The following is a 126,280-nucleotide window of genomic DNA, read 5'->3' as shown; positions in this document are numbered from 1 at the left end:
TGCCCAGTAAGGCATATTGGTGACCAGACTTGTGGACCTCTGCAGGGGCAGCAGTGCCACCAACACCCTAGTTCATGGCCCACTGCTTTACTAGTTCCATTTCTGAGCAGCCGCTTGAGGAGGTGCTGAGTCCCTGCCATGTCTAGTTCCTCCAATGTGGTGGTCACATCATGAACCATCCGGGACTCAGCCTCAAGGCCCAAATGGTATGTGTGACCTTGGAGATATGGTGGTGGGACTAGAGTGGGACAGCTTGAAGAAAGGGACCTAGTGAGGGTCTAGACACGGAGGCTTCCAGGTAGCTGAGCTCATTCCAGACAGTGCACTGAGAGTTGGATGGAGCTAGGAAGGCAGCACGCTTTGTGCAGGTTTGCAGTAACAGAGGGAGTCCTGGTTCTTCAGTTATGTTTCAGGTCGTCTTGAGGTTGGGGATCCCACAGAGGGTTTAGGACTGGGTTGATAACATGCCACCTTTTGGGTACATGAAGCTGGAGGAGAGACAGGAAAAGAAGGGTAGTAACCTTAATCTGTCAGGGTGGTTAGGGAAGGGTACCCCAGACTCAGAGACTGGTAGTGGTGGCCTGGGTTTATGTGTAAGCGGGGCTGGGTAGAGGGGATTTTGAGTCAAGAGGAAGTGATGGATTGTAGGTTCAAGTGTGGGCAAGATTCAGGCCTGTACATGGGGCCTTGAAGGAATCAGCCAGCTGGGTAGTGCAGCACCAACTGCCCAGAGCCCATTGCTAAAGCATAAAGTTGCCCATGCTTGACACTGGGTCCCTGGCTAGCTTGAATTCTCTGTTCTTGCTTCCCTACCTTCCTTCCTAAGACTCACTGAAATCCCTCCTCCTCCAGGAAGTCTGCCTTCACCACCCTACTGAGCAACCCTTTCTAGTTGTCCCCTGATAATACTTTTGTTCATCCCAGGCTTCTGTGTTTCTCAGGACATAAAGGGTTAAGGGTAGGCAGAGCATGGTGCCAAGAGGACTAAAGCAGGGACAGGGACAGTCCTAAGGCATCCGTTGAGCCGCAGTATGACCCTCCCACCTCCTCCGGGGTTTGGGGATGACCTGGAGCACAGCATGCAGCGGGCTAAGTAAGGCCCGTGCTGGGCAAGAAGATACACTCGAGTCCTGTTAATGCAAGCAAATTAAAGTCAAAGGTCACCACACAAGCGCCATGTGCTGTGTGCATGTCAGCTCCGCGGGGCTTTAAAGGACTGCACGTTATTCCACCCCTGCTCATGGCAGAGGGTTGACAGGGTTTCCCCTAATCATGTGCACTCGCCTGGGCACCTGCTGAGTCTGCAGGCGGATGGACACAGAGATGGTCAGCTCCTCTTAGACTCTTCCCCGTCCCAGCAACACAAACCACATCATTTAGAGTATCAGGCCTGAGGCCCAGAGCTGGCCCCTACCCACTGGCCACCTGTGGGAGCTAAGGTGACTGCAAGGCCAGCGGATTTACAAGGGAAGGAAGCCTGGTGTTGGAACTGTTAGCAGTGCCTGGAGACAGTGCTGTTGACCAAATACACAATGCATAGTTTTTAGTGGCTGCTGCAACTAATTGTCCCAAGTTTAGTGCTTTAAAGGAATGTGGGTTCCTTGGATTCTGCAGCAGTCCACAGCGGGCCTCTGCACTAGGATCCGGTCATAGGCAGAGCTGTAGCTTCAGCCTGCTTTTCCCAGCTGCCCAGGGTAAGTTGGATGACAGGTCTGGCTCTGTGTTCACCCTTTGTCCTCCCTTCTCAGCTCCTATGGTTATGGTCTCTTGAGACTACTCAGACTCCACCGAAATGACCTGGAAATTCTCCCAGCTCTAAGTTCAGACATAGTCACATCATTTCCTGTGCCCCATCTGCACATTCACCGGATCCCCACCATCATGTATGTCCAGGGTGCTCTAGTGGGAAAACTTGGGAACAGAAAAGGGTGTAGGGAGGCGGGAGGCCTCTGAGGGAGACGGGGGGCAAGCAGACAGGTTGGCTCATCTTAGATTGAGCACAAAGATTTTGGGGGAAGGGTCCCTGGGCACCTCTGTCAAGGGGAGGCAGGTGAGGTTGGGCAGGTTCGAGCTTTCTTGAGCTAGCCACAGCCATGGGGTCTCACAGGTCACTTGACTTTCTCATCCTGATACTACAACTCGGAAGGTGTTGCAGAGGAGACTCTGGATACCTGAAGCAGAAAGAGGCCTTTCCAGCAGCTGACCCAGGGCTGCTGGGGTACCTGGGAGATGTAGTTCACAGCTATCTGTGCAGGTCACCTCATAAGAAACGACTTCATTGCCTTTGCAAAAACTCTTGCTCTAAAATAATAAAGGATTAAAAAAAATTATATATATATATATTTTACTTATATGAGTACATTGTTGCTCTCTTCAGATATGCCAGAAGAGGGCATCAGATCTCATTATGGATGGTTGTGAGCTACCATGTGGTTACTGGGAATTGAACTCAGGACCTCTGGAAGAACAGTTAGTGCTCTTAACCACTGAGCCATCTCTCCAGCCCCATAACAAAGGATTTTTAAAAACACACAGTTGATCACTCTTAACATCAGGTAGAGATCATTCCAGCTATTTCTGGGACGTATGAGGCGGTGCAATGATGAGAAGTCTGAAGTGTAGAGCTTCTGCTCACAACTTTAAAGACATTTATGCTCAAGATGAAAGTGATATTTAAGCTGGAAGAAGCAATGAAAAGATACCAAATGCCAGGTGTGGTGGGGCATGCCTATAGTCCGAGCTCACAGAAGGCAGCAGCAGAAAGACTGATGCAAAATCCGAGGCTGGCCTGGGCCGCACAGTGAGAGAGACCGTGTCTCAAACAAATTGAAAGATTATATTTAGAAACTGTAAGGGCATCAAGGGATACGCACCATTTGTTTTCCAACGTAGACGGCACTGGTGTTTGGTTCCGCATTGAGTGGCACGGGCCTTCCCTGTCTGCTCTGCCCTGGCCTTTCCTCAGCCAGTTCACATGAGCAACATCCATTAGGTTTCCCTCCCATTCCGGCTGCCCAGCTCTTGTTCCGACCTCCTCTAGCCAGCTTACCTCCGGAACTCGGGTCGTTCGCACCACTTGTTTTGTATTTATTCGCTGAAATTAAGGTTGCCTTCTGAGTCCTGATTCTTTTGTGTTATGTGTTATGTGTATAAGCGTTTGGCCTGATGTGTGCGCACCATGAACTGAACTGCCCAAGGAGGCCAGAAGGGAACATCAGGTTCCCGGAGACTGGAGTTACGGTTGTCCAAAGCCACATGGGTGCTGGGAACTGAGCCACAGTCTCCTGCAAGGGTGGCAGGTGCCGAGCCATCTCTCCAGGCCCCTGAGTTTTTATTTTTCACATGGGGTTTCATGTAACCCAGGCTGGCCTTACGTGCTGGGATTACAGCCGTGTGTCACCACACCTGGCCAGTTAAGATTTTTCCTCTTTGGTATTATAATTGCATGATTTCCTCCTGCCATTCTTCTCTAATCCCCACCCCCACACATCACACCTTGCTTTCTTCCAAATTCATGGCCTCTTTTTGCATTGGTTGTTGTTACGTGCGTATATGCATGTAGATACACATGTTACATTTGTGTATATAAGCTACTTGTATCATGCTTTCAGGGCTAACCATTTGGTATTGGGTAACTAATTGTGTGCTCTTCCCTGGGGAGGACTAAATTTCTCTGGCTCTCAGGTCTCCTTGGTCATTCCTCTATTGGCTTTTAGCCAACCGAGTTTTTGTTTTGGTGTTTTAAGGTTCATTTCTATTATGTGTATGGGTATTTTGCCTGCATGCACAGGTATGTGCACCATGTTCGTGCCCGGTGCCGTGATTCATCTGGAACTGAGTTACAAGCAGTTGTGAGCTGCCATGTGGGTGCTGGGAACTGAACTCGGGTCCTCTGCAAAAGCAGCCAGTGCTCTTAACCGCTGAGTCTTTTCTCCGGCCCCTGGCCGCTAGAGTTTTTAAAGAACTTTCTTCTGTTCTTGTATAACTGAAAATGTTTTCTTAAGGGCTTTATCTATGTAAGAAAATATGTCTGGGTAAAAAACTGTGGGTTATATTTTCTTCTTAAGAACTGTTTCTCTAAACTTCAAGTATTGCTGGGGCAGGGGAAAGGTCGATTTTCTATTTTTGAGGGGGCAGGGGGAGACAAGAAAGGGTTTATTTTAGTTTATAATCCATTTTCAAGAAAAGCCAGGGTAGGAACTCAAAGTTGGAACCTGGAGTCCGGAGCCAAGATGGGTACTGTTGACCAGCTTGAGACTGCGTGACCCTCTCCTGTCTGACATTGTCTGTAGCCCCAAAGAAGGTACTCAGAAAACAAGCTGAGTGGGTTCCATTGATAGCCTTTCTCCCCTCCCTAGTTCAACAGCTGGCCTCTGAGGTGTGCTGGGACCTGTGAGGTGTTCCCTGGGGCCAAGTCTTCCCCACTGTTTGCTTTGTCACTGAGCATCTGAGCATCATTGTCTCCCAGATGGCAACACACTCCTGTGATGGAGTCTTCTGTCCTGTTGTGTTTTCTTGTCTGTTGGATTTTACCTGCCCTGCGCCTCCCTTGTGAAAGGTAATCCTATCTAGTCATTCCATGTGGTCACCGTGCCACTTCCTGAGCCAGGTTTTTTTTTTTTTTTTTTTTTTTTTTTTTTTTTTTAAAGAATTATTTATTTTATGTATGTGAATACACTGTTGCTGTCTTCAGACACACCAGAAGAGGGCATTGGATGCCCATTACAGATGGTTGTGAGCCACCATGTGGTTGCTGGGACTTGAACTCAGGACCTCTGGAAGAGCAGCCAGTGCCCTTAACTGCTGAACCATCTCTCCAGCCCCTAAGCCAGGATTCTTTACTACATAAGCAGCTCTCCTGTCTGGCGGCTCTGTCACTGAGTGAACTCATTCTTCTTCGTCCTGTTGCCACTGAGACCCTGAATGCTCCTTGTTCCTGGATAAGGCCTGAGCTAGGCCGGCTACCTTCTCTAGCCTGAACAGGGGAAGGCAGTGATCTGAGCTGTCTTCTGAGGCACACAGCTCTCTATTCTGAGGGAGTGTGTTCAGTTCTGGAGAGCACTGGCTTGATTGGAATTCAGAAACCTCCTTTCGAAGTCAGCCATGACCACCTGTGCTTTGGTTGCCATCTCTTCCCAAGGAAAAGGAAGACTGAGACCTGCAACCTGGGCTGGAGGGCTACCTCTGGACTGGTGGCAAACGGAGATGCTACAGAGTATGCCAAGTGTATGCCCTCTGTCCTGACCAATGCCTAGATGTCACTTGGTAGCTTTTTGTTTTGTTTTGAGACTGGGTCTGTGTAGCTCAGGACACCGACTTTTGGCAGCCATAGACTTCCACTGTCAAGGTAGCCTGCAGTGCTCAGACTCACCCAGAACGCCCAATCAGCTCCTCCTCACTTCCCCACCTGTGGCAGGAACAGGATTCCCATGCGGGGACTCTTCTACCTTTTGTCTCTGGCCTTGGGGTGATGTCTAAGCACTCTCCACAAGGACAAGCCCATAGTCACAAATGTTTCTGAATGCTACAAAGAGGCTCCTTCCTCAACAGAGGACCCTAGTCAGCACTGCAGGGGTTGTCTGTGGCTGGAGGCCTGTGGGAGGGAATGCAAGGGAGCAGGGGGGTACACCGAGGCCTGGCAGTTCAGGAACATGCCTGCCTCATTCAAGGGTAGTCATGATGTTCAAAGATGACGAAGGAGGCTGGAAGATGAGGGACACACTGAGGACCCTTACAAGATTTGGAGAGGATCCTTATGAGAGGTGCAGGGAAGGGCTCACACAAGAAGAACCCAGGGGGATTTTGTGAGAAACTCCCAAGGAACCCTAGGAGGGCCCACCTCAACAGGTATGAGAGGGTCAACCACTCAAGAGGGTGTTCTCTGGAGGTCACCTGGGGTTGGTGAATACTAGGTGGGCATGGGGCTTGGTGGAGGGGTCACCCATGGGTGCTGAGGGTCAGGGGGGAATGGGCCTGGAGAGGACCACTGGAGGATGCCAAGAGTCATTTGGGAGGGGTCGTACATAGCCTCCCAGGTACGCTGAAAGACCATGTAAGAGGGCCATCCAGGGATGCTGAGGAACACTGAGGGTTAAAGAAGGGCCACTCAACGGGTGCTGAGGTCCAGGCGGGCGTGGGCCTGGAAAGTGCCACTGGAGGATGCCAAGTATCATTCCGGAGGGGTCGCAGGAGGGCCATCAGTGATGTCGAGGGCCACTCTGGAAGGGTTGCAGGAGTGCTTCCCAGGGATGCAGGGCGTGGGCCTCCCGAGGACCACCTGGGGATGCCAAGGGCCACGCCAGCAGAGGCTTCGAAGGACCTCCCGGGATGAGTAGCTGAATGCTGAGGGCTGGGTGGAGGGGCCACCCGGGGATGCTGAGGACCACTTTGGAGAGGATGCAGGAGGGCCACGCAGGCGTGGGGCTCCGGACGGCCACGCCGGGATGCTGAGAGCCAGGCGGGAGGGGTCGTGGGAGGGCGATCCGGGGATGCGGACGACCAGGCGAGCGAAGGGCTCAGAAGGGCCACTCGGCCAGGGGCGCGCGGGCCGGCGCGGCGCGGGGTCGGGTAACGGCCCGCGCGGTGGGCGGCGGCGCCCGAGGCCCCTCCCCGCCGCCCGCGGCCGCTCCTCCTCTTCCTCTCCCGCCCGCGCCGCGGCCCTCCCGTCCCTGCGCGGCCTCGGCGGCCTCGGAGGCGGCGGCGGCGGCGGCGGCGGAGCAGCGCGGTCCCTTTAAACCGCCCGCCGGCGCCCCCGCGCCCGCCCCCGCCCCGGCCCGCGCCAGGCCCGCCGCCCGCGCCCGCGCCCCGCGCCCCGCGGCCCCGCCGCCGGCCCGGACATGGCCGCCAACATGTACAGGGTCGGAGGTAAGGCCCCGCCACGGCCTTTATGCGCCGCGGGCCCGCCGCCCGCGCCTCCTGGCCCCGCCGCGGCCTCCGCGCCTCCCCCACGCCGCCCTCGCGCGCGGCCCGCGCCCCTCCCCCCCGTCCCGCCCCCGTCGCGCTCGCGCCCCGCCCGCGAGGCTCGGTTCTGGGCTCCGGTGCTCGTCCTGGCCCAAAATGGCCCCTGGGCCGCCGGTGCCGGGGCGCGCGCGCGCGGGGGGACGAGCGGCGCCGGGAGGGGGCTCTGCCCACCTGTTGGGGGCCGGGGGTGGCCCGCGGGACGCGGACGGAGTAGCGGCGAGTGGCCAGGGCATCCCGGTGGCCGGCGGGCCCGGCGGCGCGAGGCCTGGGCCTGGGTCCGGGCCGGAGCCCCTGAGCAGGAGCACGTGCCTCTGAGCTCTGGCTGCGGTCCCGCGAGCAGGAGTTTGGGGGTCTGGGGGGCGAGCGGTGCCCCCAGGGGCCGAGCCGGGCCCGCTAGGTGTGCAGGCACCGGGAGTCCTGTTGCAGGGGCCACGAGCCGGTCCCGGCCGAGGGGCTTTCCTTAGCAGGGATTCCTGGGGGCCTGGGGGCGTTGGCTACAGCAGGGGGCCTACATCCCAAGTGCAGGTCTGAGTCACCCCAAACTTTTCTCAGCTTTCCTGCTCACCCTAGCCTAGCAAGGAGGCACTTTACCAGCCTTTGGAAGGCCAGAGGTCCCTACTGACCTGGGGCCATGAGGGCCTGGCTACCCGGGCTGGTCCCCCTGTTGTTGGGCCCTAGGAAGCCCTTTCCCTAGTTTGTGTGTGTGTGTGTGTGAGCGTGTGTGTGTGTGTGTGTGTGTGTGTGTGAGTGTGACCGGGACACTCTGGGATGGCCTTGCGCACATCCAGTCCATGCTGACCCTACAGTTACCTCATCCCATAGCCTTCTGCTCTCTCTCTCTCTCTCTCTGGACTTGGAGACCCTCCTGGTCACAGCCTAAATGTGGCCGAGTCTCTGTTGCTGTCTCCCCCACTAGCAAAATTGGGCCCAGCTGTGAGAGTGTGCTGGCGTGGGAGACCACCCATCACCACTCCTGCGTGTGACCCTGACCCCTGAGTGCCTAGGTCATCTTCCATCTCACTGCAGCAGGACCCAGCCAGCTCAGTCCTGAGGCTTTGGGCACAGTGGTGCAGCTGCCTCCACACAGACGGGTCATCCACCCACAGCAGGCTCTCTCAGGGAATCTCTGAACTCACACCTTTGCTTTCTGCCAGGTCCTGCCACAGGGCACAGCCTGGGGTATTGAGGCCCTGTGAGGAGGGGCTAGGCCTTGATGCTTCCGCCTTGCCAATCCCAGAAGTGGGCCAGAACACTGGTTCCTAAGGGCTTACTGGCCTGCCTTGGGGCAGAGGCTAGCTCTGCTTTGCTCCTGGCTCCCCGGGTGGCCCTCTTCCAGGTGCTGCCTGCCCCTTACCATGCCCAGTGAACCATTTTTGCTTTCAGACCCGCTTCCTGCTCACCATGGTTCCTGCTGATGTGGCCGCCGCTTCCTGGGGCTCTACCTGTACTTCCCTCATTTCAAAGGTTGTCCTTTGCCTGTGAAAGGCTCCCGTTATCCTGGTCCCTGGCCCTGCTCTCTCTCTCTGGACTTGGAGACCCTCCTGGTCACAGCCTAAATGTGGATGAGTCTCTGTTGCTGTCTCCCCCACTAGCAAAATTGAGCCCTGCTGTGACAGTGTGCTGGCGTGGGAGACCACCCATCACCACTCCTGCGTGTGACCCTGACCCCTGAGCCACCCCCGCCTCTACCCCCAGTCCCATGGTTTCTGTCCCATGATGGCATGTCATATGCTGAAGAAATGAATGAATGGCAAGACTGGGGGTTGGCTCCTGCGTCTGACTCAGGCAGTGGAAGGCGGTGAGAGTGACAGAGGTGGTCTTCGGGGCACTGGGGTCTCAGCCCGTCTCTGAGCCCCACAGCTGCCTGCCTGGCAGATGGCTGTAGCCAAGGCCTAGCAGGCTGGCAGGGGGTCCTAGACTGGCTCACTTTGACCTGTTTCCCCACGTATGGCTGGGGATCCATCCCTGTTGTCATCCTGTGTCCTGTGGCTGCTCCTCCAGGGCATAACTGGTGTCCTGGCCTGAGGTCCCATGAGGGGTAGGTGGCTGGACCCTGAGCCTGTGTGTCAAGCAAGTATGCATGGCTAAGAAGCAGGCATAGGTCTGTATTGTATGTTGGCTGCCAAGCATGGTCTGGGGTACCACTGGGTTGCCTGGAGAGCCGGGAGTGTAGTAGTCCCCAGGGGGTGTCCATGGCAGGTCAGGGTCAGCCCCTGTAGGACTTTTTGGATAGAGAACTCTAGTGCCATCCGGGGAGTCCCAGCAGGGCCTTGTGACGGTGCTCTGGGTGTTGGCTGTTGGCTTTCTGCCCCAGTCACTGCTTGCCAGATTCTCAGGCCCCTAGATGAGAGAGGACACACTGGCTCTCTGAGCAGGCCTTGGTTCAGTCTGTTGTCTGGGCTTTGGACCCCTGGGAAATCTGTTCTGAGGAGTGGCTGTTAGGGACCTAGGTTGGGATCTCTCTACCCCACCCACACCCCCTTCTTGGCACATGTAGCAGAGAAAAGTACAGGATGCCCAGTCAGGTTTAAATTTCAGAAAAACTGCCATGCCCTAGTGTGAGTGTGTCCCAGCTGTGAAGGCATGTGGACACTCAAGATTGTAATTTGCAACACAGTGTTTGGGAGTCCTGAGTTGTCTGGCAAGCTTGTCTGGAAGACTTGTCAGGGTGGGCTGCAGGAGCCAGAGCACTTGGGCCAAGGGGTCAGCCAGCGAGGAAATAATGGACTGCTTCTTAAAACGTGAGCTTACAGAGTATTCAGGGCTCCTGTCGGCCTGAGAGCGGGGCAGGTGGTTGGGTGAGGGTTTGAGAAGCTGTCCCTTGAGAGCTTGGATGAAGGCCGAGGACACCCTAGGGCACCTGTGTTTCGTACCTGTGCATCTGTTAGAGAATTAGGTAGCATTTTTGAACAGAGGAGCGAAAGTGCTTAGAGCCTCCCCACCTCCCAGCTGCATCTACGTGGAGCTGTGTTTCTCTCACTGAAGGGCTATGGCCATTCCCTGTGCAGTAGTTTCTTCCTCTCCTTGCAAGAAGTTAACCCCTAGTTATTTGAGTGGCTCTTTGCTTGGAGAACGACAGGCTCTGTAGCAGGCCGCAGCTACATCCCAGCTGTCCTGCCCTGACTTGGCGTGCTAGTTCATACACCCAGGGCCGGCCTCTTGGTTTCTTACCTTGGGTTTTCATTTATATCATCATTTTGTCTTTCTTCATTTGTATTTAATCCTGGTGTTAGACACTTTTGTTTTCTGCTTCAGTAGTTAATTTTTTTACATCTTTATTTGTTTGTTTGTTTTGTTTTGTTTTTTGAGACAGGGTTTCTCTGTAGTCCTAGCTGTCCTGGAACTCACTCTGTAGACCAGGCTGCAGGCTGTCCTCAAAGTCAGAAATCCGCCTGCCTCTGCCTCCCCAGTGCTGGGATTAAAGGCGTTCACCACCACTGCCCAGCTCTTTCTTTCTTTTTTTTTCTTCTTTTTTAATTATTTATTTTATGTATATAAGTACACCATTGCTCTCTTCACACACACCAGAAGAGGGCATCAGATCCCATTACAGATGGTTGTGAGCCACCATGTGGTTGCTGCGAATTGAATTCGGGACCTCTGAAAGAGCAGTCAGTGCTCTTAACCACTGACCCATCTCTCCAGCCCTTATTTTGGTGTTTTGAGACAGGATTTCTCTGTGTAGCTCTGACTGTCCTGGAACTTGCTCTGTAGACCAGGATGGCCTCAACTCAGAGATCCACCTGCCTAGAGTCAGAGGAAGCAGGGGCCAATTCAGCAGGAACCATGTTGAACAGGAAGAGGCGTCAGAGTGCTGTCATTAAAGACGTGTGCCACCACAGCCTGGCCAGTTGAAGCTTTTTGACTAAGATATTCCCATGGTTGAAAATTCTAGGGTTGCAAGGGAATACCTATATTGTAAGCCTATGCTGCACGCCATGTGCTAGTGTCTGCTGTTCTGAGGAGCCCTGTGGAGGCTTCTGGGTCCTGGCCAGCCCTTTGCCACAGCCCTTGTAGGGAAAACCCCACAAGTTGTGACTCTTCCCTCAAGCCTGCATCTGTAGCAGGAGTTGTAGACATAGGCCAGGCCCAAGGCTGTACCTGTCTGGAGCAGCAGGGCACCTCAGACTCTCAAGCCACTGAGCTGTCGTTTGTGCTGGAGGGTTGTGGGGCCAGAGGTGGGCTGTGTGCCTGCTGTTGACCTTCTGAATTATTTTGAGAAAGATTTTAGCATTAAACTCCTGTATTAGCAACAACTAAAACAGAAGTAAATGGTCCAGAGAAGCAGCTCTCGTGGCTAAATCCCAAAACACAATGCTTCCCTCTGTACAGGCTCATGGGACTAGCACCCACCTACAGGGACCTCCAAGATTGTCCCACTGATCAGGGTGCTGGTGACTTGTGAAGCAGAGTTTCACTTGGGCATGGCATAAGGGATGTTAGGGTGAGTTCCTGAGGCAGCCATAGACCCCTCTGTCCTGGGTTGGCAGTGTTGAACACTTGGGTGCTCCTGGCCAAACATGAAGCTTGGTCCTGCTTGGGGCCAGTCGCTTCTAATCCTTGTCCTGTCCCAGCATGCACTCTGCTTCACACCTGTGTTCTCAGGAAATTTAAGATTACAGAAAGCATCTTTCTTTGCTTCATGGCCTAGCGTCTCTCTGGGCCCTGGCCTTCTGTAGAATTCCCCAGGTGTCCGCAGTCAGTGCTGCAGTACACCTCCCTTAATGGCAGTAAGCAAGGCCTTTGTGGACCCCATACCGGCTGGTGTGTGTGGAGCAGGGCTGCTGGGGTTGCTTGTGTGGGAGGGGACTTGGGAAAGGCTCTGGCTCTGGACATTAGCATATAAGATAATGTCAGATGCCTTCCCTATACCTCCCTGTGTGCTTAACTGGGGCCCTAGTCATCTCTGGGCCTGGAAGGCCTTACGTACCCATAGGCTGCAGCGCCCCCTTGGCTCCTCCTGGCTCAGGCTGACAACTTCTTTTTTTTTTTTTTTTTTTTTTGGTTTTTCGAGACAGGGTTTCTCTGTGTAGCCCTGGCTTTCCTGGAACTCACTCTGTAGACCAGGCTGGCCTTGAACTCAGAAATCCACCTGCCTCTGCCTCCCAAGTGCTGGAATTACAGGCGTGCGCCACCACCGCCCAGCAGGCTGGCGACTTCTGATGCCTTTCTAGGGAGATGATTCTGAGCAGCTCTGATCTACTCACAGCCACTCAGGGAGCCTGTTACCCAGTGTCCTGCTCTCTCAGGGCCTGCTGTGCCCACAGGGCCCTGGTGACGTAAAGCCTTTGCTTGTGTTCCACCCCAGAGGGGCCTTCAGGACTGGGGGCTCTGAGCTGGGTGCTGAGGAGGCTTAGTCTGCTGTACGCTAGGGCAGTGAGATCCTGAAGAACCAGGGTCAGAGGCCAGGTGGGTCACTACTGTGGTAGGCATGTTCTTGGTGTACCCCACCCCCACTTAGAAAGTGAACCACAAGCCACTGGTAGGTCAGTAGAATCTAAGACAGCCTGCTGGTTCTTCTCTCGAGGCTGTCAGAGCAGTAATGGGACTGCACGTGGCCTTCCTGGCCCATTTGGCTTCTTGTGCATACTGGGTGCCATGCAGGGGATCACTGGTCATTTGTGTTTGCAGGCAGGGTCTTGACCTCTTCCTCATCTTAGATTTTGTGGGGCCAGTGAGATGGTCCTTCCCTATGCTGGCTGCCCTCCAAGGTCATTACTGTGTTATCAAAGGCCCTCTGAGGTAGGGTGGAAGCCAAGCTGAGCTAGGAGACTCAGGATTAGTAGGGTGCTGGTTGGGTGACAGGACGACGGCCAGGATGAAGTCCAGTGCCCCTAGAGGTGGAAGTTTCAGCTTACAGGGATGCCGAGGTCGTCAGGTGAGAACATCGGAGAACTGAGGCATGAGCATGCTTGTGGCTCCAGACCTAGATGCTTCCCGAAGGATCTATCTAGGGGCAGTCTGTCCATAAACTGAAATGGAAGCCAGCCCAGCCACAGACTGCTGGGCCTTGCTGAGAACAAGGCAGACACAGCTCTGGGAACGGACCCTGCAGGGTTGATGGTGCTGCACGTGTTGCTCCCTTCTGTGTCAGTGGGGGGTGGGGAGGGCTAGAAGGGCTCATAGCGACCTCGCCTCAGACTGGGAGTACAGGGTCAATGTTTGGTCAGCATCTGTAGTGACGGTAAAGGGCGTGGGTTCTGGTGCCCACCCAGCAGCCAGACCAGCTGCCCTGAAACTCCTGAGTTTATATGATCCTCCTGCCTCAGCCTCCTAAGTGCTAGAACTGCAGGTGTGCATCATACCCAGTTAGATCGGTGCTTCTTGACAAATGTCACCTCTGACCTTTAGAACATTCCCATAATCCTACACGTTTCCTGATGTTCTCAGCTACTCCTGTACTCTACCCTAGAGTGTCTATCACAGATGGAACCATCCTTTAAGATGGCTGCTTTACGAACACTCTGGATTGGCTTTCTCTTGCTGAGTAGTGCTCCTCTCCAGCTGTGTCACTGCGAATCCATGAACCTTTTGTGGACTTCGAGGGTTTTCAAGGTGAAGAACAGACATGGGTTCTCATTTCTCCTGAATACAAATGCACGATTGTGTAGTGAGCTCAGGAGTTCGAGGGCAGCTGCTCTGGCTAACGTCCCCTCTCCATTGCTTCTGGGGCGGGGGACCAGAACCCACACTTGTGTGTCAGCTCTGCCTTGCAGTGGTTTGGCAGGTGTACAGGGTGCCCTTACTGTTTTAATCTGAGCTCCCTGGTGAGTGGTATTCGGCTTCCCATGGGTTCTTACTGCCATCTGTGTGCTGGCTGTCCCCGGCCCTGTCCCCAGCTGTGTGTTCTGTTTGTTTGGCTCTTTGAGACTGGGTCTTGCTATGTAGCCCAGGTTGCCTGCGAACTGTGATCTTCATGCTTCTGCTGTTTGGGATTAAAGGTGTGGCTACCATGTTCTGCTGTTTGATTTTTTTTGTTTGTTTTTTTGTTTTTTGTTTTTGTTTTTTGTTTGTTTGTTTGTTTGTTTTTGAGACAGGGTTTCCATGTGTAGCCCTGGCTATCCTGGAACTCACTCTGTAGTCCAGGCTGGCCTTGAACTCAGAAATCCCTCTGCCTCTGCCTCCCAAGTACTGGGATTAAAGGCATGTGCCACCACTGCGCGGCAGGTTTCTGTTTTTTTTTAAGAGGGAGACTCTGTATGTATCCCTGATTGTCCTGGAATGCCCTATGTTAGACCAGGCTGTCCTTGGATTCAGAGATTGACTCACCTGCCCCTGCCTCCTCAGTACTGGGATTAAAGGCATAAGCATCCGTTGCCCAGCGTTTCCTGGTTTTAAAATTGGATTGTGTTCTTACTGTCATGAACTGTGAGGTGATTATTTATGTATATATCTTATTATTTTGTGATGTGGAAGTCTGACCAAGGGCCTGTTTATACTGGACAAGTGCTGTTCCTACTGTACCCCAGCCCAAAGAGTTGGTTTATATCCTGCATTTCAGAGCCTTCTCAGGATTGAGGGGGTGTTTTTTGTGTGTCTCTTAGAATACAAGATTGTAAAGTCTTTATCCTTTTTTATTACATAATCCTTAAAAGTTTGAGTTTGACTTTGGTACCCATCTTGTTAGTTTCTTTGTGAGGGTTGAGAGTCTTTGTGCACGTGTTCAGTTCTCCCCGCTAGGTCACCTTGACAGCATGGTCACTGAGGCTGTGTGACACTGGTGTTGGGTTGGTGGATGCTCGTCTGGCAGCTCTGCCGGTGCAAGTCGTGACCTGCAGCTTAGGTAGTGTTGGAGGGTAGCCACTGTGGGTCCTGTAGTGTACAGAGTGTTGGAGGGTAGCCGCTGTGAGTCCTGTAGTGTACAGAGTGTTGGACGGTAGCCGCTGGGGGTCCTGTAGTGTACAGAGTGTTGGAGGGTAGCCGCTGTGAGTCCTGTAGTGTACAGAGTGTTGGACGGTAGCCGCTGTGAGTCCTGTAGTGTACAGAGTGTTGGACGGTAGCCGCTGTGGGTCCTGTAGTGTACAGAGTGTTGGACGGTAGCCGCTGGGGGTCCTGTAGTGTACAGAGTGTTGGAGGGTAGCCACTGTGAGTCCTGTAGTGTACAGAGTGTTGGAGGGTAGTGTACAGAGTGTTGGAGGGTAGCCGCTGTGAGTCCTGTAGTGTACAGAGTGTTGGAGGGTAGTGTACAGAGTGTTGGAGGGTAACCGCTGTGAGTCCTGTAGTGTACAGAGTGTTGGAGGGTAGCCACTGTGAGTCCTGTAGTGTACAGAGTGTTGGACGGTAGCCGCTGTGAGTCCTGTAGTGTACAGAGTGTTGGAGGGTAGCCACTGTGAGTCCTGTAGTGTACAGAGTGTTGGAGGGTAGCCACTGTGAGTCCTGTAGTGTACAGAGTGTTGGACGGTAGCCGCTGTGAGTCCTGTAGTGTACAGAGTGTTGGACGGTAGCCGCTGTGAGTCCTGTAGTGTACAGAGTGTTGGACGGTAGCCGCTGGGGGTCCTGTAGTGTACAGAGTGTTGGAGGGTAGCCGCTGGGGGTCCTGTAGTGTACAGAGTGTTGGAGGGTAGTGTACAGAGTGTTGGAGGGTAGCCGCTGTGGGTCCTGTAGTGTACAGAGTGTTGGAGGGTAGCCACTGTGGGTCCTGTAGTGTACAGAGTGTTGGAGGGTAGCCGCTGTGAGCCTCTGGCTTTGCTCTTTCACAAAGCACTGCACTCTGTCCTAGTTCCCGGCTTCCCTGTCAGTGGAGAATTAATTGCCTTGTTGGGTTTTGTTTTATTTCTCCCTGTGTAGCTCTCTGACTGTCCTAGAATTCACTGTGTAGACCAGGCTGGCCTCAGCCTCACAGAAATCCACCTGCCTCTGCCTCCTGAGTGCTGTGATTAAAGACGTGCGCCACCACTGCCCGGACTGTTGCTGTTTTTTTTAATGTGTAATATTTTACATCTTTTTTTTTTTTTTTTTTTTTTTTTTTTTTTTTTTTTGGTTTTTCGAGACAGGGTTTCTCTGTGTAGCCCTGGCTGTCCTGGAACTCACTCTGTAGACCAGGCTGGCCTCGAACTCAGAAATCCGCCTGTCTCTGCCTCCCAAGTGCTGGGATTAAAGGCATGGGCCACCACCGCCCGGCCATCTTTTTTTTTTTTTTTTTTTTTTAATGTGTAGTATTTTACATTTATTTATGTAAAGCATGGGCTTGTTCGTGTGTGTTTGTGTGCGTGCGCCCGCGCACATGTGTGTGTTGTGGGTTGTGCATGTGTTGCCAAAGCACACGTGTGGACAACTTAGGGGAGCCTGTTCTTTCCTTCAACCATCTGGGTTCTGGGAAATTGAGGTCAGGTTGTCAGGTTTGTCTGCGAGTGTTCTTAGTTGCTGGCCCTGGCTTGTTGATTCCTACAAAGCAAACAAGTTAGTGAGATTTGGATGACCCTGGCTGATGGCAGGGCCTCTTGGAGACTGGCAAACTGCATTGGCAAACTGCGCTGCCTAGGTTTGTGTGACTCACAAGCTAAGAATGGCGTTTACATTTTTATGTGGTTGAGGGGAAAAAAAATCACAAGAATACTTTATGACATGAGATTATATGAAATTCAAATTACTTTACCCATAAATAAGGAATTGTTGGAACATGGCCATTGAAGCTAAAGTGTATGTTCTGTGGCTGATTCTGAGCGGTAACTAAGGAGCTTGTCCTCCTCAGGCACAGTTCAGAGTACTGTGGCTTTGCCATCAGGCGTGGTGTGGGGCTCACGACTGCAGCCATCCACGTCTCCACGGGTCACTGGCTGGGTGCGTTAGGATTAAATAGAGCTCTGATGCCATCTGCCTGGGGACCGCAGACCTGTAGCTGAGGGCTCAGCTCCACCAGATCCCCACACTTCACAGGCTAGTTGTGCACCATGGCTGTAGCCTGTGCTCCTGACAGCTTTGGGTCAGGGCTCCCATAAGGATCTGCAGGCTCGATGAATTTGCTGGAGCAGCTTGCAAGGGTAAACTCTTGCCATGCTTGCTGCTCAACTACAGAGGACACAAACATACAGAGCTGGAAGCCCCACCCCACGACCTGCCTGCTCTTTCGGTGGTTAGCTCTGTGCCTGGCCACGGGGGTGGGGTGTTGTGGGGGTCTGGTATAACCATCTCACAGGGGTCTTGTGATGTGCTGGGCAACAGGGAGCCTCCGGTATAACCGTCTCTGGGTGTCCTGTGTTAGTCAACTTTTTACTGCTGTCACAACTTGAGACTACCAGTTCACAAGGAGGGAAGTTTATTTTGGCTGACAGTTTCTGAGGGTCCAGTCTCTGTCTGTTGTGTTGCTGGTGGGCCTGTGACACAGCAAAGCATCTGGGTAGAGATGTAAGATGGCACAAGACTGGGCATTCTGTGGTGGCTTGGAGCATTAAAAGCACAAAACAGGAAAGGCATACAGGCCCTACCCCCAATGCTGCCAAGCTGAGGACCAAGCCTTCCTGCGCATCGGTCTGTGGAAGCACCCCATATCTTAAAGTTGCACATGCAAAATACACTCTTATCTCTCTGAAGGGTCCCAAGGTCTTGAGGAGCCATGTTCCAGGAAGTGAGGATGGAGACCAAATATGTATTTCCTTTGTCAACAGTCTCACAGGAGCTGTTGGGTTTGTGTGTGCTTGACACACTACAGGTCCTATGAACATAGTGGCCTTACTATTTTGAGTCTAGGTGTGTGCTGTGGATGTAGTGTGAATTAGGGACTTTGTTGTGGTTTTAAGGCAGTGGCAAATAATGCCACCAGTCATTGATTACCTCGAATGGTAAAGTCTTGCCCAATATCTAGGACTCCGTCATTGTGTGGGAGGAGTAGGGTGTCTGCTGGCTTTACAGTATTATCAACTTGAAGCAGAATGGTCAGAACAATTAGAAAATTTAGAGAGAGAATCTCATACCAGGGGAATGAGAAAAAAATGAAAATGAGGCTGTGTCAAAAGGGAGTGCCGGAGCAGTGCACCTGCTGGTGCTGCTCATCTGTCGGTCTGAGGCATCGAAGAGCATGTGAGCCTCTGAAGCCGCCTATAACCTGGGAAGTTGGGAGAGCAGTGGAGGTGCAGACACGAGAGGAGTCTGCTAAGATGTGAGAGGGTACATAGGGCAGACGGGGCAGGGACTAGACAAATGAAGAAACTTGGTTAAAAAAAAAATCAAGACCCAGAAAGGCAGCCACACCTCACTGAGCCAGTGCCACTGACAGCATGCTTCTGACTGCAGGGCCTTGGTTGGCCATGATTCTGTGAACATTGTCAGAAGCAGAAGGTGGACACTGTGATCTGACCCCGAGTACAGCTCAGCCTGGTGTCTTCCCAGTGCTTAAACTTAACCAGAATGGAAGATTCCCAAAACAAGACAGACCACTTACAATCGCCATTATCAAAGCAGAGGATGACCTGGATTCAGCTCCTGCTACACGTTTGGTGATGCTGTTAGTTCACTGTGAGGGACTCATGCTTAGACTGCGTGAAGTTCGCTCTTAGTGGGGAGAAGTAAGATTGGAGGTCTGAGCAGAAATACTTCCTGTCTGGCAGAAGCCTGTGTCTGGGAGCTGGCCTCAGCAGCCCTAGAGGTTGGGCTGCTCTATAGTCCTTGCTATGAGGGGTGGAGGCATTTCTTGAGACTGTAGTGCTGTTAAACTCAGTTACTTGTTCCTTGAATAGAAGAGTGTGCCACACTAGCCAAGGCCAGCATCTGGTACTAATCCCTGGCACCAGGACTGTTACTGGAGGTTGGTCACATGTCCATGGGTGACCACTTTCTCAGTCTCTGTCCCTTCAGGAGTCAGGTTGTTACCATAGCCTCAGCCTGGACTTTAATCCAAGGATGTTGGTACCAAGGATGATTTGCCAAAGCCTGGGAAGGAGAGACTCCCGGGACTGTGGACAGCCTGGCTTGCAGGGAGAGTGCTTGCTTTGGACATTGTTGGAGACCAGGTCCATAGAAAGCACATAAGAAGTTCTGCAGCAGCTGTGCCTGTTCAGATCAGTGTCTGTGCACAGAGCCCATGTTTGCTCTCTCATCGAGCGCTCGAGCAGAACATTAACCCTGAGCTGTTATCACCCCTTGAGCCACTTGTTCTCTCATTGATCTATCTGTGCATTTTTTACAATTTTAATTTCAATAAAGCATTTGGAAGTTTTGCTGTGCCTGTGTGCTTTGTTCAGTTCAGGCTTCACCTGCCTGCCTAAGTTCGACTGTCTGGATCTGCAAACTTGTGTCGGTCCCTTGTAGTTTACGGACACCTCTTAAGAGTTCCATTTCAATCTGTGTGTGGGCATATGCATGAGCACAAGTACCTGTGGAGGCCAGAAGAGGGCGTCTGATCCTCGAGCTGGAGTTGAAGGTGGTTATTTGTCCGTGTGTGTGTGTGTGTGTGTGTGTGTGTGTGTGTGTGTGTGTGTGTGTGTGTGTGTGTGTGTGTGAGAGAGAGAGAGAGAGAGAGAGAGAGAGAGAGAGAGAGAGAGAACGAGAGAGAACGAACAAGAAAACGGGCTCTCAGAGTCTACCACTCGTGAGCTGCGGCTGGCAGGTGTGCATGCTGCCTTCCACAGGTGCACGGGTTGTGTGCTTGGGTGAGCTGTACTGGTTTGTGTTCTAGGCACTTGGTTTGTTGAGTGACTGGCACAAGATGGAGGAATGGCCTCTGTGCCATTCTCCCTCCTCAGAGCCCTGGACCTGAGGAGATGCTCCTGCCGTCATGGCGGGTAGTTTTCTGTAGCTTTTTTGTTGTCAGCGTGACATTAATGTTTAATCACTTCTTAGTTTCTTTGCTTTTTTTGTTCATTTTTATTTCCTGTGCTCTTTGCTTTCTTCACACTAAAGTGTAATGTGCATTTAGCACACTTCACCTTGTTGGGCAGGTAGCTCTGAGATTTGGAAGAGGCATGTAGTTGGGTCGCTGGTGTCACTGAACCCGTCCTGTTGTGATACCGCCTCCTCCCCGATCTTGGATGTTTGTGTGCCTGCCCTGAGAGGAGCCATCCCAGTGCCTGCTCCTCACGTGTCATCCCTGGGTGCCTGCTTGTTTGTCTGTTCTTTACTTGGGAGACATTTGATTTTATTCCAGTTTTTGGCAAGGATGAGTAATTTGAGGTTTAGGGTTTAATTTGCTATGATTTGTAAACATGAAATTTTAGATTGTGGATGCTCCTTTTAAAAAAAAAAAACAAAAAAAAAACTAGTTTTATTAGGAAATTGCCCAGATTGATGAAATTCATCAGGTTGTTTTCGCAGGGTGTTCCAGGAGGCCCTACATTTAAGCTCAGAGACTTCCTTCAGTCCTGAACCCTTTGCTTCTGTGGGCCTGGCTTTTTCTTGGAGCCCCTTTACCCTTCCAAGCACTAGCTGTTAGAGCTGTAAGGGTGTGGTGGACCTGTTGGTAGTTGGCACAGGCTCAGGAAGCAGTATGGTGACAGGCCTGTACCTGCAAGAGTGTGCCTGAGTGGGAGCAGGAGCTGCAGTTGCTGACTCTGTCCAGGGCCCATGTCAACAGGAGGAACCTTCTAGTCAGCTCAGTTAAGGAGGGCTTCATTGGCAAGGAGTTTCAGCCTGACAGGATGCTGTCTGCACTGGGACTCCCAGAGCCTTGTGGTAGTGGGGTGAGCTGAGATGTCCAGACAGAGCCTGCCAGCTTTCAAAAGTGTTCATGTCCCTCTGTAGAGCTAAGAAATTTTGAAGCCATATAGCTTCACCAAAATGATAAAGTTTATACTGACCTGATAGTCCCAGGGGACCTTGTAGTGTCATGCCTGGCATTATGCTCCTTGAGGTTCTTAGGCCCTATAACTCTCTGACCCTAGAGGAGACATCTTGTAATTCTGAGGTGACCATCTAGAAGTCATGTCCTGTGTTCTGTGTAGTTGCTGTTTCTGTTTTGGAAGAGGCTGGGCATTTCCTAGGCTGCAGTGGTCTCCGAGCTGCAGTGGTCTCCGATGGTGAAGGGTAGACACACTGTTGATGCAACAGCTACTTGGAAAGGTGCCTCGTAGCTTTGAGCGGGCCTCAGGGGAGCTTTGTAGTTGGGACTTAGGAGGGCAGCTACAGTCAGTCCCCACAGCCTTCCCACTAAGGCTGTGCTCCTGAGGGCTGCAGGCCCCTCTCAGGCAGCCCCTCTGTCAACAGCTGTGATCTGATCTGGCCTTGCACCCCTTCTGGGTTCTGTCCTTCCACTGCTCTAGTGACAGAGGGTTTGCCAAGGGTCTGCTTGAGGCTCCCAGTCAGTTCTTTGTGTCTTTGCTTTTTTTTTTTTTTTTAGATTTATTTATGTATTTAATGTATGAGTGCTTTATCTGCATTTACACCTGCATGCCAGAAGAGGGCACCAGATCACATAGATAGTTATGAGCCACCATGTGGTTGCTGGGGATTGAACTCAGGACCTCTGGAAGAGTAGTCAGTGCTCTTAACCACAGAGCCATCTCTCCAGCCCCTTTAGGGTGGGGTTGGGGTGTCTTAAAAATGATGGGAATGGCCGGGTGGTGGTGGTGCACGCCTTTAATCCCAGCACTTGGGAGGCAGAGGCAGGCGGATTTCTGAGTTCGAGGCCAGCCTGGTCTACAGAGTGAGTTCCAGGACAGCCAGGGCTACACAGAGAAACCCTGTCTCAAAAAACCAAAAAAAAAAAAAAAAAAAAAAAAAAAAATGATGGGAATGACTTTGAGACTTGGTGCTGTGTGCTTATGCAAAACACACACATGTAAACTTTCTCTGTTTGCAGATTATGTCTACTTTGAGAACTCCTCCAGCAACCCATACCTGATCCGCAGGATCGAAGAGCTTAACAAGGTGAGAGCTCTGCACCAGGATGCTACTGCCCGGCCCTGGGGGGGAGGTTGGTCGGGGCCTGCCCTGTTGGTCAGGGTCTTTCTGCCTAGATCTGAATGTCCCTTCAGGAGAGACTGGGAGTGAGTCCCTGTGACCTCTTGGGGGCCATGTCTAGACTTTTAAAAATAATTGTTTTATTTTATGTGTATTGGTGTTTTGTCTGCATGTATATCTGTGCACCATGTGAGTACCTGAGGAGCCAGAAGAGGGTATTGGATTCCCTGGAACTTAATGGAGTTACAGATAGTTGTGAACTGGCATGTGGGTGCTGGGAATTGAACCCAAGTCCTCCAGAAGTGCTTTTAACTCCATTCTCCAGCCCTAGCCTAGGCTTCTTGAGGAGGAGCTCAGGGTGGCTTTAAGGTCTTGCCTGTTCTCCCTGCCTCATCTCAGCACATACTGGTCTGTCTGAGACAGGCGCCCTCATGGCCCTGAGTACACACCCAGGACTCAGAGGACATGAGTCACAGACCAAGGGCAGCCAGTGGCCTTCAGTGCCACTAGTTCTACCTATATGCACTCTTTCCTGCTCCTTCTCCTCTTCTTCTTTCTCTTCCTCCCCTTCTTCCTCCTCCTCCTCCTCTTCTTCCTCTTCTTCCTCTTCTTCCTCCTCCCCTTCTCCTCCTCTTTCTCCTCTCATTTCCATTAGCCTAGGTGGCTTCTTGGCCACAGAACTGCAATGGACATTGTAGAGTCTTCTGCTTCGTCCAGTATAGCCTTGAGGTACATGTACTATTTGTATACTAGGGGTCCTATTGGCCTCTTAACCCAGTAGCTTCCTCTACCATGGCCTGTGTTTGCTGGGATGTTGGGAGTCCTTGGCAGATACTTAATTCTTGGACTGGGGATATAGTTGTTCTGTTACTGGAACCCCAGGGGTATCTACATGCCACCTAGGGTGGAGGCTAAAAGTATGAAAAAAATGATGTGTAGTTTTCAGAAACTTGGCTCCATTTTACTCTGTGCTTGGGGAGTGGGGTGGGTCAGGCCAGCCAAAGTCATAGCATGTCTGTATGCTAGGAAGCTTCCTGTTCCTTCTGGACTGCTAGGAGCTCATGGCTATTTCCCTACTATGAGCCTCAAGTGTAGCTGACCCACTCTTGGCTCTTAAAGCTAACACATGATTGGAGACTTTACTAGAGTTCTAGGGTAGGCAGGCATGTTCCTGCTCTGCTTCCTGCAATGCCAGGCAGATGGCATGACATTTCCCAGACCTGTGTCCCTGAAAACCTGCTCATTCTTGCCAGACTGGATGGTCCTGAGGCTTCTATACCCTTCTTGAGTACCACAGACCAGTGAGAGGAGCTGTTTTCTTAGACCTCAGATTCTTGGGATCAAATGGTACAGGGAGGGCAAGGATGGATGTTACCCCACAGGTGGCCCTGTTGAGCTTGACTAGGCCCTGCAGGTAGCTGCTAATGAAAGCATAGATGTGGCCCCAGATTCTAGGGATTAGCCCTACCAGCTCCTTGGGGCCCATATAGCTCAGGCTATGCTGTGTGAGGCCTTATGCTGCAGTTGCAGTATCTGCTACCAGCCTGGGGACAAGTAGTGTTTGTGTGTGTAAGTATGCACCTGGGGAGGTCAGAGCATGCTGGGAGTTTCTGGAGACCCGAGGCCTGTCATGGCATATAGGTGGGCACTAGTGTTTACTCTGATGCACTTCACTGGCACCAGAGCCCTGATGGGGACCCACTGGGTGGCCTTGGCCACAGATGGCAGTAGGCAGAGCAGTAGGTGGGGTGGCTGGAGCTCTCAGTCTGAGCAGTGGGCTCTCTGTTACACGTTTCAGTTGCAGAAACTTGGCCATGAGCAGACAGGCTTGTAGAGGAGCATCCCAGCTGCAGTGAGTGGCCAAGTCTGTGTGCCCGTGTCCCCTGCGCCCTGCACTGAGCAGCCGCTAGCGGACGTCCCTCGGCTCAGCATATGTAGCAGTGTCAACTCCATCTTTTTTATTGACAATCTGGCATAAGCCTCACCCACCTCAAAGCCAAGTGCAGAGGACATCGTCTGATGGGGAGTTGTGAGCCAGGCTAGCAGCCTAGTTGTAGCAGCCTTGCTGTGCCTCAGTGTTGGGCCTCTGTTGCAGGGTGGGGCTCCTGTCTGGGCTCCTGTGGGGCTCCTGTCTGTCTGGGCTCCTGTCTGTCTGGGCTCCTGTCTGTCTGGGCTCCTGTCTGGGCTGGGCCTTGGACCTCTATGGTGGCTTGCCGTGGCTCTTCAGTCTGTGTGGGCTCTAGGTTTTATTTTCAACACGAGAGTAACAAAGCTGTAAGACTTGCCTGATATCCCTAGATGGCAGCCATAGCCAGCAGGCTCAGCACATATGAAACTGTTTCAAGACCCTGCTATAAAACAGAGGCAAGTATCATCCGTGACGAGAGACTCCTGGATTCCAGCAGTGCTACACAGACCCTTACCCCTAGAATGTAGGAAATGAACACTAAAGCTGTACACACACAGGCTCGGGGTAGGAAGCTCCAGTGCCCAGACAGGTTGTGTGGGAGGAGAAAGTACGATTTCCACCATGGCAACTGACCAAACTCAGAACAGCTTGGAACTTGACTGGCCACAGTCCTACCTACTCAAGGCTACAAGAGTAGGCAGTATGCAGTTCAGGCAGGTCCCCTGCCCCCCACCCCCTGTGTGTTCAGGAAGGTGGTAAGGAACATCTCCTGGGAGCTGAAGCACAAAGTTGAGTAGGCTGTGGTTCTATACCCACACCTAGTGATCGATGACACCGTGACAACACCCTGGACTCAGCTTTTCACCTTTATGACCGACGCCTGCCCACAGTACGCAACAGGATGAGATGGTGGAGAAGGCATGGATGCAGACAGGATGAGGTGGTGGAGAAGGCATGGATGCAGACGGGATGAGATGATGGAGAAGGCATGGATGCAGACAGGATGAGGTGGTAGAGAAGGCATGGATGCAGACAGGATGAGGTGGTAGAGAAGGCATGGATGCAGACAGGATGAGGTGGTAGAGAAGGCATGGATGCAGACAGGATGAGGTGGTGGAGAAGGCATGGATGCAGACGGGATGAGGTGGTGGAGAAGGCATGGATGCAGACGGGATGAGGTGGTGGAGAAGGCATGGATGCAGACGGGATGAGGTGGTGGAGAAGGCATGGCTGCAGACGGGATGAGGTGGTGGAGAAGGCGTGGCTGCAGACAGGATGAGGTGGTGGAGAAGGCATGGCTGCAGACGGGATGAGGTGGTAGAGAAGGCATAGATGCAGATGGGATGAGAGGTGGTGGAGAAGGCAAGGATGCAGACGGAATGAGGTGGTGGAGAAGGCATGGATGCAGACAGGATGAGGTGGTGGAGAAGGCATGGCTGCAGTCGGGATGAGGTGGTGGAGAAGGCATGGCTGCAGACGGGATGAGGTGGTAGAGAAGGCATGGATGCAGATGGGATGAGGTGGTGGAGAAGGCATGGCTGCAGACGGGATGAGGTGGTAGAGAAGGCAAGGATGCAGATGGGATGAGGTGGTGGAGAGAGAAGGCATGGATGCAGACGGGATGAGATGGTGGAGAGAGAAGGCATGGATGCAGACGGGATGAGGTGATGGAGAGAGAAGGCATGGATGCAGACAGGATGAGGTGGTGAAGAAGGCACGGATGCAGACAGGATGAGAGGTGATGGAGAAGGCATGGATGCAGACAGGATGAGGTGGTGAAGAAGGCATGGATGCAGACAGGATGAGGTGGTGAAGAAGGCACGGATGCAGACAGGATGAGAGGTGGTGGAGAAGGCATGGATGTAGATGTCAGAGTGGAGGAAAGGGAGCTGCTAGAATCTGGGGCCTTGGGAAGGAAGAGGCAGTTCTCGCCGAGCTTGTGCTGTGCCAGCGCTCAGTGAGTGAGGCTCTCGGGAGTGAGTGTGGACTCCAGAAGTGAACGCAGAAAGGGAGGATGGGGTGACGTTGAATAGCCTTTCTAGGAAGTAAGACAGGAGTACAGAGACTGGGACACAAGTCCGAAAGTGGGCGGCAGTCCCTAAGTCCACGGCCTCAGGAGGTACGCAAACAAGTCCTGACAGCAGGTAGGAGTGACCTGAAGACTGAACAGAGGGTCTCCTTGGGCATGTCTTGTCTTTGAAGAGATAGATGGGTGGTGATTAGTATTGTCAACTTGAGAATCTAGAGTCAGGTGCAAGGCTGCCCTCTGGGCATACCAGTGAGGGCTTATCTTGACTATGTTAATTAGTGAGAAGATTGCTCACTGCTGGCGGCACCATTCCCTGGCTGGGATTCGGACTGTGTAAGTGGAGAAAGGAGAGCTGAGCTGTAGTGACAAGCACTGCTCTGCTCTCTGACCCTGTGATGAGCTGTTTCGGGCTTCTGGTGCTGTAGGACTTCCCTGCCATGAGAGGCTGAACCATGGAGCTGTGAGCTTTTTCTCCCCGAAGTTACTGCTGCCAGCTAACTCAGCCACAGCAACAGGAAGAGAAATAAAGATGAGAGAGGACACGTGTGGAAGAACATTAACTACTGTATGGAGGAAACATGATGGTATTGGGCTGTGTGACAGTGAGTGCTGGCCACAGTACTGTCAGCACCTGGGAAGGTTGGACATAAGAGGCTTTGTTTGTGTGGGGGCTGCTGTCATTGCTGATGCTCCAGACCATGGTGAGGTCTGACAGGCACGGGAGCCACCCAGGAAGGAGAGAGAGCACAGAAAGGAGAGTGTTGTATTGGATGAGTGTGCTCTGGGTGTCCACAGACCATGCCAGTGTGAGTGAGTGAACAGGGAAGGACGGAAAGACAGATACCTCATGTAGAACTGAATTCTCCGCTCAAGGTGGGAACACTAGTCAGGGTTATAGCCTTGTGTAATTGCAACATTATTATTTTATTATTATTAGTTTTTAGGCAGGGTTTCAGGGTGTAGTCCTGACTTGCCTGGAATTCCCTCTAGACCAGGATGGTCTTGAACACACAGAGATCTGTCTGCTCTTTCTTGCCTCTCAAATCTCACTGGGATTATAGGTGTGCCATGCATTATTTAGCATTTATGTGAACCCTGACAAGTTGTATAATGTTCTCTGCTAGTGCCAGCATGCAGCTTGTCACAGGAGTTGAGGTTGCGGCACACAGATGAGGTCTCAACTTGGTAGTTCCTCTTGGTGCTGTGGGTCTCCACTTCGGGCCGCCCTGTGGAGGAGAGTGTTGGAGCCTGAGGTAGAAGGAGGGCGGTTGTAGTCTGTGTCAGGGCTGTCCTTAGGACTTCTGGGAAAGCAAGCAGAGGCTCCACTGTTTTAGGGCTGCTGTCTCGGTGGGGCCCCTGGCAGGCAGTGTAGAATCCTGTTGGCCCAGGCTCCTGGGTGGTGGGAGTCTATTTGTGTAGTCTAGTTTATATTCCCTTCTGCTCACACTTCCCTGGCTTGGGATGTGTCAGGTATGAGGCTCAGTCCTTGGGGCCCTACACCTGGGCTCAGGCATTGGAGATCCGTCATTTTCTTCTAAATGTTTCTGGGGCCTTGGTTGGGACCAGGTCCTACTCGAAGCCCCTCGTGGGAGTTTACATTATGAGGTAACTCTCTCTTCTGTTACAGACAGCCAACGGGAATGTGGAGGCCAAAGTGGTGTGCTTCTACAGAAGGCGGGACATTTCCAGCAGCCTCATCGCGCTGGCCGACAAGCATGCAAGTGAGTCTCCACCTGTCCCCTGGGGTGGCAGTGCCTGCCCGTCCCCTTCAGTGCCTGCTTGTGAGTCCTGGCTTCACAGTCCGTTCTGCTGGCTGGCTTCCCTGTGTGTAGCAGACCTCTGCTCATTTACCGTTACAGCTCTGTGCAAGTGCATAGTCTCTCTCGGGTCTTGTTTACCCATGGGCCAACGTGAAACACCCCTCTTCATGCTTCTTGCCTGTGCTTATAGTTAGGTGAGCCCAGGATGTTGGTGTACCTGGCCTTTGGCTGGAGCCCATAGGGTAAGGGTAAGAAAGATGCTGGCCCAGAGCAGAGGCTGTGGTCCCTGCCTGGCCCTTGACAGATGATTTTTTTCATGTTACTGGAAGATGTCTACTGTGCCCTCAGTAGTGTTTTCAGAAATGAAGAGCTTTCTCTTTACTCAGGGTGACTCAAGCCCAAGCCTGGGAAGCATGGTCCAAGGGTACTTTGCCTCCTGGACACTTGCTGGTCCTCCTGCTTAGGGTCTGATCTCTCACTGGAACAGACCCCATGGACCTGCGGTGTTTTGTATGCTTGGGTCCATAACTGGAGCAGGGCTGTGTGAATGAACGTTGGACAGGAGCTGAGCCCTGGTTGCTCGACCTGGGGGACGTGCCCAGGTGCCATGCACTTCTGCTCACCTGGGGGTCTGCCTGAGCCTGAGCACTGTGAGGCTGTGGTCACTGTGAGTGCTGTCTCAGCAGGCCAGGAGCAGTTGGCTCAGCTGTCCACTCAGGGTAACTTTCCACCAGGAATTCAGTAAGACCCATCCATGACACTTTGTAGCTCAGTGAAGGGCTCAGTCCCAGTCATACAGCATGCACACACACGCATGCACCCATACATGCACAGGCAGCCCTGGGAGATTCACACCACATAGCATTGCCAGCCTTTCATTTTATTTCCAAAATGAAAATGCAGCTCCCATCTTAGACCTGGCCCGTGTTCAGGACCACTTTGGGATGCAAAGTTGGGCTTCTTGACCTCTGACCTCAAAGCCCACACTCTGGCTCCGGTTGCCTGTGCTCGCTCCTGCTCCCTGGATGTTTGACATGATGACCTAATTGTAGCCCTGTAGATGTGGGTCCCAAGTCTCCATAATGTTGGGGCCATCTTGTGCCCGCTACAGTGGAGGGGGTATCTGCTGGAAGGGTAGTGGCCTGCTTTGAGACCCAGTGCGTGGTAAGACCCTCACTACTGTCTAAATGTCCCGGAGGTGCTGCTGTGTCCGTGGAGGAGGGTGTGTGCTGTGAAGACGCAAAGAAATCCCAGGCGTGTTACCTCAGGGTGGAGGGCCTCCCAGAACCAGGACCTCACACTGTGCTCCTAGAAAAACTGCTCAGGGCATCTCTGGCCTGGCCTCCTGAGAGCTTCATTAAGCCAACGATGCAGGCAGTCAAGGGTGCCAGGGTTTGCAGGCTGACTCCTCTTGGCCTGTCTTGTGATTAGTGAGTGCCCTGTTCCCTGGTGCTGCCTCATGGTTACATACAGCTCCCTACCTCCAAGGCACACACAGCTGATTACACAGTAGGGGTCCATTACACTGGAGCTAGAGACTCTGAGAGGGCCTTGTCTCTTGGCTCCCAGTTGGTGACCTGCCAGGGTGTCCAACAAAGCACCTCCCTCAGATGGGAAGTCTGACACTGTAGCCTGTGGTGCATGTGAGCAGGAGCCCCTTCCAGATGCCCACAGAGGGAACTGTGGCCTGGCCTCTACACAGTACCCTCCAGAGCAAGGGTAGAGCTTAGCAGAGTGTGACTAACGGTGGCCTGAGATGGGCTCTGGGTTGGGAATGTGGGTTGGGGCTGTCCCATCTGCCTTCAGGGTGGGCCCTCTGAAAGATTTCTAGGGAGAGCTGGAGCCAGGGGCTATCCATATAGCTGTGATAAGGTCTGGTCCTGCTGCAGGCCTAGAAGAGAGGAGGGTGTCCTGGAACCACTTACTGCCTATGTCAGGGTTGGTGGGGGAACTGTACCTAGGGATCTGACATTGCTACAGCCCACAGGTTCATTTCCCAGTGGGGTCATAGCTAAGTCCCCTAGATGTGTGATGGCTGAGCCTCATGTAATTATGGTATCTTAGGCTTTAGATGATGTGTGTGCATAGCTCCCGGCTTCTGGGCAGGACAGACCTGCCTGCCTCATGTTTAGGAGAAAAATAGCTTAGTAGAAATGCTCCAGTCATACTGAAAACAAATCTACACCCACCTTTCAGCCCTGGCCCTCATCTAAGATGCCTGAGGCTAGGGATATCCCTTTCCAAAGTGCCAGAATGCCCTGCAGTCACCACAAGGGGTCAACAGAGAGCAGCCATGTCTGTCAGACTTATTGGAGCTGTGTCAGCAGGGCTGTCACCCTGCTGTGCCATCATGGTGCACACACACTATTCCATACCCCCCCCCCAACATGGGGATCTAGATGTTTTGTTGATTCAGGGTAGTGGGCAGTCACCACGGTGCTAAAGTGCTTGCTATGACATTGGGATAGCCTGTGCTTCTCCCAGTAGTCAGCGTCCTCCCTGCTGGCCTGCTGGTGTTCTCTTGCCCGTGTCTGGGCAACCTTGTCTGGAGGCCTGGACTCCTGGACTTGCCTTTTAGGGAGGAGCTAGCTCCTGATTGGTGCAGTGTGTGTGAGCGGTCTGGCAGGGGCAGACAGAAGCTGCACACACAAGGGGTCTCAGGTCTCAGTAGTTGGAAGAGGGATGGGTTGCAGGTGGGTGGGCATCCTGAATGCTGGAGCAGTTAGGGGACATAGGTAGTGTTTGGCTGGGTGGTATTTGTTCTCCGTTGGGAGGCCTGTGGCCCCCATGTCTCCTCGGTCCGGGCCCTGGGCAGGGAGCAAGCGCTGTCACTGGCCCTAACCTGCCATCTGGGCGCTGTCTGTCTGTTATGTAGCCCTGTCAGTCTGCTATAGAGCCGGACCGGGGGCGGACACCGGCGAGGAAGGTAAGAGCCGACCTCTGCAAGGAGGACGTCCTCGCGTCTGTCCCTGGGCTGGGGCGGGCGATGCACAAATGGATAGATCCTGGATGGGCCACCTGCATGCCCATCCCTGCATCCCCTGCCAGCCGGCTGAGGGCTGGGGTTCCCTAGGGCTGTTTAGCCTGTAGCCAGGCCTTGGCTATGGCCCAGGCTTCGAGGGGTTGTCCTGCTAGTGCAGAAGCTCTACTGTGTTTTGTGTGGACCCTCTGGCCTCAGGCTGGCGGATGAAACCTCCTGTCCTTTCCTGCCTCTCTCTGCCTGCTGCTCTGAGGCCAGTCTGAACACTGTCCTCATCTTCCCGACCTGATGTTGAGCCCCACATTCCAGGGTCTAGGGCATCTGTGGGGCCTCCCAGAGCCCTGAGCCTCCTTGGAATGGGCAGGAGGTGTGCTAGGCAGGGAAGTGACCCTGCTGTGCTTGGTGCCCTGCACGAGGGAGAGCTAGCTTGGGGGCTGGGGCTGTCAGGTGCCATCTTCAGAGATGATTGACAGGGCCTCTTTGTCCTCTAGGGGAAGTGGAGGAGGAGGTAGAAAATCCAGAGATGGTGGACCTGCCTGAGAAACTTAAGCACCAGCTGCGGCATCGGGAACTGTTCCTCTCTCGGCAGTTGGAGTCTTTGCCTGCCACCCACATCAGGTAGTTCTTGCAGCCCTACCTGGCACCTTGCCGCCTGCTCCTCCTCCACCTACCCATTCTGTCTTCCAGGGGCAAGTGCAGTGTTACCCTGCTCAATGAGACTGAGTCACTCAAGTCCTACTTGGAGCGTGAGGTAAGACCTGCCTTCCTGTCTTCTGGCCTGGACATGACGTCTGCCCTTTTCATTACAACTCCTTCCTTATCCACAGTACCCTGTCACCAGGATTCAGAGAAGTTTGGATCCCGTTGGTCATTTCAGGTGTGGGGACAAGAATTACCTTGTCTCCTACCTGGGGCTTGCAAAAAAAAAAAAAAAAAAAAAAAAAAAGCCTTGTGGGTATCACATGGAAAACAGAAGCTTACACAGGCCATCTCTGTGCACAGTCTAAAGTGACCCCCGTGGCTGCAGGCCTTGGTGAGCACTGCTACATTTGAGACAGGTAGTTCTTACGTAGGGTCACCTTGCACATAGTTAGGTGTTACACATTAGATGTCCCCCACAAGAAAGTAGTGTCTCAGGGGAAGCAAAGTCTCTTAAGATGTTGTAGGATACCACTGCTAGGAGGGTCTGAGGCTAGGTGGCTGGTGTGTCAAGTAAGAAGCATGTATGCATCGTTTCTCTCTCTCTCTCTCTCTCTCTCTCTCTCTCTCTCTCTCTCTCTCTCTCTCTCTCCCTCTCTCTCTCTCTCTCTCTCACACACACACACACACACACACACACACACCCCTCTTGCCTAGGGCTCTGCTACCTCTTTATGAACCTTGTGGTCTGAGGCTCTGATGTACAGGTAGCTCAGGTTGGCCTAGACAGGCCTCACGCGCTGCGTGCTCACAGGGCGTGCCAGTGAGTTTAAGAGCACCAGGACGGCGGAATATGTCCTAAGCTCAGGGTCATGTCTGACTGCAGAGCTCACTGTGAAGCTACTCTGTAGGGATACCACCCCATGTCTCAGCTGTAGCCCTGCACCTGCCGTACAGAGCCCAGAAATGGTGGGATGCAGTGGTTCAGGGCCACAAGCCTGAGCAGTCATAGACATCTTGGTCCAGTGAGAGTCCTGCAGGGCTGGGAATCTGAGCCACCATGAGATGTGCACCCTCAGTTCCCCAGGCAGGGACCCTACCAAGAAGATGATCACATCTCAGACAGTAGCCAAGAGAAAGGATGCCTAGCATGACTGGGCCACCCAGCACAAAACAGGCTGAGGACAGTGACAGGCTTGAGTCAGCACCACTGTCCACTGAGTTGACTGGAGCCCTAGCAAGGCAGCAGTCATTGACTGACATGCCCATGCAGTGGCTGAGAGGAGTGGTAGCAGGAAGGAGAAAGGAAGCTAGAGAAAGGGGAATTGTAAGTCATGGGGTGGACCAGCTGCGGAGGAGCAGGGGGAGAGCGGGGCGAGGGAGCAGGGAGCAGCCAGGGCCCAGGCGATGGGAAGGAAGAGGCTGACCTGAGGAGTAGGACTGGGGCTGCACGCCTGACACAGGAGAGGCTGAGAAAGCCTGCGCTGTGTGAGTTTCAGCCTGCTGGCCAGGCACAGAGCCTCCGGATCAGCCGTGAGGATGCAGCCTGGTACGGTCTATAGCTCTGTGCTTGGTGCCTCTTCATGCGCTTGCCTGCCTGCAGCCTGTAGAATTTATTCCTAGATACCATGGCTTTTGTTGCCCTCAGAAGTTGATTTTTTCCACCCAGGGGTAGTGGTGAGACAGGTTCTCATGTAGCCCTGGCTGTCCTGGAATGCACTATGTAGCCCAGGCTGGCCTCACTCACAGAGCTCTGCTTGCTTCTGACTCAAGGGCTGAGATTAAAGGTGTTGTTCCACTGTGCCTGGCCTTCATAGGCTGAGTTTCAAAGGTTGCAGTGACAGAAGGCAGTGGCTCTTGTGAGGGGGCTGTACAGCTCGTCCACTTAGTTCCTCACCAGACAAGCGCCCTCTGTAGCAGTTTAATGAGGTCTCTTCTGGTCCTTCACTTCTGTTTCTGAGGGGCTTCTGCCCTCAGTCATGGGGAGGCAGGCCACATCCCTCACCCTCAGAGACTTGTTGGACTGGCTTGTTGGATGCAGCTGGAGAAGACTTGTCTGACACCTGACTTGTATGTGGTGTTTTTCAGGATTTCTTCTTCTACTCTCTAGTCTATGACCCACAGCAGAAGACCCTCCTGGCTGATAAAGGGGAAATTCGTGTAGGAAACCGGTACCAGGCTGACATCACTGACTTGCTGAAAGAAGGTGAGGTTGGGCTGGGCCAGCAGCATGGAGGGGGCTGGAAGCAGTGCTTGTAGCTTTAGCCTGGCTTCGGCTCTTCCAAAGCCTCCTTCCTAGTGGACATCGGCATCCAGCCACAGGTCTCAAACCCTGGAGCCGCCTGTTGAGCCCCGTGGCTCCTAGACCTCAGATCTCCCTTTGGCAGCTCATTCTGGGTTTGATTTTACACTGTCTCTGCCCCGTGCCGCACTCCCAGCCTTGCTTCTTACTTATTTTATTCTTTTATTTATATTTTATGTGTATGGATATTTTGCCTGTGTGTATGTCAGGGCACCACTCTGTGCAGTGTCTATGGAAGTCAGAAGGCATTAGATCCCTGGTGACTGGAGTTAGAGAAGGTTGCGAGCAGCCCTGTGGATGCTGAGAGTTGAGCCCAGGTTTCCTGGAAAAGCAGTCAGTGCTGTTAACCACTGAGCCGTTTCCCAGCCCCATCCGTGTTTTTTGAGACAGGGTCTCATTTATTTATTTATATAGCCCAATCTGACCTTGGACTTGCCTCCCTCTCTGGCCTTGAAAGGGCTAAGATTACAGTAGCAAGCCATCACACCTGACTCATAATTCTACATTCAGTGTGTGTGTGTGTGTGTGTGTGTGTGTGTGTGTGTGTGTAGGTGTGTGTAGGTGTGTATAGGTGTGTGTAGAGATCAGAAGATAACTTGCTGGAATCTGGTTTTTCATTCCCCAGTGTGAAACTCAGGAATCAAATGCAGGTCCCTGGTGAACGTTGGAGGTCAGAGGACAGTTTGTCAGGGCCATTTCTGTCCTAGCATGTGGGTTCTGGAGATTGAACTCAGGTTGGCAGGCTGAGCAAGCACCTTTGCACACTGAGTCACCTCACCAGCCCTGGTTAAAATTATCTTCATTCATTCATCCACTCGTATGTAGGAGTTTGGTCAGAAACGCCCTTCAAGAATTGAGTCTATCGTAGGTAGGCAGCAGAGATCACATTGAAGTCAGGTTCGGTGGGAAGTGCAGCCCTGGCTGCAAGGCTTGCCTGTCCCTTCCACATCTCCCTTCAGCAGCCCTGGCAGAGTGACCTGATAACTCAGGCTCTGTCCCAGTGAGGCTCCAGGTCCTATGTAACTCACTCAGCCGGGACTGGAGGTTCTCGAGAGCACAGCGTCTGTGCACTGAGTCTCTGAGACGTTGCTGTTGGTTGTTTGGGCTTTCTCAGCTACGACTCTCCGTGTGCTAGGACAGTGCACTGCCTTCAGAGTGGCTGGCCCAACACAGCACCTGTTTCCTGTGGTTTCCATGCCCTTCCCTTTGCCTTGTGGTTTCTGTTTGGTTTTCTGGTGTTTGTTGGACCTCAGAATGAGGTGCTAAGCCCGCTTGTGTGGCGGCTGGGTGGGGCCTGGCTGTTGGGAGTGCGTCCCTCTGAGCTTTGTATGGGAGGCTGCCCTTTGTTTGCTGACTTCTTTTCTGTGCTTTGGGCATCCTGATGCCCATGCACAACCTCAGAGCCAGAGGCTGCCTGCTCTTCAGCTTCTTTCCCGCATAGCCCAGCCCTAAAGCTCTGTAAACAGGCCTGAACTATGTCCAGCCTCTTAGGCTGAAGCCATAGTATCTGCTTTCTCAGCCTGGCTGAGGGGAAGTATCAGAGGCCGAGACTGTCACAGTCACATGAACCTACACCAGGACCAGAGAGTGGGAGAGGTCTTAAAGGTCAGAGGACCTTGCTTTGAGAACCAAGCAGCGTTTGTGGGCTCATTGGTGAGTGCTAGGAGAACCCCCAAGAGAGCCATGCTTTGGCTGTAGGGCCTGTGAAAAAGGAGCAGGGCCTCTGGGAGTCTCCAGCTACCAGGGTGGCTGCTTCCTTCCTAGTTTCGGTAGCCTTTTGACACAAAGGTCAGTGGCTTCCCCATGGTAGCACTCTTAAAAATTAAGTTTTTTTAGTGTGTGTGTGTGTGTGTGTGCGCGCGCGCGCGCGCGCCCCTCCTGTCTGGACAAGACCAGAAGTATTGCATCTCCTGGAGCTGAAGATACTGGTGTTTGTGAGCTGGTAGACAGGGGTACTGGGAATTGGAACTTGAGTTTTTTGGAAGAGCAATATATGCTCTTGACTGCTCAGCCATGTCTCCAGCCCCAGAGTGTACGTTTTGAATGATATGAAATGGGATGCTTGCCTTCATTCACTCTGTTGGAAATTTCAAAGTGAGCGGTGTGGGTTGGGCTCCACAGGCATCCTTAGCTTTCTGTTCCAGGCAGTCGCAGATCATTTGCTATGAACAGCATCTTGGTTTTGGGAACCTTGGAATATCAAGGGTTGCACCCTGTGACGTCCCCCACCTCAACCCCAACCGCCCCTCCTCCCCCCTCCAATTAAGCACAGTCTACATCAAGACTGAAACCCACCTACAACACTGGGGAAAGTGCAGCTGGCCTGGGCCTGCAAAGGTTGGAGTTTGTAGAATCCAGCTGTGGTCGGAGCTCCGGCTGCTCAGTTCCTGCCATGGTCCCTGCAGGGTTCTGCAGTGGTGGCTTCCAGCTCAGGGCCCTCATCGTCTGTGATCATAAGACCTGCCTTGCCTTGCTCTGTCCTGGAAAGTAACTCTTCAAGGGTCAGGAATATCTCCTTGGAGACATCCAGTCCTGTTAGCGTGTTCAGTGCCCTGAGTGGGAACCCAGTATTCTGCGAGGACTCGAGTGTAGGCTCTTCATGGCCACATGGTGCGCTCATGCCAAGGGCCAAAGGGGAGTTGATGGGATCAGATGCAAACTCCGAAGCTTGATCCCTTCACTAAATTATAAATGTAGCCCTTGGCTGGAGAGTCAGACAGTGGATGACGGTGGGATTTCTCCTGGGCCACTTCCCTAGAGTCAGGCCTGGCTCCTGACAGAATCCTCCTTGGAACTCTTGGTCCTGCTCTATGCTCTTTATGAGTACACAGGCACTTCATCAGGGACTGTCCCTTAACTCCCAGAATAATAGAAATCCATGAGCAGAGGACCTGACCCCACCCAACCCCCTAGGTTCCTCCAGCCCCCAGGGCTGGGTGATGTGTGCCAGCCTCCCCTCCAACTGGCATCTCACGTCACCTGGGGAGAAGTGGTGCCATGGGACCTGGGGAGCAGACAGACTTTGGTTACACTGCACTGTTTGCCACAACCTTTGCTGTTCTCCCTAAATCACACTTGTTCCCTGTAGGTGAGGAGGACGGCCGTGATCAGTCAAAACTGGAGACCAAGGTGTGGGAAGCCCACAATCCACTTGTGGATAAACAGATTGACCAGTTTCTGGTGGTGGCCCGGTGAGTCCAGTAAGCAGGGCCAGTTGGATGTTACCTGAAGCCAGGGTGATGGGTCTTGGGGACATGGAGCCGTAATTTGTACTTCCAACAGAGGGGACATGGTCTTATCCCTGTTTCTTGCTCAGACCTCTTCCTCAGTATGAATGCAGCCTTTTAAGGCTGCAGATGTCCCTGGGGTCTGATGATAAGTGTTCCTAGGCATCTGGGCCTATATTCTCACTGCGTGCTCTTAGGGCTGTCTCCGCCATAGACGGTGCTTCTTCCGGGGCTAGGCTAGGACCTAGCTAAAGAGCTCTTGGCTGGCTGAGTGGGAGGCTCGAGGTTGCTTAAATGAAGGAGGTAGGGCCCCAGAACCAGTGCTGAGCCTCCAGAGCAGTAGGAAGTCAGCAGATCCCAGCATAGCCTGGGAAGGGCCGGCCTACATTTGCTACAGACAGTGAGGCTTAGGGTCCCCAGGTCTGAGGCAGCAGCTCCCAGTGTAGGGATCTCCAGCAGACACACGTGGATACAACCAGCATTGAGGCATATTTTGTATGTTGCTTGCCCTCTCTTGATTCATTTACACATGGGGACTGATGCCACCAGGATGCATCTACAGTGTCTACCTGTGCTCCTCTAGAGCTGAGCCCCACAGACCCTTCGGTGGGTATACCACCTGGGTCCTGGTCCTCACTGACTTGCTTGGAGGCCATCCCTCCAGGTCAGCTCCGATGGTTTAGTGGGTCTCCTTCTCCCCAGCTCTGTGGGCACCTTTGCACGGGCCCTGGATTGTAGCAGCTCCGTGCGGCAGCCCAGCCTGCACATGAGTGCCGCAGCAGCCTCCAGAGACATCACCCTGGTGAGTGGGCCACTGGCCACCTCTCTTGCTTTCTCCTGGGGTCCAGCACCCACCTAGGCACAGGGGTCCTAGCAGGGTAACTAAGAACTCAGGACTCCAGCCTTTCCTGGTGCACCTTAGATTTATGTAACATGCTAAGGGAGTTAGGGAGGGGAGGGGGCCTCGGCAGTTACTAGATTGTCATCTTGAGACCTGAAGGTGGGGGGGGGGTCACATCTCAGGTACAGGAAGATACTCCTTAGAGCCTGGGGACAGCCTGGACCAGGGGAACTCTGCTGTCTTGCAGTTCCATGCTATGGACACACTGCACAAGAACATCTACGACATCTCCAAGGCCATCTCAGCCCTCGTGCCTCAGGGTGGGCCAGTGCTCTGCAGGGACGAGATGGAGGAGTGGTCAGCGTCAGAAGCCAACCTGTTTGAGGAAGCTCTGGAAAAATATGGGAAAGATTTCACAGACATTCAGCAAGATTTTGTAAGTGCTTAAGTAGCATGGGGAATGGCTACAAGGCCCCGCCTCTTACCCAGGCCTTTGCCCTCTCAGTCTAGGGTTGCTATGGCTACCAGTGAACACTGAGCACCATAGGAGCTTGCTGAGGCTAGAATACTATTGTGGAGGAGGTTCTCTGGAAGCATCCTCAACACTTAACAGCTGCCCAAACTTGTTTTTGTTTTGTTCTTAACTAAGCTGAACCTCACAGTTCCAGCCAGTCTTCAGGGTCTTTAATGTGGGAGGGCTGAGTTCTCAGAGTCCCACCCCCCATATCCCCACTCCCCCACCCCCACCAAAAAAAAAAAACTTCCCAAAAGACTGAATAGTGTTAAACTTGACTAAAAGCCTGCAGGCACTCTGAAGGAGCTTTTCTGTATGAGGCGAGGCAGCTGGGTCGCCTTCATAAGAGCCTTGAGGAGGTGAGGTTTCTAGGAGTCAGGACTGTATTGTCCATTGGAATTCCATCAAAATAATAACAAGACTGAGCATGGTGAGACACGCCTGTAATCCTAGCACTGAGAAGGCTGAGGCAGGAGGATTCAGAGTTTGAGGCCAGCCAGGGAAATAGTTAGAAACTGCTACAAACCAACCAGCCAACCAAGCAACCAGCTCAGTAGCAAATCAGAGTGAGGGCGGCAGAGCCAGGAGCATGCAGAATGCTGGCATAGGCTTGAAGCCTGAAGTGTAGGCCTGGGAGGCTCGGGCACTGGTCACTCCCAGGGCCGCAGTGCCCACAGCCTCAGTGCCCACAGCCTCTGCTCGCCGGCACCAACTGAATGACGTGAGCAGAGCCTCTCTAGACAGAAGTAGAGCTGGAGGAGTGGGATGGGGAGACAGTGATGACGTCAGAGCTGGACCGCCCTGGAGACATGGGGCAGCAGCTAAACCGAGTCTGTCAGAGACTCCGGGAGAAGGCTGCAGCCACCTGCTGGGGAGCAGGGCTGACTGGGCCAGAGGACCGAGTGAACCGAGCACAGAATCAGGGTTCTACACAAAACAGACCACCTCGCCTTTGTATACCTTAGGCCATAGAACACTTTGACGGGTCTGCTCACAGGAAATTGTTCATGTAGATAAAGCCGATAAATCTAAAGACACTGTGTTTGCAGGTGACATTTAACCATCACGCTAGCCTTTAAAGACTGAAGTTGCCAGCCTTGGTGTGTAGCTCAGTGGTAGAGTGCATGCAACCCTTCCTTGTATGTAGGAGACCCCGGGTCTGACCCCTACCACTGCCAAAAGACAAACCAAAGCAAACAGTAGCTCAGGAGAAGAGCAAAGTTGAGTGATGTGGCTGGTGACCCAGGAAGAGGGACAGGTTAGGGGCTGGTAGCTGTGTACTGAAGGAGAGAAACCTCAGGCTTTCAGCACTGGATTTAAACACCGACGGGAAGGACAAAGAACATGTGCAAAGTAGCCCTGGAGTTGAGTCACCCAGAGAAGCGGGAGGGTTGGCTTTCCAACCAAGGCGAAGTGCAGGGTTAAGAATGTGGGTAGTGCAGGGGCCTCTCATTCAAGCACCTGAGAATGGTGATGCTGACAGATTGGTCAGTCCCTGGTCTGGAAGCTGAGACATCCATGGTTGAGGTCTGCCTTTGCCAGATGCTTTTGGGCTCCATAGCCTCTGGTGGAAGGCAGACCAGCAACACAGCACATCCTGAGATGGGTCCTGTCCTTTCATCTCTGGTCCTTGGTCATCTCCTTCTAGGCATAGTTGTCATTGCTTCAGCTTGGGTTTTCAGTCGAAGGGGAAGGTCAGCCACATGAAACTTCCTGTGGGTTTGCTGTGTTTAGCACTGGGGGAGGGGTTCTATAGTGGGGGACCTGAAGTGATCCCAGCACTGCCTCTGCCACTCCTCCTCCGCCTGTTTGGGCAATAGCCCCATCCCTGCCACCCATCATGTTGCCTTGTTGCCACAGCTGCCCTGGAAGTCGCTCACCAGCATCATAGAGTATTACTACATGTGGAAGACCACCGACAGATACGTCCAGCAGGTGGGCCGTCCACTCCGTACCACACTGCCTGTCCTCCCCAGTCCCCTTATAGACACATTCCATTTCTTTAGACTTTCCCAACGACCTCCCCTTAAGCCCTAGAGCAAAGAGGAAGGAACCAGGGTCACTAGAGGACTCAGACTGGGAGGAAGGGACATTCCTGACCCCTAGCCAGCTTGGTACCCCCACTTCCTGGCCCCAGGCTGGCCAGAGAGGACCATGAAAATTTTTTACAAGTTTTCCCCAAGGATGTCAATGATGGAGAAACAATGGTGTCCCCCTCCCTGTGGTCTCCCAGCTTCCCTGGCCAGCCTGGTGACCTCCCTAACCCTCTGTTTTGTTTAAAGAAACGTTTGAAAGCAGCTGAAGCAGAGAGCAAGTTAAAACAGGTTTATATTCCCAACTAGTAAGTCCTATGTTTATGTTCCTGGGGATGGTGGGGGGTGGGCGGTGGGTGTAGGACTTGGGGTCAGGCGGCCTCCTGAGTTCAGTTGAAGAACCTCTGCCACCCTTTTCTGAGCTGGCTCCACTGGGGAGGAGGGATCAGGATTGAAGCTTTTTGGCTCAGGAGTCAAGCTGGGTTAGTGCTGAGCATTTTGGGATATGGCGGCTGAAACGTTGTGGACCAGAGGGACAGGGATGTCTGTGGGGATACAGACACCCCAGGGCACCTGTGACTGATCCTTCTCCTCCATCAGTAACAAGCCAAACCCAAACCAGATCAGCGTCAACAGTGTCAAGGCCAGTGTAGTGAATGGCACAGGGACACCAGGCCAGAGCCCCGGGGCCGGCCGGGCCTGCGAAAGCTGTTACAGTAAGTGCTGTACCTGGTTGGCACCCATCCTGGGCAGCAAGGGCCACGGGAAAGCTACTGCGTGGCTGTGGTGCTCGTGGGGCCCCTGAAGGCCCCTGTGCCCAAACCTGGAATGACTTATCATAATGGGGCTGCAGTGGTGGGGGGCAGTTTGGAAGAGTTCCTCAGGAGTATGAGGTGGAGCTACTTTGGTCCTGTACCAGGGGTGGGGTGGCTGTGGTGGCGGTGGGGACACTGTGGGATGCTCTCTGCACCGTTGGTTCTGCTTAAGAATCCGTCTATTTCCAACTTTGTTGTCCGTAGCCACACAGTCTTACCAGTGGTATTCTTGGGGTCCCCCTAACATGCAGTGTCGCCTCTGCGCGTCTTGCTGGACATATTGGAAGAAATATGGTGGCTTGAAAATGCCAACCCGGTTAGATGGAGAGAGGCCGGGACCAAACCGCAATAACATGGTAAGGGGGACACACCATACTCACATCACCTGCTGCATGTCAGCCTCGGGTCCTTGGCTTCCAGTCACAGTGCTGTATCGGGGCGGTGTGCCCCATTCCACAGAGTCCCCATGGCATCCCAGCTCGGAGCAGTGGGAGCCCCAAATTTGCCATGAAGACAAGGCAGGCCTTCTACCTGCATACTACCAAGTTGACACGCATTGCCCGGCGCTTGTGCCGTGAGATCCTACGCCCATGGCATGCTGCCCGCCACCCCTACATGCCCATCAACAGTGCAGCGATCAAGGCTGAATGTGAGTCTTCCCCTGTTCTCTTTCTTAGGGCTAGCAGAAGCCACACTCAGGCAGAGTGTCCAGGTTGGGGTACAGGTAAGGGCCCTGCCTCTTGGGAAACAGTTCTTCACCGTACCTTGTCCTCATACAACAGGCACAGCACGGCTGCCCGAAGCTTCCCAGAGCCCACTGGTGCTGAAGCAGGTTGTACGGAAGCCCCTGGAGGCTGTGCTCCGATATCTTGGTAAGCTGGACGGGTGGGACATAGGTTTCTAACACTCATCCTAGCACCCCATCTAGGGGACACTGAGTGGTCACCTAGGTTACAGTCTGCCAGGCTCAGGAATACCTGAGAGAGCTGTGCTGTTTCCTGTTCCCTCCAGGTCCTGAGTTCCACACCCCCTGGTTTTAACCTCCCTGGCATACCCAGCAGCCCTGTGTCCTGACTAAAGTTTTTGTTTGAGACAGGGTTTTTCTACATAGCCCTGGCTATCTTAGAACTATGTAGACTAGACTGGCCTCGAACTCAGAAATACGCCTGCCTCTGTCTCCCAAGTGCTGGGATTAAAGGCGTGCGCCACCACTGCCCAACTTCTGATTAGGGCTTATACCAGGTATAATCCTACCAACAAGTCCCCAGGGCAGGGTGGACACCTGCTGCTGCAAGAAGGCCTCTCCCCAACATAAGATAGCATTGGAGGCTTCTGTGAGACAAGCACCTTGATGGCCAGGGTGCTTGTCTGGCTAGCAGCCTTGTAGGGATAGTGCCTTGCTTGTGTGTTTGGGGACTGTTGCTCTCTCAGCAGTGCTCCTGGCCATTTAGGAGTGGCACATCCCTAGGCTGAGCCAGACACTTGGGGTCACTTGTTTGCAGGGTTTGAGTGGACTTGAGTCAGGCCTCCAGCATGGAGTCAACAGTCCTTCTAGAAAGAACATTCCAGAACTATAAGCTAAGTGTGTTCATTGCAGACACAAGTGTCTCTGGCTTTGCTTCCCGAGTCCTGGGCCCCAGAACCAGCCTCACCCAGGAGGGTGTGGTCAGTGCCAGGACCTGCCTTCTGTAGGGTGGATCCTTGCTCAGGCCAGCCAGGCAGCTCAGTGTCTGGCCAGCAGCCAGCCTTCTGCCATCAGACCTGGTGGCCTGGATGTGGAAGCTGTCTGATAGAACTCATGTGTTTATGGGCTGTGTCTGGATCTTGTAAGCTCTTAGCACCTACCCAGCTCTTCTGTCTGAGGCAGTGGGCTAGGCTCTACTTGCTGTCACCCTTCCTGCAGATATCCTAGGTAGGCTTTCTGCTGACAGCGCTTTGATCCCTGGCTTCAGTGAGCTCTGGTAGCATGGAACTGCTCCCTGTAGCCGAATCTATGGGGCTTTAGGGTAGGAAGCATTGTTACAGCATGGACCCTCCTGCGCTGCCAGTTCTGAACCACGCCCTTACCTTGTTCATTTCCAGAGACCCATCCCCGCCCGCCTAAGCCCGACCCTGTGAAGAGTTCATCCAGTGTGCTCAGCAGTCTGACCCCTGCCAAGTCAGCCCCTGTCATCAACAATGGCTCCCCTACCATCCTGGGCAAGAGGAGCTATGAGCAGCACAACGGGGTAGATGGTGAGTCTGAGCCTAGGGACTGGCCCTCCAAGGAAGTCAGGCCTGCTGAGGGCCATGGGACTAGGGCTAGCCCTGGACTGAGGGCCATGGGACTAGGGCTAGCCCTGGACTGAGGGCCATGGGACTAGGGCTAGCCCTGGACTGAGGGCCATGGGACTAGGGCTAGCCCTGGACTGAGGGCCATGGGACTAGGCTAGCCCTGGAGCTCCATGTGACCCTCATTCAACTGGCTGTCTTAGTTGATGGTGTTTTCTCTCCTCTCTCTCCTGTTCCTGGGCACTGCCAGGCAACATGAAGAAGCGCCTCTTGATGCCCAGTAGGGGTAAGGCCTGGGGCGGCCGCTGGTGGGGTGCTGTGGCCGAGTCCTGTCGTGATGCCTGTGTGTACTGTCTGCTAGCAGACTGGGCGGTTCAGGGCACGTACAGGGGCAATCCACGGAGACCATCCACAGAGACCCAGGCCACAGCCCACACTTCTATGCTTGTGATGTAGACTTGCCTCTTGGTAGAGGGCCCATGAACCCTGGGTCTCTGGCCGTGGCCTGTCTTGGCCTGAGCCGTGGGTGGACTGTCCTTGCACGAGGCCATGGCACCCCCGCTGCTATCGCGCTGTGACTGCTCGCATGCCTTCAGCCTTGCTTGTAGGGCCGCTAGTGCTACCTGCAATTTTTGTGTGCCCTGCCTGATGGGGACAGTAGGGATGGGTTGGTGGCTCAGTTTACATACGGCCCTCGTGTCTGCTGAGGATGGGGTAAAGGTTGTGGGGCACAAGCCTGCTCTGGGTATGAGGGATAGCACCAAGTTTGGATGGCAGTGTGGGAAACACCGGCCAGCCAGCATGAGCCTGCTCAGGCCCCTCCCCAGCTGTCCAGAGCCCAGGAGTAGCAGTAGGCAGCGACTGTCTAACTGTACCTTATTCCCTCAGGACACTCCCTCTCAAGGTTGCTTTGGAAGCTTGCCAGCTGTCAGGTACCCAAGCAGGCATATCCCTTTTGTGTGGCTATGGGACTGGCCATGTTATCTACACCTCAGGCCAGGGGCCCAGGCCTGGCCTTCCCAGACCTTGCTTCTGGTTTCTATAAAGAGCTGTTCATTTCCACTGAGTTTTTTCAAAGTCTGTCATGCAGACCTGAGGTGTATCCTGCAATGGGTACCCAACAAGATGTAGTGGGAACTCATTGGTCCTGTTAGTGGTCGAGGCGGCTCCCATGTCAGAGGGTCTACACACAGGAGCAGCAGTCCTGAAATTGTAAAGCTAGACCTCGGTACTGGAACTAGCCTAGGAACCATAGGCCGACTGGCTAGACACAGCCTTGACCTTCTAGTGTGCCTCAGGCCTAGCCTTGCATAAATAAGCAGAGCACGTGGGAACTGGGCAAGGCGCTAGCCCCTGGCACCCAAGGTTCTTACCTCACTAACCCCTGCCCCATACTGCCTGCTGCTCTGTCCTGTGGCTTAGCTGCCACACGCATGCCGCTCACTCTAACTCTAGTGTGCGTCTTCTCTCTCTGCCGCCTCGTCACTCTGGCAGGCACTTACCTGGGTAAGTAGCTCTTGTGATAGGGCTGTGTGTGGGAACAAAGTTGGGGTCCCTGAGAGCCAGGTGAGCTACTAGGGAGGCTGGACCCAGGATGCCGGAATGGGGCAGATTGCAGGGAGAGGACCTGGCCAGGCTGTTGCTTAGAGACGGGCCAGACAGTAAACCCCACACTTGGGAGCCTGAAGCCAGGAGGATCTTGGGTTCCAGGTAGCTGGGATACATGTTAAGGTCCTGTCTCGAAGTATTTTTTTTTTTTAAAGAGGGAGATATTTGATGAGAAGGACTTGGTGATTGGCAGATTGTCATGGGGTCCAGTGGCACTAGCCGGACATGGTAGAGGAGTCCCATCTTGTTCCCTGCTTGGGGCCAGGCCATGCAGAGACCTGTTTGGCACACATGCTTACACATGGCAGCAGATCTGTGATGCAGTGCTTCCTGATGTGGACCGCAGCTGGCACTCCTGCCTCATTCCAGTGACGTCTCAGTTTCTCCCTAGGCCTTCAGCCTGCACGCACGCTGTTGTCACCAGAGATCTGTCTCCTACCTAGCATCTGCTGCTAGCATTTTGAGCAGCCAGCAGACAATTGCTGTCCTAAGAGGAGATAGGGATGGTGAACATGCGGCCCTGCAGCTGTCGCTTGTACACTAGACTTCACCTGTCTTAGCCTGGTGTCAGGTCGGAGACCTTTGGCCTCCTACCTGGATCCCCAACTGCCCACCTGCTGGCTCTTCTGCTGGCCAGGATATAGGTGGCCCTCAGGGTTGGCAGAGCTATGGGACCACCTGGGCTAGCTGAGGACAGCGTACAGGCCCTTTGGGTGTGGGCTTTGGTTGGAGGGTTGCCTGAGGAGGTACATCCCCCACCTCCACCTTCACGGCCTGGCCTTAGCAGCACTGGAAGTCGGTGTGGGTGCTGAGCATGCTCCGCTGTTCTGGCTCACTGTGTGTTCTCTTTCATCAGGTCTGGCAAACCATGGACAGACCAGGCACATGGTAAGAATGGGTGACTAGAGGTTTTGGCATGCTTCTGTGTGCGCACACATCCCTCAAGGTGTTGGGGAAGTGACCCAGGTAGCTCCCACTCCTCACCAGGTGCAATGGAGAGCATCTGGGAGCCCTGGCCAGACCTAACAGGTAGCATAGACCCAGTGCATTCAGGGGCTCCCCATCTAGCCTGTGAGGTAGGGAACCTTGAGGCCTGGCTGCCCAGGAGGTTAGGGTCTCCGGCTGAGGGTTTAAGGTTAAGATCTGGGCACCGTCTTCCTATGTTCATACCTCTTGTTCACCACAGGGACCAAGTCGGAATCTCCTGCTTAATGGGAAGGCCTACCCCACCAAAGTGCGCCTAATCCGTGGTGGCTCCCTGCCTCCCGTCAAGCGGCGGCGAATGAACTGGATTGACGCCCCAGATGATGTATTTTACATGGCCACCGAGGAGACCAGGTTGGAGCCTTTTCTGGGACAGGATGGGACGGGAATCTTATGCTACCACCTTCTGGTTTTTACAGGCTTACCTCTTCCCTCCCTCAGGAAAATTCGAAAGCTGCTCTCATCCTCAGAAACCAAGCGTGCTGCCCGCCGGCCCTACAAGCCCATTGCCCTGCGCCAGAGCCAGGCCCTGCCGCTGCGGCCACCCCCGCCTGCACCAGTCAATGACGAGCCCATTGTTATTGAGGACTAGGCGGTCACCCACACTGTGGCCTGCCGGGCCTCCATCAGCCCCAGAGTATCCATGAGGCCTGCAGAGGCCAAGCGGCCTCCCTCCCCCACCAGACTGCTGCCCACCCCACCCTCTGTTTCCGTAGTGCCCCAACTCCCGCCCTCACATGCAGAGAAACTGCTCCTCTGGTGGACATGCGGGGGAAGAAGTGTGGTCTAACTTATTCCAAGACACCGAGGAGTCTTTTTTAGCTTTGTGTTTACTTTCTGGCTGGAGCAGAGATGAGGAGGGCCCTGGGCCTTGTGCTGCAGGGCTTCTCACCGGGGTGGGCTCTAAGGTTTTGTTGTGTTCTGTTGAAGGTGCCATTTTAAATTTTATTTTTATTACTTTTTTGTAGATGAACTTGAGCTCTGTAACTTACACCTGGAATGTTAGGATTGGTGCAGCCAGCAGCGGGCAAGCTGCCTGGCAGGGTTGGCCCCTTGTCTTTTCAAGTAATTTTCATATTAAACAAAAACAAAGAAAAAAATCTCATAAAAAGGAAAACCCCAGCAAGCCCTTCTGTGTCTTTTGTTCCCAGTCCCTCTCCTTATGTAGGGCCTCGAACCCACCCTGCTCCAATACCCGGAATCCCCAGGGCATCCCTTGGTAGAAAGATGGGCAGTAGCAACAGGCTAGGGTCAGCTCAGTGCTGAGGGCTTTCTCCGGGCTGGTGGAGCAGACCACTCTGAAACCTAATCCTGCAGGCCTTTGGCCCAGAAGGGCTGGCCACAGAGGACCACTGCTTTGAAGTTGTGCAGAAACTGTCTCATATGCCACAAAGAGAGCTGGCCCTACCTGAGGCCCCACGACTTTTTTCTACCTGGGTCAGCTTGGCACAGAAGCTTAAAGTCCAGGGCCCACCCCTGTGCCTAACAGATCCCTTGCGCCCCAGCTGTCAGGCTCTGCTAAGCCGGGCTGCCCTGGCAGGTGTGCTTTTCTCAAGAATTTGCTCATATTTCTGCTCAGAAATCCTATCTCCGCCTGCGCCTATCCTTGCAGGCCTAGAGACAGGTGCCGGCCTGGCCAGCTACAGGAGGGAGGAGGTCCGGCTCCACAGACCGTCAGCCCTCAGGCTGCTGCCTCTCAGCTGGCCAAGAAGAGGGTCAGATAGACCCTTTGTGGGAACAGTGGAGTCTTTTGGCCCCTGCCTTCTGCTCCTGCCCTACTCAGGCGCCTGTGGTGTGTGGAAATCTCAGACAGGATTAAAATAGAAACCATTTATGTTCCCACTTGGGATACAGATAAGGGGTATCTCTGCTTCCCTGAGCTTGTGATGGGGCTTATCAGGGTGACAGACCAGGTGTCTGGGACAGTGCTGTGACATATGCCCTACTCGTGTCCCTAGGGTCATTGGGCTTCTCCCAGTTGATCTGGCCTCTACCTTGTCCTCCACTACTGGAGGACTCTCCAGGCTCCAAGGGCCTCCTGTGAGTCCTTTTCCCATCTGAGAGTCTGCAGGGAGCATGGCTCAAGTGAGCTACAGATGAAGCCCCTTATGACCTAGTTCCCTCAACTTTGCTCAGGCTCTGGTCTTTTTCAAAAGGCTGTCCTTTTCAGACTTCAGGCTGGGTACTGAGATGTTCCTAAGTGGGCTCCAGTGCCCACTATAAAAACAGGGCCAAGTGTGCCTGAGGTTGGGTGTCTCCCTTTGACTGACTGGACATTAAAGCCAAGGTGAAGAATTGGAAGTGGACATGGGCTGGTGGCTTATGGGCCCAGGAAACTAATCTACTCTACCCTGAAGGTTTTTAATGAGGAAAATGGGTAGGGTCCATTCTGCCATTCGACAACGATGGTCAGGCCGTCATGACCAGAGAGAGAGACTGGTGCTAACTTGAAGACCAGGACATGAAGGCTCAGAGCCTTCATTCCAGGCCTCGCCATGCGTTCCCTGCAGTAGATCTGTGACGCTGCTCTATGAAGATAGAATTCCAAGGTATTTCTTATCTTGTTGGGGCCCTAGAGAAGGGAGCTGCCCACCTGTGCCACACCACACCGTCTACCATACTGCGTAGGTGATGAGAGGACCCAGTGAGGGATGATTAGCTTGGGAGTCAGCGCACAAGTGAATTCTTCTTAGCTATGAAAGAAGGAACCCTCTCCAAAAAGGCACTGGAAAACTCTCCCTGCCTCTTCCCTTGGTTGGTGTGTGTCGGAATGTGCCTACCAATGCCATCCTGTTACTGCCCTCTGGGCCTCAGCCTCGGGTGTGGAGGCCAAGCCCACGGTTTGTCATTGGCCCATGTGCCTTCCTGCCAGGCTCACAACAGCCCTGTAGCCCTTCATCATTGTCAGGGACCCAGCAGAGGTGGTAGGACAGAAGCTACAATTAAGGTCTCTTACCCAGCCCTAGCCAGTATTACCTGCCAGTCCTTTGCCGCTGCCCCCTGGAGGAGGCCTACTCCTACCCGCTCTTTCATTTGGGCTGGGCGCCCTTGAGGCCTTTTCAGACTAGCTTTGCCTAGCCCAATCAGCCCTGCCTTAAACAGCAAATCTTAGTGGTGGGGTGGTCAGGCAGACTGGTACCTAGGGTCCATGAGGACTCCTGAGAGACTCCTGGAGAGGACACAGTAACGGATGCTTGCTTGAGTTGGAAGTCAGGACACCTATGAATTCAGCCTGAACAGGAACCTGGCTATGAATGAAGGGTCTGTCCAGGAAGGCACTGGGAAGGCTTCCTTGCCTGCCTCTCACCTTGGCTGGCATGTGTCCACAGGTGCCAGGGGGAGCTGGTCTGGCTGGTCAGTCAGGCTTGGAGGGGGTGGCACATTTTTCTGGGCGTTTGTCACCATGGAAATGGCAGTTCCTGCAGGATATGTGTGCAAAGTAAGGGCTGCCACATGGAGCCATAGTAGGCCAGGGGTCACCAACATACCTGCCACCTGGGACCCCTTACATCCCAATCCATGGGCTGGACAGAGAAACGAAATAGGGGTGTCTAGCACAGCAGTGAGGAAGATGTGGGAGGGACGACCCTGGTCAGCTGTCCATACTGGGTCGGATCATCAGGGTTTGGGACTTGTAGGGTGTTTGTTTTCCAGACCCAAGACCCAGATAGGGTCAAGAAGCTGAGAGAGAAGCCTGTGGGTCCACGGGAGTCAGAAAGTAAGGAGGGTGGAACAGCAACCTAGCCCTTAGTGGGAAGGAAAATGGGAGGGGACTATTCTGAGGTCAAGCAAGGTGGGAGACCCGATCTGGAAAGCAGGACTTCTGGCTCTGCTACTCTACAGAATGCACTGGGGACAGAATTCTGGGAGTCAGAGACCTTGTCTGAGGAAGAGTGGCAGCAGCTCCACAGAAGGGGGTATTAGCCTACAACACTTTACGCGGAGGAAATTCGCAGGTACCCCATTCCTCCAAGGATAAAAGTGCCTTAGAGGCAAGTGCACCTGCGGCTCCTTCAGAGCCTGCCCTGGCTGACTCCACCCTGCCCCCACTCATCCCAGTGGTTTCTTAAGCTGTTTTTGGAAGTGGTGGCGCTTACAAGTGAGCCTCGCCCGCCCCTCCTTCAGCACCACAGACAGGACCGCGGCGCCCCGCCCGGAATCCGATGCTTCGTGCTTCTGTGCTGCGAGGCCGTTGCTATAGAAACCAGGCAACAAAGGGAGGCGGTGCCGGGAGGCGGGAGTGGTGGGGGGTGGGGGGCGTCCCGCGGGCTTCTCATGCCCCCTCCTACCACGAGCGGGCCCGGGCCTCGAGACCTAAAGCTGGGGATCCCAAGTCCGCTCTCCAGCTAGGGTGGCCATAGAATCCTCGGGCGATCCCTGTGGATGCCACCTCACTCCGGGGTAGGGGGCGCTAGGCCCGGCCCTTCCGACCCTGGCAGGTGCGCCCCGCCTGCAGCGCGCCCAGCTGCTGGCGTCCAGGGGGCGGGCTCCAGAGGCCCCGCCCAAGTCTCCGAGCCAATCGACGTCCGGGGGCGGGCGGGGCAGGCGCGGGCGGCGGCGCAGAGACGAGCGCGGGTGGAGGGCGCGGACCGACCGAGCGCACCGACCATGGCCTCCAAGTGTCCCAAGTGTGACAAGACCGTGTACTTCGGTGAGTATCCACCCGCCGTCCGCCTTCGCCTCCAGGCTCCTGGCTGAGGGCCACACCCCGTAACGTACACGGATGGGGTGCGCAGCCACGGTCTTGGGATGCGCGATCCGTAGCTGAGCTCGCCACGCTGTTTTCGCGGGTGCGGCCCGAGGCTCGAAGGTAGTGCTGCGCGGGGCGAGGGAGGCCACCTGGGATCCTGGAGAGGCGGGTGGCGTCGGGTGGGTTCGGAAGCGCTCGGTAGGCACTGGGCGAGGTACTCAAAGTCCCGGTCGGCCCGAGCTAGGAGCGCCCTCCTGGCCGCCCGCATGTTCAGCTTATCGCCCTTCTTCAGCGACACTCTTCGGGGCGGGATCCAATGAGGTCCGACGTCCCGAGACTGGTCCGTTGAGATCCCCTGGGTCCCGGCATCTCCTCCTCACCCTGTGGCTGCCTCCCAATCTCCACATGGGCCCACTAGTCTGACCCGGAGTAGTGAGTGACCCCAGTGCTCACTTCGACCTCTGCCCAGGCCGCTGGACCAGGTCTAGGATTCCGGATTCAGTCCAAGCGGGGGCGACCTTGGCTTCTTTCTGCCTCTTACGTGCCCCAGCTTGCTCCCTTTCTTGGCCATTTGCCTCTGCAGTTTCACCCGGGGTGGGGCACCGGTGACACCGTATTTCTCCGTGAGCTTGAAAGTGCACTGGGTGACTAGGACCCTGGCCTCTTGGAGGTCAAGGCCATCAGGGAAGGAAGCTATGGTATGCAGGAATTGGTTCCTGCTAAGGTAGCCCCTGAAGGCAATCGCTTTATCAAGCATCCCCTGGTCCCAGATCTGCTAACCTCCTGGGGCTATGCTCGTAGCTGAGCAACTTTGCCAGAGTAGCAGTGTAGCTGCCACTGAAAGGTAGACTTAGGGCCAGAATAGAGGAAGACAGACAGGAGCCTGAAAAGGCAGGGTCTCTTCTGCTCTTCCCAAAACAGTAGTCAACGTCCAGATCAGTGAACTTCTTCCTATGACGGGAGTAGAGGAGAGGCCACTTTTGTTTGTTCCCAGAGTGGAGGGACCGGATTTGGCTTGGGTTTGTTCTGGGTGGCCTGGAGCCAGGGGTTTCCTGTTGCCTCCTGGAGGGGACAGATTGCCCGATTTCAGTCATTTTCCTACAGTGAGATGTCTAGCAAGTTCCCTGAATGAAGACAGTCCTCAGGACTGTTCTGTATGACTGTGCTCCAGACCAGGCCAGCTCTGGACTCTCTGGGGCCTTGGCCAACAGGCCACCCGGAAAAAAGCACTCTGCCTGCTTGGGCGCCTCTGGCTCTCGGCAGAAAACAAAGGCTCCTCAGAGTCGGCTGGCTACTGTTCTGTGGGGAGGCAACGGGGGTCCAGAAAGCTGCCCTTTCTGCCCAGCTAGGCTGTGCCCCAGCAGCCCACTTCTGAGTAAACTCTAGGCCCAAGGGACCCCGGGGTGCTGTGAGTCTGATTTTCTTCCAGAACACATGGCCAAGTAGGGAGACCATTCCCTTCCAAGCTATTAGACCTAATCAATGTTGTATTCCCAATTTGGGTGTGTAATGAGGCCATCGACCGAACCAGTGGGTCCGAGGGTCAGCTCCCTGCCCCTACATGGCCCACATCCCAGAGCTGGCCAGAACATAGTGGTTTTGGCAGCCTTGAGCTGCAGCTGCCACAGCCACCGATGGCCATCCCAACAACCTTATCACTGTCCTGAGAGAGAATGCCAGACAGTCATGGGAGCCAAGCCTACTTTCCATCCGGGTAGCTCCTGTCTGTTCTGGCTTGGAGATCGCAGGCTCACCTGTGTTTTAGCATCGCAAAGGAAACTAAACCGTACTGTCCAGGGCAAGGGTCTTGGGGGTTCCTGGAGAACACCTGTCCTGCCCGTGTCCGGCAAGTTAGGGCTGTGGAGAGCCAGACTTAGCCGCATGGAGGATCCAGGCTTACTGCCCAGCAGGAGCACTTCCCAGTGGGGGGAGGGGGCTCTCAGAGTAGGCTGTGCTCCCTGGTGTTTGCCAAGGTTGTCCAGAGGAGGCATGGCCCCAAAGGGACCAGCGGGCTGCTCTTGAGAAAGGAAGGCTGGAGAGCTAGCTGTTTCTGTTATCCTCAGAGAGGAGTGCCAGAGCCAAGCAAGCAGAACACCCCTCCCTCCTCCCCCGCCAGCCACTCTGGCCTGGCCCCTTCCCTTTGGAATTCCAGTTCTGCTCTCAGCTCAGGGCCTTCTTCCTGCCCACTTCTCCACCCTTTTCCTGCCTTACTCCCTTGGGGAGGCCCAGGCTTCCGTCCATTGGGATGTGGTTCGGCAGTCATTGCCCTGACGGTTGCGGGGTGGGGTCCACAACCCTCAGCTGCTGGTCACAAACCTTTGGCGCCAAACTGGCAGCTGGAAGCAGTGGGTGGAGTGAGATCTCGGGGCTTAGGGATGAAGAACCCAAATAGGGATCTTTCCTGGGGGTCCTGTCGCAACCAGGGCTGGTGCTCCCTCACCTGGTGCTGAAGATCAAGGGCTTTGCTCTTGGCAGTGGGACTCTGCCTGGCTCTGTGGGGAGGGGAGAGGTGTGAGGAGATGCACAATGAGGCTGAGGCAGGGACTTTGAGGACCAGGTCTAAATAGGTGCAGTGAGCAGACACTGAGGGGTTAAACCAAGTGCCTGGGCTGAGTCTACTTCAGGATGAGCAAGGACAGAGGGCTCCAGGATGTCTGAAGGAGTCTCTGTAAACAGTAGCCTGATCTCCGAGAGTCACCATGGGTGGGGTGGGAGTGGAGCTTGACATCTGCCAGGGGTGTGAAATGCAGGAATGTGGGGCCTGGAAACTTCTGGAAGAAGAGGAACAGGCATGCTGCTTTGACCTTTTCTTCTTCCTCCTCCTCCTCCTCCTCCTCTTCCTCCTCCTCTTCTTCTTCCTCCTCCAGCCGAGAAGGTAAGCTCCCTGGGCAAGGACTGGCACAAGTTCTGTCTCAAGTGTGAGCGCTGCAACAAGACACTGACCCCCGGCGGCCACGCTGAACATGATGGAAAGCCCTTCTGTCACAAGCCCTGTTATGCCACACTGTTTGGACCCAAAGGTAAAGTAAGCAGGGTCCCAGCCTCAGACCTGGGACAGCTCCTTCGTGTGCTGGGGCTCTGTCTGCTCTTTCCTTCTCTGTGCCCCTCCTATCCTGAAATCCATGAAGCAGCTTTGGGAGAAGCTCTGTGTGAGATGGGTGGGGTCGGGGCCCCCAACCATTAAATCTCCTGACGTGACTGCCCTCTGCAGGCGTGAATATTGGGGGTGCTGGTTCCTACATCTACGAGAAGCCTTCGACGGAGACCCCTCAGGTCACTGGCCCCATCGAGGTCCCTGTGGTGCGAACTGAGGAGCGGAAGACCAGCGGGCCCCCCAAGGGTCCCAGCAAAGGTGGGACAGGCCCTGGGTGGGGGGTTGGATATGGGTGACTAAGGTCCACCCTGACCCAGTTCCACCCCTCCAGCCTCTAGTGTCACCACATTCACTGGGGAGCCCAACATGTGTCCTCGATGCAACAAGAGAGTGTACTTCGGTAAGTGACTGACTACCCAGCCCCCTGACTCAAGAGACATTGTGCCTCCGGTAGGGTTGGGGTTACCACCATCCTTCTCCTCCCTCCCAGCTGAGAAGGTGACCTCCCTGGGCAAGGACTGGCACCGGCCCTGCCTGCGCTGTGAGCGCTGCTCCAAGACACTGACCCCAGGCGGGCATGCTGAGGTAAGGGGTGCGGTTGTGGTGTGGGAGGGGACAGGGAGGGAGAGCATGCTGGAGTAAGAATTCAGGAATTCTACCACTGGGAGGCTCCCGGGCCTGGGTTGCCCTAGGCGAGATATACTGCCCTGTGGCCATTAGAGGGAAGATTCTGCAGATGCACCCTGGGGCTCTGCTATTCCTGTCAAAGTGAGTGGGGCCTGCACATGACCTTTGACCCCTAAGAGTCCTCAGGGAGCTGACTACCATATCATGAAGGTCTCAGCGTATCTGGGGAAGTAAAGGAAGGGGGGGTGGTCTGTGCTCAACACTCCCTCTACACTGCCCACAGCATGATGGTCAGCCCTACTGCCACAAGCCTTGCTATGGAATACTCTTTGGACCCAAAGGTGAGTAGAGCCGGGGTGGAGGACGTGGGGACCTCTTCCCTTCCCTGAATCCCTGTTCGTTCCTGCTCAGCCACCCCGGGCACTGTTCTCCACAGGAGTGAACACTGGAGCTGTGGGCAGCTATATCTACGACAAGGACCCAGAAGGCACAGTTCAGCCTTAGATCTGCAGATGCTGTCCTCAGGGTCCCCTGTTTGACCCTGAGCCAAAGTGACCTGTCGCCTCGTCCTGCCTCAGCGCGTCTCGCCTGCAAATCCAGGACCTAAGTGGTGGAGGAGAAAGCCTGGGTAGTCCCCTTCATCACCTTGGCATGCCCTGTGTTGCCCACGGTTTACTTTCTGTCTGTGTGCCTCCATAGCCCCATGGGTCCTGTGTTCCTGTACCCAGCAATCTCTCTGTCCCTGTGTCCCCATGTCCCTGATAGCTCTCCCAGGCGGCTGTCCTGTGAGGTCCCTTTGCCCACACCTGCCCACCAGTATTATTTATGCTCTGCTTGCTGGTGATGGCCATGAGCTCACAGCATTCCCAGGGTGATGGCACCCCTGCAAGGAGCCCTTTGCTGGCTCCCACACTACTCCCCGCTTACCCTCACAGGTTCACAGCTATGGAGACTTTTGCTGTTAATAAATTGTTTGAGGATTGCAGGACCCAGTGTCGTATTTGTGTGTGTGTGCTGGGGGGGGGGGTCGTGTAAACCCAAGGCCATGTCCCTTTCTCTCTCCACAGATATCCCTTTGCACTCCCTGGGCCCAGTATTGGTAGGGATGTAGTTCAGCCTTCTGGGGAGGCTGATTTAGGTAGACATCAGTGCCAGCGCTGAACTGCGTGGGAGCATCGAGGGGTAGCACTGGGCAGAGGTGAGGAGGAAAGGGGTCCAGATGATGGACAGGTGGGATCTATTGAGGGCACAGTTCTGAAGCATGTAGAACGGGATGGAACCTGGACAGTTTGACCAGGCTCAGCTATGCCCTTCTGCTGTGTCCACAGGACAAGGCCTTTGACCACCCTGCTTTGTCTCTAGTGTATGGCCCAGGAAGAGAATGAGGACAGTTTGTTAGGCAAGGGTCTAGTTACTGGGTTTGTAGTGAGGCAGTGAACCATGTCTCCTCACGTGACCCAGCTTCAGAGACTGGAACCCGCTTCTCGCAGTGGGCGTGTCCTTCCTTCACTTGCTTTTCCCCAAATGCCCACTAGACGGCGCCCCTGCATTTCAGTGGCGCTTGGGGGACCTCGTCTCTATCTGCCCCGGTAGTCCTTCAATCCAAACCTCAGAGCGTCTGGGGTAAGTGGCTCCCAGATCTGGTCACTGCCACCGGGCAAGAAGGCCTTTCAGGTTTGTCCCTGGCTTCTCGTCCAGCCCTTAGGCCACTGACACAGATGTGACTGTGCCTGGGGCTACTGTCTTATGCACAACATCGTGTCCCTGCCCTTCTCTTCGCCCTCGCCAAGGGAGGTCCAGCAGGTACTGGGCTCTGGGACTCCTCCCCCATATGACCTCTCCCACCAAGACGCCGGTTCTTGGCTGCACATTTTGGATTGAGCTTGGCAGCTCTAGTTGGTTAGCAGTGCGTGGGAGTAGAGGGGCCTATAAATTTTCAGTCCTCGGAGCAAAAAGACTCCTACCAGTTCAGCTTGAAGGAAGCGAGGAGGCGGGCCCTCCTCGATCGTGGGCGGGCCCTTTGAAGAAGAGAAGGGGATTCCCCTGGTTGGGTCACGAGGGCAGGGGTCTTCCCAAGGCAGATCCATCCCCGCCCTGCGGCCAGCTATGCTGTACATCGGAGGGGCGGGGCAGGATCTGACCTTTTCCTGCCGAGGAAGATGACGTTGCTTGCTGTTTGTTTCCAAGGAGTTGTCGTGGAAACGCGGCGGTGCTGCGACTGTTTGTCTGGGTCTTGTTGCCAGGCGGTGTCCGCTGCATTGCCAGGTCGCGGCAGTGGCACCAGCTTCCGATGCATCCAAGATGGAGGAGAGGATAGAAGCCTTTGGCATCCACCCTTCTGGGAGAGTGCCCTGAGCTTTTCCATCTCCCAAATAAACACCTAGACTCGGAGATGACTATAGATGCCAACAGACCACCTCACTCCATTTCAAATTCTGCCGAGTCCAGAACCTCACATGGAGACTCAGCCCAGGCTTCTCTGCACGGTTTAGTTCCCGGAGTTCCCCTGACACGCGCTACCACGCATCCTCCTCCCATCTATCTAGCCTTGCTGCGCTCTCGAACCAGGCCTTCCTAGGTCCTCTCTGCTTACCAGTATACTCAGCTGGACTTCTTTATGGAGTGCCCAGCCTACGGCTCCTTCTCCCCACTTACCTTAATCTTAGATCATCTGGCCAACACCCTAGCATTCACCCTCCTGCCTAGACCTTGCTTCTCCTGGACCAGCGACTCCTGCATCCGCCCTGGGAACCCTTCTGCCCGAGTCTTCCTCAAGCTCCTGGCTGCCTGCAGACCCCATTTATCTCGCGATCTGACATGGCTGGCCCTGCTCACTGGCTGCTGGCTGAAGCCTGTGGGCAGGGTATCAAAAGGATCACCATGTGCTAGTGCTCCTGCTAGTGAGTGGGTACAGTTCGCGCTGGCCAGAGCCCAGGGTGCCAGGTGTGGGCAGCCCTTTTTCCCAGGCCAGACTGGCTGCGGGGGTGGGCTCCAGGCTGTCAGCTGCTGGTTTGGAGAGACTGGAATTCCAGACGGTTCTTCCTGGGCTTTGGCTCCAGGAAGCAGTGGGCAGGCCACAGGGAGGCAGAGTGTGGGGTACCCCATCTGACCAGATTATAGGTCGTAGGTAAAAAGTGTAGTCCTACTGTGAGAAGGGTGGCTAAGGAGCCCTGTTCCCGCTACCACCCCCTTCCTGGCTATGACAAGTTACTTCTGGAAAAGGAAGAATGTAACGGCTGTCCGCCTAAGCCTAAGGTATACGCCTGAGGGCAGAGGAACCTGTCTGGGAAGCAGTGTGCAATCCCTTCTGATTCTGGTCAACCATCCCAGCAGACCCACCCCTAGGGCCAGATCTTGTGCCAGACGGGGGTCCCTGGAGGCGAGCTGCTGAAAATAGACCCTGGGAACTAGAAATGTCTTCCACTGGTCTGAGGGGGGAGAAGGAGGGTGGGCCCTAGGGAGGCCTGTGCTGTGTGTGTCTGGGCTCAGAACGTTGCCTAAAGTGTGTGCTGGCAGCATTTGCACCTGAGAGCAGAGGGCATAGGGCAGGCTCAGATGACCTCCAGCCCTTAGCCGGACATCTCTACACATGACTTCACCCTCAGCCAGGCACCAGCAGAGCCAGAAGATAAAAGTAGTTTTTTGCAACACTACAGAGGCCCCTCCCTGAGGAGCAGAGCTTTCCTAGTGGGAGTGGGTATTCAGATTCCTCAGTGGTCATCAGCCCAGGGGGCTAAGGCCTACCTTCTCTGGCTGGCCTCTGGGTGTGGTATCCCAGCCAGTGGAGGGCGCATGGGTGTGTACAGAGAAGGCTTGAGTAGATAGATCATGGTTCTGCGGCCTCCCCTCCTCCACAGCCTCTATGCTGTCCTGGTACAAGCAGTGGAGAGAGATCTCTGTGCTCCCTTTGGGTGCTTGTACAGAGCACACCAGGCCTTCACTTGGCCCAGATGACCTGATCCAGGGATAGCCTGGGGTAAGAGGAGGCAGGTGAGAGTACGTACAGAGCTGGGCCTCAGGAAGGCTGGCAGGACTTGGACACCAGCTGAGCCTCATCCAAGAGGATTGAGGGCTGAGGCTAGTGGTCTGACTAGAAGCAGCAGTGTGTGTGTGTGGGGGGGGGCATTTGTAGTCACTATGGAAGCTTTGAAAGACTCCCCTCCCCCGCCCCGCCCCGTTGTTGTTCTGATTATTATTATTATTTTTTTGAGTCAGTCTCATTTAGCTCAGGCTGGCCTTAAATGATTTATGGAGCTGAGACTAGTTTTGAATCCTCTTGCTTCCACCTCCAAATGCTGAAAACGAGCTCTCAGGCCAAGAGCAGGCTCGTGTGTTTCCAAGGCAGATGTGACTCTTGAGGGAGTGAAGGGTTGTGAACTAAGTAAACAAAGATGGTGTCACTTTATCTCTTCATCACCATCCCTGGCTTTTTTCTCTCTTCCTCCCTCCCTCTCTCCCTCCCTTCCTTTTCTTTATTTCTTGACAAGGTCTGGCTCTGTTGCCTCCGTCTCTGGTGTGGCTCTAGCCCATCACAGGCCAGTGAAGCTGTGCCGCGGCTTGTGTGTGTCTTTGTGTCTCTAAGTGGGTACATCTGAATGGAATGTCTGGAAAAAACTGCTGTGTACCAACAAAGAAGGTATCAGCCCTTGGCCCCTGCCTTGGCATCCCTCCCGTGGCCATGGCAACGAGAAACAACATTAAGGAAGACTGAGAAGGCTCCTGTGGCTTGGTGGGGGGGAGGGTTCTCCAGTGCAGGGTGGGGCCGGAATTCAGGGGTGGGAGAAGGAGCTATCTCTGGGGTGGGGCTGTGGATGGAAGGAACATGAACAGGGTTGTTGACCCACCCGCCTTAGCACATGTCTCCTGGGCGAGAGGCAGGAAGAGTCTGTCAAGAAGCCCCTGGGTGTTAGCTAGCTCGTGGTAGCGTAAACTTGAATCTCAGCACTCAGTAACAAGAGGCAGGGAGATCTCTGAGCTTGAGGCCAGCCTGGTCTACTTGGCGAGTTCCAGGATAGCCAGGGCTACACAGTGAAACCTGTCAGTTAAAAACAAAACAAGGTCCCTGAGTGTAGATACATAGAAACATGGCTGTTTGCTCTGGGAGAAACCACACATAAGACAGTAGAGCCACTCCAAACAATATTTACCTCACAGGTAGGTCTGCAGGCCCTAGGGTATACATGTGCATCCAAGCATTCAGCCCCTGGCACGCACGCACGCGCACACACACACACACACACACACACACACACACACACACACACAGGAGGCAGTCTGCCAGGTGCCTTGTGCCTCCACCCAGTGCACACCCCTGGCAGGCAGTAGTTGGCTTCTTCCATGGACAGTGAGGTAGTGTGCTTTGTGTGTGGCCAGGCCCCAGGGATCTGCAGTGGTAGAGAGATCACCCTTCCAGATGGGCCTAGGCCTCTCTGGCCTCTCTTTCTGTCACCAAGAGCTTTGCTCAGATCTCTCCTTCCAGAACCTCTGCCCATAGCATGGTCTTCCCCCTCCTCTCTCCTTTGTAGACTAAGACAGGAGCTGTAGAAATTTGTCTTTTTATCAGGACTGAAGGACTACCAAAAATGGCTGTGGGGGTGGGTGGGTAGGTAGGTAGGCTAGTGGCCTTAAGTCCAGAAACCACTTGGGGGTGCCAACCCAGGCCTCTAGGTAGGTCTTAAAATGGTGATTGGTGATTAGAATGTGAATGGTGATTAGAAGTCGGGAGTCAATCATGGTAGGGCCTATGTTTACCCCTGGAGCCCCCAGCTGGTAGTAAAGGGCTTCAGAATGTCTTTGTAGAGCTGGATACTTGTGGAACTCCAGTGTGGGGACAGAACTGTACCCTCAAGTTAGGGTCCCTGGGAGGAAGGTAGTATTCCAGGGGGCTGTGTTTGCAGCTCTGGGTAGTCCCTGACCCGTGGTACACCGCTAATCCCATCTTGAGAGTTCTGACTCCCACTACAGCAGTGGCCGGGGAGATGGAGGTACCCCTGATTCTTGCCCAGAGCCAGGCCTGGAGACAGATAATGGGGTAGGTGTGAACAAGAGGCTCAGTCAGGGCTGAACAGTGAGAGCTGAATGTCCAGCTATCAGCAACTGCACCATCAGCCTGACAGGCAATGATCAAGCCCCAGAACCCCAGCCCCAATGAGTGTACAAACCACTCTGAGACTGAGGCCAGTATAAGCCCCCTAACCCCCAGTTCTCCATATTTACTGTAGGCTTAGTTTAGCCTCTACCTGGTACCAACCTCCTTAGCTGGGCAGTGGACTTGGATCGATGAGCTCTGGCGCTTCTCCCAGAGATAAGAAGCACTCATCATCAGCTGTGGCATCGGGGGAAGGGACCTGGGCATGGCCTCACCCACATTCCTTGTCTTGACCTCTAGTCTCCAACCTCAAGCTGCTAGGTCCTCAAGCTCAGATTCTGTTCCTGTGGCAGGAGGGGCTTTTCTGGATGGGAGTCCCCTCTTCTGATTTCCCCGGTGAAGTTGTGGCTGCAGTCCAGCCAGCTGGCAAAGGTCAGGGTGTTCACATGTGGCTGGCTAGTGTGGACCTCCTGGCGTCTGCATGGGTTAGATCTGGGAAAGGCTGGGAGGAGTGTGCTACAAGGCTGAGACTCTGAATGTTCTTAACTCTTTCCAGGGGAAAAGCGTCAAAATATATGCAGAATCCTTGAATATAAATTTGCATCTTCCTGCGCTTTATTTTAGTGTGTGTGTGTGTGTGTGTCTTTTGAAGCGGGGTCTCACCCTAGAGACCAGATTGGCCTCACCAGTTTTAGTAGGACGGGCAATCACACCACGCCCCACTTTATCTGCACTTTAGACGTTTCCTGTGCCCACCGGGGCTCCAGCTAGCCCTTGCAGGTGCATGACGCTAAATAGGGCACTTCATGCTTCGAGGGGAGGACCCAACGTTCCCTATTCAGGACCGGAGGCTTGCCCTGCCCCAGGCAGGGGGCGTGGCCTGGGTCTGCAGGAGCAGCTGGGCTCCTTAGGGGGTCCCGGAAGACTCAGCACCCCTGCATGGCCCTTGGCCAGTTTATATTGCCGGAGGCGAGCATGGACCAGATGACCATTCTTGGCCAGTCGGTCTGGAGCAGAGTTCCCAGGGGTCCAAGTCCCTGACTGAGGGGGTGGGGCGGAGGCGGGGCCTTAAAGGGCAGGGCCACGGGGTCTCTATAAAGCGCGGACCAGGCGGGCGCCACCCAGTCCAGAGCCTACAACCTACTTCCTTCTAGCTGCAGCCACTTGTGCAGGACCAGGTACCACCATGCCGAAGTGCCCCAAGTGCGACAAGGAGGTGTATTTCGGTGAGCAAACTTGGGTATCCCAGCCTTTTTCCACATGCCCGCGGGCGTACAGCAGGCGGTAAGCGGAAGCATGGTCCAGAGGCGGACGGCACTGGGTTGGCTGTTCTGGAGGACCGGAGTGTCTAGAGTCCGGGGCATCGCCTGGGATCGAACCCATAGACCTTGCCCGCGGCTTCAGGGTAGGACAGTTTGTGTTAAACGGAATCGACATCTGTGCTCACTCGCTATCTTTTGTTTCTGGATTGGTCTTCTGGCATCCTTGCCTCTGGGTCTCCAGGTCTCCGTGACTCCCGTGCTTCTGTGCCTCCCCGTCTCTGTGATCCTGCTGGATCCTGCTGTCTCTCCCGCCTTCTGTCTGTGCGCCCTGGGTGGGGTCCCTGCTGGATAGGAAGGAACGCGGGACTGGGGTGGCCCCTCCCAATGCTAAGTAGAAACAGACGCCTGAAACCACGTCCGGGGGTGCTCAGTTTCCTTGCTGTTCGCGGGCCCTAGAGCTCCTACAAGAAAGTGCACGAGTAAGAGGTCCCCTGTCCCTGCTGAGAAGGGTGCGCCCAGGTTCAGTGCAGAGGTCAGAGGACTTTAACCGGGTCGACCTAGCCTTAGATCCTCCAGACCTGTTTTTCCCTTGCTCAGAAGTCTGAAGGCCTCCTCCTCTCCAGCCCTACAATGCTCTCGGGGGTCATATCCCTGAAGTGACATTTGAAAATGTCCCATCAATGAGCCCAGTTGGGTGGCCAGGTGGCCCATGCCTTTAGTTCCAGCACTTTAGTCCTGGAAGGCAGAGGCAGGAGCATCTCTGTGAGTTCAAGATCAGCCTGGTCTAGAGTGAGTTCCAGGACAGTCAGGGCTACACAGAGAAACCCTGTTTCCGAAACAAAACAAAACAATCTAAAATTAAATATCCCACCAACAAGGCGACCCTTGTGGTTTGTGAGGTAGGATTGATTGACTTGAGAGTATCAAAGGTACCCCCTCTGTGGAGCACGGTGGCAGTCTGGGGATCCAGGGTGGACTACCACATGGAGAGAATAAAATGTAGGTGTCTGTGCAGTGGGAGAAGGGATGCAGGGACTCCGGTGTCTCACAGTGGGTCTATTCTTCTGCAGCTGAGCGAGTGACATCACTAGGCAAGGACTGGCATCGTCCCTGCCTGAAGTGTGAGAAATGTGGAAAGACACTGACCTCTGGGGGTCATGCTGAGGTAAGGGGCCGCTAGGGGGCAGGAGGAGGAGCCATAGGAGTTGGGATGAAGGTGACCCCTTGTGTTCTTTTCCTTGTAGCATGAAGGCAAGCCTTACTGCAATCACCCCTGCTACTCGGCCATGTTTGGGCCCAAAGGTATGTTACTGGACCTCTTCCCTAACAGGCCCCCCAGAGCTGGTCTCCCTCCCCAACATATCGGTTTTCTTATTTTGTCTGTCTGTCTGTCTGTCTGTCTGTCTGTCTGTCTATCCAGCCATTCATCCATCTATAGATCCATCTATCTATTTATTTATTGCAGGCTTTGGGCGAGGTGGAGCTGAGAGCCACACTTTCAAGTAGAAGGAGGTATAGCCCCATCTCCAACCCCAGGCAGCCCAACAGTCTACAGATAGACTCTCTCCAATAGAGAAAGCGACAAAATGTTGCATTCACGTTTGTCTCTGTTTCTTCTTACAGGTTGTGGAAACCCTCCCTTCCCGCCCAGGCACATGCCAGGCCTTACCCCCCACGGACAGCAGGGCTCTCAGGAGCCTCCGTGACTTTAATAAACCTGATCTTTGGAAGGCCTGTGTTTTTGTTTACCAGTGTTCGATGGAGGGGAGCTGCAGTGGGTACTTCAACCCCAGGCCTAATGCAGGGCACTGCTTTTCCTGTTGCTGCTGACGGGGTGCCCACTACCCTTTGAGGGGATCCTTAAAGTTCCTGTAGCCTGGTTCTGTGGTGCTTCTGGCCTGGGGTGAGGCCCTGGCTGTCAGGGTCAGCAGGAACATGGAGCAGGTGGGGTTGGCCACGGTTCAGAGGGTGAATCAGTGGGAGTTGGTTTGGTTCCCTTTTTGAGTGGCTTTGAGGGAGTTGTGTGGATTTCTTGCCTATTCCATTTTCACTTCCTGCAATCCCGCCCTGTCCCCAGAAGTGCGCCCTTGTGGGTGAGTTCTGCAGCTGTTCAGTCTGGACCCAGACACTTTTTCCCCTAGCCAGGAATGCCCCGGGTGGCCTAGTGCTCTAATGGGATTTGAGGGTGACTGTAGAAAGAGCTTTCTGGAAACTCATGTAGAGCCAGGCAGCTGTCAGCTTTGCCTGCCTTCCCCGTGCCACTGGCCATTCAAGACCCTTTGGACTTAACAAAGCCACAAAGGTCTCAGCAGTGCCCTGTCCTAGCCTGTATTCACCTTCGGCTGGAACAAGGCTGACAGGCTATTGGTGAGTCCCGTAGGTGGTCTGTAGTGTAGTGTGTGTGTAGTGATCTGGAAGAGCTGTATGGGTGAAGGGAAGCAGCTTGTTTTCCCCGTTGTCTTCCACCCTTGAGGCCCCTGTCTTCCTCATAATCCCAGTCTCTCGAACCCAGACCCACGGCTCTCAACTGGAGTAGACTTTGGGAGAACTCTCGCTCAGCAACCTGAAGCCTGTAGGACTGAGTAAGTCAGGTGGGGGAAGTGCATAGTATTGCAAAGAAGCCTTGAGAGGCAAAGAACTCCTTTAGGGTGTATCAGTTCCTTGGCACAGTAGCCAAGGGTGCGCGGTCTTTGTGCTTTTCAGGGCTCTTCAAAGTGTTCAAGGTGTGCAGAAGCACAGCCCTGCAGTGAGGGCAGTAAGGGCAGGTAGACTCTAGCTGGGCGTGGCCACTTGGGACCAGCAGCCCTAGCTGCTTGATAAGGGGCCAGGGAGGGGGAGACCCTGAGGCAGGATAGCTGAGGGTATCCAGATGAGCAGAGGAAGGTCTGCAGCAAAACACTGGGAGGGTCAAGGGAAAGGTGAGCCTGGAGTCCCCGCACTTCCGGAGGGCGTGGCCATCCTGTAGACGCAGTTAAACTGGCAGGTGCCTAAGGACAGCTCTGCCCCTCCCTCTCACCTCACTTTCCTCTTCCGCGCCGCACCCTCTCCCTCTCCACCTGCCTCTTTCTCCACCTGCCTCTTTCCCGGCTTTATTGAGATGTAGAGTACACACAGTACTGTCCGCCGTTCCAACAATTTCTGGTGGTGACATCGAGTGCACAAAGCTTAGTTTGTGTCCGCTCGAGCGTACAGGTCTCGCCCCCACAATTCCCCCAGCCACTCATCGCCTACAGGCTCGACTCTGGATCGCCTTAGGCAGCGTCCGGCCTTTATCCGGCCCTCCTCCACACGCACTGGCGCACATAATGTGGTCTTTCGCATCCGGCTTCACCTAGGTTATAGGCATGTTGTAGGCTCATGCTGGTTGCGGAGGATAATTACCGACAGCATGTGTGCAGCGTCCTTCCCTTCGCATCAGGTTGGACTCTGGGTTCATTCTGCCATTGTCATTGTCATGTAGCTGCTGTGATCTGCAGGATTCTCACAGCTTACCAAGGTTGATCCTGTAGGGCCGAGTGCAAAACTAAGGTCAACCTTCAAAGAGAAGGCCGCGCCCTTTTCTAAAGTGGAGAATTTTCCTTAAAAACTGCTCTTCTAGTGGCTGGAGGAAGAATGGAAATGGGGCTGTACATGAGAGGGAGGATGGCTTTCTGAAGAGACTTCTGGCGACGTGGCCCCCGGAACTCCCCACCCACTTTGCAGGGCTCAGCTGCTTCTTGCGGGGGCCTCGCGACCCCTGGCGGCGGGCTCTTGGGCGGCTTTGCAGAGACACTCCCTTCGTGGCTGGGTGGAGCCACATTGCTCCTTCCTCCGAGCCTCCAGGGAACACCTCGGGCGCATGCGCGCCCTTCATCCTTGCTCAGTTTGAGCCCGAGGTTGCTAAGGAGGTTGCTAAGCCAAGGGGCTGATTGGTGAGTTCCAACGGAGTTGGCAAATCCAATCCCCGCCCCCGATCCCGGAAGTGCCTGCCTACGGGATAGACTGGTAGGCACTCAAACGCCAGGGTCACCGCTCATTGGGCCTGAGCGGAAAAGGCGGGCCCCAGCCGGAACTGTGATTGGTCGGGGTCCCAGGCGGGCGATCCGAGGCTGTTCTAGTGCTGGCTGTATGGGGCGGCGGCGGAGCCGGGTGGAAGGGGCTGCCCGGGCTCTGCCTGAGGCTGTCGCCGCGCTGAGTCGGTCCCTGCCAGCTGGGCCCAGCCCCGAAATCTTCCGCCGTGCAAAGTTCGATCGACCAGAGGCGGTGAGGCTACCCGAGTAGGCCGTCGGGGCCGGGGCAGGCGTTGTCTTGGGCCGACGTAGGTGACACCTTGATACCCGTTGACTACAAACTCCTTGTTTGCTTCAGGCTCCAGTGCTCTGGCAGCTTCTCTTGCGCGTGCTCTCACCTCTTGCTGCAAACAATACCTGGACAGACCTTGCCCCAGGTAAGCCCCGCCCTCCCAGAAAGCCACGCCCCCAAGGCGCTCGTAGTTTGGTCTTAATCCACTAAGTCCCCGCCCCATTAAAGTTCCTCTGTTGTCTACATTCTTCCTGCGGCACCTGCTCTTCTCACTGCTGCGCCCACTTCCTTAAGTATAGGTTCCCACTAGCTTTTACCACGCTTAGCTGGGTAGTAGTGGCTTTGATCACTCCAGTGAAACTCTGAGACTGGCCACACCCTGAACCAACCACTCACAGAAATCCTGCCCGCTGGTTATCACCTTGCCGCCTCATACACTCTCACATCTTGCCTCCTTTGTCCACCGTTAGCAGGTTCTAAGCTTAGGGGTGCTTTCATGTCCCCAGAGGGATCCAGGTGAACTCTGCAGGTTAGCACCCCCTGAGCTGATGATTTCCTACTCCAGAGGCCCAAGTCCGTGTGGTGAAGTCAGCACTGGGTTCCCAAGGCTACCCCAGGTCTGTGCTGCTACAACTTCCCGACGGGGCTTCTCAGGGAAGCCGCGAACTGCTGCTGGCCTTATCCTGGCTCCTGGCCCGAGGACCCTTGCTTGAGCAACTGCTTGCCCAGACCCGTGTGCAGCTGGGTGACCAGTTGCCCCAGTGTGAAGTGAGTATGTAATGAGCGTGACCGAGCCCTGCTTTGCGTTTCTCTGCGCTCTCTCGGGTCACGTGGTATTTGCCCTTGGTGCCTGCGGTTCTTCTCCAGCTTGGCTACTGAGGACGTAGAGGCTTGATTCTATGTCAGTAGTACAGCTTGCCTGGCCCTTCCTCAAGGTATGGGATGTATGGCAGGCTGAGTGTTGTTCCCTCTCTACTGTGAGGCCCTAACCGGTCCTGGTCCTCCTGCACCCTTTGTGAAAACGAAGAGTCCTGTGGATATCCGACTAGTGGAATGGCTGATGGGAAAGCTGCGGTTTAGGTGGCGACGCCTCATCTCTAGTCAGCGGGAGCAGTGTACCCTTCTCAGCAAGGTAATACAGGCACAGACAGGGCTCTTCACCCTGTTGTCCCAGGCTGCCTTTCCCTGTGGTCCATCTCTGTCACCACTATGGGACCACTGGACTGCTGGGCTTTCCCCACTTCTGACCTTTATAAGCAGGGCCAGACCCTGCTTTTCCTGTGTCCTGGTGAGCAAGGTGTGGATGCCCTCAGGGAGATTGTCTGCAATCTCCACCCCCAGCATTACTGGGGTATCCTGAGCCCAGCGCTGTCCTTTCTGGTTATAAGTGTGGTCTCTAAAGGTGCCACTATTCAGCTGAAAAACCTTACTGGGGGGCTGCTGCCCAGCCTGGGTATTTTACTTGTTACAGATCCACCTGTACACCCAGGGGTGCCACAGCCAACAGAACCTTGGCCATCTTTCTGTTGCTGAAACGGAGATGCTTAGAGATCCAGAGAGCGGCCAGCAGGTGAGGGTTGGCAGGGTGCTGCAGTGGGCGCTGCCTCGTGGTGGGTGGTGGTCTGTTGGGGGATACCTGGGCTCTGACGGTCAACCACTGTCATTTGTTACTGTGGGTGACCAGTGTCACGGTCACGGTCGGGGTGGGCGGGATGCGGTGTCCAGGAGGGGACCACTGGAATGGAGAGACACTGCTTTCAGGTCTGAAATGAATCTCTAGGTCTACCTGACGTGTCTGGGGGTGAGGAAAGGCTGAGTGTGAGTGGGTCGGCTGTCCTTCAGGGCCCGGGGCCACACTCACTCATGGGGATCAGTGTGGGGAGGTCTGGAGAGCTAGGCCAGTGTACAGGCCTGGATGTTTGTAGGCCTTACTCCCACTTTGTTACCCAGGGCCCACTCACTTCTTTCCAAGGATGGCGTTCCTAGCCAGAGGGCTCCTGAGCTTCCTAATAGACCCAAGTCTTAAGAGAGCAGAGCCCTGGAGAACAGCAGGCTATGAGACCCAGGGATGAAGTGGCCCTAGACAGACATGGCCTTCTGTCTTAGGCTGAAGAATGTGTCAATGTTGGCCCCATGCCAGCTTCTCTCCAGGATACTTGATTTCTCCCACTTCCCCTGCCCCCCTTGTGCTCTCCTTCCTTCCTTCCTTCCTTCCTTCCTTCCTTCCTTCCTTCCCTCCCTCCCTCCCTCCCTCCCTCCCTCCCTCCCTCCCTTCCTTCCTTTCCTCCTTCCTTCCCTGTCTTTCTAGGGTCCTGCCCACTATCACTGGTTTCTTCCTTTTGCACACCTCATCTCTGAGGCTTATAGGACAGGTCCAGGATTGGTCAGCACTTCGGGGCTGGATTTTAAACCATCCTGAGTGCTTGTCCGCCTCCGCTGGTCTTGGCATGTATTCTTTTTTTTTTTTTTTTTCTCGAGACAGGGTTTCCCTGTGCAGCCCTGGCTGTCCTGGAACTCACTCTGTAGACTAGGCTGGCCTCAAACTCAGAAATCCACCTGCCTCTGCCTCCCAAGTGCTGGGATTAAAGGCGTGCGCCTCCGCCACCGCCACCACCGCCGGCGGGCATGTATTCTTATTCTTAAGCAGCTGAACTGGGGCTCAGATGATCCCTTCTTCCAGGCTCAACTCCCTTGTTTGCCTCTTCCCTGTCCAGTCCAAGACCGGACTCTACCTTATCAAAGGCCTGTCCTATGGCCGGGTAGGTGAAAGCAGATGATCATGGGGTGAGGGATAGATGGCTAGATTCCTGGTTTCCACTCTTTCTGTCAGCTCCTGGGGCTCATACTGCAAGGCTATGAGATCTGGCAGATTCCAGACCTGGGCTTCTGTGCTCTGGGTGATTTGTATGATCTGAAGCAAGAGTGCTTACTGGGTAAGGTACCTGGCTATCGGTTTCCGCTGGACCTGCTTCCCTAGATAAATCCTGGGCTGGGTCCAGCCTTGTAGGGCCAGTGCTGACCTTGAGGTGTTGAGACAGATTTAAGGGTCCTTATGTACCCTTGGCTCTGACCCCCTTCTGAATGTGACTCAGTGGAGCAGGGTTTCTGGCTGCTGGACGTTGGTTATAGCAGAGGCCTCCCATGCCCCAGTCAAGCACTGCCGGTGCTTTGCTGTGGGACCACTCTAGGGGCAGGGTGCAGGGGGGCTGCTGGTTAAGACACCTCTTCTCTCAGAAGCTAGTGCTTTTGCTGAGACAAAGGACTGGACAGCAGTGGCTAAGCGGACCAAGGCCTCAGATTTGCTTCTTTTCGTGTATTTGGAGAGGAGCTGGCTAAAACCTGTGTCTGGCCCACCCGCAGACAGGGAACAGTGTACGTCTGGTGTGTGAGCAGCCAGACCTGTTGTTAGTCAGTCGGTAGTCAGTTTCCTGGGTCACTGTGGGGCCCACAGCTTTCAGTTTGCACCCTCTGTGTCCTTGCTCCTGCTAGGAGGAGGGTCAGGGAGTTGGCTGCATCAGGAGACTGCAGAGTTGAGGGTGGAACAATGACAAGATGAAGGGGTTTATTTGTTCCTCTATCATACCCACAGTCTGGGGTGTGTTGGGACTATTCTTGGAGTCTGTATTATCTGCCCTTCTGATGGTTTATCTAGGTGCCTTGTGTCTATAGGTAGGGTCTTTGCTCTTTGGTACTGGGTGGTAGTTCTGTGGGCCACCCTGTGTGTCCCCTTCACCCTGATCTGGCTTCTTACATCTCTAATTACTCTCATCTCTGCCCATGGCTAGGTGGTGGCTCTGATCTCCTGTCCCTGTTGTCCTTGCCCCAGTGAATTGGCCTTGGCTAGCATTCAGAGTCTCTCTCCAGTTTCTCAGGCCATGGGAAACTGTTCTCTGTGGAGCCATGGTTGGGGGGGTTCTGAGGTACAGAGGGCTTGACATGTACTGTCTTCTGCAAGGGTCCTCTCCCTGGGGCCCCCATACAGGTATCAAATGTGGGAGCACTTACATTTTGTGTAGGTTGTTCCTCTGACCAGGCATGGCACCTATAGGGCATCCAGAGACATCCACCCTCAATTCACAGATTACCAAGCATTTTGTCTTCTAGAGGGTCAGGGGTGTTGGATGATCCATGTTCGGAAGGGAGTCCCTAAGTTGGGGTTCCCAGCCAGAGGACCAAGGGTGGGAGATAAAGCACTCACAGCTTCTGGCTCTAGCTAAGAGGAGGAGGCGGCGCTGCTCTGTCTGTGATGCACAGTGCAGGCCTAGCAAGCTTTGTACTGCTGACGGTAGGCAGAGGTTGTCTTCTGGCCCTGCTCTTCCCTCCTAAGCATGTCTGCCCTGCCCATGCCCCTCTCCTAAGCCTTAATCCTCATCGCTTGCAAACTCTTCCCACAGTTACGTGGGATGGCCCAGCGGGCTCCCTAGTTTTAGGCCTTGTTAGGTTTGCGGGCTTTGGGACAGCTTCCAGTCAGTGGACTGTTGGACAGTGCACTCTGGTCTAAAGCTTGGCCCAGGAGCTGTCAGTGGGCAGTCTGTGCCAGCTGTGCCTTTTTTCTCTGTAGCTTCTGCAAGCACTGGAGAGGGAGAACATTCGCCTGCAGGCAGCTCTGGAGTGGCGGCGCTGTGAGCTGGTCTTCTGGCAGTGGATGGTGAGGAAGTTTTCTCTGCTGCCTCTGCCCTTTCTGGCCCTGGCCAGGCTCATTGGTGGTACAGTTTGGAAGCTCTTCCCACCTTGAAGATGGAGAAGACCCTAAGGGGTGCTCCCTAAGGGGTGCTCTGCTCGGGACATCTGCTGGTCCTCAGCGGAGGCCTCATACTGCATGTTGCATGTCCTTATCTCCCAGAGATAAGGTTCTCCCAGAGGTCTGGTTTTTGTGCCTCTCTGCATGCCAGGGAAGTGTCAGGAGCTGTCCTCTGTAGGGCCTGGGAATGCTACCACTGCCCCTCAAGCCTCAGCATCTTCTGTCCCACTGGAAACCTGTGCTTGTGCCTGACCATCTCACTGGGCTCTCTGCAGGATACGGTTTTGGATGCCTGTTCCCCTGAGACTCCTGCTGTGACCTCACAGCCCACGATGGTCCTGCCCGCGATCTCTGAAGGTGGGCTTGGTGAACTGGAGTCGGTAAAACAAGAGTTGCAGGCCCTTCAGGAGGAGCTACGGGGAGCGGCTGCGCCCCGGTGGGCTGAGTGGGAAGCCCGGGTGAGCTAGCACCTGCTTTGCCCACTCTTCTTAACCTACCCTCCAACCCTACCTCTTTCTCTTCCTGTCCGGACTGGCTATTCTCTGGGGAAGCCTAGACTGACCATTTGACAAAGCCTCTAGATGAATTACCTTGCTTATTGGAATCCAGTTTGATGGGTGAGTGGCCACCAAACTCCCAACAGCGGTGGGCGGCAGCGAAGGGACCCTGCTGTCTTTCAGTGCCACCTTCTGTTTTTTTCCAGTGACTCCCAGAGAGTTAGGCAACCCTGTGCTGAGTTGCCTGCCCTTGTACCCTGATTGTATGCACACTGTGCCTGCCCAGCGGTCCTCCCCAGCCATTCCTGGGAGCTTATGCGCTCACTGACCTATCATTTCTCCCTCGGAGTAAAATTTTAATATTAGCTGCAGGCCCTTCAGCTCTTCTGTCGTCTCCTCAACAATCAGGGGAATCCTCTCGTATTTCTACAGTTTCCACTCTGCTGAGGCCAGTGTGCCACAGGCGATTGAGCCAGAGGTCTCCTCCCCTCTCTCATAGCAAGTACTGCCCCAGGAATAAGGCCTCTTTTTACCTGCCCCACATCTCTCTCCCTTCCTTCCTTCCTTCCTTCCTTCCTTCCTTCCTTCCTTCCTTCCTTCCTTCTTTCCTTCCTTCCTTTCTTTGCTTCTTTCTAGAACCCTGAGGGCAGAACCCACTCAGCAGAGCACCCAGGACTCAGGATGGCTCTCCAAGTGTTCTGAGTGGGCCAGAGGCTGGGAAGACCTCATTACTGTGCTTCGCCCCAGGCCTGCTGCCCACAGGGTCTTTGGAAAGAAACTGCCCCGAGGAGTACATGCTGCCCCTCATGTACTCCAGCAGTAGGAAGGGGAGGAACAGAGAGACATAGGAGATCTACACTGAGTCCTGGAGTAGTGGGCGTACTCAAGAGTCTTCCTCTGAAGGAGCATGGTAGGCTTGAAACTGCCAGGCTATCCTGAAGCCAGGGGTAGGTCTTGAGAATGGAGCCCTGGAGGTTGAGGTTAGGAATCCTGAGCCCCTGGGTTTTGGGTCCTTGTATTCCAGTTGCTGCTGGCATGGACTTTAGTTGCTTTGTGAGGGTGAAACACTTTTGGGCTAGCCAGGGGAGAGGGACAGGCTTTCTATGGTGGGAGCTTTGGGGCTGCAGGGTTGCTTGGAGCACTGGGATCCTGTATTCTGGGAACAGACCTGCTCTTGGCTCAAGAGCATCTGGACCTTCTCTCATGCAGGTTGGAGGCCTAGGTCAGGGGCCAGAGTGGACCAATTCAAGGAAGGCCTTGCAAGATGTTGTTGAGCAGGAGTTGGCAGCCCTGCAGGGGTCCTGGGAGCAATGCAATACCCCTGCCCAGCCACAAAGACCCCATCGACTGGTGAGAAGTAAAGATGGGGCACCAAGACCCCAAGGCCTACAGGCAGCTGAGATGATCAGGACACTGAGCACCAAGGAGGCCTGTCTGAAGAAGGTGTTGCATCAGCTGCAGCATCAATGTCGGCAGGAGCTGGCCAGGCTGACTGGCACTCTGCCTGGCTTGATTTGGATTCTGCCTCCTGGGCATTGAAGGCCCTAAGATGTCGCCATCTGTGTAGAGGTCTGGGTAGGGTCTCAGAGGAGCAGACAGGGGTGGCATGGAGCAGAGGTCCAGGCCTATGTTCCCTCCAGGGCCAGGGCCTCCCTTTGCCTACAGTTTTGGTGTTAAAACAGGCTGGTCCCCTGAGAGGTTTGGAGGGGACCTATATATACACAGTAGAGCTGTTCCTAGGGACATCAGGCTTCTGCCGTCTTCCGCTGTCCCTTTATTGTCCTCTTTTGGGTACACTGAGATATGTGTAGTGTATGGCTGGCACCATGCTATAATCACACATGCCCCCAAGTACAGGAAGTATTGGGTCTCTCCAAGCAGGACAGCTCTGGCTGCCTCCCTGAACCTCTTTCTTAGATTCTGGCTTTATGCCTCCTCCTCCCCCAGCAGAGCCTCCTCCTGTACTGGTCCACGGATGTGCCTGGTGTGTGTGTGTTGGGGGGGAGCTGGATGGGAGCCTGGGGGCTCTGCCTGGGAGAGCGGAGGAGAGGAAGCTGCAGTGCAAACAGAAGGCCTTTGTTCTGAAGGCTGCTGGGCAAGCCCAGCTCTCACAAAGCAGCCTGTGTCCAGGATGTGCATACAGCCTGGTGGGATGGCTCTGTCCTAACCCAGTCTTCTCCCAGCCAGCAGGCTCAGGCAGGTTCCATGCTCTGCAGCCCCACCTTCCTTCCAGTCCCCAGCTCCGAACACTGACCAGACACTGGACAGCCAGTAGGACCCGCCAGGCAACCTCTAGTCTCCTGCTTTTCCAGGCCAGAGGCCACTAATGACCCTGGGAGTCTTGGACACTCTAGAACATTCTTTCATGGGGGTTTCCTACTTGCCTGATGTGCCTGGTGGTGTGTGCTAGGGTGACAGTTCATGTCTGGGGTACAGGTGACCTCTGGCCCTGAGGCAGGGCACCATGCTGGTTTGTTCCAGTGAATGTTCCCAGCACACTTCTGGATGACCAATGTCTAATAGGTCCTTTCTAACTTTCATGGACACAGCTCCTAGAGTCTCTGGAACGTCCTGGCTACTGCTGGGCCTCTGCTGGACTTCCTGTCCTGCCGCCCCTGTTCCTGCTTGGGAACACTTGTTCAGCTCTTCTTGCTGCTTCTACCTGTGGGATGCGGCTCTGGTCCAGGGCCTGTGGGAACTTGACTGTCTGTCTCCTCATGACTATGATTTGGGCTATAACAAATTTACTTAACCTCCCTGTCTGAAAACTGCCCTGCTATAGGACTTCCAGTGAGCCCAACCTTAAACAAATCCAAAGCAGACCCAGTGCTACCGGCTGTCATTCTCCTTTGTTCTGCAGAGTCAGTGCAGCTCCCGTCAGAATCCCGTGTGTGTGTGTGTGTGTGTGTGTGTGTGTGTGTGTGTGTGTGTGTGTATCACCTCAGTGTGGGACTCGGATGTCGGATGTGAGGCCATGTGAAGGCCTGTATGGGGCATGACCATGGGACTCGTCCTTGGTCAAGTTGTCACCTGGGGAGGACCTCAGAGCTAGCTTTTCCACACACAAGGGCTTGAAAGAGCCCACATTTGTGGTTTCAGTGCTGTGTCCTCAGTTCCCATACAGTCAAGTAGGAATAAAATCTAGGGCTGGAGAGATGGCTCAGTGGTTAAGAGCACTGACTGCCCTTCCAGAGGTCCTGAGTTCAAATCCCAGCAACCACATGGTGGCTCACAACCATTTGCAATGGGGTCTGATGCCCTCTTCTGGTATGTCTGAAGACAGCTACAGTGTACTCATATATAATAAATAAATAAATCTTTAAAAAAAAAAAAAAAGGAATAAAATCTAGTGTCACTTGGCCACAACGTCCTTGGCAGATCCTGAAGTCCTGGGACAAGCTCACAAATTGATGACCGGTGCTACTCCAGCTTCCTGCAGTGTAACAGATCAGACAGTAGGGGCTACCTGGCACTCTACCCTCCCTGACTGTGAGGAAGACCACATTGTCCCCCCAACACACCCAACCTAATCTTTTTGTTTTGTTTTTTTTTTTGTTTTTTTGTTTTTTTTTTTTTTGTTTTTTGTTTTTCAAGACAGGGGTTCTCTGTGTAGCCCTGGCTGTCCTGGAACTCACTCTGTAGACCAGGCTGGCCTCGAACTCAGAAATCCGCCTGCCTCTGCCTCCCAAGTGCTGGGATTAAAGGCATGCGCCACCACCGCCGGGCCACCCAACCTGATCTTAAGGTCAGCAGAATCTTTAATACTTGACACAAGGACTGAAGCTCCGGCTACCCACAGGCACATTTGAGGCCAGAAGGTGGACAGTGAGTGGGGTCGTGCTCTCGAACCAGTGAGGACATGGTGTTCATTCGTTGGGTTCCCACCAAGGGAACCCAATATGCAAAGGCAAGCACCCCCTTGCTTGAGGAAGGGGGAATACCAGAGGTGGATTCCTGACACCTAAATGTGCTGACCGTGAAGGGAAGTTTAGTAACTCCATCTCTTGTCAAAGCCAGAGACTTCTGTTTACAAGATGACATTAATAGGATGTCTCCGTGGTGGAACACTTTTCTATCTCATGTGAAATTGGATTTCACCCCCGTCTTGGTTGGAGGTGGTGGTGGTGGAGACAGTTTGGGCTGGAGATGTTAGCTACATTTGCCAATGGTTTGGTGTGCAACAGGACATCAGTCATGAAAGGGCTGCTGTGCGTGACAGGAACTGAGACTGGTAAGTAGTCAGAACTTCGTCTCCATGGCAGCCGGTTGATCGGAAGGTGTGCTGAGACACCACTTTGGTTTGGTGAGGGCTGCTCTGCAGTAGACAGGGAGAACCACTTCTAGACCTATCCCAGAGAATTAGTGGTACGTGCACAGAAGGCCTGGCAGGCACTGCCCAGGAGCAGTGTGTATTTAAGTACAGCAACCAGAAATGGCCATGATGTTAAGAGACACCAGAGAATGCTGCAGTCCTGGGTGTAACAATTCAATAATCTTGAAGCTGGGTGTGGCGGTGCATCCCTTTAGTTCCGGCACTCAGGAGGCAGAGGCAGGTCTACAAAGTGAGTTCTAGGACAGCCAAGGCTGTTACACAGAGAAACCCTGTCTTAAACCAAAAAACAACAAAACTCAACTTAGACAAAAAAAAGCAGTATGACACTTAAAAGGTCATAATGATGAATTATAGATAATTTTATTTATAATAAAAATAATGAAGCAGTACTGATGACACACATAGTACACAAAGACAAAGCTGACACAAAGATTGGGCAGAAGAAGACTTGCATAATAGTCCCGTTCAATGGAATGGAATGTGCTAGAACAAGGGGAAGTGTGGGTGCTGGAAAGGTCTCTGCTGAGGGCTTGTTGAACACCGACGTTAGAGTCATAACACGTATATTACATCTGACTTTTGGGTATATCAACCTTCAGAAAAATCACCACTCCAGACACAGCATCGTCCCATGAAGATGCTTTATGTAACTTTGTCCTTCACATAGCTGGGTGGGTCAACCCAGGGTGACAGGTCAGGCCTGTGGCCCTCCTGCAGCTGCATGCTTGTGCAGACACTGAGGGCACCCTCTGTGTCTTTTTGACATCTATTTTTGAGTAGTAGTCTAGGTGTCATTAGGAGAGAAGCTCAGGGCACTAAGCTGCTCCCGTTTAATCATGGGGACCTTGGCAATTGCTGTCCAACAACTAGCTGGGGTCATTTTATGTAGGGGAGTCAGAGTAGGCAAGTGGTTGTAGCGTTAGTAACTCTTGGCTCACGAGAGCTGAAGACGAATGGACCGATAGACTCAGGCTTTGGCTCCAGGCCTGGGAACTAGAGGGCTGTGGGTCTGGGCCCCAGGAGCCAGAGACTCTAGGTGCTCAGGTTGGAGGAGCCCTGCTCTGGTGTCTTTGCAGTCCAGCACTCAGCCATTGATGAAACCCTCAGCTAGCTAGCATCCTCACAAGCAGTAGCTAGTGGCAGTGCCAGGTAGTGCAAGGTAGCGTCAGCTCCTAACCGCTGGATGTTGAGACCGTTGGCCCTCGAGGCTTGGTAACTCCAAGACCTAGCGGTGGCCTGCCATCTCTTGCCCATCACCTTCCACCTCTGTGCCATCTTCACTGCTGTCACTATTGCTGTTACCAGATCAGCTTGCTCTACTGAGGATCTCAAGTGGACAAGAAAAGACTACTCTGAGGAAGCCCTTTGCTGGTCAAGTGTAGCACCTGGGGCATCTCAGAAGTCTCCCAGTTGACTGGAGAAACCTGAGCAGCCTGGTGGCTGTGTTACTGGGAGGGGGTGTGCGGCATGTTAATGGGGGATTTGTTTACACAAATCAGCCCAGCTCCCCCCCCACCCCCCCACTGGCTCTTGCTGAGTTACTGAGACGGCAGTCTTCTTCATACCCAGAGTGAAAAGAGTTCAAGGGCCTTACCTGGGATGCCGCCTTTCAAGACTAGTGGAGTCGTCCTGTAGAGTAGCTGGGACTTGGGCAAGGCCTCCTGTGTTAGGTGTCCAGTTACGATGGCATATTCTCAGAGTGAAGTGTCCACAACAGACAGCTACTTTGAGAGCAGTGCCACCAGCTCCTGAGAGAAAGGACTGCCTGGCAGACAGGTCCCCGCTTGGGCCGCCAGCCCTTCCGGAAGGGTCTTCCTGCCACTCAAAGGCCTGTGGCCCACACTTGCTGCTCATCTGCACAAAACAAAATGTTGGGTGTTTACAGCTCAACACGAAACGGGACACTCTCATCAACTTATAGCCATGCTCAACAGTGTCTGACCCTGCCTCTGGACTGGCTTGCTTAAGTGTGTTTTACTGTTGCTTTTCCCTCAGGCCCACAGCCTCTGTCCACCTGTGTCTCCAAGTATGGCTGTGAAGTCTCATGCCTTGTTCCCCCATGCCCCAACAGGTGCCTCTGAAGCTTTGCCCCGAAGGAGCTCTGGGCTTGGAGCTGTCACCGTCCTGAGGGTATTAGTGCCCGGGTGACCATCCTCTCCCCTTGCCCTGGTCCTCTCTCATTCTCTGGCCATATTTGTCTCTTCCCTTACCCATTTGGCAAAAAACCACCATACTGTACTCTTTGATGAGGAAGGGATGGATTGGGACCAGACTTGAGAGCCCACAACTTAAATCTGAGAGAGAAGAGATATTAAGTAAACCCATGCAGTGGGGCTTGTGGCCTGGTGTGGTGGGGTAGGGGAGTGAAACAGCATTTGGTTGGCATCAGTTTCATGCATAAAGGGAAGGTGGTGGGAAGTAGGGCAGAGTCCTTATTTTGGATGGCCTATTCTGACTTGAGAGAGGTTCTGGGGTCTAGCAGAAGGGAGGTGAAGCCTGCCTGGGGAGCTACACGGGGGTCCAGCTGCTGTAGGTATAGGGTCTGGTGTCCTGGTCTGAGAAGCTGAAGGCATGTACAGTCGTCTGTGGAGCCCACGTTTCACCATGTACCTTCACCGTGACAGTTGTCATAGAGTGGGGTGCCCGGTGTGCAGTAAGCTTTGCAAATTGAAGTTGGGACCAGAGAACAGGTGAGAATTCCGGTGAGAACCCTGATGTGGCTGGGACCACACTGGAAACGAGGAAGCCAAGATGCAAATCTGAGGCCTGGGCCTCCTTTAAGCTGCAGCTAGGAAAATGAAGTCAGAGCCACAGGCAGGGTGGCTACCTGAGATTGTACAAACAGGAAGTGACTGTTAGAACAGGACAGCGGGGGTGGGGGTGTGGGTGGGGGTGTGGTACCCTCATACTCATCCTAAGAGAAAGGCTGTACAAACTGCTTAGCACCACAGTGCCTGGCAATAAAGAGAGATCTTATTGATTGCAGGGGGTGAAGGACAATCTTTCTTCCTGTGCGGTCTGTCTGTAACCCAACTTCCTCTTTGTGGACCAGAACTTTCTCTGAACCACTCTGCCTCCATGTCTCTATTATCCCCTAGGGACCGTGTGGATGTGGTAATAGAGACAACACATGTCCTAGGGACAACTGTCAGGCCTCAAGTCCTGGGATGTAAGCTGGGGAGCCAGGGACTGGATGAGAGACCGTTGTTGCTCCCACCTACACACACCTGAGGAACACAAGTGACTCTTAGCTGACCCTCCTGGCTCCTTGCTGTTCGTTGCAGGCCTGGTGGTTTCTGAGCTTTCTCTTCACGATATTGTCTGTGTCTCAGTAATTTCCTTACATCCTTTGGAGAGATGGCTCAGTGGGTAAAGCGCTTGATATGCAAACATAAACACCTGAGTGTGGACACTCAGCACCCATGTGACAAGGTGTGCTTGGAGTCATGAACCTGTAATGCAGGCACTAGCAAGAAGAGATGAGAGTCTAAAGCACTTGCTGGTCAGACAGTCTAGTTAGCTGGTGAGTTCCAGGTTCAGTGAAAGACCCTATTTCAAAAAATAAGGTGGTGATGGGGCTGGCACGATGGCTCAGTGGTTAAGAGCACTGACTGTTCTCCCAGAGGTCCTGAGTTCAATCCCCAGCAACCACATGGTGGCTCACAACCGTCTGTAATGGGATCTGATGCCCTCGTCTGATGTGTCTGAAGACAGCTAAAGGGTCGGTTTATGTATAATAAGTAAATATATTTAATAACCATATAACATAATTATATATAATTTATATAAATATATATAATTTTAGAATTATATGTAAAATATATATAATTCTACACAGAGAAACTCTGTCTCAAAAAAACCAAAAATAAATAAAACCCAAACCAAACAACAACAACAAAAATAGAAACAAACAAAAAAACAAAGTAGAAAACCATACTGGAGTAAACATGGTATCGATCTCTGGCCTATACATGTGTGCATGTGCACACAAACACACACAGACCAACAAAAGGAAGGCCTAACAGTTCTGTTGATTTGTTTGGGTCAAACAGCACAGGAGTTTTTGTTCTGTCCTAGGAAGTTAACTGTGGAGCTGAGAATGTAACTAAGCCGGGAGAGCTCTTGCCTAGCATGTGTGAAATCCTGAGTTCTGTTCCCAGCACCTGATAAGCAGAATGTGGTGCCAGGTGCCTGTAATCCCAGCACTTAGAAGGTAGAGGCAAGAGAATCAGAAGTAAAAGGTCATCCTTGGGCTACATAGCAGGTTGAAGCCAGTTGGGGATGCACAAGACCTTATCTCAAAGAAAAAAAAATGTAGTTGTGAAAGACACACAAATGGGTGTGTGTAGAGTGGGGGCAAACCAATCCAAAACCCTTGGTTTAATTCTTAAACAACCGTGCCTGCAGAATGAGAGGATTCTGCGTCTACACTTTCAAGCTTTTATGGGATCAGGCGTTATCAGCTGGGCATCCTGATTTGCTTTGGCTTTCGCTTGGAGTTTGCTTTCTTATCGCAGCAGTGGCTGTCAACCCAGTTTGTTAAAGAGATAATCAAAGGGGAGTGTACCCAGTGTTGAAACCCTTAGCTCTCTCAAGTTGTGCAGGAGATATCTGATGGGCTGCATATCACTGTTAGCTTCCCGCAAAACTAAAATAACGAAATGTAATGGCACATACTTTTAATCCCAGAACTCAGGAGGTGGAGGCATGTGAGTGTCTGAGTTCAAGCCGGCTTGGTCTCAAAAACATGCCCCTCCCCCGACCCTCAGTGCCTTGCAGTGTCCCCTGATCCCCGGATGCCTTAGCACACATTTCAGGACCCGTAGCTCCAGCTAACACACATCTTTGTGTTTTCCCACTCTGTGCACGGACTGGACATCATGCCGTGTGCAGTGAGGTGTGTGTACCCATCTCTGTCTATTTCCCACAGTTCAGCACCCAGGTTAGCTCTGGTTCTTTGAAGCCTGCTATAGAGCAGTGACTTGGCTGTCTGGTCAGGGTGACAGTTGCAGCTCAGTGCCTGCAAGCTCCTCCTGCTAGGGTCTCTGACACCCTTTAATATGCTTCAGCTTGTATAGACCGTTGACTGGACATTAAGTGGTCATTCCATCCCATGTGCTTTTTCTCTCTCTCTCTCTCTCTCTCTCTCTCTCTCTCTCTCTTTTTTTTTTTGATTGCTGAAGTCAAGTATAGTACATGCACTTGCTTAGTTTTCTGGTTTTATTTTATGCATGTGTATAAATGTTTGTGTTACATGTGTGTTTGCATGTTTGTATGTAGGCACACATGTGTGCATGGGCTGGCACACATGCACAGGTAGGTGTGTGCACATGCTTCGGTGTTGAGTGCCTTCCCTGCTCACAGTCATCTTACATGCTGAGGAACAATCTCTTGCTGAACCCAGAGTTTGCCCTTGTAGCTGTTTGGATTAGACAGCTTGCTTCAGGCTTCCTCTGTCCTCACTTCCTTGTGCTCGGACCACAGGCAGGCCACCCTGACCTTCATACTTGCACTACAAACACCTCACTTACCGAGCAATCTCTGTAGCCCTGTTTTTTTCTTCTGTAAATGACTAGGTTTTTTTTTTTTTTTTTTTTTTTTTTTTAGACAGGTTTCTCTGTGCTGTCCTGGAACTTGCTCTGTAAACCAAGCTGTCCTTGAACTCAGATCTTCCTACCTCTGCCTCCCTAGGGCTGGGATTAAAGACATGTGCCATGGCCTAGTGTCATATCTGTTTTTAGTGTGTGTGTGTATGCACGCACACACGTGCATGCACAAGCATACATGTGGAGACCAGATATATTTTCATCACCTTATACCTTTTTTTAAAAAAAATTAAAAACATACTTACCATATGTGTATGGGTGTTTTGTCTACATGTATATCTGTATAGCAGAAGAGGGCATCATATAGTGCCCCCTGGCACTACAATTATAGATGTTTGTGAGCCCCATGTGGTTGCTGGGAATTGAACTCAAGACCTCTGGAAGAACAGTCAGTGCTCTTAACTGCCAAGCCATCTCTCCAGTCCCTCTACTCTAGTTTTTGAGACAGAGTCTCAAAAAATATTTTAGCTAGGCTGGCCGGCTGTGAGCCCCAGGATCGGCCTGTCTCTGTCTTCCCTAGCTCTGGGTTACAGACACATGGCACCGCTTTAAGTGTCCAGCTTTGAGTATGTACACTTCATTCATTGAGCCAGTCTCAGCCCCGGTTCTTTAACTCTTTTCTTCTTTTCCTTTTTGTTTTTTAAAATGTATTTATTTTGTTAAATGTATACGTGAGTACTATGTCTTCATACACAAGAAGAGGAAATCAGACTCCATGGTGGTTGTGAACCACCATGTGGTTGCTGGGAATTGAACCCAAGACCTCTGGAAGAGCAGCCAGTGCACTTAACCACTGAGCCATCTTTCCAGCCCCGACTCTTTTTTTTTTTTTCAATATGGAAATTTCTTAGTATCATTTATGGATGCCCCACCTGTTTCCACTGTTCTGAAGAGCTGGTGTCCCTTAGTTTCTGAGTTTATTTGTTTGTTCTCTGAGACAGAGTTTCACATAGCCTGGGCTGGCTTCAAACTCTTTATGTAGCAGAGGCTGGTGCTTTCATTTTTCTTATATTCTTCCCATTTAATAGTAATGATAATAACAATGAAAACAATTAGACAGGGGATAAATTTGGTTCTGTCCTGCTATACGGTGCTAGGGATCCAACTCAGACCATCAGGATTGGCAGGAAGTATCTGTATCCACCGAGCCATCTCTCTAACCTGTCCTCCAGCCTTGAGGTTTTCCTTTTTTTTTTTTTTTTTTTTTTTTTTTTTTTTTTGATTTTGTGATTATATTTATGTACAGAAAACTTAGCTGTGCATATTTAACCCAGTTTAGTGGCGAGTTCTTTAGCCTTTGCCTTTTCCAGCTTGGCAATGCGAGCCACAGACTTAGCACCCAGGACGTTGCCTCCCCAGTGGCGGCGGATCTCGTCATATCTGTCATTATAATTGGTCCTCATAGCTTCACCAGCTTAGCTAGAGCACCCTTGTCTTCCGAGTTAACCTGTGTGAAGGCAACAGTGGTGCATGTCTTCCTGTGGACCAGGCGCCCCAGCCTGGCCTTTCCCTTGATGATGCAGTAGGACTCCCCCATCTTTCGACACAGGGCAGGCAGGAAAACCACCAGCTCAATGGGGTCTCTACATCATGGGCAATCACCACCAGCTGAGCCTTCTTGTTCTCCACCAAGGTGGTGACTGTATTGACTCCTGCTCGGAGGACAGGTGGTCTCTTAGTTGGGACGTCCCCTTTGCCAGCAGCTTTCTTCTCAGCACCAGCCAGTAGCCTTTGCTTCTTCTCTTGCTTTGTCTCTGGCCTGTACTTGTGGGCAAGCTTAAGCAGCTGAGTAGCTGTTTGCCTGTCCAGGGCCTGGGTGAACTGGTTAATGGCAGGAGGTACTTTGAGCCGCTTATAGAGGATGGCTCTTTGCCTCTGCAGCCTGATGTATCGGGGCCACTTAACGAAGCGTGTTAGATCTCTTTTGGGCTGGATGTCCTGACCAATGCCGAAGTTCTTGGGTCTTTTCTCAAACAAAAGATTGACCACCTATTTTGCCTCCTGTTTCCTCATGATGGCGGCGGGGCCACCTTCTTCCCCTTGGCCTTCTGGGCATCTTGCTCTGCTGGAGGAGAAAGAAAGAAAAAAGGATCTGTCTAGCCTTGAGGTTTTTTTTGTTTTTTGAGACAGGGTTTCTCTGTATTGCCCTGGCTGTCCTGGAATTCACTCTGTAGACCAGGCTGGCCTCAAACTCAGAAATCTGCCTGCCTCTGCCTCCCCAGTGCTGGGATTAAAGGCGAAGCCTTGAGTTTTAAAAATACATTTATTTGTTCTCTCTCTCTCTCTCTCTCTCTCTCTCTCTCTCTCTCTCTGTCTCTCTCTCTGTCTCTGTCTCTCTCTCTCTGTCTCTGTCTCTGTGTGTGTGTGTGTGTGTGTGCATACACACCATAGCAAGCACATGGATGTCAGAGGACAACTTGCAGGAGTCCCCTCCTTCCACCATGTGGATTGTAGGGATCACATCAGCTAATCGTGCTTGGTGTCATGCACCTTTCCCCATAAACACAGCCTTGAATTCTTCATCCATCTGCCTCCATCTCCCAAGTTCTGGGGTTATAGGCGTGGGACGGATGCTACACTGGGACTTTTGTTTGTTGGTTCTGGACAGGGCAGTGTGGACTGGCCATGATCTGATGAACTTCCCGAGCCAGCCTCTGGGCTGCTGGGATTGCAGGCCCGCGTCTCCGGGCGGCGGCTGCTGAGTTCTGAGTCTCACTTTTGCTCTTCCTGCCGCTCCTCTTGTGAACTACTTACTCTGCCTTAGATAATCTGTCACGTGTGGAGGGCATGCTCTCTGTGCTGTTTCAGGAGTGATCTCTCTCCTGACAGCATTCCCTTAGATATTGTAGAGTGAGTGTCACACTTTAGAAAAAGGTTGGCTGGGTGTGGTGGAGCATGCTTTTGACACCAACACTTGGGAGGCAGAGGCAGGTGGATCTCTGTGTCTTCAAGGCCAGCCTGGTCTACATAGTGAGTTCCAGGACAGCCAGGGCTATGTAGAGAGACTTTGTCTCAGCAGCAGCAGCAACATCAACACTCATCTACCTAAAAAAACACCCCTAAAAAACACAACTAAACAAACAATCCCCCGAAAAAGTTTATCCTGGCAGTTTAAAGAGAATTCATGTTTTGATAATTTTGATTCTTTCAATTCCTGAGTGCTCTATTGCTGTCCCATGGATCCTTGGGTAGGGAATTTATCGTGTTTGGTTTTCTTTATCAGTATTTGAGTAAGTTTTATTAACTCTCTCCCTCTCTCTGTTTTCCTCTCTGAAGATTAATACAGCATTCGCTAAAGATTGCAGAAGCATAACTGATTTCTGCTTGCTGGACTCACTCATTAATTCTCAGAACTTATCTCTAGTTCTTTTAAAGTTGTCATGAGCACGATTATATCACCTGAAAAAAAAATTGGTGAGTTCCATTTCTAAAATTAAAAAATTTTAAAAAGTGTTTGGGGGTTCTGCTTGCATGTGTGGCTATGTACCACATGTACTCCCTGTTTGTGGAGGCCAGCAGGTCAGATCCCCTGGAATTGGAGTTATGGCTGTTAGTCACCATGTAGGCACTGGGAATCGAACCTGGGTCCCCTGGAAGAACAGCAGTGCCCTTAACCACTGAGCCACTGTTCCAGTCCTGATTGCTGCTGCTTCAGATTAACTTTTATGTGTGTACATGTTTTTTTTCCCTGCAAGTATCTATATGCATAACATGAATACCTGGCACCCATGGAGGTCAGAAGAGGACATCGGATTCCCCTAGAACTGGAATTATGGATTATTGTGAACTACAATCAGTGTAGGTACTGAAAACCAAACCCAGGTCATCTGTTAGAACAGCAAATGCACTCAGCCACTGAGCCATCTCTCCAGACACACTCGCCACACATATTTAAAACATCTACCTCTTACTTATCTCATGTCCTTTCCTGGTTCTGGTGTCCTCAGTACAAAAATGAGCAAATCAGTAGCTGTGGGCATCTATCTACTTCTGGTTCAAAAAGAATATTTCCAGCCATTAACTGTTGAGCTTGCTGTTTGTGTGGGTTTTGTGTAACCACATTCTATTGGTTAGAGATCATTGTCTTCCATTCTCTCGGGAGCCCCTCTCTTGTAAGTCAAGTGCAGTGATGAAATTCTATTAATGTCTTTTCTGCATCTACTGACACGATCATATTTTCCCTTGAGTTTGTTGATGTAAAGAATTACATCTATTGGCTTTTAGAAATTGCTAACATAAGACATATAATTTCAAATAAAAAATCTGCAGAAGTCCTTCGAGTGACCCCCATAAACACTCATCCGCTATTGGATATCCCCTTTAGTATCCCCCTGTCCCCACACCGTAGGCATATATACACATATGCAACATGAATAAAGCATGTGTGGTGTAAACCCGCTTACACGTATTTTGTGTGGATACTGCTCCGCCATCCGAGAACGGTTTGCTGAGTCAGGTTCGGTACTTAACACTTAGCCCAGTTACTGGACAAACCGAAGTGGTGCCAAGGAATTTGAGATAATCAGTAGTCGCCAGATTCAGTGCAGCTCACACTCTAACAAAGAATCGAGCTCAGAGCTGGAGAGATGGCCCAGTGGTTAGCAGCATCACTGTGCCCTCCCTACATCCCAACCATCCACATCAGGCAACCCATAACCATCTAATAACTCAAATTCCAGGGAGGCTGACACCTTCTGACGCCCATAGGTGCCTATACATGGTGCATATAAACTAGTGCAACCTCACACACTCACATAGATAAATGAAACTAATTTAAAAAAAATTATGCTATAGGCAGGAAGCTGAATACCCTGTCTAAGAGGATAGTCTTGAAGTCAAAGGACTGGCCAACCTGTAAACACAGCATGACCTTCAGTGTTAGGGAAATATTACAGATCCCATGTTCCTGTCTAATCTGTAGACTGTATCCAACCCCCCTGCTTAGTCCCAATTATGCACATGTGTTTGTGTGGTGGTGTAGTGTCCTCTGTAGTGTCTTTCATTCTGTCTCGGAGCTGTTCTGTCTTTCCCGGTCTTCACACCAATGTGGCACATTTCCTGCTATTTCTCCAGGAGGCACACATTCTCTGGGTAGACACAGACCACGAGTGACTCCCATGTTCCTCCCCGGTGCTGTTTACCCTGCTGTGACACAGTGTCCAGTAGAATTGCTAGTCCCACTGGCCACAGGCACACCCTGACCAGTGTGCCTCTGAGCCCCGGCTGGCACTATTACAGTCTGAAATTCTATTTGTGTCTGTTTCTGGGGGCAGGAAGATATAGGACATATCTTCCTGGCCATCATTCTCAGAAGTTTGGGGCCTTGAGCTTTCTTTTAGCCCCCATTTACAGGAGACCGTTTTGTCTGTTCCCTTGATGTCAACTTGTCTGTTTACTTGTTTTTAGATGTGAATCGTAGAAAGAGAATTGGTTTGCCTCTTTCAGTCTGTTTGTAATTGACTGGCTGATGTAAGTCCCAACTACCTGTAACTTCCAAAATTGTCAATTGGTCTATGACACCGTGTTATTGAAATGAAGAGCTGAGATCATCAGGTTAGGGTGAAGAAGGCTTATTTTGGCTCACAAAGTTTTAGGTTTTGGTACATACTTCATTTCTTTAGCTGTGGGAAGACACACATCAGGGCGTGCATCTGCTCATCTTATGGCAGGGATTGTGAAAAAGAGCAAGAAGAAGGGCTGGAGCCCTCTGTCCTCCTCAGAGGTACACCCCAGTGACAAGAAGACCAACTACTTTTTCCAATCACACCACTCTAGGAATCAAGCTCTTAACGTGGGTCCATGCTGGCAGCATTCTCAATCTAAGATGTAGCGTCAACTGGAAGCCATTTTGAGAGGCGTGCGGAAGCGACCGCACTACTCTCATTCCGTTGCTGTGATAAAACACCAAAGAAAAGGTTGTTGTCAGCTTGTACTTCCAGGTTATAGTTCATCAATGAAGGAAGTCAGAGCAGAACTTGAGTCAGAAACCATGGCGGAACTCTGCTTGCTAGCTCACTGGATCATGCTTGGATTCCTTCCCTGGCAGCCTAGGCTCACCTGCGGAGGGAGAGCGCCACCCACAGTTGGCTGGGCCACTTCAGTCATCAAACCAGGCAGTTTCTCACGGTCACACTCACAGGCCTATCTAATCTGGGTAGTTCTTCAGCTGAGACCCTGTCAGTTTACCCTACAAGGTGTCAAGTAGACAGCCAAGGCTAAGACATGAATCATCCTGTGTGTTAGAAATAGGTCTGGGTCCTAAGAAAATGATTAGCCAATCTTAAGTATTTCAGCAAGGTGAGAAGTTTGCAGACCAAGCAGGCCAGCACACTGGGTGGGGTTCCTGCTGGGTTTATTCTTAATGAAAGGGGTCAGAGGTCAGCCTTGCATTTACTTGACTGGGCAAATTTAAAGTGACTCACCTGATAAGAAGAATGCACCTTTGAGCCACCTACAACCTTGAGCACATAGTTTGATTTCAAGAAGTTCTGACCCTGGAGGAATTTGAATTTCTGCTAAGCAGCTCCTCCCTCCCCATTTTGAGACAGGGTCTCTCTATTACAGAGCTCTGGCTATCCTGGAACTCTATGTAGACCAGGCTAGCCTTGAACTTACAGAGATCTTACCACTAAGTTGTATATGTATACATACAATTTTGAGATTATAATTACATCACTCCCCACCTCCTTCCCTCCCTTCAAAAACTTCCTGGATACTATACAGATGATTGTCTTAATTTCAATGAGATTGAATCTGATACATGTATCAAATGTTGCAAACCTTGTGCTGATGTACGAGTGCTGCAGCCAGCAGCACAGCGCACCGCAGGCTCCACACTGACCTCCAGGCTTGCAGGGACTGAAGTTCCAAGCTGTCTAGCACCAGGCAGGATCATAGCCACCTGAAGTACGGTTCCTACTGAACGTGTATCACTTTCCTAACACCATAAAGCTGAAAAAGAAGTTATAAGTCAAATGATCACGGGGACTTGTTTTTTCTCATAGAAGTCTTTTGCCTGATATATGGTTTACAAACACTTGCAGTGTCTCTGCCCCTCTTTTATAAGGGTCTTGTGGGGCACAGCCTGGCCTCCAATTAGAGCTTCCTCTGTGTCCCTGTCCTGACTGCTAAGGTTACAGGCATGCACCGCCACTTGTAACTTTGTTTCTTGAGACAATGTTTCTCTGTGCACTCCTGGATGTTCTGGATTTGCTTTGTAGACCAGGTTGTCCTCGAACCCAGATCTAGCTGCCTCTGCCTCCTGAGCACTGGGATTAAAGATATCCACCACCACCACTTATTAATTCTCTTAATAGTGATTGTTGGAGGACAATGTCCCCCACCCCTGTTTTGGTTCTGGAGATTGACTGGGGACTACATTAATGCTAAAGACACGACCACTGAGTCATACGTACTTCCTGTTCAAGCAGGTTGTAGATTTTATTTCAAAGATTTATTTATTCATTTTATGTATGTGAGTACACTGTAGCTATCTATCTTCAGACACACCAGGAGAGGGCACTGAATCCCATTACAGATGGTTGTGAGCCACCATGTGGTTGCTGGGAATTGAACTCAGGACCTCTGGAAGAGTAGTCAGTGCTCTTAACTGCTGAGCCATCTCTCCAGTCCAAGGTTGTAGATTTTTATGAAGTTCATTTCTCTGTGTGTATTGGAGGATGAACCCAGGGTCTGGCATGTGCTGGGCTATCTCTGCCTGCGTTATACCCAAATCGCAATATACCTATCACGGATGGTGCTTTAGTGTCGTATCTAAGAATCTGTTTATTTTTGCCGCAGGTTGTAAGGATTTTCTTTTCCTCCCCCACCCCCTTTTTCTGAGAAAGGGTCTCACTATGTAGCCCTGGTTATCATGGACCTCACTATATATACCAGGCTGGACTGGAACTCACGGAGATCTGCCTGCCTCTGCCTTCCAAGTGCTGGGATTAAAGTCCTGTGCCATCATGATGGGCTAAAGATTTCCTTTTGACTTTTCTATGCTTTTGAAGGTTTCCTAACTTTACATTTAATTTAAGGCCTATGTAATAATTTAGGTTAATTTTTGGGTAAGGAACAAAGTAGGGTTTTTTTTTTTTTCCCATGAGTATGCCAAGACCCACTGAACTGCATGGTGGTCTGTGAGGCATGTAACCTAGTCAGTAAGGGTTTTTGCATGTCCACTGGCCACGTTTGTAAGAGCTTGTCTCTTTATTGTCCCACAGACCTTTGTATTTCTCCTTCTGCCTATACAAACTGATGTGGTCACTCAGGTTTCCATGAATTCTTAAAATCTACCAAGAGCTGGGCATGGTGGTGCATGTCTTTATCCTAGCACTTAGTGGGCAGAGGCAGGCGATCTTTGTGAGTTCAAGGCCAGCCTGGTCTATCTGGGGATGCGCAGGGAGATCTTGTCTTAAAAAAACAAACAAACAAATGAATCTGTTAATGCAGACCGGGAGGCGTGGCTTCCAGGCGAGATGCTGCCTAGCACGCTTGAGGCTGTGTGGGTTCAGTCTTTAGCCCTTTACCAGATGGTCTAGACTCTTTTGTCTTTTGTCTCTGTCTATAAGCATTGTTTGGGTTATGGCTTAACACTTGCATATAAAATTATAGCCAGCTTACTTATATCTATAAAACGTCAGGGCTGTTGACTGGAGTTGCCTTTGGTCTACAGCTCACCGTGGGCAGAGCTGGGGTGAATTTGGCTGCTCGGAATGCCCCACGTGCTGATTGATACACTGTTGCTTTCTTCCATCAGTATAGCTCGGTTTCTGACATACATGTTTCTGAAGATTAATACTGGTTATTGAACTTATTGGTGGTTACTGTAAATGTTACTACTTTTAAAATGTTGACTTTTAATCACTCACTGCTAATGACATTTTTCAGATAAGTTTTATTTTATTTATTTATTTATCTATTTATCTATTATTTATTTATTTATTTGGTTTTTTGAGACAGGGTTTCTCTGTGTAGTCCTGGCTGTCCTGGAACTCACTGTGTAGACCAGGCTGGCCTGGAACTCAGAAATCCGCCTGCCTCTGCCTCCCAAGTGCTGGGATTAAAGGCGTGGGCCACCCCCCTCCCCCCGCCCCCTGCTTGTTGCTACTTTATAACTGTAATCTTGCTACTGTTATAAATTTGTAGTGTAAATATCTGATATGCAAGATATCTGATTTGTGGCCCCCAAGGGGTCATGACCCACAGGTTGAGAACCACCACCAATCTGAGTTTCTAGTGTATGTTTTTTTCTTACTTTCTAGTTTTTTCCCCTTTGGCCAGGATTGAGAGCGGGGTTGAAGAGTGAGAGACGGGGTTGATGTCTTTACCTTGTTCTTGACCACGGTACAAAGCATTTACACTTTTGTTCTGAGACAGTTTGATGCAGCCCAGACTGGCCCCAAACTTACAATGTCACCGAGGATGGCCTTGGGGTCCAGATCCTCATGACCTGGCTTCTCAAGTACTGGGATTAAGGGGTGCACTACTGTGCCTGCCTCTGGCCAGTCTTAAACGTCATGTTAGTTGTAGTTTTGCTGTGGACTGTTACAGACTCCCTGTATTAGGCTCAGGCATAAGGTATATTCTTTTTGTTCTGCTTCATGGATGGCTGCAGACTTTTACTGAATCATTTGATATGAACACGTGTTTTTTTTGTTTTTTGTTTTTGTTGTTTGTTGTTGTTTTGTTTTTGAGACAAAATCTCACTATATAGCCTTGGCTGGTCTGAAACTTGATATGTAGACCAGGCTGACCACAGACACAGAGATTCCCCCTTCCTCTGCCTCTCCAATGCTAGGATTAAAGGTGTTTGTTAAGCCCTGTAGTTCTTTTTTCTGTTTGCATAGTAAGGAGATCACACTATTTATTCTCACATTCTGAGTCAGCCCCGCATCCCCTGTCTGACATACATTTGTTTATTTCTGTATCGCTTACTGTCTGCTCGTGTGTAGTTGAAAGTTTCAGTGTTGTTCTGCCCAGGGCCCTGTTGATTTTCATTGGTTCTCTGAACGAAGCGTAGTTTGTGATGATACCCTGCACATTCCCAGGCTGTGCTCTGAGGCTGGCCAGCTGAATCCCACGGCCGGGCCATAGTGGGCTCGTAATTGTGTAACCTGGAAATTCCTCTGGACCTACTTTGTAGGGGCCACCCTGGGTCAGTGTGACCGTGTCAACTTCTTCTAGAGCTGGGATCACAGGTCTCTGACTGATTTATTTTTTAGGGCAATATATTGTCATGCTTTAAGATACTGGTCTTATGTCCTGAGCTCCAGTTACCCCACTACAGTCCTGGGAGCTGGGACTACAGGGGTGGCCACAGAGCTGATATCCTCTACCTCAAAGCTTTCCGGATGTAGTTGTGTGGAGTTGCTTCAGGTCAGAAATTGCATTGCTTCTCACTGTGGCTGTAACAAACTGCTTGAAGCGACACAGTCTGCTTGTGTGGTGGTATCGGCCTAGGCCCCAGTAGGCTAGAATCAAGGCTGCTTCTTTCTGAGGCCCTGTAGAATCTGTGTGCTGGCTGAATCAGATTCTACAAAAGTCCATGCCCCTGACACCTGACCCCTGACCCCTGACCCCTGACCCCGACCCCGACCCCTTCTTCTTTCTGGTGGCACAGCCTCCTCTCCCTCTGACCTGACCCTCTAGCCTTTCTCTCTTAAGGAACTTTGTAAAAACTCAGGGCCACCCACCCATATGGTTCCAGGGTGACATCTTTTGTGGTCCTGACCATGAACAGAGCTGCAGAGACTACCTTTCCCATGTTTGCCCATAGGTTTGAGGATGCTGGCATGGGGTACAGAGAGAACACTGAGGCAGGCTTGCAGGTTTTAGGTGAGGGTCAGGTTAACTGTGGCGGAGAGGAAGTAGGAGAATGAAGGAAGAAACAGAGCAGGCTGGACTGACTCGTGCTGCCTGTCCTTCTCCTCCCAGCCCGCTCCTCATTCTTGCTTGACTCTGCCAGAGATGCTCTCCTCACAGGCCCCTGATCCCCAAGGCTGAGGAGATTGAGTCTTTCATTGTTAGACGTAGGGCCTCTTTCTGGGTAGTTGAGAGTTCTGGGGTCTAGTTGCACTTCTGGGGAGAGAGTGGGTTGGTTGGGGTTCATACTTCGGATACAGGCTGTTCCCTACGCGTCTCTCCTGCTGGTGGGCATCTTAGAACCGTCCCTCACCAGGAGGGTGGTCCAGTATTCTAGCCTCCCAGGGTCACCGGAACAGACTCCATCACCTACTCAGAGTTGGCCACCAAGTGAACAATGTCTTGTTCAGGCTGCTGACAGGATGAGGAAACCCCAGCTGCACCCCTTCAAGTCCCTTCAGTTTCCTCATCCTCAGTGCTTGTAAAGGAAAACTGCAGCTCTGGGGAAGAAGCGTAGACAATCAGGAAGCCTCCCTGTTGTCCTCTGGCGACTGGGCAGCCCTGCTATTGGGATGGCAGGTTAGGAATGGGTCGCTTAGTGAAGTCGACCTGGAGAGAAGTCTCAACCTGGAGCCTTGTTAGTCCTCTTTGATGCACTCCCGGTTGGCTGTTCTGGTACCGACTGAAAGCCTCACAGCTGGATTTTCCCCACAGGGCATAGAACTCTACTGTTAGGATCTAGGCCCTTATGTGTGTGTCCCTGCGAGCCACTGCTGAGGCCTGGCCGGGAGGTATAACTGCGGCTAGTGGGGTACTTAGCCCCGCCCCTATGTCCGGCCTCCTCCGCGGGTCTGGGTCCAGAGGTCTGCTTGAAGCAGGAAAGCAGAATCACTTTAGTGGCGGTCAGGGTCTGAGCTTGGAGAGCTACATACAGAGCCAGAGCCATTTCATGGTGTGAGGAGGACTGATGAGAACTCTTTGACGTTTTTTTTTTTTTTTTTTTTTTCTCCTGTGTGTGAGGCCAAGTGGACAGATCACAGGGTCTGGTGTGGATGCCAGGTTGTCTGGCACCTAGTGCCACCTGTCCTGAGCGCGCAGATCTGTCGCCATGGCAACCCGTGCTACGCAACAGCCTTAGGACCTGGGTCCTCTCTTGGCTGGGGTCCCGGCGTCCTGGGGGCGCGGGGCGGGGCCTCGGCCGGAGGCGGTGCCCGCGGCGGAGGGGCGGAGCGCTGCACGGAGCGCCTGGGCCCGGCGCGGAGGCTCGGCGGGGCCGGCCGGCGCGCTGCATCTGGCCGGCCGGGTAAGCGCGGGATGCTAACGGCGGGACAGCAGGAGGCGGGTGGCTGAGCCGAGCGGGTCGGCAGAGCCGGACGGTAGGCGGCGGCGGCGGCGGCGGCGGCGGCGGCAGCGGCAGCGACTGCCAGCGGGCCTGTACTATTCCCGCCCCCAGGCTGCAGGCCGTGGGATGGGCAGGGGCAGCTGCATGGCGGCGGGACCAGGCCCAGACCCCACTGGGGAAACCTTTAGTGGGAAAAGACAAACTGAAACGCAACCTGCTGGGAGCCATTAGACCTTCCTTAAAGGGGTAGAGGAGGAGAGGACCCTTCTTCGCCTCAGCCTCTCCTTTGGAGATGCCAAGAGGGTATCTTGCAAAGCGTGAGGGAGAGGCAAGCATTTTAGGGCTTGGAGGCCCTGAATCTCTGTGTGAGGTTTGAACGGTGGGCAGGGTCGATAGGGATGGACATTTGGGCCTGGCGTGGGAGACCCAGGGCAGGGGGAACATGGGAACATGGCTAGGGCAGAGTGTGGGGGAGGGGACATAAGGCTTGGGTTCTGGCTTCCTGAAGGCCGGGCACTCCTCTCTTAGCGGTTGGGGTCTGTCCCATTACCAGTTGGCTCGTGACATTTGGCATTTGACAGTGACTGAGCATGGGAGCGATGGTGTGCAGATGATGGAATGGGTTGGTCAGCAGCAGGCTATTCGGCCTGGACAATTGCTAAGAGGAAGGAAATTCTCAGTGTTCGGCTGTAGCCAATGGAGTTTCAGGTGGGCAGGGGTGGGTCCAGCCTGTGCGTCCTGGGAGAGGAGTACCCACCAGGGGGAATGAAAATGGGTGTACCTGACAAGCAAGAGTGTGTTGGACCCTTGAAGCCCTACTGTGGGCAGGTGACTCCTAAAAAACCTTATTGGAGTTCTGTGAGAACCCCAGGGGTGAATGGAGGGGCCAGAAGCTGAGATGGAGTTTGAGGGTTACTGTGGTGTCACCAAGAGCAGGTTGAATACATCACCATTATGGGTGACAATAAATTTTATGTCTTTGTCTAGACAGGACAGTAAACAGAGTCCTCGTGCCAGGTGCTTTGGAGGGGAGAGGAGAGGAGAGGCCTTGATTGGAAGTGGCTTTGGGCTGGGTGGTGTGAAAAAGCTCAGATATCAGGACTCACAATCTGGCCGTCACATCTGAGTACCACAGACATGACAGCCAGTGCCAGGAACATGAAAAGAGACTAAACCCTGCTGAAGCCTTTCCTGAGGTTGGCCCTGAAGGTGGAGGGAGCTTCCGTATCCGAAGCCGACGATCAGAGGAGCTGAAAGTGCAAGTGTGCTAGGAGAGAGTGTGTATCAGGAGGTGTGGTCAGGAGGAAAACACTTCTCCAGGGCGATGGCTAGCAATGGTGGGTCAGGGAAGAGAATAGCCTGTTTTGCCTTAGACAGCCTCAGGAAGGGGAGAGATTGACATGTGGATACAAGAAAGAGCTGGTGGTGCAAGGCAGTCAGTCATAGGCACGAGGGACTTGGAGGATGGATATATCAGGATATGAATGATTGTCCATCTAGGATCGGAAAACTTGCTCAGTGCCTTGTCCCCAGGGTGGGACCTGGGTCTTCAGTTCTCCTTGTGCGCCTAGTTCAGCGCAACACCAGAAGAAGATGCCCTGTACCTCTAAAGAAGCGGCCCAAAGCTGCCAGTCCGGGCATTGTGGTTTAGGCTGTCAGAGCTAGGAGAGAGGGAGGTGTGGGTCCAGCCGCGACAAATCACCAGGGCATTTAGAATGCGAGTGGCGGCGAGGAGAAACCACTTCCGTTCCATTTCCTTCCAGGCGGTGGCGGGAATGAGATCGGTCCCTCAAGTGGGGCCGCAGCGCCCTCTGGAGGCCCACTTCAGGGTCTCCGGGTCTCCGGTGCAGGCAGCGGCGCGTGCGTGCGTCCAAGGAGGCCTCCCGCACCCGGCGTGGGGACAGCACCATGCGCAGGAAACAGCCAGGCTTGGGAAGGCTGCCGTGCGCCCTACCAGCCTCGGTGCCACTCGACACCACAATCAGACTTGTCTTTGGTCTTTTCCAGGTTCCGAGCTCGCCGGCCGGGAGCAGCAGCGCTCTCCCGGCAAGTGGACAAGCCCCACGCCCCGCTGCGCCGCGCCATGCCGGAGGGCTGAGCATCGGGGCCCGCTGCTCTTTGGGACACAGCAGGACCTCGTCCCGCTTCACGTTGGGACCGCGCGCGCCAGGGCCGAGCCCGGGCCGCTGACCATGGTGCTGCCTCCTCCAGACCGGCGCCACGTGTGCCTGACCACGCTGGTGATCATGGGCAGTATGGCCGTCATGGACGCATACCTGGTGGAGCAGAACCAGGGCCCGCGCAAGATTGGCGTGTGCATAATTGTGTTGGTAGGCGACGTGTGCTTCCTGCTGGTGCTGCGCTATGTGGCCGTGTGGGTGGGTGCCGAGGTTCGCACGGCCAAGCGCGGCTACGCTATGATCCTCTGGTTCCTCTATATCTTCGTGCTGGAGATCAAGCTCTATTTCATCTTTCAGAACTACAAGGCGGCGCGGCGCGGCGCGGCCGACCCAGTGGCTCGCAAGGCATTGACACTGCTGCTGTCTGTGTGCGTGCCGGGCCTGTTCCTGTTGCTTGTGGCACTAGACCGCATGGAATACGTGCGCACCTTCCGAAAGCGCGAGGACCTGCGGGGCCGCCTCTTCTGGGTGGCTTTAGATCTGCTGGATCTGCTGGACATGCAGGCCAACCTCTGGGAGCCGCCACGCACTGGGTTGCCACTGTGGGCCGAAGGTCTCACCTTCTTCTATTGCTATATGCTGCTCTTGGTGCTGCCCTGCGTAGCGCTCAGTGAGGTCAGCATGCAAGGGGAGCACATCGCACCGCAGAAGATGATGCTGTACCCGGTGCTCAGCCTCGCCACTGTCAATGTGGTGGCTGTGCTGGCTCGTGCCGCCAACATGGCACTCTTCCGCGATAGCCGAGTCTCGGCCATCTTCGTAGGCAAGAACGTGGTGGCACTGGCCACCAAGGCCTGCACGTTCCTTGAGTACCGTCGCCAGGTTCGCGATTTTCCACCACCTGCGCTTGCACTTGAGCTGCAACCACCGCCTTCCCAGCGCAACTCGGTGCCGCCTCCACCACCACTGCATGGCCCACCAGTGCGCCCCCACGGGCCCTCACCCACGCGTGATGTGCTGGACACGTGACAGCCCCCAACCGCGGGCCGCACAGACGCTGGACTAGCTGCGCGCGGTTTGCATGGGATGGGATGGGGGCAGGCTCCCCTTAGGGACAGGTGTTGTGAATCCCTGTGCAGTGCCTGGGGGTGCCTGGGGCCACGTCGGCTTCTTCATCTCAGGAATCTCTCGGACCACGGACCCTCAGCCTCCACTCCACTAGCTCACCTCGATGCACAGGGCAGCTGGTGAGGCCTGGTCATGAGTGGAGATGGCTCAACCCCTGCCTGATGCTGGGCTGCCAGGGTGGGAAGGGGGGGCAGTGTTCCAGGAGATCTGGACCTATGGTAGGGGCCTCTGGCTCAGAGTTTAGGGCCAAGGAGGCCTCTGTCATTTTAAAGACTTGTGTTTACAGTTTTGTACCTGAAGCCTGGCTATTCTTCCTGTCTCATGAGTCCCGTGCCTAATGGCTGGCTAGAGTGGCAAGGACTGGTGAGTGAGTGCTGGTGGCCATGGGGCAGCCAGGTACTTCTGGAGCAAACAGATATTTCTGGGGTCTCTTCTCCAGGTGGTCCATTGTGGCCCCGTGTCAGAGACACCCTCTTTTCTCCCACCTCACTGTGACTGTTCCCACAGAATCTGCTGTGGTATCTTGACTTCCTCCTCCTCCCATTCCACCTCCCCACAGCCTCCCAGGCCTCGAGTCCCTGCCCTTCCCAACTCAGGTTCAGAAATGTCCTGCACCTCCATCTCCTTCCTGTGCAAACTTGCTTTGCCTGTGGGGGACTCGGGCTCATGACTGTCGGTGCCCAGTGGGTCAGGTGCCAACTTTGTTCCCAAGTTGAAGCTGCAGCCTCAGCCAGAAGAGCAATCTGGCCTTATGTCACCCAGCCTGGCCCTGCCCCAGACACTGACCAGTCCCGCAGTGCCCTGGCCCAACGCAGAGGCCTTGAAGTCTGTCTGCAGGTGATTCCTCCCTGACCTCTCCCCTGCATCTGTGGTGACTGAATTCACCAGGCCTTGGAGTGTCTCTCTGTGGCCTCTGGGGAGGGGGCCTTTATGAGGCTGTTTGAGGAGCCTTACCTGTGAGGTGTGATGGTTACATAGATTCCTGACTTGGCATCTGCAGTGCCATGCAGACCTCTGGCCTGCCAGGCCATAGTTCACTGCATTGCCAGACCCTTATATTCATCTTCCCTGAAGCAGGGATCCACAGCCTGTAATCCAGAGCAAGGGTTTGCTGTCCAGTCTATCACTGGCTGTAGAGGGGTGCAGAACCAGCTGTGCACAGTAGGATAGCTCTGTTCCTGTGCCCACCTCTGGATGCACTGACCACTCCCTTCTCTACCCAGAGAGCTGCTTCGTTGAGTCTGGACTTCGAGTCCCCCGTTTTGTAAGCAGCTGTCCTTGGAGACCATTCTCTCCATGGGTACAGAGGCTACCCATTGCTAGACTCCTGACCTGGTGGAGTATGGCAATGCCTCTCTGCCTTCCATTCTGGGCTTTGTCTCCACGTCTGACAACATCCTCTGCAGTGCCTGACAAGCACCCCGAGAGCCTTGGCTTTGGGTCCCACACTCACAAGACACTGCAATCCATCGACAGGCCTTAGAGAGTGGAGGCCTATGGTATACAGGGCAGTGACCCTGTGATGTACATACGGGGCCGCTTCCAGGAATCCCTTAGCTAGTAGGCAGACCCAGGTTCTGTGCAGTGTTGGGTGGGAGCACAGTAGATGAGGCCCAAGGGATGAGTTCTAACTTGCAGTGCTGGGCTGTTGCCTGTGCCCTTCTCTTGCTTAAGCCAGGGACATGCTACCATGCCGGTCTCTTGTCTCCGTGGTCCCATTGGCTAAAGGGTCAGATTTATCTAGCTGCATCCTTCCCTAACTTCTTGAACTGGCCTGTTTGCCCAGATATGGCAGAGAAGGGACCTAGGGGTCATAATTCATTCCTGCTTCATAAATCCTGGGGCTAGGCTGCTGACCGTGACCTAAAATCCTTAAGAGGACTGGGTATGATGAGCACGTGGGACCAGCACTGGGCAGAGCTGGTCCTTGGGACATGGAAAGGAATTGGACTTGAGCCCTAAACAGCAAGCGTCCCAGGGCTGTGAGTGGTGGGTCATGTGGTTAACACCAAGAAAGGTTACCGTGTGAGGCTGGAGGATAGCTGTGGTCATAGAGACCCCCAGTGAGTACCTCAGGTGAGGTGTTGGGTAAGTCAGATGAGTGTCAAAAGGCAGGGAGGTGGATGGTGAGTGGACTCGGGGGTGGGGTGGGGGTGGGGCACTCCCTGTGAGGTAAAATGGTATGGGGAATTCTTCCTGGGCTCTAGACCTCAGAGGAATGGCCTGTCAAGGCATGCTCGCTGTGAGGATCCTGAGATGGATTTTGTGTCTGTCTCAGAAGAGGATTCTGAGATTGTACACAGCATAAGATATAACATGTCAAAGGCTAAGCCCTCAGAGTGCTTTAGATGGGTGGACCAACCAGCAGAGGAGGCCCAAGAAGGGGCGGGAGTGGTGGCTGGGCAGTGGCGGGGATGTGCTGGAGATGCCCGTGTGGCTGAGGAGAGGAATGCTCCCGAGACTCGGGGTAAAGAGTCAGGATGTCACGACAGCACCAGCAGCCAGCTCTTCAGACCATCTGTGGGAGTGGAGGAAGAGAACTGGACAGCAGGGCTGGGGCCAGGGCTATCCCCATGTGCTGTGCCCCTTCAAAGAGTCGACCCACCTCTGATGTCATCAGGAACATAGCCACCCTCTCCAGCTTCTCCTCCAGTGTGACGCCACGTTTCCAGTTTATGTGGCAAGGGCTCACTGAAGGATCAGAGAAGCCCCTGTCTGGATACACTAGCCACCTGTGCCCATGTCCCAGAGAGGGACCTACTGTGTGCTGACCACCTGTGCCCATGTCCCAGAGAGGGGCCTACTGTGTGCTGACCACCTATGCCCATGTCCCAGAGAGGGGCCTACTGTGTGCTGATTTTTTCCATCCTGGTAGATGGTCCCATTACTGTAGGGAGCTTGACCTTGCCATGATCTGAGATCTTAACCAGGGTCCAGACAGGTCTGTGGTCCTGGAACCTAGCCTCTGGGTGCTCAACACCCACAAATCCAATGCCGGGAATACTACTGGGGTCTTCACTGAAATCTCTCACCTTTCTCAACTGTTAGTTTTTGAGATGAGGGTCTCATATTGTCACACAGATTGGCTCCAAACTCCTGGGCTCAAGTGCTGTTCCTGTCTCAGTCCTTCTGATTAGCTGAGAATACAGGTGTCACCTTCCTGACTTGGACAGTTTGTCTGTTCGGTTGTTTACTGAGATAGGATCTCATGGACCCTAGGCTGTCCTTGAATCCACTGAGTGGCTGAGGATGGCAGCCTTGAACTCCTGATCCTTCCCAGAGCTGGGATTATAGGCATGGGCACTGTGGCCGCCACCCTTTAAAAAAAAAAACTGCTGTGTGAAACCCAGGTTTCATGCATGGTAGGCATGCACTGTGCCAACTGAACTACAACTTCAGCATCCTCCCCCCCCCCCCAAGGGTAGGCTGGTGTTTTCTCCTTTTGGCAAAGCCATAGAATAACCCTAATCTTAGCCCTTTTCTGGTCCAGGTGAGCGGGCTGCAAGCATTAGGGCCCTAAACTCCATCTTCCTCTAGTCGGGCTTTGATAAGGGGTGGTGGTAGCAAGGACTGCTGTCTGCTGTGGTGTGCCCAGCCCCGGGCAGACCGCCGAGATCTCAGTGTTGATGCCACACTATCCACAGTCGGAGGAGGTGGGCTCTGCTGAGTTGTGTTGGCAGCCCCTTGCTGGCCCTCGCTGTCTCCCTGTGGGCAGGAGGGAACACTACGCTCAGGCCGTGATGTGCTGCTTGCTGGGCAGGGGCAATACTGCATCTTGGGTCCAGGAGTGAGTGTTTTCTCTGGCACCTTGACACTGAGGCAGGTTCTCAAAATCAAATCCCAGACATGGCCAAGCATGACCGCACCACAAGGGGCTGTCCTAGGAGCTAGATGAGGTCTTGGGTCCCAAGCTAGGGCTTCTGAGGAGGGAGGGACACTTAGGAATGCCCATTCTATCTTTTCTTATGTGGATACTGTTCTGGAGTGACGTTGGCACAGGGACGGAGTGCCTTTGCAGGTCTGATCCCACCACAGGGGAAAGTCTGTGACCCTCCACCTTCCGCTCCAAAGCACACTCACATTTGTTGTAGAAAAAATGGCCCCAAAACAACGAAACCCGAATTCCTCAAAATCAAGCCCGCTTACCTTAACAGGTGAAACTCCCTGTGATCCGATTCCTCTGAGGAAAGAAAGTGTGAGAGACACCAGCCAGTGGCCCTCAGAAAAGCTGTCCTCTCTGTTGTCTTTTAGATGAGTCACCATCCCTCTTAGGGCCCAGGAGGAAGCAAGGGGTGGAGGAGACTACCCTCACGGTAGGTAGGACGGTAGGACGTGAGTAACTGCACCCTTGAAATGCAAAGGGCTCCTCAACCAGAGGTGGGCAAGAAGAACTCATGGCTGTGGCTCGGTGTGTGGGGCGGGTGTGTGCCACACCTATAGGTCCGTGGGAATTCTCTGCCGGCAGGATTGTGCTGCAGGAGGTAGAGGCTAGACCCTGAGGATGTCTAGTCAGGACTGACTATAGGGCTGTCTTAGACAGGGTAACCGACCATTGCTGTGATAAACACCACGACTAAAGCAACTTGGGGAGGAGGAAAGGGTTTATTAGGCTTACACTTCCTCCTCTCTGTTCATCAGTGAAGGAATTCCTGACAGGAACTCAAATCAGGGCAGGAATCTGGAGCCAGGTGCTGTTGCAGAGGCCACGGAGGGGAGGGAGCTTCTTACTGGTTCGCTCCTCATGGCTTGCTCAGCCTGCTTTCTTATAGAACCCAGGACCACGATGGGCGGGGGCTTCCCCCATCAATCACTAATTAAGAAAATGCCCTAGAGGCTTGCATACAGCCCGATCTTACAGAGGCATTTTCCTAATTGAAGTTCCCCTCTCTCAGATGACTTTAGCATGTGTCAAGTTGACATAAAATCAGCCAGCAAAAGGGCCCAGAAGCCTTTGTTTCCAGGTGATAAGACTCCAGTTTTCTTGAGACTCACCTCTGGAGTCAGGTTGATTTGAGTGGCCTCTGTTGTTACCTGAGCTGGATTTGGCATGGTTGGCTCAGCCAAGGCACATAACTTCCCACTAGGATAGAAAACTCAGAGTAGCTCTATGGCTTGACAATCTGTGTCCTTCTGAAATCCCAAAGCAACCTAGTTGATAGGGCTCTACCGTGGGGAGTCCGCCATTGCTCTCCTGTGATGACCCAGCGGGAGGATGCGGCAGGCATCTTGGCTGCAGAGAGCAACTCTCACGGTGCAGAGCTTGCTGCCAACACGACCTTGGACCTCCAGCTTTTGGAAACACGAGAGGAACATTTTTGTTGCTGACTAGTTCCTCAGCTCGCAGCATGTTGTGACTGCAGCAGAAACAGACATGGAGAGAATTCGTGCGTCAGCCAGCGTGGACTTCGTTTCTCTTCGTCGTAACTCTGGGCGGGTGATCCAGGCTGCCACTTCTCCGGTTGTTGGAACCCAAGTTTCTCCTATTTCATCTTCCTTGTTATGAGTTCTGCTTTTAGCTGCTCCCTCAGGTCATAGCCAGAGAGAGGGCCAAAGAGGCTGGAAACGGCCTTTGGGGGACGCTTGGAGACTGGCTTTAGACACAGGCTCACTCTCCTGTGTTAAGCAGGTTTCCTTTACAGCTTAAAGCAGAAAAGATTTATTTTGTCTCAGAGGTTCAGAGCTTTCAGACTGTAGCTGGCTCCATTGTTTTGGGCCTGAGGGAAGACGGTGTTATGACAGCTAAAGTGTGTGGTGGAGGAAGCTACTCACGGCATTCAGAAAGGTGTGTGTGAGAGATCTCTTTAAAGACCTACTTCCTCCAAATAGGCTCCACCTTCCAAACCTACTTCTTCATTTGGCTCCACCCCTCAGACCTACTTCCTTCAAATAGGCTCCACCTCTCAGTGTCTACCACTTCTAACAATTTTTTTTGGGGGGGAAGGGGGGTTTCAAGACAGGGTTTCTCTGTGTAGCCCAGGTTGTCCTGGAACTCCCTCTGTAGACCAGGCTGGACTACAGGCTGGAAATCTGCCTGCCTCTGCTTCCCAAGTGCTGGGATTAGTGTGCGCCACACTGCCCGGCCACTTCTAACAATTTTATCGAGTTATAAAATCTTTTATCTACAAGGTTGGAGCTCTCAGAAGTCAGTCATTTTCCAAAGCCTATCAATGCCAACCAAACTTTTCCACATGAATCTTTGCAGGATGTTTCAGAGTCAAAACAGAATACATGCGCTCCAGAATGTAGACACTTGTTACATGCAGGGAAGGGGTTTACCTTTTGGGTGCCTTGTAACCAGGTGTAGCAAAGAAAGGGGCCATCCTGGGGTCATTGGCCAGCCTCTGGAAACACAGGCTAATTAGGTCTCTTCAGCCTCACCTTGTCTTGTGTTGTTAGTGGTTTGGGCATCCAGCGCTTGGGTCCTCACTCATGCCTGGCCTTGGCAGGGTCAGAGCAGTGGCTGCCAGCCAGGCTCTGCAGTCTGGATCCATCAGCCTCTGCCTGACCATTTGTAGGCTGAGTGGCGCTCTTATTTTTGTGAATGTCCCTTTTCTGCCCTTTCCAATTCTGTTTTTATACTCCAGTTTTTTTTTTTTTTGTGGGGGGGTAGGGGTTTGAAGGAACCCTTTCTGTATTCTGGCCATAATTTTCTTTTCTTTAAATGGATTTGTTGCTGTTTTTGTTTGTCGTTTGTTTCTCCAGACAGGGTTTCTCTGTGTAACTTTGACTCTCCTGTAACTCTCGCTGTAGGTCAGGCTGGCCTCAAACCCAGAGATCTGCTTGTCTCTGCCTCCAGAGTGCTGGGATTAGAGTGTTGTCGTCCCCCCCTTCCCTGGGATTAAAGGCGTGTGCCACCACTGCCCGGCACATATATATATTCTTTCTCTCTCTATATATATATATGTATTCTTTCTCTACAATTTTACTTACTAATTTTTAATTTAGAATTTTTTGGGGAGACAGAGTCTCCCTTTATCTCTTTGGCTGGACTGAAACTTGCAGCAATCCTTCCACATCTACCTCCTGATGTAGAATTTCAGACATGTGCCACGATGCTTGGATACTTTTATTGAATATGTATTCATGAAATGTCTATTTGTTTTTTAGTTTTACTTTTTTTTTTAACCATGTGTCTTATTAAGAGTCTCCACATTGTGGCATTTTGTATATTTTATTCTGAGCACCAATTAAAAATCTATCAGGTGCCAGTGTGGTGGCACATGCCTGCAATCGAAACATTCAAGAGGCAGAGGCAGGAGGATCTCTGTGGATTGAGGCCAGCCCACTCTACATGGTAAATTCCAGTCCAGCCAGGGCTATATAATGAGAGCTTGTCTCAACCAACCAACCAACCAACCAACCAACCAACCAACCAACCCAAATCTATCACCTCGGTCAGGATAGTGGCATATGCTTACAATTCCAACTCTAGGCTATCCAGTAAGACCCTGTTTCAAACCAACATGAGGCAAATCAAAGGTTTCTGTTGCTGTAATAAAATACCATGAGCAACTTTAAGGAAGAAAGGCTTTATTTTATCTTACCGCTCTTAGACCACACTCCATCACTGAGGGAAGTCAGGGCAGGAACTCATGGCAGGAGCTAAACAGAAACCACCGTGGAATACTGCTTACTGACTTGCTTTCTTATAGTACCCAGGATCACTTTCCCTGGGGGGTGGCACCACCCACAGTGAGCTGAGACATTTCACCTCAATCATTAATCAAGAAAATGCCAGACAGATTTGTCCACAAGGAATCTTACAGAGATATTGTCTCAACTGAAGTTCCACTTTCTCTAGGTAATCCCAGCTTGTGTCAGTCACGTTGACAAAAAATACAATACAATAAAATAAAGTAAAGTAAAATAAAATAAAATAAAATAAAATAAAATAAAATAAAATAATCTAACCAGGACACTAGGTCACTAAGCCAACCCCCCCAACACATCGTGTGGTAAAATACCTTTCAACTTTACTTATGTCATTTCTCTCTATATATTTTTCCCAGTGTGAACAGTCCTGTTTGAACATTCTAGTCCAGTGTTCCTTCACTGAAGGCCAGCCCTGATCCAGCACTGCTGTGTTTGGGGGTGGGGACTAGCTTTGGAGATGAGACACAGGGAGCAGGTAACTGCTCACCCGTCAACCTGAGGTCGAGCAGTCAGACCTTGGGCTTCCAGCCTTCAGAACTGCGACAGTGAACGTCCACTACTTCACCTGAGCCGAGGACGCTCTGTGGCTTGGTTTGGATGTGGGCTATTTAAATTCCCCATGGAAAAGCTCTGTTGAAAAGACAAACTTAATTCGCATGCACTTACTGTGAGTTCTGATGTAGCCGAGGCTATTTTTACCTCAGATTTTTGTGCTGTCTCCATTTGTCCTCCCGTCTGCCTCCCTCTCCACGGCTATTGGTTGGCGGCCTTTCCCAGGGTACGTTCAGTGTCAGTTTGAGAAATGCAGTTTTATTTTGACAAAAAAAAAAAAAAAAAAATTCCTTTGTAAGTCACCATTGAATTTTTTGAGGACAACAAATTTTTTTAAAAGAAGTTTTTTATTAGCATATTTTAACTATATGCGTAACAATGGGTTTCATTATTCATTATTTATTCGTTCATTAATGGGTCCTTTGATTATATTCGTCTTCATTATCCTCTCTTGTCCTCTCCTCACTCCCACTGGTCACCTTCCTTTTCTCAGCTAGCCCCTCTTCTACTCTTCATGACTTTTTGCCGGGTTGGGGGATACGTTTCACTGGAGCTGCTTGCTGGAGTACCTGTGAGGGATGGGTACCAGAGAGAGTGCGCATGCGCACTTTACCTATACCGACATCTCCACCAATGTGTCTTCCTTCTCAGCGGTCATGGCCTGTAGATACTCAGGAAGGAGTGGGGCTTTCCGAGCCCCTAACCCTTCATGACAGAATGTTGATAGGCTCAGGTTTGGACAGGGTTTGTGTAGGTAATTACAGATACAGACACTGCCAGGTCACAGTTCTGAGACTCACAGTCCAGGTCTGCCGGGGTCCAGGTCTTCCACAGTCCAGGTGGAAGCCGGGGCCTCGCACATTTCCCTTCCATAGGGCAGGAGGTGAGGGCAAGCCACGTGGCAGAACTCTCAGCCCTGCCGTGGGCTCACGATCTGAACACTGCCCTCAGGCCTTCCTCCCAGACCCTGTGTCAGGCTGTTTCCAGCATCGCCGCCGCCGTCTTGGAGGCACATTCAGGAGGCACCTGTACCACCTCATCCATCGCCCGCTTAGTAGACTCACTGACCCTTAGGCTGTTGTTCCTCAGGCTGACAGATCATGTTAGCTTCAGTTTGCTGCCGTGAGGAGATTTCCCCTCACACTTCTTCATGCACGTCTGCACCCAACACGCAGGAGGACGGGGAGCCCCTCTCCTGGCTTGTGACACGAGGGAGGCTAGACTTGGCCCTGTGCAGTCACTGTTCCTTAGGAACACCAGGTTTCATCCCAGCTGAGGCCAGAGGAGTTGTGGCAAGGACTTGCTTAGTCTTTTTTTTTTTTTTTTTTTTTTTTGAGACAGGGTTTCTCTGTGTAGCCCTGGCTCTCCTGGAACTAACTCTGTAGACCAGGCTGGCCTCGAACTCAGAAATCCGCCTGCCTCTGCCTCCCAAGTGCTGGGACTAAAGGCGTGCGCCACCACCGCCTGGCTTGCTTAGTCCTCTTATTCAAATGTCTTTTTATCTATCTATCTATCTATCTATCTATCTATCTATCTATCTGTTTATTTATTATTTTATTTATTTACATTTCAAATGTTATTCCCCTTCCCGGTTTCCTCTCCACAAACTCCCTATCCCATCCCCCTCCTCACTGCTTCTACTCTCCCACTTCACCACCCTAGCATTCCCCTACATCGTGGCATCCAGTCTCCACAGGACCAAGGACCTCCCCCCTCATTGGTGCCAGATAAGGCAGGGATTCATCCCATCTGCAGACCAAACCCAGACATTGTTGCTGATGCCAGGAAGTGCTTGCTGACAGGAGTCTGGTATGGCTGTTCCCTGAGAGGCTCTGCCAGAGCCTGACCAGTACAGATGCGGATGCTAGCAGCCAACCATCGGACTGATCATGAGGACCCCAATGGAGGGGTTAGGCACCCCAGAGCTCCCAGGGACTAAACCACCAACCAGAGAGTAAACATGGCTCCAACCGGTTATGTTGCCTTATCTGGCATCGAATGTCTTTCTTGCCTTAGTCTCTACTGCCACTTTGTGGCAGGTACAGTAAGCAGTCCCAGTGGCTTCCCCTCCCTGTATACATCTCAGCTCTGGTGATGTTCCAGACACGGGGATGAAGAGTGAAGTTGGTCTGTGGATGAAAGTCCTTCTCCAAGGTGAAGGGTAACTGGGAACACACACCCTTTCCTTCCTTCTAAAATGTTCCTTTATTTCTGAGAATGTCATACGTGTCTATAACAAAATATGATCATATAACCCTACATTTACCCTTCACAGCTTCCCCATAGCCCATAACCCACCCTGTATGCCCCCTTCCATATTTATATCCTTAAAACATTTTTTTTGATAGCCTACTAAATACTTAGTGCTGTTCATATGTGCATGGGTATAGGGCCGTTCAAGGGAACACCGGAGACTAACGGTAGGAACATCCTCAAAAAAACAATGATTCCCCACTCCTCTAGCAACTGCCGACAGGGCCTGGGAGTCGTCTATCCATCCTGTGCTGAGAGATTGGCAGGCATGACATTGCTCAGGTAACAGCATCTGCTGTGAATTCACCAACGCAGTGGTGTGTCATGTTCAGAAGAAAGCACATTCTCCCCCCATCCTCTCTGGCTTTTACATTCTTTTTTAAAAAATGATTTATTTATTTTATGTATATGAGTACACCATGTCTCTCTTCAGACACACCAGAAGTGGGCATCAGATCCCATTACAGATGGTTGGTGAGCCACCATGGGGTTGCTGGGAATTGAACTCAGGACCTCTGGAAGTGAGCCATCTCTCCAGCCCTGCCTTTTATGTTCTTTCTGCCTCCCTTTCCCTAATGAGCCCCGAGCCTTGTTGATGGGTATGCCTCTGCAGATGCCTTGTTTAGGGCTGGGCATTCACTCTCTTAGTCTCAGCACTCTGACCAGCCATGTGTCTTTCCACTCATTGTGGCTCTCTGCAAAAGAAGGCTTCTTTGCCCAAGCTTGAGAGCAGCCCAGGTCCATGGGTGTGGGGAGCCGACAGAAGGCGGCTATCATCCTTGCAGCCATCTTGAGCCATATACCCTGACAAGAGACTTGATTACATCAGCCTACAACAGCTGAGCACACTCTGATAACATCTTGTTTTAGATACCCAGGATCTTCCCTTGGGTGTGTGAGACTTAAAGCTGTGATTTAGAGCAGAGACTTAAGGGCGTGACTTAGAGATCAGATTTAGAGATAAGACCTCAGGGTATAACTTAAGGGCGCGACTTAAGGGAGTGGCTTAGAAGTGAGACATATAAAAGGCAAGAGGCAGACAGAAGAGTTGAGTACAACTTGGAGTAGGAATTAGGCATTGAGGAAGAAGACACTTGGACTAGAGAACTCGGAAAAATTAGGATTATTACGTAGTAGGCACTTGAGTCTTGGCACTTGGAGGAAGAACTTGGAATTAGACATTAGGCACTTAGTACTTGGAAGAAGTAACTTGGAACTTGGAGGCACTAGGAACTAGGAACTCAAGACTTGGGACTTGGACTAGGAAGAGAGACTGAAGAATAAACAGGATTGAATCACACTCTGTCCGGTCTCCATTCTTCAAGTCCCTCCTCACTCTCTCTCTTGCTGAACCCTGACCCGCAGACCGGAGCGGCAGCTTGGGCCAGGATACAGTGGCCGCCAAACGTGGGGCAGCCGGGCCTCACATTTTGCTCAGGCCGTGACATTTTTGGTGCCCGAATGTGGGACTAGTGCGGCTCCCAACAAAACCCCAGAGAAGAAACAAAAACAACACGAAAAGCTATGACATGTGTACCCCTCAAATTGTTAATTCCATAGTCAGAATGACCTGGAAGATCTCCCCAATGAAGAATTCAAAAGAATGAATATAACTGTGTTCAAACGGCTCAAAGAAGGCATTCAAATACCCCAAGAGGAAAGCATGAAACAGCTGAATGAAGTGGGGACATCAGTCCACGATGTAAAAACAGAATTAAGTAAGGAGGTAGAATTGCTGAACAAAACCCAGGTTAAAATGATTCTGGAAGTGAAAAAGTGAATAAGCCAAATGAAAGCCTCATTTGAAGGATTCCTCAAGAGAAAGAATCACATGGGAAACAATGTATCAATGCTGAATGACAAAGCAGAGGGACTGGTTTACTCAGTGAAAAAAAAATGAACAGATTGTGGGCATGATTTGGGTCATTGCAAAAAGGGCCAGCTTACAAACTATAAGCGTAGAAGGAAAAGAATACCATGCCAAAGGCATAGAAAGTCATAAAAAAAAAATCCCAAACCTGGAGAAGGAGGCGCCACCAAAGGCATAGAAAGTCATAAAAAAAAAAAAAAAAAATTCCCAAACCTGGAGAAGGAGGCGCCCATGTAGACACAAGAAATCTACAGCACACCAAACAGACAGGACCAGAAAATAAATACTCCATAACATTTTGTAGTTTAAATATTAAGAGCACAAAATAAAGAATGGATATTGAAGATTTATTTATTTATTTTATATATAATATATTTATTATATATATAGTAAAGGTGGGTACACTGTACCTATCTATCTTCAGACACAGAAGAGGGCATCAGATCCCACTACAGATGGTTGTGAGCCACCATGTGGTTGCTGGGAATTGAACTCAGGACCTCTGGCAGAGCAGTCGGTGCTCTTAACCACTGAGCCACGTCTCCAGCCCAAGAATGGATATTGAAAGCAGCAAAAGAGAAAGTTTCAGTTATTCATAAAGGCAGACTCACCTGACTTATTAATGATAATACTTCATTATTCAACGGATATTTTACAAATGTTTATTTACTTTGTAAGTATGGGTCTTTTTTTGCCTGTATGTGTGTCTGTGCACTGCATACATATAGTGTTCAGAGAGATCAGAAAAGGGCATCAAATCTGGTGTAACTGGAGTTACAGATGGTTCTTAGCTGTCATGTGGGTACTCGGAACCAAACCCAAGTCCTCTGTAAAATCAAATGTTCTTAAATACTGAGACATCTCTGCAGCCCCACAGTAGAAATATTTAAGGTTAGATGCCTGGAAAGACATAGTCCAAGTTCTGAAAGACCAAAACTCTTAACCCAGGGCATTATACCCAGAAAAACTATTAAAATTCAAGGGAAATAAAAGTTTTTCCTAGGGGGAAAAACAGATGAAAGGTATTTGTGACAGTAGGCAGCTCTACAGAGGACACTGGGGATAATACCTCAGACTGAAGAGACACACCCATACACATAAGGGGACATGGGCTAAATCAAGTGTGAGGAGGTGTGGGGATGGGAAATGCTGGGTGGCAGGAGGCTTAACCAAACTGAAGGGGTCCTGTATTCAAATCTACAAACCTCCACACAAGAAAAAATAATTCAAGGGGATAGCAGAACATAGGCAGCTTGAAGTGGAGGGAGGGGATCTCATATTTAAGTGGGAATAGGGGGATTGGAGGACTGAGGAGAGGAGAGGGTTAAGTTGTATTAGCCAAAAGTGAGGAGACATGAAGAAGCCATATGGAAAGTTCCTACTCTGTAAGCTAACATTTATAAAGTAATTTAAACAAAGTATATGCAAGGATGAACAGTGTTGCTCTCTGAAGAAATGTGTTAGGCTGGGTGTGGTGACACATGCTTTCAATCCCAGCACTCAGGAAGCAGAGGCAGGAGGATCTCTAAGTTCAAGGCCCACACACCTGGTCTACATAACTTGTTCCGGGACAACCAGGATTACACAGAGAGAACCTGTCTTTGAAAAAAAACCAAAAACCAAAACTAAATGACACAAAACAAAACGAAACAAAACAAACAACAACAAAAAGACAAGACATGGGTTATTAAATGAAACGTTAATTACCTACAAGTTATTAGTCAGGAAGACTCCAGAGGAAGCCAAAACAAACCAGGCTGCTGGCTTCGTTTGTTCCTGGCTGTCCACCATGACTAGATGGTAAGACCTTACTGCTGAAGACCCACTAATTCTGGATGCAGAGAAAAGAAAAATCCATTTGGCTGGTCAGGAACCCTGTCCCTGCTGACTGGCTTTCCTAGCAGGGCAGCTGCTAAGCCAGCTGTTATAGGGTGGGAGGGGCTTCGGAGGTCTCATCCAGAGGTGGACCGAAACAAGATCAAGTTAGTCAAAATTCCAGCAGGTGTTGGGGAGGAGCCTCTGAGACCACCCATGCTGTAGGAGCTATTAGCGGTTGCTGTCTGCTCAGGGAGGGAATGACCTCTCCTGTAGGGACATGGCCTCTTGTAGGTTGCCACCATACTCATGTGCATGCCGGCACCTCTAATTGGACTTTGGTTATTATTAATAATAGTGATAAAAGAGGGTAAATGAGGAGCATTTGAGGGAGGTGGGGCGAAATGGTGGCAGACAGATGGGAGAGAAATACATTGTATATCTGTAGAAAAGTCTCAAAGAATAATTAGGGGCTAGAGAGATGACTCAGTGGTTAAGAGCACTGGCTGCTCTTCCAGAGAACCCAGGTTCAATTTTCAGTACCCACATGGCAGCTCCCAACTGTCTATAGCTCCGGTTCTGGTTGATCCAACGCTCTCACACAGACATACATTCACTCAAAATGCCAACATGCTAAAATAAATAATTAAAAATAGTGTTTTAAAAATAAGGTGAAAGAGATTGAGGAAGGCACACAGCGTTAACCTCTGACCTACACACACACACACACACACACACACACACACACACACACACACACGAACATGTACACGCATAAAGCATACACATGTGTGCTCACGTTGGCAGCACATATACTAAAACTGGAACAGTCCAGAGATTAATGTGGCCTCTGGGCAAAGATGACATTCAAGTTCTTGAAGCGTACCATGAAAACTCACACGCGGGATACTCACCATAGACAGGGTATGGTGATCTCTGATTTCTTGCTGGTTCTTGATCTTTCCTCATCTTCTGTCCCAGTCACAGCATCTTCGCGTGGCTGCTCGGCTGCCTCGGTCACGGCACCTTCGCGTGGTCGCTCGGCTGCCTCCAGGTTCTGAGCCTCCCTGGGCGCAAAGCGAACCTGGCTGCCTCGTGCTCCACCCCTTGCCAGCCCGCTGCTGCCTTATCTTTAGGCTTGAATTTACCAGGACCCCATGAATGGCTCCAGATCTTGGTTGCAGAGTCCCTTTTCCCTTTTCTTCCGGTCCTTGCCAGTTTGGTTATCGGTCACAGGCACTTACTTGAGCTCACATTTTGGTTGTGAAGCCTACTCGCCCCATGCCTCGGCTTCCTCATTTGCAAGTTGGGGTGTCACTGCGAACATCCAATGCAGTGGCAACCTTGTGGGAGGGGCCTGGGAAGCATCTATTTTTTGGCGTCAGATTCTGTCTTGGTGGGATTTTGGGGAGACCATTGGTGAGTGCCTGTGTTTAACTTCCATGTCTGTCTTAGAGTTTTATTGTTGTGAAGAGACGCCATGACCAAGTCGACTCTTATGAATGAAAACATTGAATGGGGGCTGGCTTACAGTTCCAGAGTTCAGTCCGTTATCATCATGGTGGGAAGCAGGGCAGCGTGCAGGCAGAAGGTGCGGGAGGAGCTGAGAGTTCTTCAACTTGATCCGAGGGAAGCAGAAGGAGGCTCTTATTCCACACTGGGCTTGAGCATAGGAGGAGACCTCAATACCCACCTCCTCCCTCAGTGACACACTTCCTCTAAAAAAGCTAAACTCCTCCAGTAAGGTCACCCCTCTTAATAGTGACACTTCTGATGGGCCAAGCATATTCAAACCATCACAACGTCTGAGTGAAAGTCTCAAAAAATGTCGGCATTTTCCAGAGCCCGTTTGTGTCCACAGGGTCTCACTGTGTAGCACAGGCTCAAGCTTGGGCTCCTTCTTCTGCAGCTTACCGTAGGCTTGTGCCACCACGATTGGCAAGACCGATTTAATAAGTTTATTAGGTTTAACAAGCTGAATACGACTTCAGTCTTATTCAATGAAAGGAGTGTTGCGGATAAAAGAACAAACATATTTTACCAGTCAACAAAGTGCACTTGGAAGCATCTGCGCTGACCAAACCTTGGCATGAAAACCACAGACTCTTGGTACAATCAATGCTGCAAAAAAAAAAAAATTTTTTTTTTTGATTGGGTGAAGTGAATAAAATGGACAGTCATAACGGCCATGCAAACCACGAGGTCACCCTTTCCTGTGGGCGAGCACTGTGTGAATTCAGTCTCATTGCTGAGAACGGATGTGGAAAGGATTTTATTTGCCAATTACGACCAAGTTCAAGAGGAACGGCTTAGTGGTTTACAGTACGGAGGAATGCCCTCTTCATACTGTCTGGACTCTGGCCGCAGGAGAGAGACCTTCTGGGAATCAGCCAGTGTTATAGCATCAGGGGCAGGGACAAGGGGAAGGATTAAGAGAGGGAAAGAATTTCATAGAGACCTCTGTGGTCACTCCTAACGCATCTGGCTATGGTTGAGGAGGGATGTAGGTTATGTGTTCTTTTCCCAGTACTAGGAATGAGTGTCAGGAGCTTGCACACATGAGTCCTAGGAAGAGTCTTTGTCTGTGATGGGAGACAGAAGTCAAGTAAGACTTGGGTGGTGAGCCACTCAGGGGACAGCAAGGAGGGGTGTTACACTGAATAGGCAGATAGATGGGCTTGGATCTGGGGGCGGGGACTAGGAGAGAATGCAAGTGATGCGGAGCGGCCACCAGAGGGCGCACAAGCACTGTAATTTGGCCGCTGAAGGCAGAGCAGCTGCAGCAGGGCCTGAGGCCGACCAGCCTGCCAGTGTTGACTGGACCCTGACAAGATATCGATGACCCCCAAAGTTGAGCAAACCTTGGCCTTTCCAGGGCCGGGCCAATATCTTGATCAAATCCTGACGCTCATCTAAGCTGGTGGTGTGGCGTTGCTTGCTCTCTGCAGGGTGCAATAAAGACATTTTAGGCAGACGAACTTACAGGAATTTTTATCCAGAGACCCCCATTAAGAATAGTCTAAGGACATTGTCCCAGACAGAGACAGAGATGCAAGAAGCCAAGTGACGAGTCTCTTGTTGAAGAAAGGGCATGCAGGCAAACAAAATGCACAGGACTCTTAACGATAACCCAGAGAGCATCCGCATGGTTACGGGAAGGGGGTGGGGTTATGAGGAGACAGATTAGGCTGAAGAAGATTTGGAACCAGAGGAAGATAAATGGAAGCGCACACCTTTAATCCCCAGCACCCAGGAGGCAGAGGCAGGCAGACCTATGAGATTGAGGCCAGCCTGGTCTACACAGTGGGTTCCAGGACAGCAGGGCTACACAGGAGAACCCGCTTTTGAAATATCAAGAAAAAAACAGAAAAAAATATAATTTGTCAACAGGAAGCAGGATAAACCCAGGGAGGAAACAGAAAACGCCATGAAAATATGCACAAAAAACAGACCAAAGACCCTGGTCATGACAGCAAACAGCAATGGCTTAAAATATTCACTCAGAAGAGATTTATGCATTGAAGTAAGAGCCACCCTACCCCAGACTGACTTTATAATTAAAACCTACAATTAAAAACAAAGGCACAGGGCCTCAGGGAGTGAAGCACTTCCCCAGTAAGTGTGAGGGCCTGCGTTTGAATTCTCAGAGCCTACAGCTGGGTGTGGCAGCCTGTGTCTGTGACACTAAGGTAAGATGGAAGGTAAAGACAGGATCCCTGGAAATGTGCATCCCAGTGTGTGCAGCCATGAACAACACAGAGACCTTGTCTCAAATCAGGGAAAGGCGAGGATTGACCCCGAGGTTGTCCTCTGACATCTATATGTGCCTGTGTCATGTGCGTGTCTTCTTCTGAGGTTTTTGGAGGGGTGAAGGAATTTGGCTGGCTTTTACTGGTCTCCAGATTCCTCCTGGTCTGGTAGAGCATGCAATGATGCAATTGGACACTAGGGGGCATTTAAGCTCTCTGCTCTCAGGACCTGGCAGGGGCATCAGCTGCTGAGGTCCCACAAGTTCACCTGTCGGTGTGACCTGATGGGGCTGACCGGCCCACAGCTGTGTCTGACACAGTGCCAGACCTTGGTTGGCAAGAGGCCTCACTAGGTCTTAGAAACCCAAGTTCTGGAGATACAGGTCCAGGTGGGAGTGGAATCCCCTAATTCTGTAGACACCCCACCAACACTGCCTCACCTCAGTCACAAACCATTTCTGCGTTTGGTGTAGTCATGTGTCTACAGGGGAAGTGGAAGCCCAGCCTTCCCAGAAGCCTTGCCAGTAACTGTGCAACACCATACACAGAGCCTGGGACTACCACAAGGGGACTCGTGAGCCTCAGGGTATCCCCCCAAAACCTTGGTATAAATCTGCAGTTATTTATTTATTTATTTTTTGGTTTTTCGAGACAGGGTTTCTCTGTGTAGCCCTGGCTGTCCTGGAACTCACTCTGTAGACCAGGCTGGCCTCGAACTCAGAGATCCGTCTGCCTCTGCCTCCCAAGTGCTGGGATTAAAGGCATGCGCCACCATCGCCCGGCAAATCTGCAGTTATAAACCCATAACCACCAAGTACAGGACGCACCCCCGTAACCTCCTTGGATAGATGGGACACATGCCACGCTCATAGCCAGGGGGTTGCCTTGAGGGGAACATGAGTTATGGGCTGACCTACCCGAATGCAGTATAAGTGTGCAACCCCAACTTGAGCACCAGGACTGTGTGCTCTCCTACCTCAACCAGACAGGGCATGCACTTCCACACTCACTTTTTCACAGTCCCTTCTGACAAGAACCTTCTGCGAGTGGCAGGGTGTAGTGTGCTGCAGTGGCCACACGGTGGCAGCAGAGCTCCGCTCCTGTGGACAGTAACCAGATGCCTGTTGGAGTTGCCGGTTAGTCTTGGGAGAGCACAGTCCAAACCACAGTGGAGGCTGTGCAGCCCAGCACATGCTCCACTTCTACCCCCAAATAGGGTCAGTTCTCACCTGGTCCAGACTCAAGTCTAAACATCTCAGAACTGCCACAGCTCGGTGGTGACCGACCCTCTCCCGGACTGACTACAATTTGGTCAACCAGAGAATCTTGGCTAATTGTGAGACTGTACACCATCACATAATCTCTGTTTCTACCAGTGTTGGCCTCTCTCCGTGCCCCCTCGTGTGTGATAGTGTGAACAGTGCTAGAGCCTCAGCGGAGAGGATTAGACCCAGATGTGCAAACATGTACACACACACACACACACACACACACACACACAAACACACACAGGCATATTCATTCTCTCTGAGTATGTGTTTGTCACCTGTGCCTGAGAGTCTACCTGGGTGGGTGGGACCATTTCTTTAAACCTGGCTTGGAGGAGCTTGCAGTGCTGCATCTAGCCACCAGGGTCACATGAGCTCTGCACCGTGCACTGTGGTGCTTAGTCTACCTGCCAGTGAGACCTGACTCCACTGTTCCAGGACAGGGGCTGACCATGCTCCCTCAGTGCCAGACAGTGGGTTTCCCATCATGCCTTAGAAACTCAACAGCCTCCAGAAAAGTACAGGCGGGGTTGGCTGGAGACACTGGCCCTCAGCATTCCTTAATTCTGTCAGAATTTCACGAATACCACTTCACTTCAGTCCTCTTAGAGTGGAGTGTGGCCATGTGTCCACCTTGAACAGTGGAGTCTAGGCTGCTGAGGAGCCTGGCTTGGGCCTTGGAACCTGTTGCCAGTGAGTGTGCCCATACATGGTCATGCAGAGAGCCTGGGCATTACCATGAGTGGGGACCTGAGCCTGTGGGTGTGTCAACCTGCACCCCTACCTTGATTTCCAAGTTCAGGGCATGCACATTTCCCCAGCCGTAGTCACATGGGACACATGCCCTTTCCCATCATAACTGCATAGCTAGCCAGGGGATGCGCCCTCTCCCACACTGGGAAGAAGAGCTACTGACCCCACCTGCCTTGGGAGAAGGGCCCTTCCCTAAAATGCTCTAACAAGAGTTTCCAGTAGTCAGTAAGTGCAATTCTACCATTGGCCACATGAGGTCAGTAGAGTCTTTCTTGTGCAAGCCTCTGGCTTCTGAGGGTTAGAACAGGCCTGGGAGGAGCAGTGTGGTGATAGTAGACCCAGTGGAGCTCCGCCCAGGCTCTGCACCCAGAGCTCGTCCTCACTTGGTCCAGGCTCAACTCTACATGTCCCAGAACTGCTAAGCGTTGGCTCCAGACTCGGTGGTGACCGTCTCCCAGACTGACTACCATTTGGTCAACCGGAGAATCCCGGTCAACAGTGAGACTGTAAGACCATCACACAATCTCTGGATCCCTTCATCTGTTTCTACCAGTGTTGGCCTCTCTCCATGCCCAACTCATTTGTGATAATATGAACAGTGCCGGAGCCTCAGTGGGGGAGGAATAGAGACATGAGTGTCTAAACACACACACACACACACACACACACACACACACACACAATCTGAAACCATAATATGCAAGCAAAAACCCAGCAGGGTAAAAACAAAAGTCCAGACAAGGCACTAAGAGACACTAAATCTCCCCAAATATCCCTAATCTTTTTTTGTGTTGGCCATGTGTTGCGGGACATGGGGTTGCCCTTAAGCATGGCTCAATGTTCAGGGAGACTCCATTGCAGAGAACTTTTTTTTTTCTTTGTGAGTGGTTGTCAGTTGAAGAGAGCTTCTGGATTAGGGCTGGGGGCTTGTGTCCTCTTCTCTTCTTGGTGCTGAGACCCCATCTGGCTTGGACTTGTGCAGGCCCTGTGTGTGCTACCACAGCGTCTGTGAGTTCATGTGTGCATCTTTCTAGTTGTGTCCAGAAGGCCTTGTTTTCTTGTGTCTTCCACCCCACTGGTCCTTAATAATCTTTCTGCCTCCTCTTGAGCGTCATTCCCTGAGACCTGAGGGGAGGGGCTCCATGAAGACTTAAGACCGAGTGTTGCAGGGTCTCAGTCTCAGACTCTGTCCAGTTGTGGGTTTCTGCATTAGTTCCCGTCTCCCGCAGGAGGAAGCTTTTCTCATGATGGCTACAGGGCCTGATGATAGTTAGTGGAGACCAACCAATAGCCTTGGAAATGTCCCAAGTTGTTTGGGGGTTTTCTATGAGACTCTTTTGGCCAATAACTCGATTAGACATAACCCATTCTGGGCCTTGTAGGTTTCACTTGGTGGTCAGAGATGTCTAGCTGGGCCTTTGTGTCTTCTGTTATTTGGTGACTCTATTTAGGTTTCTTTCACATAGGTATATATTTTAAGAAGCGTCTATCATAGTAGGTTTTAGTAGGTGCCAGTTTTGAACTTGGCTTGGCACAGCATGCAGTGGTTCATCTGACCACTAGGGGGCACCTGAGCTCTACACTGTGGAGCTACTACAGGTGTATAGCAGGTGCTTAGGAAAGTCAGCACTGAGAAGAGAAGTGGACATAAACCCCGATTGCTTGTCCAGAAGCTCTCTTCAACTGACAAACACACACACACACACACACACACACACACACACACACACACACACACACACACACACTCTAGTTTTCCGCAATGGAGACTCACTGAATATTCAAGCCACACATCAAATGGTGGGTGGTGCCTAATTTTGAACTTGGCTTGGCAGAGCATGCAACGGTGCATCTGACCACCAGGGGGCACCTGAGCACTACGCTGTGGTCATTGTGGAGCTGCCACAGGTGTATACAGCAGGTGCTTAGGCAACCAGCTAGTGTGACCTGACCTCAGACAGCCCTGACCAGTCTCACGACTGGCCTAACCATGCTTCCTCAGTGCCAGACACCAGATTGCGAAGTATCCTTAGGGCCTAGGAACCCAACGGGTATTAGGGACAGTGCAGGTGTGTGTGTGTGTGGCTGGAGCTGGTAGCCCTGGGTGCCACCTAATTCCACCCCCCCCCACCTCATTTATGAATTCTCTTTGTTTCCTGGCATGTCCACGCATCCGTGTGGAATGTGGAAATCTAGACTGCCCAGGAGCCCAGATTGGGGCTTATTTATTTATTTATTTATTTAATTTTCCTGTTGCTGGTACATTGTGCACACGGGATGTACAGAGTCTTGGGGTAACCGTGAGCAGGATATGAGCCTTCTTGGATCGTCTCTCCCAAACTGCAGTACAAACCTGAACTCTCAACTTGATCATCAAAACCCAGGCAGGCACTCCTGTTCACCTTAGCGCAGTGGTTCTCAGCCTTCCTAACGCTGCGACCTTTTAACACAGCTGTTGTGGTGACCACCCCCAACCGTAACACTGTTTTGTTGCTGCTTCACAACGGTAATTCTGCTACTCTTTCGAATTGTAATATAAGTATCTGATATACAGAATATCTGACATTCAACTCTTTTAGAAAAGATACTGGACCCTCTGGAGGAGGTCTCCACCCACAGGATGAGAATCACTGCCTCAGAAAGTCCCTAACTTAACGCCTGTGTAACAGGAGCTTCCTGTGGGCGGCAAAGATAATACCACCAATGGCCACACGGTGGCAGCAGAGATTTGCTCCTGAGGGCACCATCTCCAGATGCAGTTTCCAAACGGATTATAGTTCAGCCAAAAGCAAGGCCTAATTGGCAGGACACTGTAAAGCCACAAAACCTTTGGCTCTCCTGTCTACACTTATCAGTGTCATACCATCATGGGTGATATCTGAACAGTTAGCTGGGGCCTCAGTAGTCATGACTCCCTGGGACACAAGTGTGTAAACACGCGAACACACACATGGACACTTGCGTGTGCACTCACTCTGTGTCTGTTTTATGTTACCTGTACCAAAAGTACTCCTGGTTGGGTAGAGCCCAGTATCTGAATCTGGCCTTCTGTAGCATGCAATGACACGTATGGTCACCAGGGGGCACACGAGCCCTGCACTATGCCACTCTGGAGACCCGGCAGGTACACCTGGAGTTGAGGCATCACTGGTTCATCTGTGCCCAGGGCTAGGCCTGATCACATCCCCTGTGTGCCAGTCTTGATTGGCAGGGGTAGGGGTGGGGGTTCCACAGGCCCCAGGAAGCCAGCAGCATGGAAGATGCTGGGTCAAGTACACAGGGGCCAAGAGCCTGTAGGTGTGCTCCTGGGTCAGACTCCCCTGTACAGACTTGTAATAAGGTACATGTCTCTTCCCACCCTAAGTATGTGGGGTGTGTGCTTCCGTCTAAAATTACTAGATAGACTTGCATCCCTTTAGTCCGTAGCTAGATGGGGCAGGTAGCCCTTCCCACCCCGACAAACCCCCCTTCCCCCATCCTCCCTAGGGAGCGTCTGTGTGCTGTTCGCAAGGCTGGAGATGACCACACGGGGGCAGCAGAGTTTGCTTGTGGGGATGCCGGCTCGCTCAGCGCCAGCTCTGAGCTGCTGAGCCAGATGGGGGATTGTGACCTGACTATAGTGATCACTGTGGAGGTCAGGGTATGCTCCGCTTCTGCTTGAAAACAGAACCAGTCTGGATGGTTGTCTAGCTGGGCTGGGCCCTGGGCAAAATCCATACCTTGGTTTTGAGCAGGGCTGAACTTAACTCTTGTAGCTAGCACCCCACTGAGATTAGCACTTGGACGTCTCGAGTGGATGGGCCAGGAACACCAAGTGAGGTGCTGAGATAAGGCATGCCCTCAGCTACTCGCCTGGTTTGGGCAGCTCTGTGGGGTCTGAGGGTGGCGGGAAATGGAGCTGCCTCAGGTGCTGCCCTGGGAGGGAAGCCTGGTTTGCTGGCTATTTGGGCATTCAGTGAACAGCCCGGCAGGGAGGATCAGGCTCTCAGTGCCATAAGGACACATGGGTGAGGTGCTCAGGTCTGTGGGAGCCTTCAGCGCCATGCTCTGTGATCCACATCTGTGCTTGGAGATCAGCAAGGTGGACGCACTAGGCCACCTGTCTGATCTGGGTAGGTTTCTGTTTGTTCTTCTTGAGAGGCATACGTGTCTACAGTCCTGAGATTCTTTCTGACAACCCAAAGGCCACGCTCTGACCGTTCTCAGCCGTTCCCAACTATGTCACTTCCACAGGTCCACTTATGGACTATGTCTTATGATGCCCAAGTTGGTAACATCAGCTTATAAAACAGGCCGCAGGCAAGCCAGCCTCTGTGTCTGTATCTGCAGACTCCTCTCTATGGTGCTTTTCTCCACGGACTTGGTGTCGTAGCCCTGGACCTATGACACTTCTGTAGGAAAGGTCTCATGCAGCCACAGGGAAGTGACATACCCAAGGCAAGGCTAAGACCAAAGTGGCTCTGACACTGCCAGCTTGAGGGAGTGGGCAGAGCCTGGGACTCTCTCCTGAAGCCACGCTGGGAGTGTGGGGCTTCAACCCTTCACCCTTTCTCTGGAATGAGTGTGTAGCAAGAAAGATGGGACCAAAGGATTGCTGTCACCTGTCCAATCACACGGGTCATTTCAGCTTCTATAATGGGGCCAAGGTGGGTGGCAAGAGCCTGCCTAGGGTTGGAGAGCTTTACCCAAGCCTGGTTGCCATGGAACCCTATGGAGCCCAAGGCCCTCGATGGAAATCCCTGTATTCTAACCTCCTGGGACCAACCTGACCTGTGATTCTGTGCTTTCTAAGGAGCTTTGAGGGCTCAGGACAGCTGGTGTCAAACATGGACATGAGGGGGCCAGGAGGGGCACAGATCAGAGGGTTTTCATTGGCCAGACAGCAAGGCTGAGCCAGTTGAGCTGCAGAGAGTAGATGTTAGGGGCTGCTCCTGGCCTGCCCAGTGTGAGTTCACCGACATGTTCATCAACACCCCGATCTCCTAGTGTATTACACACCCACCCCATGTGCAGTCTCTTCTTCCATTGTCTGTACATGTCAACTCCCTTCCTGTCCTCTAGAGGGAGCCCTTAGCACCTCAGTGATCTGCTTTCAGGGCAGGACGGTGGGGCAAGGGCTGTTTCCTGGGCTCTGGGACCCTCAGCCCTTTCCCTTAGTGTGTGTTACAGTCTGGCAACCTTTGCTTCTGCCAACCCACCCTCCCCCCTTTTTAGGGCTTTCGTTTTAAAATGTAATTTATTTATCTTATCTTCTCGTGTGTGTGTGTGTGTGTGTGTGTGTGTGTGAGTGTGTGTGTGTGTGTGTGTGTGTGTGTGTGTGTGTGTGTGTGTGTGTGAGATTCTATGCTCCACATGCATGAAGACTCCTTCAGGGAACCCTGGAACTGAATTACAGTTGTGAGCTGCCATGTGGGTGCTGGGAACTGAATCTGGATTCTCTGGAAAAGCAGAAAAGCAGCCAGTGCTCTTAACCCTTGAGTTATTTCTCCAGCCCCTCTGATATGTTTTTTGATTTTTGTTTTTGTTTTTTGGTTTTTTTTTTTTTTACAAGAACACAAATCTACTTTTATTTACTGTCCATTAGTGTAAATCCGGGATGGGTAGAGCATCACACGGATTCTGTGTCCAATGGCCTTTGCAGGAAGGTTGCTTCGGAATTTGGCACGAACCATGCCACTGTTTCCGTGGGCCCGAGTTACCTTGCCCCAGATCACTCTGGTTTTGTTTGGTTTGCCTCCAGGAGTCACTGTACTGTTTTTTGCTTTGTACACATAAGCACATCTCTTGCCTAAGTAGAACTCGGGTTTCATCTCGGGCATAAACGCCTTCAATTTTAAGAGGAGCCGTGTGCTCTCTCTAGTTCCAGAGACCTCGCTTGTAGCCAGCAAAAGTGGCCTTGCACCACAGCCTTCCAGACAGGCTTGCTTTTAGAAGTCCTGATCCCAGCAGGCCTCCAGAGGTGCCAAGATGGCGGAAACCTCTGATATGTTTTAAAATTTGTGTATTTGTGTCTGTGTGTGTGTCTGTATCTGTGTGTATGGGTGTATGGTGTGTGTGTATGTGTGTGTGTGTCTGTGTGTATGGTGTGTGTGTATGTGTGTGTGTCTGTATCTGTGTGTGTGTGTCTGTCTGTGTGTATGTGTGTATGTCTGTGTCTGTGTGTATGGTGTGTGTATGTGTGTGTCTGTCTGTGTGTGTGTATGTGTGTTTCTCTGTGTGTGTATGTGTGGTGTGTGTCTGTATCTCTGTGTGTGTGGTGTGTGTGTCTGTATCTGTGTGTATGGTGTGTGTGTGTATGTGTGTGTGTATGTGTTTGTGTTTCTCTATGTGTGTATGTGTGTGTGTCTCTATCTGTGTGTGTGTCTGTCTCTGTATGTGTGTGTGTGGTGTGTGTCTGTATCTGTGTGTGTGTGTGTATGTGTGTGTGTGTGTGTCTGTGTGTGTGTATCTGTGTGTGTCTGTGTGTCTGTCTGTCTCTGTGTGTGTATGTGTGTGTGTGCACGCACATGCATGAGAAACCCAGGGCTTCCTGTGAGCAGCCACGCTCTAGCCCAGGAAGCTGTGTGTCCTCAGTCCCACTTTTGCTTTAGCAAGCGTCCCTCAGAGCGCACGAGTTCACCACATTCTGTGCATAAAAGTGTGGTTAGAAATTTACTTTTTTTTTTTTTTAATGGAGAAAAACACAAGGCATAATTACAATAGTCCCAAGCCACAAGTGGAAGTTGCTGGGTGAAGGCACACAAGTCGGAGCTGGAGTTCTGGGGTCTCAAGCTTGGTGCATGGACTCCTGGGGTGTGGGGTCCCCAGTGAGATCAGGTGCCCCAGGGTTTGCTGGTTGCCCCAGCCCCTTCCTTTTTTCCCGACTAGGCTCACAGGAGAGGTGTGCATTCTGGTAAGGCTCTGTGGAAGCCTGTGCCTGTGGCCATGTGGAGATTGGTTCTTGCATTCTTAGAAGCTTCTTGTCAAGGGGCACAGCTGGCCCTTACTTCTATAGGCCCCCAGCCTCAAGATGCTACTGACTATGAGAGTCTTGGGATCAGTGGGCCCTAGGAGCAGGATCCAGAGGGCTTGAATAGCTCCCCATGCTCAGGGAAATGGGGGACATTTGTTCAGCCCATTGTTCAGCCAGGGGATACACCCCAAGTAGATTTCTGGAGCTGGAGTCAGGGGTTGCCCAAGCAGCAATTCTGGGCTAAGCTGAGGCCAGGGCTTGTCTTGTTACAGCAGCTGTCAAGGGCTGGGTCTCCCCTCTCCCATTATCTAGCTTGGGCAGGGGTCAAGTGCTGCCTACCTCAGCTGCTGTCCTGGGTTAAAGGGCTGCTCCCTTCAACAACTGTCTTGGGCTGGGGTCAGGGGTTGTCCTCCCATCATGGCTACCCTGGACCAAGCTAAGGTCAGAGACTGTCCTTCCTAGTAGCTGACCTGGTCCAAGCTGGGGTCAGGGGATGAATTTGTATCATTGAGTCTTGCAGCCCTTGTATGCAGGAGAGGGTTACCAGGGCAGGCAGTGGCATAAACTGCAGTCGGTACTCCAGGGCCTTATCCCAAGAAGATGTGTGCGGTGACGCATGGGACTGCCCAGAGTGGCACAGTAGGAGTGGGAAGGGGCCATAGCTGAGCAACACACAGGGAGAGGTAAGCAGCTATGGGGGTAAGAACGCTCAGACTCAGGACTGGGTACCCACTAAATTGGGCAGAGCAGGGCTTCAGCCAGGACTGCGGGCCTGTTCACAGGGTGTGAGTAGTGTGTGTGTGTGTGTGTGTGTGTGTGTGTGTGTGTGTGTGTGAACAGGCATGATGTGAGCCCTTTGGCTACCATTGCTTATGGCTCTAGCACGTGGGCCTGTGTCTGTGTTCTGTGTGACTGGCATGGGTTCAGGTGCCAGGGCTGTGTGTGTCTAATGTGCTCTGGGCGTGGTAGTGCCTCTCTCTGGATGCTTCTCTGTAAAGAGTGGGATCCCTGTGTTTTAAGAAGGAAGCCCCCTACTCCTGGGAGCGTTCAATGCCAGGCCCGTGAGTCCTCACAAAACAGCTGTATCCCACATGTGCCTGTGATGTCCCATGTGTGTGGTCTGAGAGCCTGTGTGAGCCTGTGTGTGCTTCCAGTTCTGTGGGAGTCTCTGTAACGGGTGTGGGGTGTGCAGTGTCAGCTGGCTGTGGTTAAGTGTGTGCCTCAGAGTGTGGGTGCGAGTCTTGCATGTGTGAGTCCGTGGGGTCTGCGAGCACACCTGCGTGTGAATACTAGCATGTGTTGGGGGGACACGTATACCTGCACTTGTGTATCTATTACGTTTGTCTGCGTGATGTGTTGTGTCTATCCACGTGTGTGTCCTTTGGGAGTGGAATGCCTGAGTGTGTGTTTGCTTCTGGGTGTCTCTGTGTCTCTATATTTGTGGGTCTGTGTGTCTGTATGTCTCTGTGTCCCTGCTGTGTGTTTTTATATCTCTCCATGTCTTGTAGGTCAATATGTATGTGTGTCTTTCAGTCTGTATGTGTCTTCTTGTGTATCTTTATGTGCCTCCATGTGTGCCCGTTTGTGTGTGTCTCACATAGCCGTGCATCTGTGAGCCTCTGTGTAAATTGGTCTGTGTATCCATGATTGTGTGCCTGTCTGTACATGTTTGTCTCTCTGTGTGTCTGTGTGTTTGTAAGGTACTGTGTACATTTGTCTGCATATATGTATGTGTGTCTATGTGTGTGTTTGTGTCTACATGTCTTCTCTGCATGCCTGTGTGTCTCTGGATCTGGGTATGTTTGTGTGTCTACCTTACCGTGTTGGTAGAAGACTTTATGTGTCAGAAGGGTCATCTTTGACCCTGTTACATGGCTGACTTATAGGTCCACACAGGGGCCCTGCATCATACCAAGGATGGACTTAGGTGGGTAGGTGAGTGCAGGCACCGAGTACTCCTATAGGCACACAGGCTGGGTTGGTCACCAGATCCAGGCCAGGATACCCAGAGGGTATCTCAGACACAGGTACCCGTGGAGTGTCTCTCATCCACATCACTTTGCCTGTGTGTTGTCTTGACTGGTGGGAGGAGGGTCTGATGTAACCTCTGTGAGCAGAGTAGGGTCTTAAGGGGGGGGGGGGAATCGTGGCTCCCAGACATGTGAGCTGAGATCACTTGTGTCTGTAGGATCCTGAGGCTGGGGACTGCTTCTTGGTGTATTCCACAGATATCCAGGTTGGCCAGGTCTGGGCCCCAGAGCAACCACATGGATTATGAGGTGGCATATGGACTATGAGGAGCTGAGAGGGCATTGGATGCAGAGACAGCACACCCCTAAGATGACTGGCCTTCCTGGCCATAGCTCCCTCTGGCTTTGCAATCCGTCTGGGCAGTTCTGCTGCATGAGCTCACCGGGAAATCCTCTGAGACTTGTGCTTAGGGCCTGGTCATTGAAACTCATCCATAGCCTAGGCCTGGCCATTTTTTGGGGGTTGGGGAGGTTGACACAATGGAAGTGACTAACCAGGAACTCTCTGGGCTCACTGATCCAGGGCCGACCTCCCCCAGCACAATGCAAATGTCCCCACGGTTCTGGTTCCCTGAGTTTCAGTCCCATGGGTGAATGGGGCTTTCCACTCTAGTCCCCCACCTGCTCTGTGGTTCCTGTTTTCAGCATTTTTAGAAATATTTGCAAATAGTGTTTGTGTTGCATGTGGGGTGTGGGGGCAGAGCTGTGGCCCACAGTACAGGGTCTTGCTAAGAGTAAACTGGGTGGGGGTGGGGTGGGAACAGTAAGGGTCTTCTTGGCTGGCTCAACTCATGGCCTCTGCACTGGTCAGTAAGTAGAACACAGGCTGCATGTACCCTTGGTTGGAAGGTCCTGGCAACCCTGATACTCAGCTTGAGTGTGGCCCAGGCTTGCCATGTTGCCCATATCAGGGCCAATCCTAGGTGGCAGACCCCAGCCTACTGAAGACTTCCAATGCGTACACACACACACACACACACACACACACACACACACTCCTCACTTTGTC

The 126,280-nt window shown here is 52.4% G+C and overlaps 5 protein-coding genes and 1 pseudogene across 10 annotated transcripts; 5 read left to right on the top strand and 1 right to left on the bottom strand.

Annotated features, from left to right (window-relative positions):
• Positions 1-6,757: 6,757 nt before the first annotated feature.
• On the top strand, positions 6,758-46,823 carry Mta1 (metastasis associated 1). 5 transcript variants are annotated; one of them, XM_076920961.1, is made up of 21 exons: positions 6,762-6,864; positions 21,689-21,756; positions 27,355-27,448; positions 30,363-30,413; positions 30,959-31,085; positions 31,155-31,218; positions 33,195-33,317; positions 36,502-36,599; positions 37,338-37,437; positions 37,724-37,912; positions 39,851-39,925; positions 40,273-40,331; positions 40,624-40,739; positions 41,043-41,194; positions 41,298-41,487; positions 41,621-41,710; positions 42,921-43,073; positions 43,360-43,395; positions 45,574-45,605; positions 45,904-46,055; positions 46,143-46,823. In XM_076920961.1, exons 1-21 carry the CDS (start codon positions 6,837-6,839, stop codon positions 46,291-46,293), a joined length of 2,148 nt encoding a protein of 715 aa, XP_076777076.1. In that variant the 5' UTR covers positions 6,762-6,836; the 3' UTR covers positions 46,294-46,823. The 5 variants fall into 5 exon arrangements, with proteins under 5 accessions (XP_076777080.1, XP_076777076.1, XP_076777078.1 ...); XM_076920963.1 differs by lacking the exon at positions 30,363-30,413; XM_076920962.1 differs by lacking the exon at positions 43,360-43,395.
• Positions 46,824-50,208: 3,385 nt separating this feature from the next.
• On the top strand, positions 50,209-55,097 carry LOC143436707 (cysteine-rich protein 2). The gene is made up of 7 exons (XM_076920969.1): positions 50,209-50,352; positions 53,259-53,411; positions 53,603-53,743; positions 53,817-53,885; positions 53,976-54,070; positions 54,396-54,453; positions 54,549-55,097. The coding sequence occupies exons 1-7, from the start codon at positions 50,310-50,312 to the stop codon at positions 54,614-54,616; spliced, it is 627 nt and encodes a 208-aa protein (XP_076777084.1). The 5' UTR covers positions 50,209-50,309; the 3' UTR covers positions 54,617-55,097.
• Positions 55,098-61,263: 6,166 nt separating this feature from the next.
• LOC143436708 (cysteine-rich protein 1) lies at positions 61,264-63,192 on the top strand. Its single transcript, XM_076920970.1, has 5 exons — positions 61,264-61,426; positions 62,533-62,627; positions 62,707-62,764; positions 62,928-62,974; positions 63,086-63,192. The coding sequence occupies exons 1-4, from the start codon at positions 61,387-61,389 to the stop codon at positions 62,966-62,968; spliced, it is 234 nt and encodes a 77-aa protein (XP_076777085.1). The 5' UTR covers positions 61,264-61,386; the 3' UTR covers positions 62,969-62,974; positions 63,086-63,192.
• Positions 63,193-64,899: 1,707 nt separating this feature from the next.
• Tedc1 (tubulin epsilon and delta complex 1) lies at positions 64,900-74,304 on the top strand. 2 transcript variants are annotated; one of them, XM_076920968.1, is made up of 8 exons: positions 64,900-65,704; positions 65,810-65,888; positions 66,309-66,511; positions 66,771-66,875; positions 67,215-67,313; positions 70,305-70,391; positions 70,760-70,942; positions 72,191-74,304. In XM_076920968.1, the coding sequence occupies exons 1-8, from the start codon at positions 65,570-65,572 to the stop codon at positions 72,518-72,520; spliced, it is 1,221 nt and encodes a 406-aa protein (XP_076777083.1). In that variant the 5' UTR covers positions 64,900-65,569; the 3' UTR covers positions 72,521-74,304. The 2 variants fall into 2 exon arrangements, with proteins under 2 accessions (XP_076777083.1, XP_076777082.1); XM_076920967.1 differs by having other exon boundaries at positions 64,901-65,704; positions 66,726-66,875; positions 72,191-74,303.
• An 18,676-nt stretch (positions 74,305-92,980) lies between these two features.
• Positions 92,981-96,675, top strand: Tmem121 (transmembrane protein 121). Its single transcript, XM_076920960.1, has 2 exons — positions 92,981-93,089; positions 95,136-96,675. Exon 2 carries the CDS (start codon positions 95,321-95,323, stop codon positions 96,275-96,277), a length of 957 nt encoding a protein of 318 aa, XP_076777075.1. The 5' UTR covers positions 92,981-93,089; positions 95,136-95,320; the 3' UTR covers positions 96,278-96,675.
• A 25,152-nt stretch (positions 96,676-121,827) lies between these two features.
• On the bottom strand, positions 121,828-125,097 carry LOC143437171 (large ribosomal subunit protein eL33 pseudogene; annotated as a pseudogene).
• Positions 125,098-126,280: the final 1,183 nt, after the last annotated feature.

The sequence above is a fragment of the Arvicanthis niloticus genome, chromosome 23, assembly GCF_011762505.2.
Source record: "Arvicanthis niloticus isolate mArvNil1 chromosome 23, mArvNil1.pat.X, whole genome shotgun sequence".
Taxonomy (NCBI): Eukaryota; Metazoa; Chordata; class Mammalia; order Rodentia; family Muridae; genus Arvicanthis; species Arvicanthis niloticus.
This window is presented reverse-complemented; position numbering and strand designations above follow the sequence as displayed.

Coding starts and splice junctions, on each gene's coding strand:
- Mta1 (XM_076920961.1), top strand. CDS start 6,837: ATGGCCGCCAACATGTACAGGGTCGGAG. Junction 37,913..39,850: donor CAGACATTCAGCAAGATTTT/GTAAGTGCTTAA, acceptor TTGTTGCCACAG/CTGCCCTGGAAGTCGCTCAC. Junction 39,926..40,272: donor CCGACAGATACGTCCAGCAG/GTGGGCCGTCCA, acceptor TTTTGTTTAAAG/AAACGTTTGAAAGCAGCTGA.
- LOC143436707 (XM_076920969.1), top strand. CDS start 50,310: ATGGCCTCCAAGTGTCCCAAGTGTGACAAGACCGTGTACTTCG. Junction 53,744..53,816: donor CCCCAAGGGTCCCAGCAAAG/GTGGGACAGGCC, acceptor CCACCCCTCCAG/CCTCTAGTGTCACCACATTC. Junction 54,071..54,395: donor CCCCAGGCGGGCATGCTGAG/GTAAGGGGTGCG, acceptor CACTGCCCACAG/CATGATGGTCAGCCCTACTG.
- LOC143436708 (XM_076920970.1), top strand. CDS start 61,387: ATGCCGAAGTGCCCCAAGTGCGACAAGGAGGTGTATTTCG. Junction 61,427..62,532: donor CGACAAGGAGGTGTATTTCG/GTGAGCAAACTT, acceptor ATTCTTCTGCAG/CTGAGCGAGTGACATCACTA. Junction 62,628..62,706: donor CCTCTGGGGGTCATGCTGAG/GTAAGGGGCCGC, acceptor TTTTCCTTGTAG/CATGAAGGCAAGCCTTACTG.
- Tedc1 (XM_076920967.1), top strand. CDS start 65,570: ATGGGGCGGCGGCGGAGCCGGGTGGAAGGGGCTGCCCGGGCTCTGCCT. Junction 65,889..66,308: donor CTGGACAGACCTTGCCCCAG/GTAAGCCCCGCC, acceptor TTCCTACTCCAG/AGGCCCAAGTCCGTGTGGTG. Junction 66,876..67,214: donor AGTGTACCCTTCTCAGCAAG/GTAATACAGGCA, acceptor TACTTGTTACAG/ATCCACCTGTACACCCAGGG.
- Tmem121 (XM_076920960.1), top strand. CDS start 95,321: ATGGTGCTGCCTCCTCCAGACCGGCGCCACGTGTGCCTGACCACGCTG.